Here is a 144,179-nt window from a genome sequence, read left to right on the forward strand (position 1 = left end):
GGATTTGGTCATTACAAAATCCTAAACACTTAGAAGAAGAATTGAAATATCTGGTTAACTCCTTTCCACTCAATTTCTGAGCAACACTTTTAAAAGAATATAGCTGGCCTAATATTGTCCCCAAAAGGAGGCAAGTTCTTGTATTACACACACCAAATAATTTGCTTTTGATTCAATAATTAGGACAATTAAATCATCAGAATCGACCTTGACAATAAGCAGAAAGGAAGCTTCAATTATTCTTACAATCTAAACAGTGAAAAACAAAAATGTAAGTAGAGTAAGATATCTGTTGATGATTTCATAATTGTGTTACCACGGGAGAAACAAATTTGTATATCGGGTTGTTTATCAATTAGTACTTGGTCCTATTCTTTCCATCAAGCAGCACCTGCTTTGGTTAGTACCTAAACCACAAGAGGAGACAATCAGATTGTTTCAATACAAAGCAGTATTGAACCACTGAAGCCCATGAAGGAACATAACTATGCACCAGATGAGGATTTAATCCATGCTATTCTGACCCTAACTCCGCAACAAATGCCATGCTCAATGCATAACTGAAATAACTGCTCAGCGATGTGCCCAAGAATAGCCATTTAGAACCACAAGCACTGGAGATTTTTCAGTGAGATTTTCATAATTTCTAAACAGAGGTGACTAAACCACTTGGAGGTTTTTGAAAATGTCCCCACCCTCATCACTCATGCATGATAGGTTCCATAGGAAAGTCAGGAACCAATAATAGAAAGCAAAACCCTTTCCCTCTTCCTCAATACCCTGGATCTAATTCAAGGGAAAGGTTCCTTCTCCTAATGTAAGAGCAAACTGAGCTTCCAGGAGAGGGTTCACGCAAAGCTTAGAGTAACACCTATGTACAAGCCCCTCATGCTCTAGAAGCACAGTGGGAAAGCAGTGGGAACATGGGGAAAGGGGAGATGCCCCGAGGGTTTGCGAGGGGGCTGCAGTGCGAGGGGGAGCGGCTCTGTCTCTGTCACTCGGCTGTGATGTGCAGGCACCACCGACCACAGAGCCACAGGAGCTGCTCTGCCAGGCCCTCGAGCGGCCTTCCCAGACCATGCAGGGTGAGCCACAGCCTTCCCCAGGGCCAGAGAGCAGAGCAGCCACCATATCCCTGCAGTGTCTCCAGCAGGAGGTCTGGGACTGCAGGGTGAGAGAGCAACACCGATATTTTTGAGTTGGAAGTCAAAAATGTGAGAGCAAACATTTCCACAAAGGGAAATAAGCTTTAATCAGGGTGTTGATCAATCATAAAATACATATTTTAGCTTACATTTATGATTTCAGTTTAATTCTTAGTGGGTGGGTGGATGTCTTCATCTAAACTAGGACACCTTTCAGCAGCATAAAATTTCTCTCAACTCAAAATATCTGTGTTGCTCTTTCACCCTTCAGTCCCAGGCCACTATCTGCTTTCTGGATAAACAAAAGCAGCCAATGTGTAACCAAATATGGTTAAAGAAAGAAGCTTACTTACAGAAGTGAATTTCATATCATGGCCCACAGAAATTGACATGGCTTTTAGAAAGTTTAATTTATGTGCCAGTGCCATCAGTTTAAAAAAAATTACTCAAACAAGCCAAAAAATTATATTTCAAATGACTGAAGTGGGAGCTTGGATGATGTGCTTTGGTAACTCATCAATGTTTCTACTATATTTAAAAAAAAATCAAATTATTAAGTGTATCCTGAATCAGTCAGTCACTTCAAGGTACATGACTATCACAATTATTGAAAAAGGCCTTGATCCTGAAAACATTTATGTCTGTGAATTTTTAGACAAGTGAATAGTCTTTGTAGGACTGACCTCTTACTTTACGTTGTTCACACATATGAACTCGTATGCACGATCAGAGACTAAAGCAGAAATACACATTTACAAGCTATCAACATTTTACCTAAAATGTCTCTTAAAACAGATTCAAAGTCATTACCAGCTGTTTCTTATTTAAAGCTTAATATCTGTGTACTAGTATAGACAGTTTTACACAGAAGTATCTGAAGTTTTTCATCCTTTTTGCCTTCGGTTTCAAAATTTTAAAAAAAAAAAATTGGCCTAAAAAGTCATCTTAAGACCAAGAAGATCATTCATACTCATATCAGCCCCTAAGAATTAGAAACACTCCAACTATGAAAAATCACAGTGATAGCATGAATAAAACATCGCTGGTTTTATTGTGTAATATATTTTATAAGAACAAAATACACCTAATCAGCAATGGCAGTCTTGGATTCTAATAGATTCATAATTATCCTACATCCAAGAAGTAAAATATTACATATGCTCAAAAATTTAGAGTTAAATATATATGTATTTCAAACAATATCTGGCTTTTTCAGGCATAAATATTTAAACAAATGGGCTTCAAGGGACCATGCTCTGAAATAAGCGATGCTTTTGTTTGCATTTCCAGATTAATACCCATTCTGAGAAAAGCATGAAACGTTACCAGTAAGCTGTGTGGCTCTCCAGACCTACCACAAATATATTATCTGGAAGGAGCTGGGTACTGAATGCTAACAGTCTGCTGCCTTCCCTCTACTTATAACTCTGCTGTTTCAATATTTTTTCTTTGACTTTGCCCCCATATCTTAGCAAGTGACACATTCCCTACTGAAAACCACATTTATGACAAGTTTTAATACTTGGAATGAAAACCTGTGTCCATTCTGCACAGAAAGTACCTGGAAAGTGTACTTCCATGCAAAATCCTTTCTTTCTGCTTTTCCCAATACACACACATTCTTTTTTTGTATCACGGAGATTTTAAAATTGTCTTATGCAATTTAAATAAGATTTCCAAAAACAATAACCTTTTTTATAGGGAAAAATCAGAGCATTTCCAGTTGACAAAGTAATTTGTGAGGGCCATGCAAAGCACCTGAAAAAACAGACTGCAATGAAAAACATTTTAACTATAGCAACAGCACTCACTGCATAATGTTAAAAGGAAAATTATGCAATTAGGTCTCTTATCAGACTTATGAAAATTCAGACTATGCCATTTGGGGGGGAAAAAAAAGAAAAATCATTGTTCACCACATCTCCCTTCAGCACTACCTAGAGGAGGAAAGTGATGACCAGACAGTGAAAATTAAGAAGAACGTGTCCCACCTTACGCCTATTCTGCCAATCTGTCTCAGTTGTTCTTCTAGCTCCATAGGTTTATATGATTTTTTCCCTAATTTTTTTCTTTTTTTTTTCTTTTTTTCTTTTTTTTATGCTGACAAGTAATACAAGACAGATTCTTGCCTTCTTAGGATCTTGCAATCTAGTTTAGACATAGCACGTCAAGTGGTGATGAAAGAAGGTTAGGGTGGGTTTGAAAAGATGAGGATTCCAACAGTAAACGATGCAGAGACATCAGTTTGGTAATGTACACATGTTTTGCATGATTCATTGGACCAAAATGGCCAAAGGAACTTAAAAAGCTGTCAAAGGCATCTTTACCTCTGACCTACCTAGTCATCCATCTGCTTCCTCATACTGTCAATCAAAACCCTCCCATCCTTATCACTATTCTATTACACACATTTTCCACAACCATTTCTCCTCCAGCTCTTAAAAAATATCTTAGCAAACATTTCAATCAGTCATTAAAAACCTTGTTAAAATATGCAATGTGTCATCAAATATGCATAGCGTACTCGTGCAAAATCTGTAGAGAGTAAATCACTGTATTACATTTGATATAGTATTAATGTGAAACATCATAGAAAGTATTACCAATAGGAACTTTGAATTACTTTCTACAGATTGAAGCTTGATTTTGTGTTATGTTAAATAAAGGAAGGGCAATTGAATAGATTATTTTGCACAATAATTAAATTAAAACCCATTCAACATGCCTAGAATAATAATACAAACTACACATAAAATTCGTGCAATTAATTGCACGAATTCTAACAAATTCATACACGGGGCTTTGCTTCAACTAAACTACACATGCTTCAATTTAAACATGCCGGGTCAAAACCTGCGCATTCACTCCTCAGTGAACGCAAACAATTTAACGGGTTGGTAAACATATGTGTAGCAGACATACAGGTGCCCCTCTAAAATTGTTATTCTAAAAAATTATAATAGTAATAAAGTGACCTACCGACAGGAAATAGCCTGTTTAACTTCTGCAGCCCTTATCTCTTCCAGTCTCTTGCACAAATAGTTATGGAATTATCCTGTCGAAATAGTTATGGAATAACATCAGCCACTCACGCACAGGAAAGAATTTTGTTCAGACCTGTCACACGTTACGTGTTTATTCCAGACCCGCTGGATAACCCCCGCTAAATAAAACCTGGCGGCGGCTCCCTGAAGAGCGAGCGGTGTGTCCGGGGTGACTGCCCGGCGGGAGCAGCCCCGGCCCGGCGGCAGCAGAGGGGACGCGGGCGGGAGCGCCGCGGTGCCTCGGGCCGCTCCCCCTGCCCTCTCGGGGGCAGCGCAGCGGGACTGGCGGCGGCCGGGGGAGCAGGGGCGGCTTTTGCTGGCCGAGAGCGGGGAAGGAGGGTCGGGAGCTCGCCGTGGGTTATTTAGGGTGCGGGAAGCCCCGGGCAGGGCGCCGGGACAGCCCTCACGGAGCGGCCGAGGGGCAGCTGGGCCCGCGGGAGGCGGAGAGGAGCGGGCGCTGCGCGGGGGGACGCGTGCGGCGCCCCGGCCCCCGCCGCCGGGGAAGAGGCGGCCGGGGAAAGGCGCGCACGGCCCGTGCTGCTCCGAGGGGCGGTCCGGGGGCACTGCCCTCACGGCGCCTCTCGGGTGGGGTCCCGGGGCAGGGCCCTGAGCCCGACGGCGCCGCGGCGGGCACCGCTCCCCGCAGCTGGCACAGGCCGGCGGCCGCCCGGGCCCTCGAGGGCGGCGGAGGCGCTGGGAGCTCAGGGCCCCGCTTGGGGCCCGCTCCTTGGCGGGGATGGAGGGGACGGAACGTAATTGGGGCGCTCAGGTGCCCCCCGTCAATACCGCGGCAGGACAGAATGCCTCTGGCGGCTCCACACCGCGCTCACCCCACCGCGGAACCGAGAGCGAGCCCGGCGTGTTAGCCCCAGCCCCTGCGGACTCGGCCACGCAGGTGGCTGCCCAGCGCCTGTCCTAAAGCCCGCAGGTGGCTGTCCCTACAGGGGCAGGGCCCCGGGAAGGTGGCAGAGGGAGCGGTAGCGCTGCAGGAGTGGGGGCTCCTCTCCCCCGTACAGGGCAAGCTGCTCCCCGAAAGGGGCCCCGCCTTGGGGGCACTGAGGGGCTCCGCCAGGGCAGCCCCCGCCCGGGAAGGCGAGGGGAGGCTGCAGGCGGGCAGCGCGGCGTCCCTCGCCTCTGCTCCGCCAGCGATGGCACCCCCGCCCCGCGCCAGGCACCTCTCCCGCCTGCAAAGTGCTGTCAGGGTTTTTAGGCGTCAAACACAGGGATAATTATAAACCTCTGAAAACCGACGGGGTTTCATCTCCCTCTTTCACCCACTGCAAACCTCCACGCTTGGCCACGCGGTATAAGCGCTGTCCCCTACGCTCTTCCACCTCCCCGAAAAAAGGACAAACGCGGGGCGAGCGGAGCGGCTCCGTCAGGGAGAGCAGGGCGGGACTGCCGCCCCAGAGCCCCGCGGCGGGCCCAGAGCGAGAGAGCCCCCCGGCCTCTTCCCCCTGCTCCCACCCGAGCCCTTACTTGCAAATCGGCGAAGCGCTTTTACCAACACGACGTTAACGTTTTGCCAGGTTTATTTTACTTGTTATACACAGACGATACAAACGGGCAAAAACCGAAACATTTCTCAATGGAGCATGTACTGGTATAAATTATTCAGTTCCACAGACGTAACAGAACAAATATAAAAATCACAACATTCGATTTACAGAAGAGTCAAAAATATACACACGTTTATGACCCTGAATTTCTATTAGGAAATTTCCCCGTCGAGTGTAATCTAGACTGAATATTTAGCCCGATGCATATTTCAGTTCGTAATTGGTTTTTTTTCCTTCCATATAAAAATGCGTTAATTGTATAGATTTGCTACTCAAAATTCGAAGACTTATTATTCTGCTTCGCCGGGGAGGGAGTCCTGGAGGGATATTACTTCTCCTTCAATAGTATAATAAGAGATTTACAAGAATGATCACTCTTTCGATGTGCATTTGATTCCCCAGGAAGTCAGATCTCGGTTAGCTACTTTATGAAAAATTCAATTCCAAAACTAAATGCAGTAAAATATACAACTCACAACTCATCTTCACTGGACTACACTATGGTTACCAACAATTCAGTCGTCTATATCGTTTTTTCTTTTTTTTTTTTCTTTTTTTTTTTTTTTTTTTTTAGATTATTCATTACAAAGATTTACAGCAATATAAAGAAAGACGGGGGAACTGCAAAGAAATTTGAAAATAGTTTGTTAGCATATTTGGCACCTGCAGGGACCAGTAATGGATTTGGCACTTGGGGGCAGGGGAAAGGGGATTCCACAAAAATAATAATATTGCTGATCTCGAGCTATTCCTTTCAAAGAAAAAATAAGAGGCAGTTAATTTTGGTTCCGGAAGGCGTTATGCCCCTTTAATCGACTTTCCTATGAGACGTATTTCTGTTCTTTTGAAGGGAAAGCTGAGCTATTCCTTAGCTGTGTTAGCCCAGGGCACCACGTAATTATTTCATGCGAGGAATTGGAGAGAAAGTGAGAAACCCATTACCCGCTGCTACAGCTATGGACCACTGACATTTCCAGAGGCATTTAGGAAGAGTGTTTACCTGGGGAGGGGCACGAGGAAGAGGGAGCCAAGAGCGGGGAATGGGGTAAAGAAATTTAAACAGGATCTAAGTTCTGTGACTTAACAATGAAAACAAAACAAAAAAATCCAAACAAATAAATAAACCGAACCAAAGGAAAGTAATCTGTTACAATAAAATAAATACTATGTACAGGCATTTCACAGGCTGTTTTCCCCACTATTACTGTTTCCCCTAGAATCCATCCGTGGTAAAAGGAAGGAAGCGCTGTACGGTTTGAGAGTCTAAGCATCCTACTGATCAGTGGGTTTCGGTGCGGCAGTGCCCCCCGCACCCCCGGGGCGCCGCCGGACCGGGCCGGGCCGGGCGGGGAGCGGGGCGGGGAGGCGGCGGCGGCGGCCGCGGCTCAGCCCGCCTGCCTGCCTCCCTGCCGGGCCGGGGCACGGATGGGGCAGCTAGGGGCGGGGGTCAGTGCGCTAACGCGGAGGAGTTATTGTGCAAAAGGACGGCGGGCCGGCGGCCGCGCCTAGCTGTGCGAGTAGAAGCCGTAATAGCCGATGTCCTTGGCGCAGGTCTTTTCGCAGTCCCGCTGGGTAAGCACCTCGCTCTTGAGGGGCGAGGAGCTCTCGGACACCGGGGTGTCCGAGGGGGAGATCCGCCTCCTTTTGGCCTGCTCGTAAATCCCAGAATCGGAGGAGTCGATGGACTTAATGGACGACGGCGTCTCGATCCAGCTGGAGTCGGACAAATCTTTGGGCTTGGAGTCCTCGGCGCCCGGCAAGGGGGACCGCTCGGGGGCCAGGCTCTCCGCCTCCTCCCCCAGGTAGGGGTTGCCGGCGGCCATGCGCGCCGCCGCCGCGCTGTTGGGCCAGCAGGAGAGCACCGAGCCCGACTTGCTGCAGTACTGCGGGGGGCTGCGGGCCCCCCAGCCCGACGGGTCGGCGTAGTAGCCCAGCGGCCGCCCCGCGCAGCCGGCCGCCTGCAGCGGCAGCGCCTTGACGCCCGCGGCCGCGTAGGACAGCAGCGTGGCCGCGTTGCCGGCGAAGTCGGTGGCCGTGTCGTAGGCGGAGGCGGCGAAGTCGAGGCGGTTGTTGGCGGGGGCGACGAACCAGCGCTGCGGCGAGGGGGCCCCCGGGTCCTCGGCTTGCTGTGGGGAGAGCAGCCCGTTGGTGTGGGGCACGCTGCGGTCGGCGCCGGGCCCCGGGCCGGCTCCTGCCCCGGGATGGAAGCGGGACTTGGCGTAGTTACTCACGAACTGGTCCTGGAGGAAGGAGCCGGCCATGGCGTAGCGGGCCCCTGGCACGATCTGCGAGCGGGGCGAGTCGTTGGGGGAAGGCGTCAGCCGGTCCATGTCGCAGCCCGTGTAGATCCTGCCCAAGAGAAGGGGAGAGAGCTGGGTGTCCGCCGCAGCCCGGCGCCCTCCTCGGCGCGGCACCCGGCCGAGCGCGGCCCTCGGGGGACGAACGGGACGGCGCCGTCCCAGCGCGCTCCGGCCCTGCCCGGGAGCCTGAGCTCCTCTCCGGGCTTGGCCTCTGGCATCAGCAGCGCCGAGGGCCTTTAACGGGGAAGAGGAAAGACGGGGGCAAGCATGGAGAGCAAATCTTTCGGAACCGGTTGGCCATTCCTTGACGGGGCTGAGATCCCTCTCTCCGGTCCGAACCCACAACCCAAAAGCGTGGGATCCCGCGCTGTGACACGCTGACCGGACCCACCACACCACGCGTGCAACAGGCAGCCAGCCCGGTCATTTGCCGCGAGCAGCATGAGTGGCAGACTACGGAATTCTATCGGCTGTTTAACACTTATTATTGGGAGTCACAGACGAACCATCAACATTTTACTGAGTTTAAATTAAGCTAATCTTTAAACACCTACTGTAGGAAATGTAAAGCCAGACACTTCCAGTGTTCCCTGCTTGGCCTATATATAATTCTCCCATGCTGGGCTGCAATTTGCGATTATAAAAACTTTAATGGATGAATAACTACTATCTGTATTTAATTCAGGCTAAAACTGTGCTTTAATTAACCCTCCACGCCTCCTGGAATTTCTTATCCAAAATAAACTTGGCCCTTAAACAAATCCAACGTGCTAGACAACATTGAAGCTTCCCCCTCCCCCCCGTCTCCTTTCAAGTGACGCCCTATAAAGTTTTTTTCCTATCAAAAAGGGAAAAGCACTTTTGGCTGGGGCCGAAGGCCTTTCCCAAGGCCGCACATACTCTCGCAGAGCTCCCGGAGAGCAGCCAGGCTCGGCTGCCGCCCTCTGCGGCACCGGGGACCGCCGCTGCCCTCCCGGTGGTGGACCTGCTCTCCGCCACAGCCTCGGCGACCCCTGCCCCCTGGGGAAAGCGGCCGCACCACAAGCGGCTCCCTGGCGAGCGCTGGAGCTCGGCCCCGGGCCCCTCTCGCCCTAGTTCAGCTCTGGGCGCCGTTTGCACCCTCGCCCTGCAAAACTGCTGCTGGCGGGGCCGGACCGCGGTCCGAGCAGAGGCTCAAGCGGGCGCTCAAGATACGCACGGGGTGAGGCGCTCGAGGCCAAGCGAGGCCGCTCCCCGCCACAGTTTAGAGAGGAAAAGGTTTTCCTCCTCAAAGCCGGGGGCCTGTCCCACAGACCAGAGCTTGCAGCGGGACAGGTGAATTCCTGCCGTCTGCTCCTGCCGGTGTACGGGCAGTGCCCCAGGCTGGGCAGGGGGATGCCGGGCGGGTCGCACCCCGGGCCAAGGGAAGGCTGCCTGCAGGGCCTGCAGGCCGGGATTGCCCCGTTTTTGTCCCGAGGGCCGCGAAAGGCGGCGGCGGGGCCGAGCGTTGATGCCGCCCCGCTGCCGCAGCCGGAGGGACACCGGGCGTCAGGGCCGGGGTCAGACCGCCTCGGAGCCCGACGGGCAGAGGCGGAACAGGGACACACCGCGATTAAAACTTCCGAGGCTTTAGCTCCACCCAGAAGGGAGAAGGAGAAAAAAATTTCAACCCAGGCGAAGAATAAAACGAAACGAAGACATTTCCCTCCGAATCCCGGCTCTGCGGACCTCAGAATGATGCAGACCCGGCGGGTTGCCGGGGACCGAGCCCCTGCTGCTCCGGTGCTTCTTTCGGAGCCCTTACGCACAAGTGAAACGGAAGCTTGGAAAGAGGCGCCAAGATACGTGCCACGAAAAACCAACAACAGAACCGCCGCAAGTGCCAAAGCGAGATGCGGACTCGGGCGCGGGCAGCGCGGCCCCGGCCTCAGGGCTGCGCAGGGCCTCGCCGCAGGGACAGCCCCCGTGCGGCAGCAGGCGTGTGCTTCCCTCCCGGAGGGCTCTAGGAAAGCCTGACATTACGCATCTCGGTGTGAAATGAGCCAGCCCTCATCCTAAATCTCCCCCCTTTGACATGTGTGTGCAGCCGGCAGAAGGGTAGTAAAAATCCGGTTTACTTACGTGTCATAATTGTCTCGGAATCCTTTTGCGAAAGGGTTGTGATCTATTTTCAGCTGTGTGATCTAGGGAAAGAGAGAAGCAGAGCACACGTTGTGAAAGCCTGAAAAATATACCCCAGTGCAGCCAACATGTTTTTAAAGGACCAAGCTTTACTCTAGTCAATCATACTGCCTTTAAACCGTGAAAAATCAGCTCTGGCATGCTTATAGACATCACAGTCTAATTTTAAGATTTACGTTGTTGGAAAAAGTACGGAAAAATCAATATTTAACCCCATATTTTGAAACGTGTTCAGCATTCCTAGTGCATGGGTATGAATATACTGAAATCCAGAAATTAGGCAAAACGTACCGCAGAACGGTAACTAGGAGTTTGCATTTGCATAGAGCAAAATAATTAAAGCGAGAATGTGGACTGAACATATGTCATTTGAAAAGGGGGCACCAGTCTGTAGCAAAGCCAGACCACTCCGAAACGCATCCAGGCATTAACGAGCTTTTAATTTGAGGAAGTTGCTCCGTCACCCCCGGCGCAATCAATGAGGATGTTAATTGATCTTTGCAGACTTAAAGCTTAAGCTAACAGCTTAACAGCTAACTAAGCTGTTTCCGACTGGGAGATAAACGCTGCGGGCCAGCGCCCAGCCCCGGGCGGAGGGGCAGGATCGCGCCCATCCTGGCGGGAGGGCGATGCCGCTGCGGGCACCCGGAGGGGGCTCCTGGGGCGAAGGCGGCCCGAGCGGCTGCGGCCGCCCTGGGGATGGCCCGGGAGGGCTGGCACAAAGTGGGGAACCGGGAGCCCCATCTCCCGGCGCCGGAGACCCGGGGTAGGGTGGGCAGCAGCCGGGCCATCCCCGGTGGGCTGCCTTGCGGGGAGCGGGGGGACCGCGAGGGGAATAAACCAGGGAGCTCTTTACATCGGTGTTTTGGTAGGCGGTGACGGCAATGAACTGCGTCTCGGGGAACGTGAATGTCTGCACTCTGCCCGGCTGGTTGGTATCCTCCGTCCCGTCTTCGTTCACCTCCACCACATGCAAGCGAGGTTGGTACTTGTGAAGGGACTGCAAAACCACCATCTGTCAGGCATGGCAAAAGGAGGGAGGGGGACGCGGGGAGAAAGAAGAAATTAGAGCGAGAAGGACGAGGAGAGCGATGCCCGCTGGCCGCCGCCTCCCCGGGACGCTTGCGGACTTCCCCGGCCGCACCGGACAGCGCTGTCAGCTTGGGCAACGCGCTCAGGGCCGGCGAGGCCCGTGGCAAAATGAAATGGCAGGACTTTCTCACCACCACCCCCCTTTTATTTTCACCTAACGACACGATCTAAAAAAAAAAAGAAAAAAAAAATACAGGTCTTTTCGGAAACGGTAGGATTTTAACTGAAGAAATACAAATAATTCTGGCAGCGTCTGCGTTTCCCCACTGACCTGCCCGTTGTTGTTTGATGCTCCTTTATTGTTTGTAAGTTTTAGTTTCCCAAAGGAGATTTCCTGACGCATCCAGTGGGCTCCCGTGTTGGGGGAGTCGGGATGCATATACACCCGGTTTCCTAAGCAAAACAACAAAAAACACAACCACATCACAGTTCTAGCCTGTACCCCCGTTCTGCTGCTGCATCCGCACACGAGGGTGAAGAACCCCGTTAAGTGTACAATATTTTACTGCCAAAACTCCCTTAATTTTAAACTAAAAGGATTAAAACAGCTTTTTACGAACACCTTTTACTTTCTCCTCCACCCTCCTTTTTTTCTATTTTTTTTTAAAAACATCGTTGGCCCATTTGCGTTTAGAAGTCGCCAGAGCCAGTCCGCAAAGGCATTAATTAATCATTCTCACCTACATATGTGTCGGGAAAAGTGTTAATTGGAGGAACTTGCCTTGTACATTGGTGTCCGCCTTGCCGCAAGGAACCCATTTGCCTCCCTGAAATCTCCAGTGATTGGGGTCCGCCAAAATTACATCCACAAAAATATTGTAGTGAGCCGTAGGGTCGAGACCAGAAATATTAAAGCTTAGGAAAGGGAACATGCGCCTATAAAAAAAAAAAGGGGGGGGGGGAAAGAAAAGGGAAAAAAAAGAAAAATAAAGGGAAGAAGGAAAGCAAGCCATCGGCAGCGACAGGCACACGCGGAGCACCCAGCCGTTGTGCTTTATCCTCACGGCTCCCGATAGCGACTGGGAAATAAAAATCCAAAGCAGCCCCCTCCCGGAGTGCCGAGCTTTCCGCGGGGAAGGGCTGAGCGCAGCGGGCGCGGGAACTCGCGGGCAGGCAGAGAGGGCTGCCCGGGCAGGGACCGGCTGCGGCGGGAACGGCTCCGGCGGGGATCCGCACCGAGCTCCCGGCGGCCAGGGCAGCGGCCCCGGTGGCGGGGAACGGCTCCGCCGGGGCGCGGAGGCTCCGGGCGGCTCCCCCGGCGATGTCCGCGGCTCAGCCCCGACACCCAGAAAGGTCCGCGCGGAGGCTTACCTTCCCTGCTTGGTGATGATCATCTCCGTCTGGTGCCGGTGAAATTTCAGCCAGAGTGGCCTGTTGCACAGGTAGACCTGAGCCTTGCCGGGAACCAGCCCCGGCTGGGTGGAGGAGAACTGGTAGAAAGGTGCCCCTTGGTAGGAATGGCCATACTGCTGGGGGTACGGGTAGCCCGCCGTGGGGTAGCCTTGCGGAGAAGAGTTGGACAGGAGGCTGTTATAAGCTCCGTTGGTGATCACAGGATGATGAGCCATGTAGCGGCTGGGGCTGGCGATGGAGAAGGCTGGGTGAGCAGGTCCATGCTGGCTGGGATAAGGGAACATGGTACTAGGAGCAGAGGCAGCAGACTGGGGCTGGCTGGACTGAGAGAGCAGATAGCGATCTGCAGCAGATCCATCGAAACTGTGACGAAGCTCAGAGACCCCGTCCAAGACGGGAGAGAGTTTATTTCTCTGGACGTCCCCTGGTGTGTCCTTGGAGTCAGGAAAATTGTCTGTATCTGACTGATTCGTCATCCCCCTGGTAATTTTTTTCAAAGGTGAACTTCTCTCCAGGTTGTCAGTGGTCGAGATAATGGGATGATCATGCAAGGCAAGCTCAGATCCGCCTGCATGTGGGTAACTGCTGCTCACATTGAGAAATTTCTTGGAGAGCATGATAGAGGGAGAAAGACAATGCTCCAGCTGCATAGCTCTAGCACCACAGTAATAACCCTTCAGTCCCTGGATCTGAAAGGGCTTCCTAGTATCAGAAGCTAGACATCCTGGGACCCACACTAGGCAGAAAGCACTTCATCTACCAAATGCTTCCCAAACGTTTGATTTACTTTTTTTTTTTTTTTTTTTTTTTTTTTTTTTTTTTTTTTTTTTTCTCCCTTCCCAGGGAGAAGAGATTGGCCAATTGACACTATGCAGCAATCAGGAAAGACTCACTTTTGATCTTGCTGCTTGTGGAGAGGATGAAACGGCTTCTGCCATTGGTTAACCGCTGACAGTAATTTAATTAGATAGACATTAATTAGGATAATCACCTGGCTCCTGGTCGCGACGATCATGGCAAATTGAAGGAGATGATTTTATTGTGAGATAGAAGGAAGGGAAAGGGGGAAGGGAATAGTGTGTTTGCTGTGAGAGCTCATTATTATGTGACCTTTCTAGCTTTTTTTTTTTTTGGCTTTTTTTTTTTGACTACGGCTGGAAAATAAATCCGAACCCTGCGATTCCCCAAATATTGCGCGCGTGTACCCCACCTTTGTGCGTCAGGGAGAGGAGCGGGTCCTGGGCGCTTTGGGGAGCGATGGCGAGGGGAGCGCGGGGCTCGGCGGCCGCTGCCCTCAGCTCACCCCCGCGGTTTGTCCCCAGCGGGGCGCAGTCCCTCTCCCCCGGCTCTTCTGAGCGATCCCCGGCGCATCGCCCCCACCCTTCCCACCCGTGCCTGTTTCGCGGGGGAAAATACACCCTCCGTCCCCGCTGACAGCGGCCGCGTATCATCTCTTTTAACTTCTGAAATAATCATAAGCCCCGCAGCCGAAGTGCCCTAATGTATTTGCCGCGATGTTTACGGGTTCTTTAGTAAATAAATATTTTATCTGGGAGCCGTAGTGCCTGAGATTATCAGCAAAACAGCGTGGAAAGCGTCCACCTCCCCATCCGTGTCCGGATTTCTTTCCTCTCGGTGCCTGCTTTCCCTCAGTGACTCAGTCCCGCGGGCAGCTCTCGGGAGGGGCACATTTCTGGCAGCGCCCTTGCCAGGGGCCGCGGCCCGCCCCGGCCGCAGGGTCGATCGGAGCTGAGAAACCCAAACCTCGGTGGTGCTGCGGCAGGAGCCGCCGGCACCCTCTGCCCAGGGGTGTCCGCGGCCCGGGCTGCGCTCCCAGGCGGGCGGGGGCTCCCGGTGACCGCAGGGACCGGCCCGGGTCCCGCGGGGTGCGCGGCCGAGCCCCCGCTATTGAGAGCGGGACCCTCCCAGGCGCAAAGATGCGTCCAAAGAGTTCAGGGGGCCCGCTCGCCACCCCGCCTTGGCCAAGCACCAGTACCAGTTTCTCTTCCTAGGAAAGCCTGCCCGAGAGTTTAAAAGCATGGGGTTTGTTTTTTGGGTTTTTTTGTGCGTTTGGGGTTTGGGTTTTTTTGACCGGGCAGGAGCTCTCCTGTTCCATTTTTCTTAGTGTTGTCCCCTTAGTGGTTTGGACTTCAGGTATTTTACAGACCACGTCTCTTCCCAGGTGACATCAGCAGCCAGCTTCAAATTTCACTGACAGATAATGCAGCCTGAACCACCACATAATAAACCGAACCACGGCATAACTGCCTGAAGCCAGACTGAAACTTTGCAAACTCAAATCCAGAGAAGACTAGAACCAGGATGACTTGACAGAATGTGTATTTCAATGCTTTCAAATCCTGTGGCCATTTATTTTTCTGTTTCTTAACCGTGAGCTACTTTGGTTATTTGGTGTTTCACAGATGCCGACATGCACGCACTCTCTCCAAGGAAATTATTCTAATAAGACAATTTATGAAGCAAAAAGCAAGCAGTTCACTGTTCTACTCGAGTGGTTCAGCGCATGCAACTTTCCACACACACCTTCTTTCAGTGTTAAGAAAACGGTTTCATTATTATCAGTTCTAACTAATGTTTCCAACACTTGCTTCACCAGTGCTCACCCTTCCCTTTCCCTGTTTGCAACAACAGAACATTAATGGACCTATACAGGCAGGAGATGGACCGAAATGCAGATAAACCCTCGGAAACGCTGCCCTGAATTGCAGAGCTACAGCCATATAGATGCAGAGCTGCAATGAATTCAGTGGTATACTGCCAATCACATGGAAGTGCTAATATATGCCAAAAATCTTCAGTGCACAACTCCTAAACTGGTATAATAGGGGGGATATGCAATGGCAGGTGGTGTTACAGAATCGTCATAGAATGGAGTGAGGTTTGCTAATACAATATGCCCGTCCTTCACGCTGACAGGTGACAAGGGGTCATGCTGCTAATGAAGGTCTGCTCCATTGCGGCTGGAGGCTCAGAAGGTGCCTGCTTGAAAATCTCTTTCTTCCTCCAACATCATATATGGGCTGCTGCTTTTCAGGCAACGGCATACACACAATTCTACCAAATCCGCTGTGTAGCTCCTGAAGCACTGGACAAAAATAAGGAAGGATGCCCCAAAAACCTGCCTTTTTATTATTCATGTAACATCTTGGTAAATGGAAAATTGTGTCTCCAAGTTAAACTGAGGAGTGAAAAGAAAGCAGGGTACCACAGCACAAGCTTATACTACGGGAGATCTGCGTCTCCAACAGACTCCCTTTAGCTACCCTCTGCAAGATGTACATTTGTCAAAATTAATTTAGAATATGTAAGACTCACTGGTTTGTCTCCCTGCTTACACCAGCCTCTCATGCATGTATACACTGCAGCACTGCGCTAGCTCCTCTCCTGTTCTGCAGTGCCATGTTACCCACGACCTGCCAAACTCTGTCTCCCTCGTGGTGTTACACGTGTGTGTGGGAGTAGAGAGCGGCAGGGATGCAGAGCCCCCCGGCAGACGAGCCCCGGGGCAGGCTCCTCGATCAGCTCCTGCCCCGTCTCACCCCGGGCGCGCAGCCGGCAGCGCGAGGCCTGACTGCAGCCCTCCCCAACCACCCGCGGGTTTGCAGTGGCAATCTCCAGAAAGAACTTCCCTTTAACTACACGCAGGCAAATGTGGTTTGGTATGTCTCCATTTTCCCAGTCTGATATTCCACTGCCTACTGTGGGGGCAGAGGGAAGGCCATAAGGAGGGCAGCTGCAAAAATCTGCATGTTTCCCTCTGAAGTAAGTGCACGCTAAATATACTTTGAGAGAGAGTTAGTCTAAAATAGTAAATTAAAAGGCCTCAATAAGAAATTTCAAACAAAAGAAAAATCTTTGAATGGTAAAGTGTAAGAAAATATGGGCATAAGCCAGAAAATAAGACAATTTAAGTGTTATTCCTTAGTATGCAAATAAGAAGTCAATTTTTAAAAAATTATCTTCCACCTGAGATAGTTTTGCAGATAGCCTGCCACTACTGTTGCTCTTTATTAAAAAAAGCCCCAAACCAACAGTAAAGAGAAAAAGAAAACTTCTGCCCAGACAAAAGAACCAAATCAACCTAAACAACATCCAACACTTGAAAAAAGAACTCTAATGAAAAATTCCAATCAGTCCTTGCCCAAAACCCAGAGTCACTCCCCAAACCCAGATATTTGGCTTTGCCTGCTTCAAACCAAGCAACCCACCTGCCTTCCTGCAAGTGGTTCCGTCTCCAGCCAGTAGAAATGGTTTCAAATGTCATATTCTAGTTGGGACTCTTTCCACATATTTATATATATGGACATCTCATGTATGTTCTCTCACAGGAGGGTGGGTTCATGTAACCTAGAACAGCCTCTGTCACTTTAATGTTTATTCTCAGAATACTGCTATTTATGACACCGCTTGTGAGAGTTCTGTGATTCAGTTATCAGCAACTGAATTAATTTCCTTAAGGTCAGTTGTCTTGTGTATATATTAGGGTTTGAATAATATTCAAAGAGAACTGACAGAGGAATTTTCAGCATTTTTGGTTTTTTACATCCTCAGAATCCAGCACTATGATTTTTTTTGTTTTAATCTCCATGAGAGAATTTTTGCTTTCCTAGCAATTAGTATCTCAGTAGTTTTACAGTGGGGGGAAACAAATGTTTACTAACACTTTTTCTAGTTTGTTAATTCCTGCTGTCCTTTCTCAAAAAACATTGTCGAGAACTTAAGACAGATTTGTAAATGTATTTTTATTATGTTGCAACAATCAAAATATATATGTTTTACTGATTTCCCCCCCCTCCCCCCAAATATTAAATGAAAAGGTACTCAATTTTTTCCCCACATCGTGTTCTTGAATGCTTTGGAATCTGTGAGGACCTTGACATAAAGAAACTGAAGCAAATGCACAATTAGAGACTGAGAGGTGTTATAGTGCTGCACTTACATTGCAAATGAAGTCAGATGTCTCTCTCCATTTAATCAAATAGAGCCTCACCAGTCTCTGTTTTGTATTAGAAACAATAAACAAATATACACAGAAAGTATCACCAACGGTAAATCAGTTATTTAAATACAACTGTATCCAACATAGCAGCTAAACACTGGACAATGTTTGAGGTCATCAGCACATCCACATGCTCTTCTAAATGACGTTTAGGGTCCTGAAATACAAAGGATACCATGAGAGGGATGACTGAAACATGTCTCTGAAAGATTTCATTTACTTCAAGTCTATTTAAGATGTCTGTGAGTTAATGAACACAGGCCAGTAATGCTTGTAAATTTTCCATTCTAGGAAGACCTAGCAAATGACTGAATTTCCACAAACAAAATTTTATTAATTTGTACTAACAATTAAGTTGAGGATAGGCTTAGGAAGTAAATTTCTATCCAGCATATCAAGAGTAACCATGGGCAGCTGTGAGTTAGTTTTAAGGACAACACACAACGTGTAAATTTTACTATACATCTCACTAAGGCCAATGTTTTAATCTTAGTTCTGGTATGTTGCAATTTGTTTTCAGATCTTTGCAAATGTGTGTTCTAATCCTGTGAAGATTCAGGCATCATTTAACACAGTCTTTGAATAGTTGCATTGACTGCAAGAAAATGAGTGTATCTATACCCACAGAAACATGAAACATGAACAATGCCCTGTCAAATGCTCTTAGGAATTGAATGTTAAGCCTGAGCAGTTTTCTGAAAATACATATTTTTACACACTATTACTCAACTGATGTAGGCATTTGTGGGCATCTGCATGCAACAATAAGATTATTTCTGGTTGAAAATCATACACATGCACTTCTTCAGTTTCACCACTGATATGAAATAATTAACCTCCAAATACTGCAAAAATATCAGGCATGCCTCAAAAGGATGTCTAAACTTTATTATAGTATTATTGTAGTAATTCTTGTGTGTAAAGAAATTAAAATATGGAAGACAATAATGCATGGGAATTGTAACTTCTTTAAAGATGGAATTATGTCAAAATGTAATGAACCCATCTAAATTTATATAGAAGAGTGCTACTGAATCTGTGTATGCTGCCCTCCTTAAATAACTCCTTTTCAATGATCAGACAGTTGTCCAACATTCTTTTGGTTCCTAACAAATTATACACCTAGTAACATAATATCCCTATAGTGTGAGTGGCTGCTTGTTTACAAAGCTTTTAATCTAAGTTGCATAAAAAATTCCACTTGACAATTACTTCACTGAACCATTTTTTTAATTTAAACGAAACTTAAACATTTTATCAGGAAAAAAATTCTTTTCTTTTTGAAGGACTGCTCCAAAATAGAGTTTTTTTCACGTATGCGTAACAACTAGTGAAGCTCAAGTTCTGTTTGAGATGACATCATAACCCTTAAAATACAACCCTTCTTACATATTTTATGTGTATATATTTATGTATGTGTAGGTGTGCATAAACTCCATTGTTCTGAATGCTACAGAAATACATGAGTGACTGAACAATAGTGCAGATGTGTTATGACATTGCTGCTAGAAGCTGACACATAAGAGCAATCCAGAATCTTTTAAATTCTTCTACTGCTACTAGCAATACAATAAGTACTGGTTCTTTAAGGACACACTAGGTATTTTAAAAGCTATTTCTTGTTTTTATTTCCCTTCTTGAACACAAGCTCTTACAAATTTCCTTTGCTCTCCCCTTGCTCAGAAGGGCACATTTCCTCAACCTTTATGTTGAAATCAAATGTAGAAAGAGTTTTTTGTTGAGTCTTCAAAAAGACATTATATCCTAACATTGCAAAGGGATGGAATGAATTGAGTGGATGTTTTCAGTTTCAGCTGTGGTCCTAAACAGTTTTCCTCAAACACCAATACAAAGGAACTCAGCCTACCTGCCAAGTGTGTCTGAGAGCTAAGCACTGACAGTGTGCTCATGAACTGAAGACAGGGGTCAGCTGGCTCTTTACATGGCAATGTAGATGATAATGTACAAACACACCACCCTCACCTCTGTTTCCATGATCACCATTTTTAAGTGTCTCCACAGTTTGGGTCTCTCTGACACAGACTTGGATATCTTTATGTCTCTTAGTAGAAGTTAAAACAAATGAAGATGGAAAACTACTAAATTTCAACACTGTTCCTCAGCTTGTAATAAAAACACATATAGAATACGGCTGCAGATATTCTGCCAATTACCTACAGTCAAAGACCTGTTCATTGCATGACCTCCAAGAAAAATAAATTTATTATTTGAAGCACTGAGAATATCATGCATGTAGAACTAAAATCACCTCCGCACATGTAAAGAATTAGTATTTAGAATGAACGAGGCATATCATTCCACCTCACTCTAATTCATCACACCTCACCTGCTTGCCAACATTTTTTATTGCCAGCTGTTCAGGTGTCATCTTATCTTCTTCTTCAACAGCCTGTGAAAGAAACACAGAAAAGGTCAGTGTTTCAGATTTCATTTACTTTTCCCCCAAGCCACAGATTCTCAAAATATAATTCTGTTCCTTAAAAAAAAAAAAAAAAAAAAAAGAAAAAGAAAAAAAAAATCAAACAGCAACACATTTCAGAAAGTCAAAAGGAAAGGTACTTCAGGTTTTCAGCAGACGTGGTTTTAATTACTGAGTGTTAGTGCAAAAGATCAAGGCAAATACTTATGAATGGTTTTATTGTCACACATTTACCAAAATGTTAGTAAGCAAAATTCTTAAATGAGCAGTATCAATAGTTAAAGATAGTTGAAAGCAGTTAAAATAATAAAACAGAACCGAACCCAGCATTTCTATATGGTTTCAACTACTGGAGATTTGATCTCAATTTTTGTACTGTTTAAAGTAATTTATTTTAATATATTTTGATACTGTTATGTTGCCTTCAAATACAGTGTCTTCATAAAGTTCATCCACTAACTTAACTAGTGAATGTGATACTGAATTTTGGTTGTAAGGACTTCTGAGGAGTTAAAAAAATAACACTTGTTAAGAAATACTGACATGATTACTACTCACAGAATGCTTGTTGATATCTAGTACTTGTAAGAAATATTTCTAAGTGTGTCAGTATTAAAACAGTACAAGCAGCTGTGATTCCTCTTACAACACCAATAACAAATTTCTTATCTAAACAGAACATTGAATTGGGCTCTGGGATGCATTCTAAATACTTATAGCCTATCTACTAGACTGACACAGATAAATAACCTTTGCCACAGTGATCAAACTATCCTTGACTGAAGGATTGAAAAAATTGACTGCTCATTTTGATCTACAGAAATCTTATATTCTTGTCACTAAGTAAAAACAGAAAATCAATATGATTACTCACATTTCAAAGCAAAGCATGTAACTAAACACTTTGACAAAAGTTTAGGGCAAAAGTCTGGTGGCAGTGCCCAAGGAGCTAGTCTGGCAACTTCCCACAGAAACCATACCTAGCTGATTAGTACAAACTACAGTCATTCTGAACAAAGCTTGTGATAACCAATTTGTTCTGAAATTAGGTAACTAATTTCTTCACTTCATAAACACAGCTACACTTATACTATCATTATGGGATATGAATACCTTGTTATAATTCTTAGCTAATTCTAACATCTCCTTCACTACTGTTTCATTGAGTTTGCAATGTTCACTGTAGTCCTGAAGTGTCAAACCTTCCATCCAACTCTTCTTATGCAAATTTAGCAGCATCTGCAAAACAAAACCTCTTTAGAGCATTCACCACAAAATACTTTCAGAATACTATGAAGATCTCTTTGACAGCCAACTGATTTATAGTAAGAAGAATATTAAAAAAAATAGATCTTAAAATATCAGTGTTTAAATAAAGGAAATACAATGATAAACTACTAGAGTGCTCTACCAGAGTAGAAGATAGATTTGCATACTTTTAAAAGATCGAACTTCTTGAATCCTAAATATGAAAATGAGACATGAAAACATGGGTCACATTTACTTTGACAGGAATACATAGATTTGTTTTCTGTGATTTGTTACTTTTGCTGCAGGTTAAGAGTGCACAATTGCCTTGTAGCAGAGCTAAGATAAAAGTGAATACTTTAGCCGCCATATAGTTGAATAGCCGAAGCTTTTGGCCTCTGATGAAGTTGAAAAATATTTTAATGCTTGGATTAAATTCATAAAGTAGTTACACAGGCTTCACTGATTATCTGATCTGTATGCAAGCAACTGACAGTAAAACAGACTTTGAAAGTGACCAAAGCATGACCTGTATGTCTTTGCCTCATAAAGAACAAGCAAGCATAAAAACCATAGGATAAAATGTGCAGAGATTTGATGGTGATAAAGGCAGGCACTAATACATATATTTGAAAGGTTTTACTTGACACTTTCATGTCATCTTGAAAGAGCAAAGGAACAGCTACAATAGCAATTTCTTTATTTTCATGAATAAAGGAAGTGTATTTTGTGGATCTCTTGCACACTTGATGACTATAGGGAGGACCCCTTCAGCAAACAGTTTCAGCTTGTCTTCAATTTGTGAACATTTACTAGACATTTCTGAGAAGTGGTAATCCCTGTAATTGCTATCACCTGAATAAAAGTACCTGTTTCATCCTCTGTAGAGCTTCCAAAGCAACCTGGCTTTGGAACATGTGAACTGAGAAGAAAGTTTGTGTCATAATTTGTGTTAGCAAGATCTTAGCTGCTGACAGAAGGAGTCGTAGGCAAACTGCATATGGACAGTTTAGCTAGGCTATCTTGATTTTAAAATTAAGGTTTGGTGTGATGAGCTCCTAATCTAATACATGAAGCATGTACTTTTGTTACTACAGATGGAGATAACAGATCACCACCATCATGAGGGGGGTTTGAGATATGTATGAAGCTGCCTCATGAAAGATGTGAGAGAGAGTTGTTACCTCACAGATTAAAGTCTTTCTAACTTGCTCAAGATTATTCTCCTACTTGCAAAGGTAATATAACTCACTTTTATGAAGCCATTGATGAAAATACACACTTGGAACTTCAGACAAGACTGGATTTGGCCAATTGTTGCATTTGACTGGAAACAATAACCCTCTGGAAGCCTCATGGACATTTCCTGAGAGAGCTGGTTATGTTCAATCAGTTACTCATTTCAGTAACAGTGAGGTCTTGGAAGTCTGATACTGCACCAAAAATGGTTGTGCATTTCACACATTCTTTCCAACTCCTTAATTTGCACACTTATTCCTCCACTATTTGAAACTGGTTTTTTTTCTTATTACTTGTAACTCAGAAAGTCTGAATTCTGTAAAAAACTATTCTGATCATTTCATCATAAGCTTTGAGATCAATTTATAACCCTAACAAGGCCATGAAAATGCACAGACATATCAGAGAACATATACAGAGGATAGAATCTGGCTTTTCAAGAATTAACTTCTGTAGATGATAGATAAGCTTTTTTTCTTCCTTTTTGTTTTCCTGGTTGAGACTCTCAAGCTAGATTTTGCATGTAACCTGAAGACATTTGACGCAAAAGTAGCAAAAAATGATTGTTGTCAGTAATTCCAAAATATTTCTTCTTGTAAATGCAGGACATCACTACTTTCTGATATTCAGTGACGTCTTGGGGAGTTGCAATCATACCAACTGGAAGTACCTTCTGTCAAAGTGATCACAGCAAGGAAAACCCCAACATCCCTTGGTTATGCATTCCATTTTGGAAAACACAGTTAAAAATTCTCCTAGCTTCAGGAATTCCAGCCTGTGAAAACTGAAGGCAGCTAGTATGCCTTTCAGCTTCATCACTGAAAACTTGAAACTTTGTACAAACTTAGGTACAGAGAACAGAATGACAGCTTTCAATGAGGTGGACAAAAATGTTGTCAAACTATAGAATGTGGTTTTGGAAAGTTTTATCTCAATGACTGTTCATTCAAGCGCTTTCTGGAAGAGAAGCCACCTATTCCAGGAGAGTTTGAACAATTACTGAAAGTAACAGCCATTGAAATCAAAATACCGCCACAACATTTTGTATAATGCTTGTGGTACTCTGAATTAAAGCTGAAACAATTACCTTCTGTTCTAGTTCATTCTTCCTGTAGTTGATGGTGATGGAATAGTAATGTCTGTTTAGTCCATGGATTAGTGCCTGCAAAATTTAGGGGAGAAACTGGATTAAAATCACCCACTGCTGAAATGAAGAAATATCAGAAGGAGAAAGCTCATTTCAATATAAACACCCTTAAAGATGACTCAAATAAAGGGAAAAACACCAAGAAAAAAAAGCAGAAATTACAAGGAGATATGAAGTAAATATACCTGGTTCTATTTCTCTTTTTGTGTTCATTAACTGACAGTTATGTTTTCTATTTCTAAACCACAGATTTTTTTTTTCACACAGTAGCAACTATAATAAGAAAAAATGGTAACTGCCTTCAAACATTTGACCGATACATATGCACAAACATATTTCTCTCAAATCCTTCCTCTCTCAATAAATTTGGTTATCATTCCTATTAAAATATTCTGTTACAAACAAAAGACTATTTGTTATCTATTTATTTATAACCACTGTCAACATCCCCAAGTTCATTCTCCAGGGTACAACATGAAGAGGAATTAACTGAAGCAAGCAAAAACCTCAGTTAGACAATGTGTATCAAATTAACCTTGGATATTGAGACTAATTTTATTTTTTAACTGTAAATGAAGGAAAAAACTCCCACCTTTTTCACTACAAGTATGCCCTCTGCAAATACAATCTGATCAACTGAGATTAGTTTTAATGGTAGCTGTATGCACGTATTTTCTGTTTTGCTCACTTGCATTAGATATTTCCTTTTACATTTATGACTTAAGGGTGAATTGTATTAATATTTGGGGAGGTAAAATTCTATGATCAATCTTCATCACAACTAATAGAGTCTACTTTCAAATAGAATTTCACATATAAAGTTTACATTTATGAACAAGATAGAATAAATCATACATAAATATGCTGAATTAGTGATAAATTTTCTGTTTCAAGCATTCCATCTATTTAAATTTAATATATATTTACAGCTACACAAAATGAATGTGTATTTGCATCCTGTGCAACTTAATATTTCAGCATTACAAAATTATCTCTATGAAAGCTGAAAATGTTTTCATACATACATTTTAAATAGATTTCTATTGCAAACACATATACAAGGATAAAAAACTACTTGAAAAGTTACGAGAATTAGCACTTACATAAAACCATTACTTGTGCAAGTTATTTTAATTAAGCTTGTAAAATACAGATTTTATTATCAATAACAGAATTTATAGTTTTAACTATTAACTGTAAGTAATTTCCACTGCCATTTTCTTATCCCACTCAAAACGACTGCATATGAGGTTTTGGTGTTTGTGCATAAACTCATGTGTTGATATTTAGGAAGTTTCCTCAAGTTCTTAAAGTTTGACAAACAGGTTTGCCTTCTCCCACTATCCTCTCCCTTTCCTCCCCCCTTCCAGAAACTACCCTTTAAAAGAGTGGGCAAATGTAAAAGGTAAACAACTGTAAAAAAGGCTGTTGATAAGGGAACTCAAGGAAAAAAACACAGAAAAAGGGAGTGAAGCCAAGGCATGTACTACTCTATTATTCTTCTTCCTGAGATTTTAAGTAAGGTCTTCTAAGTAATTCCTGCTTCTAGCCCAGCTGAAATCAGTATTTAGTTTGCTTCTGTCCTCAACTGAGTCAGAATTTTATTCAAGGCTTAAAATAAAAGTAAAACAACACTGCAAGAGCTCCTGCAGCTTTAGGAACAGAGTACCATTTAAAATTATGATTTTTATCATAACAGTGACATTTGCAACAGCTCATTGCCAGCTTGCAAAAAATCAACACAAACAAAAACTATCCATTTTAATAACAGAAACCCAAAATCCCATGGCCAAAATATGCCACGCTGTAGTGACAGTGATCTTAAAATAATGAAGCTGAACAATACTGCAGGGGTTTCTGAGGGAAAGCATTACACAGGGTCCAGAAAAGCCCAGTTAGAAAAGCCCTGAAACATGCGAGCATGGGCTTGCCTACATCCAATCAAGAGTATTAGCTGCTTATTTCATACTCATTATTGTCTGCAGTTTTGACCAATTCAAAAATCAAAAGTAAAACACAGCCTGAAGCACATAATCTTTAATTTTAAGATGCCTTTTTGCCAGCATTTTTATTAACAGCAAAGAGTTCCAATGTAGTAGTAAAAAAAAAAACAAACCAACTTATCTTTCACCAGATAAGCGTATGGTGGTCTAGGACCTCTCAAAGAATGGCTCTCTCAGAGCACAAATTCAGCCATTATTTCAGTTCTGCTCTGACTAGTGGATGGTCTTTTTCTTGGATGTTTACCTAGCAAGATATTACTTTTATTGTTCAAGTAATGGAAGCAAAAGCAGGAACTGGGCTTCATGGTTTCGAGGACACATGCCTTCAGAATCCATAGTAAGGGGGAAGAGTTTTTAAAGGAAAAAACAGTGAGGCAGAAGAAGGACAGAGATAAAAGCATTAATCACTCCAGAGGATACTTATTTCAGGATAGAAGGTATTTCTCAAAATAAAGGCTTACTTCAGTGATCACCAAAACTTTTGTCTTTTTAGTGAAAGTCAACTTCAGAAATCAAACTTTGAATATTTAGGTTTCACAAATGAGTATTCAAAAGAAACATTACAGCAGAAGCCAATCAGGCATCCATTTTATCCATTGAATATCCTCCTCCACCATTTTTTCAGCAAATTACTGCATTACATAAAAATCGGGGATTAATTATTCAAGACACAAGGTTTAATCTAGATTACATAATAAGTAATAACCTCTAGAAACTTACAGTAAAAAGAAAAGAGAGAACCTTTTCCATAATTTATTTGTGAGTAACTTAACTTGAAGAAAGATGAGATGTTGATAAGCAGCAGTTTTTCAGCAGGACTGAAAACAGCACTTGTCTTGCATCACATGTTATGTCATCTATTGTCACTTTAAAAAGTTTGCATTTCCATAAATTTATACTTCAATCTTTGCTGTACACATTAAATACATGCATTCACACTTGGGTAGGTAATTTAGGGCTCAATTTTAAACCCCTCACATACACATGTCCATTGATGAATCACATCCATTATAAATGCATGTGGAAAAATGCAACAGAGTGAACAATAAATAATTTGTAACCTACTGTTTTAAGTACCTTTCCCAAAAATTGATAAATAAATCTTGCAATTTACAGGACTAGCAGCACTAGGTTTACCTGGATAGATGGCTTGTTTAGGTGACCCAGATTTGAAGTTGTTTGTCGTGGTTCATGTCCTAAGACCATCATATTAGCATTGATCAATCTGAAGGCATCAATAACAACCTGTAAAAACAAGATGTCAAGTCAATTCTTTTTAGAAAATGCAACTAATAGAGCCAAGCAACAGTGGACAAGGCACAATCATCTCTCATCTGTTTTTGGCCTTTATCCAGAAAATCATTTAATTATAATATTAATAAAAAAGAACCTCCTGCTGGCTATGTGATCAGCACACTACACTGCCTTGCATTGTAAGGTGACACCAATTATTACCTTTTCCATGAAACTGTAAGTTTTATATACATCATATCACCATATAATATTGAATTTTATGTGCACTTACTCTAAGCCTCAAAACTATGCATATGTTTGTCACCTAAATCTTATCCAATCAAAATGAATGACAGAGAGAGACTAAAACTGAAAGTGAGCACAAGCTAAGGGACCAAGTCTAAAGCCCAGTCCTGTCACATCAATTATACTACCACAATACTTGAAATGACAACAAAATTATAGCCAGCAAGGAACTTGCCCCATGTATTCCCTTCTAGTCAGATGCTTTTTGCTTCTTGTGACTACGAAAGGGTCTATAAACTGTCTGATGGATTAAAAAGTCCTTGTCAGTGTCATGCTCAGGAGTAAAAAATAGAGTAAAAGAAAACCAAGGTCATTTATGATTTAAAGGTACACGGTAGGCAGTATTCAGTGCTATTTGATTGCAAATAATGTACACCCATCACTGATTCTTACTCTGCCCTGTGCTAAATTTGTCTATAAAAATTTTTGCAAAGAGAAATTCATGGTCCCATGCAATAAAACCCCCACTCCTGTCCAAAACCTATTGGAGCTGAGACAGACCTAAGAACCTACCAACAATACACTCACACCCACTCTTACTGTGTGCTGACCAGCACAGGTTTGTAACTGCAAGAATAATTCTTGTTTAGGTTCCAGTCTTTTAACTGGACCAGTGCAGGTACAGCCTTGCACATCCACTAAAACAGTGCCAGGCAGACATTGCAGGCATCTTGTCTGCATATCTTTAGAGAGTTATTAACTTAAATCTCCTTTTAACAGCTTTTCTATAATAATTTTTATTCTTTTCTTCTCTGTACTATGAGTTGGACAACAGAAGCATTTAAATGGCTGGTTTGATATTTTGAGGAATTAGACTTGGACCTTGTTTATGCTGAACAAACAAGAAATCAACCACTGTCACAGAAATCTGCAGAGAAAGTGACACAGTCTCCCACCTTGTTCCAGTATTTTCCTCTCCATTTACACAAATATTAATAACTAAATATTGTGTAGTTTTTAGGACTAGAAGAAAAAACATCGAAGTCCTTCATGTGGAAATGAAATTATTTGGCAAGTATTTATAACAAAAAAAAAATCAGGTGTAAACAGAAAAAACCCACAAACTTATCACCAGTTGTGATTTACTTTTGAGACCCAAGTGAGACAGTGGTGTTGACTGAGTGCCACTAAGGGCTATTGCTTGGTCTCTCAGCTGCTGGCCAGATCCACCTGCATATGCCATGTTTTCAAACTGATTGCAGAAATCCTTCCAAAAAGATCTTCTTTATTAACAATGTTCAGTTGTGACCCAATTAAAGTGAGTTACCAGTGATTTTTTTTCTTGACAACAAAAAAACCACAATTCAGATTTAGAATGCAGCAGAAGTATGCTATCTGATGCCAATGCTACAGAAAAAGGAATTACATTTAGAATAATTCTCAAAAATATTTAAAACAGTCATTATATATCTATACATTTCTTCTCATAACATAAGAAGTAATTGGGTTTTTTTCATTTTTTACAATTTTTCTCTATCTTAGAACACTTGTGACAAGCTTTTGTATGTATCTTTGTATTCCATTTTAACCAGATGCTCTAATATATCAACATCTGGAAATGCCCAACCATAACAAACAGTATAAATTAAAAGTCAAGCAAAGCAAGGTAAAAAAAAACCAAAAAAGCACACCAGCAGTTCTCCAGAGACTAGCTAGATAATGGAAAAAAACCTAGGCAAGCAAAAATTTACCCTGAGGAGCAAGAAACATGAACTTGGAAGTATACCAGAATGACAAGGAGTTGCTTTGTAGCTTACTAACAGCCCCGCTTCTAGACCTGAATTTAACTGAGAACTTTAATAGACAATGTTGAGCTTATCCAGAAAGAATGGCATTGTCCAGCATAGATTTGTTTTGCCACTTGAGCCATGTAAAATAAAAATATTATTAAACTTTTTTTACAAGAAAATTCAAGATTTAGGTTAGAGTTCTCAGATTAGTTAAATTTCACATTAAAATATAAGTACAAGTTCCTGAATTAGTTATGAGTGATACTGAATATTGCTTAAACATCTTGATTTTGACTAATTCTGAACTAACTCTCATTATGTTTTGGGTACAAGCAGCATGGGAATACACTGCACTCTTTATTTCTCTTCCTGAAGGAATGACATGCAAGTATTTCCTAAGTAGAACAAATATAAATCTAACAGAAAGCAGTATGAAAATCTGAAATCACAAATACCAAATATTATGCTTTTAAAAGGGACAAAATTACAATTCCTACAATCTCAGAGGGGTACAAAAAGTAGATGTGCAAATGCTATTTTTCATCTTAGTGGCACTCTGATGACCAATAGTAACTAAATACTTTAACTACACTAAGATTAAAGGAATTTGCTGCTATCACTATAGCAACCATCTTAAAGAAACTAACATGCTCAGCAACCTGGAGGCTAAATTTAGACCTAATACACAATAAAAACATAAATACCACAATAAATTCTACATATTCATTTCTATGAAATGTAGTTGCTTTTTTCATAGTGAGCATAAATCAGTCCTGCCTTTAGAGGATTACATAAAAATAAATAGACTCATTAATGTCCAGTGTACTAATGAGCAATGGGTGAAGTAGGTGTTAATTATGCCACAGTAAGATCCAAGAAAAAAGCCCCAGTGAGCACTTGGAGGTGTGTACAAGTTGAAGTCTCCCCTCTAGGTTTGTGTATTTCGAAGTACAGAATGATGCAGACTGATGACAGAAACATGGTCACCCCCTATTCTATGATGGAAACTTTAGACAGAGTATTTTGGACAAAGAACTTCTAAGGATTAATTAAACCCAGCACAAACCACCACTCTGTTGCTTACATTTTTGTTGCAAAATGTCAGTATTTCCCAACCAAAAAATTTAAGCTTTCATTGTACTTAAATTACCTATATAATATAATACAGCATGTATTCTTCTAGTAAAAATTTGTTTCCAAGCTTCATGCTAAATTCCTTTCTTAAAAAGACATTAAAAAGTTAACCAGAAGTCTATGTTATTGGGATGCTTTCCAGAAATTTGAAGGTAATTTTTTTTAAATGCACTTCCATAGTGCAACTCTTTCACCACTCTGACCATTTAATTTTTCCTTGTGTAAGTGTCTCCAGACTTTTCAGAGGTCATTTCAACAGCAGACAGCTTATAACAAAACCATTAGCAGTTTGGCTAGCTTAAGGAAACCTCTTACTTTCCTTTTTTGTTTATTATCACTGCATGAATCTGCAGCATATGAGAGTTTATAATTTCTCAGGCTTGTTAAATTCATGTTAAAGGTCTGTTTTCTTGTTGAATAAATTTTGTTCATATAATGCTGCCTATTTCATATACTGAGTCTTTAATAGCACCTTTGGTCTATGCGCAACTCACAGATCAAAACAGAGGACTAAAATAGGGGTTGATGATGCTATTTACATGTGTGATTCCTGCTGTCTTCTTGTTAGTAGCTTTAATATAATAGAAGACCTTGTCTGTTTTGTAATTAACACATCTTTACTGGAGAGATATTTGGAAGTGATTGCTGTGAATATACTGGTTAGTAAAATAAACACAATCACACACCACTTTCTGTTATCAGACAAATTTGTGAATTGTACACATTATACTCCAGATCAACAAACTGTGATATAACAGCCAAGTAGAAGACACATTTATATAACCCTTTATTTTTCTGAAAATATGTATTCAATCTGACCTTGCAAATATAATTAGCTTGTGGGATGTGTGGATTTCAGTACCATGGATGCTTTACTAATTGCAGTTCTTGGAAATAGATACTAAATATTTGGAAGCTGCCAATACAAAATAAAAACTGCATCTTTTTGTACATCTGTCTTAGTTTCAAAATGCATAACAATCTAAAAAACAATAACTAAACAGCATTTTTTTTAGCATTTGCCTGAGGTCAACAGCCCACACTAGAGTCCATAGAATCTATTTTTAGGAAGAAAATATACAGTTATGTCCTGTGTAAATTTCAGGACAGCTATAATTAATATGATTAAAATTTACTCACAACATAAGATGAGCACTGGACACCTCAATTGATAGCTAGACAAAAATTTGGCCTCTTATAGTTTCCACAGTTATTAAAAATAATGGCTTGATGAAAATTTAGAGTATTTAGTAGCCAGATTTTTTTCAGCTTCTCCTGAAAGTGTGAATGCTGTCACTCTTTAGTTTCTTACTATCAGATACTGATAATACTTGGATATTATCAGTTACTCTAAAACAGCTGTCATAACTTTGTGGGGCATTAAAAAAAAAGATTAATTGAGGAGTACTTTACACACTTGATTCTTAAATCCCTCCAATATTAAATATCCAAACAACACTGAATGAAATAGCTTTGTTTTTCAAGTCCTACTATATTTTAGTGGTAAACTTCAGTTAGGCATAAGTCAGCCTTTATTGTTTAAATTTTAAAAAAAAATCTAATATCAATATTTTTCCAGTGAAGAATCTATGGCATATGGTGACTATCTTTAAAAATGCATTGTATCCTTGGAATTCAAATAGTGATGTATTGTTTATGCCATATGTTTATGAACAAACATACCAGTGCTTAAAGACAACTGCAAAGGATATAGTGTGGTTCTGCCAGGTGTGGAAAAAGAAGTAATGTCCCATCTAAAATCTCTTTTATCACCTGCAACTGACCTGTTATCAACTGCTTAGTTTGTTTCTAGATTCTTTAAAAATGAAATGGAACACGTGACCAGAGAAGTGCAGCTCAGGTTTATGACCATTTCGTTATTTATGCTGCCATGCACTGTTAGACAACTACAAGTGAAGAACATCTTCTGTCCCCTGCAAGCCCACAACATAAAAAATTCAAAGAAATCGTACTTTTTATGCCATTTCCAATGAAAAGCACTAAGAACTGAAACTGACTCATGCCAAATGCATATCACTGAATTGCTGTGATTGTGAGTTTGAAGTTTGCAACATGGAAATTATTTATAAAATGTCAATTTTAGCTCTGGAAAACATATTCCTAGGAGTATGTGCATTTTCCTTCTCTATCCTTGGAGAATTATTTACTTGTGGTCAAATCTGCAGTACAACTTCAATATCCATACTGGAAGGGGAAGAGAACTACAGCATAATACATTTATCTTGACAAGTGAGGGCACGCATCCATAACTCCCATGTAGCTGAGCCACAAGTTTTAAAGCTATATGCTTTAATGAAGATAAATGGACTATTCTACATCTACCACAGCAAAAGGAAATTAAACATTTAATACTTTTCAATTAAGTCTTAGAACTTTCTGTTTTAGGGAAGGGCATGAACTCAAGTAACCTATGTAAATGGTTTAATAGGTAAACATACATGACTTAATTAAATCAGAAGTACACAGGACATTACAGAACAAATTTTGGAACACTAGGATTGATACTAACAATCTCAGCACTCCATTAGAAAAACAGGAGATAAAATATGCAAAATATGTGAATCTGGATATGCATCACTACTCTAGAAAATGTAAGAAAACGGTGGTGCACTGGCAGTAATAACACTATGTAGTTTATGCCTAGGTTTACACAGCCTGAACTGAAAACGCCAAGTGGCCCACACTGTGATGCAGACACAATTCATCTCCCACAAATATGATTCTCCAAGCAAAGGAACATCAATCTTTACTGAATCAACAGTGATCAAACCCAGCACAAACATACAACCTCCTTACTCTCCAAACCAGGCTCCTATGGAAACTCAGCTCTTGGCTAGAGCAAACCACAATGTTTCTGTCCAGTCAATGGGAAGAAATAGCACATTACTGTGAGAGTGCCTAAATATACTACACACTGTGCATAATGTCCAGAAAGGTACTCTTGATATATCAATCAAAATTACATACTGCAAAGTTAGGTCATCCATTTTAGCATTCTTCCATTTACAATAGGAAAGTATTAGCAAATCCAGTTCTAACAATGGAAGTTGTTCCAGGTATAAAAGATTCTGACAAAATTGTAGGTATCATGTTTTAAAACACATTTTCCTCTACATGCTATCTGCATAATGGTTCACAATTAATAGACATGTCCCCAAAGTAGTGACAATACAGTCAATTCACTGTTTTGTTTAGTTGCTTTTAATTACTAATTCAACCGTGTTACTTATTTTTAACTGTATCCTGAAGACTGTTGAATTCATTTGTGTCTAGGGAAGACTAAGTCAAACTAAAGATCAAGACAAGTGCATGAAGTGGGGAGGAGGAGTTAGGTATATTAAAATAAAGTCTTGTTAGGTGGCTCCAATATGCTTACACTTCTCACAAACTTTATTCTTAATGAGATATTTTAAATTTCAGGCATTACACTAGTGTCTCCACACATCTTGTTTCAAGGATTGCTCTTTTTCTGCCTTCTTAAAAAACAAAGCCTCTTTAAATCCTGTGGTTAATTCAAACAAAGAAAGGAAAAAGACAAGTTCAAAGGAAAAAGAACAGCACTTTGATAAAAAAGTGGAGTTTTAAAGCCATGCAATGTTTCAAAAAACTGGTGTAAAACATGTTCAGCTGAAGAAAATCTTGTAGCTAGATGGTAATTCCAATATTCAGGAAATTAATTGTTAAATTGCTGTCTGCTACTGGTTTCAGTATTTTAGACTAACAAGTAATTACCAAATTATGAAACCATTCACACACACATTTGTCTTGATAAACTGGGAAGATTTGCAGCACAAGAACAGAAGTCACCAATCTGAAACAGTGAATACACAGGCAATTTAATCTAAACTGGAACATAAAAGTAGCAAGAGATCAAAACTACTTGGAAATCACCATTTTTATGGTCAGCATGCAGCAGAATGACCATCTATTACTCCAACCTGAAACCAGGTATTAACAGACCTGTAATGCTCATACACATCACTAATTATGCACAGGTTGCCACTTAGATTTACAAGTACCAATGGACAAAAAAGGGGAGAGATTGCTGAAATAAGTCCTCCAGCTCTCCTCAGGGTTTTCATTTGTATAAGGAGGATAAAACAAGCATGTATCTTTCTCTCCCTCCAGCACGATAAGAGTAACTTTTTTCATACTTCAAAAATTAGTAAAATAACAAATTATAAAGTTCAGCACATTTTTTACTCCTTTTTGAATAAAATTCTAAAGATCTCATAAGCTGAACAAAAGAAAGCAATTTTCAACTACCAATAAAAAGAAACTGCCTGCACAAAATGGTTTCAGAGTACAGCCCACATTCTGTCTCTTTGAAGTAAAAAACCTTCCACTTCCTGAAGAGGTTGCTTGGACCACAGGACAAGCTTCTTCAATGATGAATATGGCAGGAGACAGTAGTAATAAACTGAAAAGAGCAGCTGCTGACCATATGCATACAAAGGGAAAAAACCAACTGCAAGAAAAATAAAATATTGGAACAGGAATTGGCATGAGGCTGTTGAATCTCAAGACCCAAGTGGACAAAACACTAAGAGAGCTGATCTGAACTCAACGTTGAAACTGTGCTCATCACAAATTTGGGCTAGATGATCTCTAGAGATCAACTAGAATTATTTTGATTTACCAGGCTACCCATATGTACATATTTATTTTCTTTTACCATCTGAATGAATTTAAGATAAGGATAAAGTACCACGGCAAAATCCTCTTATGAATGTGGCAGGATCTGGTTTTAAGCACAAGATTAAGATGCATAGCATTTTTGTTTCCATCTGTCTGAGGTGACCGAAACAGAATTTATAAAATAGTTATTGGAAAGACAACTATTTTCCTCAGCAAACAATTAAAAAAAGAATTTTGCCATAAAACAACAGATCTTCCTACAAATATTACATATAGTGCCTTGCTGAAAAAAAATATGGTTTAACAGAAATGAAAGTTTGCTGTATGAGTAGGAGATTTTGCTACCAACCCTGCTAAACACCACAAGTGCCAACAAGTTTCTCAGATATACAAAATGGACTTCTGACAATTTTGGATATTTTATGGATCCTTATGAAGCAATTATTAATCAAGGGAAAACAGTTAACTCTCTCAGAAGAACAACACATTTTAAATGGTGGCTTTGTTATAATAAAGATCCAAAGTTTTAAACAGGTCAAAGAAGAAAACACCACCCTTTTTTTTTTAAATATTAATTTAACAATACAGTGCGTGCAATGCAGTAAGTTAATGCTTTTGGAGTTAAAGCTACTATGTTACACTGGGTTTAGTATAGTTATATTTTCCTTAAGAGGTGATGAACAGCTGCTAAGTTAAGGTCTCAAAAATCACATTTATTTTTAACATTTGGCAAAGGTTTATGGTTCTCTGTACAGACATTTCAAAGTGTATGTTGGAAATAAATATGAAATGTCAATATTTAGCTTTATTCCAGATCTTTAATGAAATTACTGCTTCTGTGAAATATATATTACTTCTAAATATGTATTACAGCTTCCATTGCACAGATTGGAAAACTGTAGGGGATAAAAGAAAAGTTTATTAATAAGTATAAAATGAAACAACAGATAGCCAGGTTGCCCCACTGGCCATATTTCAACATGCTTACTGTGACTTCATTCAAAGAAATCAAGCTAAAATAAAAGTCAAAACAATGCTTTTCCTTTCTGGGTTCTGAGACCACTGACCTTCAGTTAAAACTCACTGCACTGTTGCGAGTTTATTTTACAGACAACTAGAGCACTATTAGCCTAAATATTGCAAAATAGGGTGCACAGACATGAAAAAAACCTAATTTGTATGCTAGAATATGTATGTAAGCAATTTGGAATTACTTGTCCTTCATGTGTCCTACTACATTTATGCAAAAATATCCCAGACCTAAAATGGTCATTAAAGCAGTTGGCATTTAATCCACAGATCTATATGAGGGGGTTTATTTTTATATAAGGACTTTATATGACTTTTTATTTTTGCTCATTGGCTTTAAGACATAAAATGACTGGTTTGTTATTTTTTTACCTGATGAGAATTACAGGTATATTTATTTTTAAACTGCAATCATACATCCCTGTGCTACGTAGAAAATGTGTATGGAGACAAGGCAGTTAACAAAGAAGTTAACAAGTTTTCATTTTCTACAGTAACAGGGCAAACTGCTTTTTAATGTTTTAGCTAGTCAGGATGAACCTGAGATTCCTCATCAGAATTCACTGCAACTTCCTGACACATGAAAATAACCTCTGCCCCAGTTATTCTTCACTAGCACAGCCATGACTGCTTCACTGACCATAAACTATGGCAATTTATATGGGCATGGACCTGCCCTGAGGCAGCTTTAAAATTAGCTAATGTGCTATTTTGGGCTTTGCTTTTAAATACATCTAATCTCAGACAAAACATGCCATATTAAAATCTTCTATGCCACATGTTCACTATATTTTTTTGCCAGACAGTGCTGCTAGTACAAGGTATAATGAGTAATGATCTCAGACTCACGTAGCTAAAGCTCACCAGTATAATGGTTACTACACCAGCAAAATTACCTCTGCAAGTGGCTCTTCATGCTGGCAAATGCAGATACTTTCCTGAAATAGGCTGAGCTCGGGCTCTGTAGCACACAAAGAGGCTCTGGGTGCCACGATAAGTTACCCAGGCACATGAAGCACTGGAACCTCACCTGAGAAACCCCCCTTGAACAATAACATATCTGCTCTTCTCTCAGTTCATTGACAATCCAAACACTTTTCAGTGTAAGTGATCTTGCCAACCAGGATCATAAAACTTGAACACATTCCACATCTTCCAAATCAAGAAGTTAATTACAAGTGGTATTCATAATTTAGGAGATTCTTTTTATTTCTAAGCTTTAAAGGATGCACTTGCCAGAAACATGACAGATGTAAATTTTTTTTAACATGAAACCTGAGAACGTAATTTAATCTGACTGTAGCAGCTAAAAATGTGTATGAAAAACAAACATTACAAGACTTCCAGTAATCTCAAGTACTGGCAGCAATGCCATAAGAGCAGCTGTAACTGAGAAATGCTTAGATGGACAAAAATTTATTCACATTCAAAATAAATATGCCAAAGATTACTTTATTGAAGATCTCAAAGATCTCAAATCTAGACAACTATGTCAAACAACAGTGGCAATAAAATTATTATAAAAAGAAGCACTTAGTGAGCAAGTATGCAGTGTAACTTATTAGGAGGCTCTTCTTCTCAATGGATTTAATAGCTAGTGAGGTCTAAATTAATTACTAGTAATAGTCTTGACATTATTTTTTGACAAAACAAAAAGAATCCTATTTCAACATTCTACTGGAGTGGAAAAATAAAAGTTCTAGGAAAAATAAGTTAGGAATAATTAAGTGTTCTACTGCATCTTACCCCCCCGCCCCCCAGACTACCTGCATTTTCTTCTACTCTTCAAGCAATTTAAAAAGGAACAAAATTTCTACACATGTCTAATATCTTCCAAACAACCAGAAGTTAACAATTTTTCAATTGCCTGTTACATAAACGTATTTGCTATAAAATTCAGAATTAAAAAAAAATAAACAAAACAACCAAAACAGCAACTGTAGCTTCAGAACATTCTGCTATGAAATTAAGTGAACTCACAGTGTTTGGTATCTTTAATAAGATCTGCCTCACAGGAAATATGATAGTACAGTTTTATAGAAGATGAACACTTTTGAAATATTTATAAATTTACATGAATATCATTCATATATACCATGACGCATTTCAATAATTATTCTACAGTACAATGGGAGTGCATGCTCAAACAAAACACCTCAGCAGTATTTTAAAGCAGTAAACCACCTAGCCAATTTCTGTACGTTCTGTAGTTTTTCTAATCCACTCTCCCTGTGGTTGAGCAAAATCGAATTGCCTCTCACATTTGCAGACAGCTCTGTGAAGGTGATAATAGAGCTGCTCCCTGCTGTCATGAGGCAGGAAATAGGAAAATGGCATATGGGGCTAGAAAGAAATAAAAAGAGAACTAAACAAGAACAAAAGAGATTTCAACAAAGGACAACTATAACCCAATATGCTTTGCAAGTTAAAATCTCTTTTCATAATAATTTAACGTACTTAATCATTCATCTGCACGCTTCTCAAAAATTCAAATGCTTGATATCAACTTCTCTATAAAGTTTTATTGTCCAAAACATTTGGAATAGAAGTTTTAATAAAAATCATCATATGCAATGCCTGCAAATCAATGCATTCTTAGTACCCGTGTTAAGGGGCTGAACCTATTCCAATCTGTTAGTAATTGATCTCAGAATTTGTAGCTAAAATTTAATATATAAAACAATGTATATTTGGATTATTAGTTGTAAACCTGTTGAGTGACACCTGAATAGTAAAATATTAAGAGAGCATTATGATTGTTTATGCGTACTGACAATATCAAAGACTTCCAGCCTGTTTAAGGAGTACTTATCTAAGCTGCAGAACAAACTGGAAGTGATCTTTTTATTTACAATGAAATTTTTGTTTTAATTTTTTTTTCGCTATGGGCCGCCAAAAATCAAGTACTTACATATATTTACAGTGCTTCTGTATTAAATCTTACTGAAGTACCTTAAAAATAAAAAGCAAGCCTACTATACCTTTCCTTTTACACTCTGAATGGGATCCACCACCACAGCAACAGCTCTTTCTGATAAGGCTTCAAAGCTCTGCTGAGTATTGATATCTACACCAGACAACCAACAGCCAAAGCCAGGATGACTATGATACCAACCAACTACCATCTCAGGTCTGAAACAAAAGAGGACATTGAGATTTTTAAAAACATAAACACTTATCACAAGAAGAAACAGGAACATATCAGGGCATAAATTATGATGAGCTGTGAAAAAAACACCATTAGTAATATTTAAATTACTCACCATAGTATGGTGAAAACATGGACATGAATAAATGAGACAAAAGAGGGCTATCATTAATGATACACATTAGCAGTGGTAGATCATGCTTTCAGTTTTTCACCCTGTTACCACACCTTCCCTGAACCAGTTTTTACCCTTTCAGCACTTGAGTAAATATCTACTCTTTAACTCCTTGGCATCGAAGGTTGAATTTTCACGGCAGAAAGTCCATTTCAGACATGGACAACGGGAACCAACGGTGGGAAAGGATTAAATATCAATTAAACCAGCAGTAGAACTAGGAACTCAGTCAAAAAGCAATTTGCACTGTTCTGTTCAGCTGCTGAGCCTTTTGCTAACATTAATTTTGAAGTTTTTCCCACAGTAAAAGAATTTGAGCAAGCAGACGACAACTGTTGAGAGGTAGGAGTGAAATAAAAATTTGCTTACATACTAGGATCTTTTGCAAAATTATTTTCCTTTTCTTTTAATTAAAATTGTTCATGAGTAAGCTATAACTTCAAAAATTTAAAAAATTTTATTTCAAGGGTTACATCAAAAAATCAATCTTTTAAGCAGGTGTTGTGTAGTAATCGCCAATGCTAAACTGAGCAGCATTCTAATCTCTCTGGGTGATAATCAAAGCTGTAGATTTAACAGGAGTGACAATCTCCTGACAATTGAAATGCATGAGTGGGACTGTATTACATGCTATGCTACTCACCTAATTTTTGGGGCAATTACTTATTTTTAAACATTATTAATAGCCCTTAGATCACAAGTTTTGCAGAAAGCCAGCCGTTTCTTCTAAAAACCGTGCAGAGAGTACTTGCGGCTGTCAGCCCTCTTTACAGTGCCTTACCTTCCCGTCTGTTTCAGCATATCCAACATTTTTGCTTGAAATACAGGATCAACTGCCTCCACACTGACACCCTGATTTAAAAATCAGACAAAAACCATAGTAGCTGTACGTGAAGCATTATTATTAAAAGACAGACAAAAATCATAGTAGCTGTACATGAAGCAGTATTATCTTTTAACTTGTAACTTCACACAAACAAAAATATTCATAAGCATCTGTTTAAAAAGACAACCTGAATACTTTAGTACTACATGACAGAACACCCTTAAACGCAAAATATAATTTTTAGAAATGTATTTCAATGTGATTTTTTAAATGCTGAAAGAATATTTTGAATTGCTATTTAGGTAATCTTCACTATAAGTAAACATGATTAAATAGGTGTAGGAAATCACTTTTTTCTCCTCTGTTTAGTCTGCAAACGGTGGCCTGTTGTTTGTCCCAAGTTCAGCTCTACACATTTTATTCAAGATAAATATCACATATTGACTTTTTTTAGATTTTTATATTATGCACATGAGTAAACTTAGGACAAAAGAATTTAAAAATTTCATGGAGTGCAGCTCTGAGTAACAAAGGAATTATCCCATGCCTGTTTCAAGCACATTTCATTCCAGTTACACGAAATAAAGCACCATAAATTCCAATTATGCCCCTTGATTCTTCACCTCTTTAATCTGTTCATAAAATGGATATTCTTACTCAAAATTTAAACACTTTTTTTTCATATCACAGAACTATCATTTAAGAGACATGCAACTAAGATCTGTCAAAGAGAGCAAGTTTGAAGTATATAGAACCATCACAATGTAACCTCTTACATTTTGAATATTTCTGCTGGCTCATACTACATGAGTTTTGAAAGTTATCAATTTATAAGTCTTATAAGTCATGTAATACACTATATTTATACATAAAAAAGGACACAATATCTGCATATATTGCTATACACACTTAAGTACTAGCCTTTGCTCAAAAAGAAGTTTTGACTACATTTCTTTTTACTGAAATCCTTTAACCATTGGACTTATTTGTATTATAACTCACAGCTTACACCTTCAGATTGCTTCAACGAGGTAAAGCACAAAAACCTTTTAAAATATATATTTACCTTAAGGAAAAAAACAAACAAGCAAATAAAATTATCAAGGTCTAGATGCGAAAAACTCACCGTTCCAGACTGTGGCATTGCAAAAACATCAATCACTCTCACAGTATAATCATCAACAAATTCCCCAAGCATCAGACCCATAACTTCCATAGGGACACCAGCACGACCATGCTTCAACATCTGGAATTAAGACCAAATGACACCACATGTTTAAACGAAGGTTCAAGTCTCATTTGAGGTAGTTTTTTCAGCCTTTGTTGATCTCTAGCTAATTTGCAACTTGTAGCACTTTTGGAAACTGTAACAAACTATAAAATAGTAAAAACAAACCCAACAAAAGAGAACTAATTAAAGTAAGTTTCTGAGGGTTCCAATCAGTATTAATTTATTTTTAAAGTAAGTCTGGCCAGCACTTAGGCAACACAAGTCCATTAACTCTGGACTGCTGCCAGGTGCTCAAACTCCAGCATTATATCCAGACATGTATGTACACAGAACACTTACTTTCAGCAGTGCAAGGGAAGAGATATAAACCTGTTCTGCTGTATCGACCGCAGGAGCATCTGTTGGTGGCCCCTATAAAAAGAACAAACAATTATTGTTATCATCATCGTTATTCTGCAGTTTCTAAATATTTCCTTTTGTTTTGCATATTGCAAAACTTGTAGAAAAATGCATATGCAATTGACTTATTGAGTTAGATGTAGTTGCTACAAACAAAACAAAAAATTGCACACCCAATCTCCAAACCCTTGTTTACAGCACTTTCTGTCACGAACATTATTTTGTAATAGGTCACCCAGCCATCATCCTGTCATCCCCACCCCAAACAACACAGTCTAAAGAGCACTCTTACCAGAGCCAGTCAAATATAAAGCAGGCAAGTGTTACACTGGATACAAACCTGTTACAAGGCATTCAGACTAAGAGTCAGATAAGTTTCCATTAGTCAGCCTTGCTGCAATGCTAACCTTCGTCAGCTGTAAAATATGGCCAGTTCTCCAATTAACTATGTGTTTCTTACAGTGGTGTGAATGTAAATGCTGCTGGGCTAGCATGATTAACTGGCACCAACACAAACAGCAATTTCCCTTTGCTTCATCAGCTTTCAGCTAAAGAGGACTTGCAGATAAAGGCTATGGGAGTACTTTGCAAATACACTGGTACAGTGAGAGAAAAAACGAACCTCTGATCCCTAGGTGGAAAAGCTGTGAACAAAATACTTTGCTCTTTGCCTTATGAGTAGTTATTCAAAAATTAGCACAACTGTCCCAGGTGTGAATGATTGGTTGAAACAGGTTCTGTGTACTGTTGAAATTGAAAAACACAGGAGGCAGCAGTTTAAACGTCCCTTTCTTGAGGAACAAGAGAAATATTGCTGTTATATACAGAATTTCACATGAGCGTCCCTCATTACAGCCAATTAACAGCACATTCATTACTTTATTACCAAATTTCCACTGAAAAGACATAGCTTACTTCTGCATGAGGTGATGCAAACTTAGAGGGGCAACAAAGCAACTATGGGAAAAAAAAAGATACTCCATTATCAAGTTAAAAGAGGGAAAACGGTGCCTTTACTGAACCCTTTAAAGATTTAGAAATTTGAGTCCACAGTTATAAGAAAAACTGGGGGAAAAAAACTTTTGAATAAATTCTTAATTGTTCACTTCAAGTGAAAAAATTCAACACAACATGCATCCTCATGACATCAAACAAGACACGGCGATCAACACAATCCATTACTTCCTGAAGATAAAACTGGATACTTAAGTAATCAACACATTACATTTGTACAGGAATTATCCTTTCTGCATACTCTGATTTTCACACACACAGAAAAACATCAGTCTTCAGAATAAAGCCTTAAAGACAGTAAGAAAATTCAGTTGTGGGGGTTTTCCCCCTTAAAGTCAATTAATCTATGAGTTCTATATCCACTCTTTGTATTGTGAATCCAATCTTTGTATTTTGAAACTCACATATATGCATGGATCTGTCAACCATACCCACTTCCTAAAAGCTTCAAACCTCTATTTCCAACTTTGATACTGCTGACCATCATCTCTCAGCATTTGCCTTTGCTCACTTCTTACTACTCACTCCTAATTCTTCTGTCACTCTAGTCTTTTCATCAGCAAGCTTCCAGCAGGTTTCCCTGCTTTTCATCTTCCATAGTATTCTCACCAAAGGTCCATTTTTCATCAAGCTCACCCCTTTATCAAGTATTTCCCTGGCCTAGCCCCAGCCCAAAAGTGAGATGCTCCAGTTGAGATGTGCTCCTCTAGCATCCACACTGAAACACACTAAAAGCAGCTCTTTAGAACATTGCCCAGAACCAGATGGACAGAGCACCTGCATCACTTATCCCGAATTTTCTGCAATTAAATTGACTGGCAAAGCTTCAAATGCCCAAACATTTTGCAATGCTGTTCCCATGTTTTTTTCTGCATAAACATGTCAGTTTACTTTCTAAACTCTATCTCTTCTACTTTAAGTCTATTCACTTAGAAGTGTTCGCTTAGAATTTGGAAAGCACAAAGACTCATGTTTCCACTTACTCAATGCAAAGAAAAAAGCCTAGGTAACCTGAGTTTTAATTTTAAAAGTAACTTACTAGCTTGTTAACCAAACCCTTTTTTCATACATAATGCTCTCCCAATTTTCCACCAGTTGTAGACCAGAGGTCTGAAGGGAAGATAAAAATAACTAGTAAGCTTGCTCTTTAGAAGAGCCCTAATATCCATGGTGTGTAGAAATGCATTCTACATTTGTTCCAGATTTTAACATTTCACTGTAAGCAACCATCCCATTACACCATTCAGTAATTTTTAAAATAGAGTAATAAAAATCTCCCCCAGATTAGCACAAACAGTTCCATGATTTCTGGAAGGCTAATCTTGTTGTTTGACTGAGACTAGCTTCTCAAAAATCAGGAGGCTTGAACTGAAGCTTACTCCACAGACTGTGGCTCTTGGATGAGCCCTCCTCTATGAAATTTCCAGTGTTTGTTAAAATCACACTGACATCTGTCCTGCAGCTGAGGCATTAATCAAAGCTCTGTCCTCTATATAGCTGCCTGTGTCCTCAACTTATAAGAACTTATTATTCAAAATTTTTCTCATTTTAGAGATCAGTCAGTAGATTCACCATTTACAGGGAAGAAACAAATATTAATACATTTTGTTTCTGTAACAAGGCAGATTAATCACCTTTAGTTTAAGTGAAGGTAGGAACTAAAGCAGGGCGTTCCTTACATTTCCTTATGATTTCTACATTCCTTGGAGCATCCAAATGCTCTTTTACTGTGATGATGGTGCAGAAGAGGGCATATCTAATATGATACTTCATCAAATCTTTAGGCATTCTATGAGATAAAATAGGGTTTTTTTTCAAAACTTACATTGAATTCCCATTGCCAGCACCCACAGTCAACAATTTATTTTCAGCATAGGAAACTCTGCTAATTCATAAAGGAATTCTTCATTGGTGCAAGCCAACTTGCTTAACTTTTGCTGTTTTTTTAAAAGTCATAGTATTCACTGTGAAGGATATTACATGCTGAATGTGTTTAAATAGATACAGAAGTTACTACATTAAGGATTAGGAGGATCCTAACAGCATACTTCACTGCTTCATATTAAGCACATGCAAGACATAGTAAAAATATCAAACACGAGTTTCCACTCTTACTGTGCAGTTCAACCAATTTACCTGAACTTGTAAAAATTAGCTAATGGTAGTACACAAGGCAGGTTTGTTAACTCTCAGTCATCTTATAAACACACAGCACATACCAAGTATTTCCTTGGTCATTGATGCTTCTTTGTGTGACCTCACTATCTCCTTTCCATCTGCTCTGTTCTTCTTATAGATTTTAATTACCAGCTAGATTATGGGAAAACTTAAGTCCTCATTGCACCGTACCAATTATGTGTATTCATTTTCATGTTAATATTCCTTCTTTTGTTTTTAGTATCAATTACAATGAATTACTCAAAAGAGTACTGAAATTCAGGAATCCTGAGGAGGACATGATCCATAGGTCAAGTCTCACATTATTTTTCTATCAAAGATAGAATGCATTAGTACATTAGTATTTCTACAGAAATGGAACCAAAGTTCATCAAATTCTTATCATAAAACCTTCAAAGATTTAACAGATAAAGCCAAATGGAACTTGAGTCTTCCAAGTAGTTTACTTGACTTTAGATGATTTGAAAACAGACGTTTGGAAACTGGAACCAATTTGTTCCATCTCTGATCACCTCCATTTCCACAAATGGCTGATAACGTAACACAGCCCTGGAGTGCCAGCCCCAGCTTCTGCATGTTAGTTACACAGTATGTGGGAGCCACCTATGAGTTACGTGTTTTGAGATCTCTTTGGCCTGTGTCTGGTAGTCTTTCACAAAAGTTTACGCATTTCTTTCATCAAGCAAAGAAGAAGAAAGATTTTATTAGCTAATCTCTACATGGAGGCAAATATTTTACACTGACCCTCCACAGCATGTGCTATTACCACTGTTCATAAACTTCACTGCCTGCCAACTTTAACAAAGAAGCACCAACCTTATGAAGCAGAGCACCAAATTAAATTAACTGGTATCAGGAACCCAGAAAAGAAAGCGTTTGTGTCTGCAATGCAAAAGAGCTGCTGGTGCTTTTGGTTACATTATCATATTCAAAGGACAGCTATGTCATTACATAGTTTTAGAAGACTGTCCATCTCACTGCAAAGCAGCAAATATTGCATACCTACAGCTTTATTGGATTCTTTCTTGGAGAACTAAAGAAAAATTAGATTTGGAAACTGCGAGGAATACTGAACATTCTTTTTCCCAACCATGCATGTATAAGCTGGATACAGTAATTATTAAAATTAAATAACTGCTGTAAAAAATACTGTTATGTGTTACTGAAAAATTGATGCTTCTTCTGAATCAACTCTATGCTTCCAGTCACTGAAATGAGCTGCCTGATGGCCACCTCATAAAACCAAACCAAGCTTTAGGATTGTTTTTGTTTAGAATGGCAGAATTCCAAGGTCAATAATAATTGATAAAATTAGGTTATCACTATTCAAAAAAAATTTTTTTAGTAAGATTAGTAAGGGAAAAAGAATTGCATGCAAGTTATGGACAGAAAATTACATTGTAATATTAAATTATGCATGTTACTATTTTTGTTTCAAATAGTTGAAGAGATGATCCAATATAAAAAGCAGACCTTTACTTGGGTAACCCTTGTTGACGAAGTGTTAAAGGCATTTGCCATTCTTACAGGATAAAAACTAACGCCTTGAAGTGTTACCTACTCAGGCCTTTTAGCAAATTTGTTAACACTTTTAGGTATATTACTTCACCTTTCTCTTAGTGTGAACAGATAGAAATTATTTAGCCAATTTTATTATTAAATGTGAACTAAAGTGTCATTTTAGAGCACTGCTCTTTATTTGTACTATTTTAGAATTATTCAAATAGTTAAGAGGAAGCAGACTTGATTAATTACACAAGGAACTGAGAAATATTCCACAAATGGATACACTTTCCATTGTTTAAATGGATCTTAAACACTGCTCTGGTTTCATGCTAATAGCACAAAAGATGATTTTGAAATACATCATATCTGTTTCAAAGAAAACCCAGTTTTGCATAATAAAAATCCAAAAGCAGTGAACTTAAGTGCTGTAAAGCACATCTCAGTTTTAATGCACCAAACAACATATTACAGTGTAAAATAAAAGAATCATTACTATTTCTATTTATTTTTGTAACTGGGACAATTTAAGCATAAACATAGGACACACAAGCAAACAATGATTGCTATCATGTTTTATTTCTTTCCCAGTAAGCTAAGAAAGAACCTTTTAATAGTTTAATTTTGTGAGTATTAAACAACTAGTGTGAAAAACAAGCTGCATGTAAACTATTTCTACTGCCTCTGCTTCAATGTCTAGCTGAGGCAACCTGTTATAGGAGGTGTTAATTGGCAATAGGAGTACAAGTCAGAAGCATGTTCCCCATCGTCCTAACCCAGCAAGGCTAGGTCATTAAAGTGGAAATGAATTCTTTCATGCCGACTTAACCCTTTCACTACATATTTTCAGCTGTTATATCCAAAGACAATTGAGAAAGATTAGCTAAAAAAAAAAAAATACAAAACCCCCCCTTGGATTACTTTTGAATTTATTAATCCCACCATTCTTCTTCATTACCCTTCTCTACCTCCGCCAGAACAAGTGTTCCAGGTAAAGATGACATTTTATTATATAGGTAAGGGGGAGAAAGGCAACTGAGGTATAAATGCAATGACAATCATTATAAAATAATAATTTATCATATTAAAAGATGCAAGGAAGGATGAGGCACCTAAAGTGAGCTTAAATGTTCTATTTTGTGGAGGTAAATGCAACTTTGTGTGTATAACTTGGTACAAGGGAAATAAACCTACAAAATACTAGCTGCAGAGAGGACAAACATGAGCAAGTGTGCAAAGGAGGTAGAGGTGTTAATGATAGCAAGGCCTTAAAAGTTCAGAGTACCGCTGCTCTTCTCTACTTTTTGCCAGTAAGTGGTACAACCTGCTGATATATGGATATAAAGAATAAGAAATTTCTTAGATCAGCACAGTATTTTTTACACATTGCTAAACCTAAAAATCTAAGCAGAGTTGGGATTGTGGAATCATTTTCTTCCTGTACTAAGACAATACACTTCTGGAAATTACCAACTCATGTTCCATCAGTGGAAGTGGCAAAGAGAGTGAGGCATATTCTGGGATCTCACTGGTTCCAACAACTTTGTCATGACAAGCACTAGAAACCATGTATTGCATTTTCTGCAGTACAGGAAGTTAACAGGATCAGTCATGACAGAGAAAATTATTGCAATCATACAAAAATATTAAAAAATCAGTGAGCTCAATAAAAAAGGGAAAAATATATTACTTGCATTGTGAATCACACACTAAAATTAGTAGCAATTTGAAATTTTATTGCTATTTTCAAGCTATTACACACACAATTTTGTGGTTAGTTCTACATCAACAGGATTAGATTTTGAAGCCACCATTATGTCTAAACAGTTTGTGTGTTTAGGACCATTTTTATACCAATTATAAACAAGCAAGCATAACAGACCACAAAATACCGTAAGCCTCAACAAACAGCCTAGATTTCTCGAAGGATCACATTGTCTTGTTACACCATATGTCAGATGAAATAAAAATTGCAGTAATATGTTTAGTCTCAGAGACTCCAAAATGGAGTAGGGATACTAAGGAAGTATTGTGGCATCAACTGCTACCTTAAATTGAAAAATCTCTGAAAAAAAACTCACCTTAACAGGCTAGATAAAAACTCTCTCAGTATGTTTTACAAAATTCTGTCTCCTAAAAAAAGCTTACCCAGGTTCACATTTACAACAGAACTCCATGAACAGCAATATAGATGGACTTGAAATATATAACATTTCCCATCTCCCTTCCTCTTCAAAACCAAAATTACAAAACACAGAACTTTGTATAGCTTTGAGCAGTTGGTTAAACGGGTTGGGATCATAAATTTGCCAACACCTCTTTGGTGCAGAGCCAGAATTTCACTGCTTAGCTTTCTGCTTATTTAGGATTTTAGTTTCTGTGGGGTGGTGTTCTGTGGTTTTCTTTTTTAGGGTGTGTGAGGTGTGGTTTGGTTTGGTTTTTTGCTATGGTTTTGGCGGGGGGCAGGGGGTTGTTTCTGGCTTTTTTGGTTGATTGGTTATCTTTTTGCCTTTTTTGGGTTTTTTTGGTTGGTTTGTTGCAGTTTGTTATTTGATTGTTTTTAACTAAGAAGAACTTCAAACAAAAATAGTCTCTAGTTTAATGAGACACTTACAAAACATTATTATTAGAAATAAACGTTTACTACTCAATAATAACATGTGTTCATGATGTAAAATTACTTACATATATATATAACCTTGATGCAATTTGCAATACTCAGACTTCCCACAATGTTCCCAACACAACTGTTATATGAAATGGCTGCTTAAGTGTAATCTTCCCCAGGTCAGTGTTTCATTTATCTTTACCCCATTTAATCTGCACATTCATTGAGACACAAACTCAAAGGGGTAGGTGTGCTTTATTACTGCACATTAATTCAAGTTAAAATTCCTTATCAAGCATGAGGACAATTTGGACTAAATGTTCTTTAAATGTTTGTCCAACACAAACCATTCTATGATTCTATGACAATGTCATAGAAAAAAGCCGTAAGATTAGGGACATAAAATAAGTTCTCACTAACACTGTACATCTTTTTGAAAAGAGCTATTGTTTTTCACAGCCTCAATCTACTGGAAATAAAAAGAAAATACAGAGGTCAATTTCATTCCAGAAAAAAGCCAGGATTAACCTGTTATCTACTCCCATCAGCATTACAGAAAGTATTGGGATTTAGAACTGAAAGCCTCAAGGCAGATGACGAGTCAGCATCTCTAATTTTGTCTGACTCTTGTAGTCTTGCTTCAATGTAGATTTTTAATTACCTTATTCTAAAGACAGTTCTGCCAAGAAGGCAGGATAGCCCTCAGTAGGTTCTGCCTAAGCTCACCCTAAAGTACACTTTGTAGGCAAAGCAGTTAAAGATATCTCCTCAGTATAAGGAAGAATGCACTGGGTTCTAGATCTCTGCAGGTTGACTGTTGAGAAGAGCTGGTCCTCAGGATACAAGCAGGTGAACTGGGAGACTCAATGGTAAGATGCAGCAAGGTCAATTGTTTGCAACACTTGAAAAAACAACCAATCAGCCAACAGCCACCAGCCCCCCAAACCACACCTCTATAACACAAAAACACTTCCAGCTTCATAGGAAAACAGAGGACTCTTCTACACAGCAGGAAGGAAAGAGAAACCCTCACTCAAAGGTGCTGCATAGTAGCATTGCAACTTAATATTCAATTGCATGGGATTTCAGAAAGAAGATACAATTTCCAAGAGAAATAAATAAAATTGATTGCTATAGGGTGGCTGTTTCCTGCTTGCAGAAAGGAACATTACAAGTGAATAGGTGAAATGACAAATGCACAAATATATTTCTTTTTCTTTACTCTTTCATCCCTATGTTCTTTCTCATTATGGTTACACTCATTTCCTTGTCCAAGCTCCTTTGTCTCTTTTGGAGAAAGTCAAAAGTCAGCTGGACTACACTGGCAATTAAATTGAGGAGAGAGAATCTAATTGCCTAATTATTAGAAATATGGAAGTTTAAGATCTGAGGCCAAGAAGAGGCAGCTAAAAATGTTCTCCAGAGGAAAATAGCAGATCAGAGGAAACTGTAATGCTCAGACACAACCCACTGGCTTTTTTAGTTTTAGTTTTATATTTGTTTGTGATTAATATGTAAGACATGTCTGCAGTGCACCCATCCTACTTCAAAACAGCCTTTATAACACAAATTACACAGAGGGTTTAAGTAAAATTATGGCTTCTCCTAAACCAATTCTAGCAGATTTCTCTTCTCCTCTTCCAATTAGCTCCTTAGGAGACAAATCACATTACAATGACTCAAATGTACTTCAAATGTATGAGAATTATACTCTGCTTTGCCATCCCCAGTAACTTTCAAACAAGCCTAACATGACCCATGGAGTTACCATCTCCAGCAAAACCAGACCCTGGCCACACCTGGATCCTAAATTTGATATGAAGCTTTCACTGAACAGCCCTGTAGTAAAACACTAATCAATGCAGTAAAACATTCATCCCAGACAGTGAAAGTAAGTGAAACAGCACAGTTTATTATCTCTAAGGTGGTTTTCTTCTCCTGAAAACAAAATCATATATTTTGTATAGAAAAACTGATGCTGAGACTTTCTATGGAAGATAATGTGGGCAATTAAGTCTTCTGAACTTCCTATGGGATTTCATGTTGGATATTTTTAATGGATGAAATGAAAAATGTTTGTCATTGAGAATTTTTTCTTATTCCTTAAATGGGTTGACAGCTTCCAGGGAAAAAAAGTAGAACTGGAATAACCCATCCAAATTGTATACCACCTCATCTATGGGAATTACATTTGAGTTCTAGAAATAGTAACACTCTTTGTACTTGAGAACTTTGCTGGGAAACGTCTCAGAAGCAATGGCACAGAAACGATGCACAGTTTTCTGAGCTATAATTCAGACTTATTCCCCTGGCAAAATATTCTCCAAAGGTGTATCTGAAGCTTCAAATACTTATGAGAAGCAGACAACAGTGTACCACCACAATTCAAACCACATAAAGCATACATACCCAGGAGACACAGAAAGGAGAAAGTCATAAGCTAAACAGATACTGAGATACCAGAACACTCTACAGCTTTACAATGAAAAAGGTACTTAATTAAAGACAACACATTTACACCCTTCAAATTAAAACACAAGCTGTTTCAAGAATCAATGAACCAAAATAATTTTCAGAAAGGTGGTAAGGTGCTGCAGTTTTTCCTGTTTGGGTTGTTGGCATGGTTTTGGGTTTTTTTGGAGAGGAGGGATGGGGGTGTCTGGGTTTGTTTTGGGTTTGAGGATTTTATTGTTGGTGGATGTTTTTGTTTACATATGGAAGATGCAAGAAAAAGTCATGTACTCAAATGACACATCAGCTTAATGAAGTAACTCCAGGAAATTTGCATCTAATTGTTAATTGGGGATGATCTACACAGAGCTTGACCCTCCTCTGTCTGCCAGACCATCAACTCCTCTTTGGAAGCCCCACAAAAGAATGCACTGTGCTCTCCTCCAACAAGCACCCTGACTAGATGAGCACACAAAGCAGAACTTTAGATCAGCAGCAGGTCTCCCAAGTTCCAATGGTGCCACAGATTTACTAAACAGGAAAAGCATGTTCTAAAAAACCCAAGATCCTATGAGGGGAAAAAGGTTCCACAGCACTAAGCAGTGCAGTATTTGAAACCTCCTAATCAAAGTGACAGTTTTCAAGTGCCATTTACAATGCCCTAATCTGGAAACATCCCAGCTAACCCATCTGATCAACTATTTCACAGATGGAAGCACTTGATGGCTAATTGGCAAGTCCATGATTCAAATAAAATAGCTATCTGCACTTCTTTTTCTATATTCCAAGTCAAGGTGTAAACACTCCTTACAAGACACAGGTCAGTTCTGTCTCCCCCTCCCTTCCCATTGGAATTTTTCCTCTTCCCCTCTGTCATCATATATGTTAATTCAAAATTACAGAATCAGTTTTATTTTTCATTTATTGTACTAGAACAGTTGTCTCCACTAACAGAGCAGTGTAAATGAATATTTTCAAAAATCTAACAAGCAATGAAAAATTACTTTTAAAGCCTCTTTTAAAAAGTGTCATTATTTCACTGCTTTCTATCACATCTGGATTCAGAAAAACAGACAGCATGTGCTAGTGTGGACAAGAACTTGCTCAACTTGAATTACTAGTCTGTAAGTGATGGAGAGAAAAGCTTGGCTACAAATGCACTTAATTTGCTCACACCCTTTGCAGTGGGATTGCCTAATAGAGGCATATGTGGAATTGATTCCACCAGCAAACAATAGTTCAGCATACAAAATGAAGGAGTGTTGCTCCAAATTCCTGCCTGCTACATAAGCAGAATGCTTTTACGTACCCCACAAACCTGTTCATTTGTCTGCAGCAAATGTACAATGCAAATCAAAGTACTAAACCACCAGTGAAATTCTGTGGTAGGCAGTATTCCAGAGGGACAAACTGAAAAGAATGATTCAGGAAAAAGAAGATAAGTAGAAAAACCCAACACGACAAGGGGCAGAAGGAGAGAGAAAGGAGACTATGTAAGTGAAGAAGAACAAGGGCATTGCCAAAATCTTAATTCCCATGAACTACATGAACTACAGGAGCAACACTGAAGTCATAAGTTTTTCTTTGAGACATCCCTTTCAATTTTTTACATCTTTTCTAAAAGGCCTCATTCATTCATTTATTCCCTCATCTTATGCATTTATCACAAGAACCTAAACTCAAGACAAAACAAACTTATGGACCAGGTACAACACCAGTCATGTAAGACACAATTTCTGCATGAAGCAGTTTCCAAAGGACATCATACTTCTGGCATCAAGTTCAAAACTAAACACAGGTACCTTGCCATAAAAAGAACACACAGTTAATGACCAAGCATTCTGTCAGAAAAAAATGGCTTATGTGATGCCAAAAGTTCTAAGAGTCTCTTCCCTTCTTGTCTCTTGTCCATCTCCTGTTCTACTAAGACAGTCCATTGTCCACCTATGGTTAAAAGAGAAGAAATGCCTCAAGATTTCTAAGCCACATGTCACTGGAAGGAAAGTTTATTGTTGAAGTATCAGTTTAAGATTACTTCCTTAAAGATTTGTTTATTAGCCATTTGAAGACAGGCTTAAGGTAGATGGGATTCAGCGCTGACCACCTCTGGACACCTGAAGGCCAATCAACCCCTCAATAGCATCCTGAAGGAGCAAGAAGTAAGGAAAGAGAACTGCAAATTCAGTGACAGCAGTTCTCAAGTGTAATACACTACACCAAAAGACTTGAAAAACATATTGCAAATACGTGAATTTAAAATGCATTTGGGACAACATATCTGAGTTTGGAAATTAAGAAGACCAAGAAAACCTAAATGAGACAATAACCAGAAGAGGTAATTTTGCTAAGGGGAAAGAGCCAAGTAACTGCTGCTGAAGAAGCTCAAGCAGGTCACTGAGAAAGAATGCCTTGGCAGAGATCAAACAGAAACTGTGCTCACCAAGCATCTGCCAGTACTTTAACATCAGTTACCAAGCAAATCAAACAGACCCTTAGCAGACTTTATGTGATGCATTCCTCTTGCTAAGCAGACCCCAAGCTACAAGAAAAAGCAATCTCCAAACTATGTGATAAAATTACTTTGAAAATGCCTCTTTTTCTACCAGACTATATATACAGATGATACTTAGGCTGGCAAGAATGGCTCAGTCAGATGTTTTTACTATGTTCAACCTTTACAACAACTGTGACACAGCAATAAGAACAAAAAGTTCTGTTGCTTAAAACACTCTAGTGCAAGCAAATGGTAATAATTTTGCTTTCTAGCATTACAAAATATATCCAAGACATACCTTCTTCCTCTCTTCTATCTCAAAGACATCTGATTCACTCTGGATTGTCTCTCAATCTCAATTATCATCAATAGATACTCAGAATATAAAGTGACTTTTCAAGGTCCTTTGAAACACATTATTTTAAGGACATAAAAACAGTCTATTTGAAAAGCCTTCCTGCTGATTCAATAAACCAAAAGACTACAAATGTAGTCAAGACATCCAGTGCAAGCAGCAACTTGAGTAAAGAGCAATTCAGTTTTATGCTTTTTTTTCAAACTAACATATACTCATCAACTAATTTAAGAGACAATTCCATATTTAAACAAACACAGAGCAGCTTTGCAGGCCAAAGCTACCAGAGGAGTTCAGCAAGCTTCCTCTGAATGTTATGTTCTATTGTCTGCCACAATTTTCTAGCAAGCTTCAAGTTAAAGACGAAAAATTCAGAAAACAGCAGAGAGTTAACAGTAAATTTGAAAAACAGCTTTGATAAGCGTCAAGTTCAGAGAGGACTAAGAAGTGAAAGCTTGAGAGATTAGACTGCACAGATGTTAAAAAAATGAAGAGTCATGAAGCAGGCTGGCAGCTCAGAGGAACAAGAGAAATAACTGTTTAAGAAAGTGAAACTAAAAATAACTGAGGGCGGCTTGAAGATTCACTAAGAGAACGTGAATAGAATTTTAGCTATAAAAAGGGGGAAAAAAATTATGCACCAAAAGTTACAGCTTATTTGGCAAAACATTTAGAGTCTGTAGATCAGCCTAGAATATTTCACCAAATGCTTCGGTATTAAACTCCTCCTGTAGTTATACTGGACACAAACACACTATACACAACCAAAAGAAGCTTTGGGTTTAGCAATTTCAACTATCCCACAAGAAACCCTGGACACACATCCTGAAGCCCAAGACATACAGAATTGATTCCTCCAGTACAAGAGTCTGGATTCTCGACTTAGAAAGAGACCAGGAAGCTACTCCAGCCAACCACAGGAAAGGACCACAAAGGAATTTACACTGGAGCCCATTCCTTAAGGATATAATTCTTCCTACAGACCTCAAACAAAGATTCCTAATTATTTTTTCCCCTGTATCCACAGCGATCAGCTCAATGTAACAAGATCAACTTGATTTTATTTTTGAAGACTGCTGGCCATGTCAGTTGATCAAGGAAAAAAGAACTAGGACTTGCTGTAGAGGTAGGAGAAGCCATACAATGTGAATAGTTGTCTCACTGGAACAGGACAGCTGCCAGGGAGGCCTTCTTGCTGTGAGTGGTAACAGAAGTGAGAACAATCGACAAGAGGAGACACAATAAAACACACATACAGGAAGCTACAACTACCCACAAGTGATAAACTCAATTCAAATTACCGCTTGAAATTTACATATACTTCAGTATCTTATAATGCCCCATTCCCAATGTGATCCAAGAACTGAAATATGTAATTTATGAAAGAGCGGTGGATGTGCTTGGCCATTTACAATAAATACCCTTCATGTACTGAAAATTCATATTATTGGAAACTGGTTTTTAAAAAAATGTATTATGTGTTTCCAATGCTTTTCAATATAAATTTTTAAATGCTCAGACAAAATAAGAAAGGTTTATAAACATTCTGTAAACTTAGACACATAGTCATTCACAAAAAAAAGGCCAGGTTGTAACAAAGATACACATACACATATAAAATCTCTTGAGTCAAAGATTATTACTATGAACAATGTTTTTTTGATGCTGCTTTAAAATATGATAGCATAATAGAAGAAATACTCCAGAAATTATTAATTTTAAAGAAAAGATTGACAAGCTATATACTAACCTGTCCCAGCCCAGGCATACCTCCTCCCAGTCGCAGAAGTCTATCCATATTTCTAGAAAAACAGAAACAAAGGAAAAATGTTCCCAAGCTCGAAATGTTTACTAAATTGTTATCTATATAATTCACCTTCAGTCACTCAGTATGTCAAAAATATTGGTGGTAATTACAACACAACATCAGACTTCCTGTTAATTAACACCACATATTAATTCAAGAAGCTGTCTTCCATGCTAATTAACAGACTTTGCTTTATTGCTTTGGTTTTGGGTTATCCCCATTTCTGAAGATGAACACTCTTGTCAAACTTCTCAAAACTTTCCCATCAGTCAATTAATTGGGGGATTTTTCTTACTTATGATCAGTACCTACAGCCAGAAAGTTCCTAAAACTTATTAGATATACAATTGAATTTACTTTCGTTTGCTCAGAAATCATCAATAAAAATCTTAAAGTAAGGATTTTAGCATCCTCATTAGTAAGTTCCGCGCTAATTAACTTACAGCTTGTCAGTTATCATCAAAACTACATGTGAAAGACACTAAGCAGATTATGGATCTCTGAATTAGCATCAAAAGCTTTTTTTTAATGAACTCATTATACTAAAAGAAATACTGTAAAGTAAACATTTAATGTGTATATAGTTAGAAGAGTAGTGACAGTACAGTCATTTCATACATTCCCAGTCTTGCATGTGCCAGTGCTTTAGTGCAAGATTATTCCAATCAATGAAACAGCTTCCTTAAAAAAAATAAAAAGCATCAGTTTTTGTGTCTTGTAACTTTCAAGGGGGTGGTCCCCAGGAATAAAGGCTGCTAAGATGCCCAACCAAAAAAATTACACTGCTGTTTCTTTGTCTACAGTTTCTTCACTTTCTGTTGTTGAAAAGACATCTACAATTTCATGGTGGGTACCTAGGTACAGGTTCTGCCCCAGCTTTAACAGAACTTTACCACTTGGCTTCCTCAACTTCTTAGCTCTGTACAACAAAACTTATCCATAGAATTTAAAAAGGCCTGCTGAATATTAATTTTTAAACAGCTGTTTTCATCAAATCAAGCAATTTCCAAGGTGCATTTGTAGGCAAAATCAGAAAATTTTACTGGCTTATTTTATTTGTGAAATAGAAGATACAAAGCACAGCATCAAAAATTTTGGTCTTAACTGGACAAGTTTTAATACAACACAACAAAGTTTGTTTAGGCTTGGAAAGCAATTGAGAACACCAAATATGATTTCGAAAATACATACATCCTCCAAGCAGATGTCACATTACACATAATTACACACATGATTTCAGATTACATTAACAATACTTATTAAATAGCCTTCTTTTGCAATAATTATGCAAAAGAACTTGAAAAATATATTTGCTTTGTACATGAAAAAATCTTCACACTGAAGGTGAATGTCATCATCATTCTCATAATTTCTTCTGATATTTGCTAGAATTCTTACTGGCTAAAGACTAACGAGTTTTATTTCAGTATAAGGTTAAAAAATAGTTTAAGCTTCTAAACACATAAAGAAGCAGCATTTTACTTCCTACTTCAATACTTAACAATAGCCAAGATACATTGACCAGAAATACCTGCCTGACTTGTTAAATTCACTTTCCCAGTTCAGTGAACTATCAGGCTATTCATTTGATTTGATTCACTCTCTTGATTTTGTAGAACCTGCAAATCCAACAAGTGCAGCCTCAGCTAGCAGTAAGCACTTTCTTAAAGCTCCACTGGCACCATATAAATTAAAAAGAAGTTTATTAAAGGGTCCGTGGTTATGCTTAACTTCTTCAGTAAGTCATTGACACCAAGCTTCTTTTTTAGAGGCAAAAGCTGCACACAGTGTTTATGCTCTTCTATCCTGAACTACAATAAATTCCAAATCAAGTTGGAGGATTTCCTTGGAAAGGTTAAGTTGCCGTTTAAAGATATTATGTAAGCATATGTTAAATGGCTTCAATAAAACAGTCACAATGTTACCACGAATTAACGCCAACTACAGTTCATGTTACCCCTGTGTGGTAGATACTCCTCCATTGAAACCCACAATGATTCACCGTCTGTGTCACTAAAGAGGGCTGAAGAGTAACTGAGAAGTATATTTAAGCTCCTAAAACTATTATTTTAATCCATCATGGCTGTTCATTTATTTTAAGAAACTTCTGGTCTCTACACTGGTAACCCTAAAACTGATAGTTCTGACAACTACAGCAACTTCCATCAACTGATGAGGTACATTACCTTTGTACATTTAAGAAATAATAAACAAATAAATCCTATAAAAGAGGGGAAAAGCAATAGCTCATACTAATTAATATTTCATTTACAGTTTATTCCAGTTTCTAACCCAACAGTATAGTACAGCATTTATAAAAGCCATATATTTTGCCGTATCAGAGTTGGATTAGATTAAAGTGTCAAACAAACTGACTACTTATCAGCATAACTTTACAACAAAATCTCACTGTATTACAGACACCTAGCATTTCCCACAGAACAGTCATTGAACTGAGATATTCAGATTTTCAAGACAGCAGCACAGACATAAAATCTCCAAAACACAGTTCTAGATGCACTGCAAATTATTTCACTAGCTCCATGACATGATTCTGGTTACAGTTTTGGCAGCTAATGCTTTACTTGCCTATTTGTAACTGAATATGCTTTAGTAGCCTATAGTCTATATGGACCTAAACATGTTTACTGAGATGTATAAACATCTGAAAAATTTAAGTTAATGAAATACATTCACCAAAACAGATTTTAATTTTTATTAAAATATCATCTAAATATTATTTCAGCCATTTCTCCAACAATGCTTTTGTAAGCCTTACAACAGCTTAAGGGAAATTTCTAGACAGTAATGAAGCTAACTTAAGTCTTTCCAAATAAAACAACTATACATTTCTAACCTGGTGCTCAGCAAGAGGCGCTCACAGAACAAACTTGGCAGCAGCTCCCACTTTTTGACTGTAAAGATGACACCAGTAGGTCTCTTTGCTGTAGAAGGAAATAGAAAGGAGAAAGGCAGAAACCTATTAAAATTTAGAAATCATGGCACATGTAAAAAAGAAATGTTACATTGATAAGCTGAAAAAGGACAAGGCACCATTGAAGAATAACCCAAAGGGTTTACTGGGCTTTTTTTTCCCCTTTACCATACAATTCCTACAAGTGGTACATGCCATGTCTCACTCAAGTATCCATAACACTGCAAGAAGCTTCCAATTTTCTCAACATTTTTGATATTAAATTCTCAAAATATTTTAATAATTCATTTAAGCAATTTAAAGTTAATTGATCATTTTAAATGCTGTTAGAAACTGAAACCATGGTAGTTTTTTACTATTTTAGAAGCTCTTGCTGTAGCTAAGATGCCCTAAGCACCAAGGGTAAGAGCAGTCTGCGGGTACAGAAAGCTTTCCTGTTTATTTCTGCAAGAATGGTTGGTATGACTGGAAAAGTGACAAAGATCTTTAGGTTTGCCTGAATTCAGGTAGAGAAAGGTTGCTTCACATTCAATTTAGGAGTTAAAATTCATGTTATCCTCCTCGCTGAGAACACTGCCCATTAATTGCCTCCACTCAATCATTCATAGAGCAGTGTTTTGAAACAGATCTGTGAAATGATCTGTGGCTGTGATTTGATAAGACTTTTTTTCAATGTCAGTGTTAACATAAGGAGCAATGAGGAAGCTGCTGCTGCTCACCAACTTGATGCTGCTTTCTCAGTACTGCCAGGACAGCCATTTGTGCAGCCCTGCAGCAAACTGAGAGGCTATCAAAAACGCTGGGTTTAACCCTGCTCACTTCTCTGAGAGGCTTCACGCTGCATCCCAGAAATAGTTGTCTTGGCATAACAGAAAAAGAGGTCTTGGAAAAGCTGATTGCTTTTAACACTAATACAGGCTCCAGAAGACATTTCTGTCAAATCATTCTTTAAGCTAAAGCTGCTCAAAGAATGTCTCTGGGTTTTGGGGGTTTGTTTCAGGTTTTTGTTTGGGTGGGGGGTTTTTGTTTTGTTTTTTAGTAACTGAGGCAATTTAACAGAGATCCTTCTGAAGCTTATCTCAAAGTAGCACAAGAGCAAAGGAGCATGTATTCACCTTCCCATAAAGTTGGAAGAGAAAGAGCAAGTCAGAGTTTCTCAGTGCTGACAGGCTGGGGTGGAAATCACTGACAAGTTGAATGGAAAGTTACTAATCCTCCTGCCAGCTTTGCAGAAGGAAATGATCCAGGAGAGACCACAAGAGCCAGTAGCACAGGCTACAACAGAACTGCAGCTTCTCCTTCAACTGGGCCTGAGTTATTCACCTTTAGCCACCTTACCACCCAGTGGCCTTGCATTCCCTTCCCCACTTACTACAAAGAAATGAAAGAAACAAATCTCTCTGAGCTTGGTCTGCTCCCCAGTGAGGCACAAAAGGTAACCTACAGCTGAGAATCTTACCTGTGCTACAAAGTGCAAAAAGCTGGGCTGATTAGCAACTTCTCTGTTGTTTTTACCCTATATTCTTGCACACACACACATACTTACATTATATATACATATAAATAAAAGCCAGAAAAGTAAACAAACAGTTCACAGTAAATCTCACCTATTTTCCTTCCAAAGTTGCCAAAAGGTATTTTGATTGTTTCTTTCTGTCTGCAAGGAAGAGTTAACAGTCTCTGTTTAAAGTGTAACTTTAAGGAAGTAACTGTATCAAATAGTTCTGTATCAGAAAAAATACAGAAGGACAATTATGATAATAAACTTGCATTTTGGTGCATTGTGGAATTTGGATGACATGCACTCATCACTGAAATTAATACAGTAACTAATGGTTAAAAAAAAGAATTAAATAGCTTCTCTGTGTATGTGTGTCCATGATTCGAAACACCATAACTAAAATAAGCTTGGTCATCAAATGTTCTTTAAAAATCTGAACTTCCATTACAGCAATTTTTATTTAATTGCCCTTACCTCAAAAGGGAAAAATAGTTAATAATGCAGTGAGAGTATACACAAAGCATCTCAAAACTGTTCTGAAAACAGAAATTTTAAAACCCATGTCTAACATTTGCTCCTAATACAACTGCTAGGTAACTGTAGTAATTGGAAAGAGTTGCCCATTTGGAGAGCTCTGGTTCACCACTCAGCTGTTCATTGGTATTTTCTAGTCACTTAAATTCTGGCTTTAAATAATGAAAACATTTTTTCTTAGGTAGCATAGGGATGAAGTTATATAAAAGGATCATGCACAAATGTGTATGCACATATAGGTATAAACCAACAGCCACTGTGTTTATACTTGGCATGTTGCAGCATGTATTTTGAAATCAACTTGAAACAGTCTTAAATTACTCTATCTCCTTGCATGAGACACATGAGTTTCACACTACAGTGCACTATTTTTATCTAGCATTAACACTCCACAATGTGATCCCTCAATGAAAGAGGGTTCTCCGGGTTTGGCAACTTTTGAGTTAGTAGAGAAATAAATATCAAAATCAGCTTTGACATACATAGAAAACAATGGCTACTAAACTGCCCTATTAGTGGAGGGAGTATCAGGCTACACACAGGTGATAGCAATTTACTTTGCAATTTGTACACTGAGAGACTTGATGCAAATCATTTCATCTTCAGTAACTCAGTTTCTCCACCTGAGACTACATAACAAGCTTTGTACAAGCACTTCCACATCTCCTGTTGAGGAGTTACACACAGCAGATGATCAACAATTTTATTAACAGTGCTCAGAAGTGGCTCAAGGTTTTTGGTGCAACTGCAACCATTTCAGCTTCACTTGGGACAATAAACAGCTGGAGAGGTAAATCAGCTGAGAAAGTGCACATTGCAGAAAAACACTATTTCACCAAGAAAAGAAACTCATTGCAGTTAAAGTCATCAAACCTGAACAGACACTTCACATGTGAAAAGGTGGGAGAGGGGGTAGGCTTTCATTAAAGCTTGAGTTTAATCATGTCATGCATGAATGCAGTCTCAGTAGTGCAAGTCCAGAGTTACATGACTCTTGCTTTGCTTCCACAACGTGCTCAGTTCTGTAAACCCAGGCCTTGTTTCACACAGACCTGAATCTCAATAGGCCCGAGCTGGACTAGGTAGTTGGCAGGTCAGCTTCCCAGGCTCTGCTTTCTGACTTCCAGAAGTACAGCAAACCTAACTCTACTCCATTCATTGCTGAGCTGGAGTTACTTCAGTAACACAGATTCAAACAGTCTGCTTTAAAGCTACTGAAGTACATTCACATAAAACTTACAGATAAGCAAAGATTCATTAACAAGCTGCACCACCATAGAAACCAACAGAATTAATTTTAATTTTTTGTAGTACATGAAGTAATGGCCTTCTCTGAATTTCTGCAGAAAGCCAAGAAGACACACAACTATTGTGGAACTATGCAGTAGTCCAGCAAGCACTCATCATACCAGCTCTCTATTATTCAGTGTCCTTAACACCTGCCCTTTCCCATCATCCTAAATGTTACAAGGTACTTACAGGTACCATTAGTTTATACGCCATAATTTTTGTCAGGAGTGAATCGCTTCCAAGAAAGTTGACAAACTAATTTATATCTTGGTATCATGTACAAACTAATTTATATACTGGTATTATTTAATACTATTTTTAAAGTATTCTCTTAAAATGTTCTAAATCATAGTTTTCAAATGAGTATCACTGAAATGGCGTGTTACAACAGATCATGGAACTCAAAATTTCCCACTAAGCTACAGGTTAAACCCTGCCATTGAAAGTCGCACTTAGTGATTCAGAAGCAATTTATATGCTAGCCAATTTCTGAATTTCTTCAAAAACAGATATTTTTCATTGTCTCAATATGGTCACAAACAGTGAATGCTCTGTTCCACAGAATCTTCTTCCCAGTTTACTCCCCACCTGAGGCATACAGGCCATCTTGGACTCCCAGGGCTGACAGCTTTTAGATGAACACAAATCAGATTTCCAGCTTGCCTAGTACCATTTCAGTTCTATATAGCTTTGAGATATATTTACAAAAACCTTTTTTTTAAAAAGTAAATCTCAATCCCTGTTGGTTTTCTGTTTTTCCACGGCATACCGAAAACAACTGCAACTTTAAGGCATGACGCCACCACCCTGTTTACAAGTATCCAACTACATGACACAAATTTGTTACAGAAACATTACTTAAGTCAGCTGCATACTAGAAATTGCGCTGTTAATTTTTGATTATTGCTTCTTCTCTACTTAATTCTGCTTCTTCCCCCTTCAGGTATCCCAGTCAGTGCTTTGCCTCCACTTCCCCCTGTGCCCCTCTAACTTCAGCTGCACTGCCGGGGACCGGGGCAGTGCTGCACCCCGGGAGCAGCAGCGCTGCCGCCCGTGAGGTGCCTCCGACAGGGCACAGGGCACAGAGCCCCGCTCTGCCCGCAGCTCGAACCCGCGCCAGGCGCTGCCGAACAAGGGCGGCCGCAGCGGGCCGGGCGGAGGCGGCCGGGCCCTGGGGCCCGTGCGGCGCCGAGGCCCGTCCGGCTCCAGCGGCTGGGTCCCCGCCCTGCGCCGCTCCCCGGCCCCTCTCGCCGCCTCTCCCCAGCCCGTTTGCAGCTGTCCCCGCTGCCCGAAGCGCTCGGACTTCCCAGCGGAAAGGCCAGGGGCCCAGCGCGATCCCGGCTCGCCAGACCCGCCCCGTCCCGTCCCGCTCCCGTCCGCACCCCCCGCGGCCCTGCCCGACGCTCGGGCCGACTCCCAGGCCGCGCTCCCGCCGCCGCCGCGCAGAGGCCGCCGCGGGGCCCCTCAGCGCCCTGGCGCGGAGGCGGCTGGGCCCTCACCTGGGCCGGAGCCGCCCGGGCCGCGGTGAATCAGCCGGATCTCATTCAAACCGAGCCCTTCCCGGTTCACAGGGCACCCGGCAGCGGCTTCCGGCCCCGCGGCCGGCAGGGAGGAGCTTCTGAGCGTGGAGAGCGGCGAGGGGCGCGGCCTCCGGGTAGAACGGGCCGAAGTGGAACACTGTGAAGTGCTCTGCTGTAAAGTGCTGTGGGTTAGCCGCGTCCCTTTGCAGCCCAGTGTCACCAGTGCTGGAACAACGACGCCATGGGATGGCAGAACCAACAACTGAGTCATCAAATCAAGAAAACAATGATTACTGTTATAGGAACAGTATCACATGCAGTCCTCTCAAAAACAGTGTTATAGAATATACGAGGATTTAGAGAAGAGAAATATGAGTGACCATATGTGTAAAATCCGCACAAGCAGAAGTGGAGAAGCATGGGAATTGTGGCCAAACAATAGGCACATAATCACATTAAAACGTACATGCTGATGAATGGTGCAAACGTTTCTGGTGCAAACAGAGAAGTAAATCGGAATTTCTATTACCCTTATGTTAACCCTGGAGCAAAAACTCTGTTGTAAATTACAAGAGGAAAACACAAAGCCAAAGGAGTACGTTACCTGACAGCACGTGAACAAGTCAGAGATCTCAGTATCCCTTGTGAACTTATTATGCCTAACACAGTAAAAATTCTTAGAAGTTGATTTATACGTAGTTACTGAAATACTGCAAGTATTTTAGGAAGTATTGGGACAGCTTAAGAACCTACACAAGCAATTTGTTAGGACTCTATACAGAGTTTCTGCCATGAATGACCAAGAAGAGCTTCATGGTTTATTTGAAAGCTCCTTTAAAGACCAAGAATGTAATATTAGAAGATGATCAGCATTTTCTGCTCATAGACCCACTACAAGAAGCAGGTAAAAAGGTACTAAGTTGTAAATTATATGGGAATAACCTCAGCTATAGTCACCACTTCCACAACACTGCAGCAGACACAGAAATCTTAGTATTTTACACTATGAAGTATAAAATTAATCCCAAGAAAGAGAAAGGGAATTAACATTATATGGTATTCTGCTTTGTAAGAGGGGCAATGCTTTGAAAAGCAAAATAATTTTCTCTTCCATTTTGTTTTTGGGCTAAGATGAGAGAATCTCAAGAGACAAAATTTCCAAAAGATTCTTTAAAAGCTAAAGATTTAAAACGTGGTTTAAATTGTGGGTCAGTAATTGCTTTCTCATGTTACTAAAACCTATTAGTGTAATTTATTGGTGCACTCACAGCCAAATTACTCAGAAACAAAGAGTAAAACCTATGTGTGTCTGTCTGTGTGTATATGTTTATCTGGGTATGCTTGTCTGGTTGTCTCAAACAGAAGAAATCTTGCACCCTGCTTCAAACAGGCTGTTACAGTTCTTCCTCTTTTACCCTGGCAAAGCTCAGCTCCTATAGTCTTGAGACTGTATTTTGAGACTTGTGCATGTCTTAATGTTCTCAGAAGTCATTATAATAATTATGTGGTCAAAGGTTTTTCTTTTGGATTAAATTAATGAGGCGAAGTATTAATTCAGTGGATTGAAATGCATTATGTGTTTTGCTGGTTTTTGCCATGATTTTGAGAGCAATCCATTTATTCCTCCATATTCACTAGAATTCTGACACCTTAAGGAGCAATACCCGTTATATTTGGGTTCTCATTCTGCAGTCATGTGTGTTTAAAGTACCCTGCATTTCTGAAAAAAGAAAGAAACACAAATATTTATTTGTGAAAAGTGAGTATTTCTCTGGGTTGATGTGTATAATATAGAAAACCAACATAGTTAGATCTTTATATTATGCCTATACCCACTGACTTAAATGAGCAATGGCATTTCAAACCATTTGAAGATTTGGCCCTTCTTTGAAATACAAAGTGAAACAGACTTTCATTGTTATTCCTAATTACATTTCAAGTCATAGTATTGACTTTTTAAATATATACATTTATTGAAATTTTATAAATAAATATAGTTACAGAAAAAGAAAAATGAGAAAATAGGAGAAATATTTACACTAGAAAGTATAGTGAATTAATTGGATATATAGAGGCAGTATCATGGTTGGAACTTATGACAGATGGTATTTTATATTTTTATATAAAAATGATATATTCTTAATCGTATATGTCAAAGAAAAGAGACCATATGTTGTTAAACACTTCCAAATTGTCATTTAATCTGAAGGGCACTCTCTCGCATGCTACCGAATCCCTCATTGTTTTGGTCTAACCCGTGCTAATCTATAGAAGATTTTATTTATTGACTTGCAGTAATGCAGTGCAAGAAAATGTTCAAGGTTTGTTCCCTTTTTTATTACTTGGATGGCTCTTATAAGTGGTAAAAACTAGCTTTGATTGGACCCTTACATTTTTCCTGGTTTCCACATGCTAACCTGTCCTTGTTTGTAGTGAAGTGATCAACAGAGATCACACTTGCTAAGAGATCACGTCATTTTTTTCCTATCTCCTGGTATATAATTTTCCCTTCAAATCTGTTTTTGATTGGATTAATGCAGCAATATTTCTGAGGCTCTGTAATTAAATAATGCAATTTCACATGGCTAAGTGGCAAAATTTAGGAATGGCGTGTAGAACATGAAGAATGCACTGAGAGATTGGACACAATTTTCTGGCACATCATTTATGTAGAGAGTTTTGTTTGTGCTAGGACAGGAGGAATTCTCCAGGACTTAGTTATAATATTAAAAAACCCAAAATCATCAACACCAAAAATCCCAAACAAACTCAACAGAAGATACAGTTTCAGAAAGCCTGGTGTTAGAATAGCTGATGCACTGTGGGTTGAACAAAACATTGGACTTGTGGATATTTTTGTTTTCTGTGTTTAAACATGAAGAACAGAACATGGGAAATGACTATACTTCAAGGAGTAGAAGAGCTGACATCATGTTTGTGAGAGGGTAGTAGAGCCAGAACCACACTATTTTATTGATTGATTTAGAATTATGTTTGATAGTTATACACTGCAAATGTAATGAAGGAATAATAGTGATTTAAACTGCAGCCTTTCACCCTGGAAACGGACTGGAACTCTGTCTCGGCAAACCTGTAAATGGGGAAATGGTTTCTTCTGTTATCCTTGGCAAGCACTCACTCGGTTAGAAGTGCTGATGGTGACCTCTGTGACATCCCCAACAGCTTGTACAATGCTTGATCAACTCCTTGCTGCATGCAGAGTAATAGCAAGTCTTGTCACAAACAATGAATAAAATTTTACAGGATTAGTTAAAGATAGTATATGAGTGAGATTACTTTTTTTAGACTTCTCAACAATTCTACAATCAGCTGCAGAAGGCTGTTAGAGGCTCAAAAGAGGCTTCATTAATCATGAAACATATGATTATTGAAAACCTGCAAACAAAACTATTTGCATCTCTTTCAGAGCACAGACCTGCCCATTAAAGTATGACAAGTATAAAGTCAGTTTGAGTGAGAAGAATGGTAACAATGTATTTGGATATAATCCATCCCAGTTAAGAAGGGAGAGGATATTAAGAAAGCAAACATTCCTTACAGTGAGCCATACACAGGCCCAGCCCCCCTCCAGTTGGTGCCAAAAGATCTTGTTTATATTGGAAATTTCACCAGCCACAAGTTGCACATGCAGTCCTAAAGGAAACTGGACTTTTGTCTTTTTAAGTCTATTTAAAGTGATGGCTGAGTTGTGAGAACTATCTACAAACCATCTGGAGAAGATAAGGCCAAGAAAAAAATCAGTCTTGCTGGAAATGCTTGTGTTGGGGGTGTCTATGGAAAATTTTTATGAGGAAACAGAGAAGTGGGTTTGTGTCCCTGGCAATTGCAAAGGTGCTACTCTGTGAGAGACAGTTTATTTAAATAACTGTGTAGAAGACTGTAAATTGAAAACTGTAAATTAAGAGAAAGGTGGTATGTAAAGTGGACATACTGTGGGTTTTTTCTGGATTCCTGTGGGATGGAACAATACTACACCTTTTTTTTCCCCATCCCCTTTATTCAGTGGGTGATCTCCCCCTTATTTGTGACACAATAAAAATTAATTTTGTTCTTCCTTTATTACTTAAGATATTTCTGATTGGGCTGAAACATTACTTTTATAGAAGTGCTGTGTAATTGGTATAATGCTTTTCACCAATTTCAGGCAGTGAGAGCAAACCAACAAAGACAATTTCAATTATTTCTGTGTTATGTCTGTGTTTGGGAGTAGTACAGACTAGGAGTAAATGTGTGGGGCTAAATTGACATGATACATTTCTGTTAGCATTTTCTACTTTGGGTAGCTCTACTTGTGTCCCAAGGATGAATGCCCATTTACAACCAAACTGTATGAAGCACGTTTCTGCTCTGCCATTTTTCAATAAGAGAATTTCCAGCACTCCCAAACTTTAGTTTGCTTCTTGGAAGGTTTTGCTTTAAAGGCGCACTCTGGATGCAAACCTAAACAATCGTGTAGATGCATGATACATATAATTTTTTTTACAAGAATTAACCAACAATGTGTAAAGATAACATGGCAGAAAGCTGGAGAAGAGTGAAATAAAATTGAAGAAGGTGAAGTCCTCCACATTGCTACACATGGCATGCCCAAAGCTCTGGGTATATACAATATGTTCTATGGAGAGCCTGAGGGACCTGTAAACTGCTAGATAAAAGCCCATTCAGTGAATATTTTGATCCTCACAAGAATGTCACTTGGGAAAGGCACATTTTTTACAAGAAACCAGCTGCCAGATGAGACCATTGACCATTGTTAAGATCTTTAAAATAAAGCCAAGTAATGTGAATTGGAGCAGTTAACAGATGGATGAATTACTTGTGATATAAGTGATAACCAAGTCAAAGCAAGGTGAGAAAAGGACTTGACATTGCAAAGAACAGCGGATATTTGCAGGGCTAGTAAAGACTGCTTCCCAAATAAAAGTGTTAGCTAGTGGTGAAAGAACTGGAGTGTATCTAATTAAAAATGCATACCAAAGCATAAAGAGAGAATACAAGGGTAAACAAATGGCAGAGACCAGACTTGTTTTCAATAGATGTAAAATCAATCACAACATGGTGAAAAGGTCCTACACAAGAGGTTCGGTGTCCTGTATACAATGAAAGCAGCCATTTTGCCAAAATTAAATTGCTTTCAACTCAACTTATAAAGATCTGCCTAAGCAAAGCTATCTGTGACTGCGCTGCTGGAGGACACAACGGGTGACAACGGTGATTACAATGGCTGATTTAAAGGATGGTGGGGATGATGCTGTTCTATAAGATCAGATTTTCTGCTGAGCAGAACATTTCCCTTTGAAATTACCTCAAAAATAGGATTGCAATTTGCAGATTTTGAAAATTCTCTGATGATACAAAAGTAATGAAGAATTCCTTAATAGCTTCATTCTACAGAATTCTACATAAATCAAATCAATCTGAGATTTAGAGATTACATTACTCTACTAATCACAGAGATATAGCAGAGAATAAAGTATTTGCAGTCTTGGTGCCTCTACAAAATAAGGTGTGTTCATCGTTTGTAATTTACCCTGTTACTTGGGATGTGAGGAACCTGTACTCTACTTAAACAGAAACTGGAGGTAAATACAAAATAATGTATTTAACTTAGATATTAAATTTGTGACTTCTATATAGTCTTCATAATTATGAAAGTTATCAATCAGATATATTGACTCTTCTCTTTAGGATGGTTTCAGTTCTTGCAGCCCCTCAAAATACACACAGTGCATTTTTTCCTCTTCATTATCCTGGCTCTTTTTTCTGTCATCCTTTATAGAATTCTCTACTGTCCTTATAAACATTAAGTCATTATGGAGCACAGTTATATTTGGAATTTTTCTGTGATAATACAAATTATTAATAGCTAGCTAAGATAAATTATATATTTCTCCTCCTTGATTGGTTTAGAAAAACAGCTATTTTATTGATTAAACATATATGTTATACTTCATCCAGTTCAGCTTTCTGGAACACAAGGCATTGGTAGAAGGAAAAGCAAAATAAAATATAACATAATTGTTTTTTGACTGTACACAGTCTGTGGAGTTGTGATCGTGCCTTTTTCTCTGTGTTGATCACAGAAAAAAATACTAGGAGTAGATAGAAAAGGTTACTTTCATTCTTGTAGTACCCAAATTATCACAAATGTAGTTCTTCCTGACTTTATTACACTGGATAGACAAGCTTCTTACAAACACTGAGAGAAATGTAATTTGGATAGGCACAGTACTTGCAATTGGCAATAAACTATTCAGGTAAGGCTACATCCTTATTTTAGTTATATTGGCTATGTGCCATAAATAAATACAGTAGTGATTTCTCATCTCACTAGCTTATTTGATTATGTTGATTAAAGGCTATAAACTGACTTTAATTATATGCGGTAACAGTTGGTATTTGGAGACCTAAATATTTGGGTCCATGTGGTGGCAGTTTTAGTCTCCATTGTAGAAGGGATCTGGAGAAGCTTTTAGTACTGCCCAGATTTCTAATTTCAACTTTTTTTTTTATTTAATTAATATGCCTCCAGGGTTTTTTATTCATTTAGGAGGTCATAGTTCTTTTAGTTTGACTACTAAATTCTTTTTTTTCCTGTCTTATTCCAGGTCCAGAGATCATTTCAAGCACCAGTTGAACCTAAGCCTTTTCTCTGCAAAGGTAGGATGTGAAAAATGCTATGCATTCCAGAATTTTTTTGCTAACATGGTGAAAGAGTGAGACACTTTATCCATGCAGAAAAGGTGGATGCAAATATTACACTTGCACATGCTATTGTTTTATAAAATGATTTGCAAATTTTTTTCTAATTCCTGAGAACTGATGAGGCAGCTGTCAGTATCAGGTGCTTAAGGCATCATTGATTTGTTCTCTGAATACTTTATTAAATTAAATTTAATTAATTTTTTTAAATTAAATTTCAACTTTATCTTATTTTTTATTTAATATTTAGTTACTCTGTTAAAAAGAGTAAGTGCATTTTCCTTGTTTATGCTTACTGTTTAACTATTAATCTGCACAACACTGTCTAAGTTATTGTACTTTATTTCATGGATAAAAATGAGTCTAAATTCAAGTAAGAACAATATTCAAGGCAAAAGTAAATACAAAAGCTTGTTGTAATTAAATAAAAATATTGAAACCAGATAATGAAAAAGGAGTATTCATTAGGCCTTTTAAACTATTGTATTACTGGTATTTAGGTTGCTGGGTTGTTAAAATGTAATACAATACACATTCTTTCATTTTGAAGAAAGTGGATTTGAATTATTATAGTAGAGAAATATCTTAAATTGTCTTGAGACTACTGACTTTTCTACCCACCTGATTAAGTCAATGTAACTGGTTTAATACCCAGATAACTTAATCCAATAACGTGAATGGCCAATTACTGAAATCCAAGAAACTATTTCAGGATCTGCTACCTAGTTTTGGTCATATTCAAACTTGATACTAGCTCAAATCTTAAAGTTTGCTTTGGCTCTTGTTTTAGTTCCCACTATGTATGTCAGTACATGACAGTAGTTTTCAATCTCTTTTGAGTTGGAAAGTCATAAAAAATTCAGTGGACAAGGAGTTGCATCAGAAACATATTTTGAGGACAAAGAATACTCCACAGACACTTTTTTACTATAGTCCACAGGTCACAAAGTTAATGTCAGCCCTTTAAAAATCCTTTGGAGTATTTGACTAGTTTCCACATATGTTTAATATATCTGAAATATAATATGATTATCCATATGGCATATTTGCAGTAGGGAATTTGAGGTGGAATAAATGCAATGGTAATAAATGCAAGAATCTTTTTGTTACAGCAATTATACTCCCTAGTAACTATCTCATGCCACAGAGCCTGATACTACTTTTGTGTATTTTTGGAGCTTGGAGTTTTTGAGTAGTGTTTGTATACTTAAAACTTACACTGTTGTCCTTTTGTGATACCCTTCTCAGCATTAGTCCAACAAGCCAATACAACTATCTGCTCCTTTCAGCTTAATTTTACACTCATTGTTGAGAACCTTTCCTTTCTCCACAAAACTTGGATATAGAAATTAATTAAATTACACATTTCCAGTTTACCTGAAAAATATGTTTAAGCAAGAGCCATAATCTCCTCTAGCTAACAATTACATATATATTTATTATTTATATTTATAACAATTTTATATTCAACATCGTTCACTTGTTATTTTCAGGCACTGTGGATAGCCTCTAAAAATCATCAATCCTTTGTTGCATATTTCTTTATGAGCACAGATGCTTACAACGTCTATCGAGTGACTGTAAATAACATCATTTTTAATTAGAAATGCGCTGATTTAAAACTGCCTGCTCATCTTAGCTCCATCTTTCAGGTAACTGGAGCTGCTAATTACTTTCAAAAACCCAGGTCAAATGGTCAGTGTCTGAATTCATTAACCACTCAGCAAAATATCTCTCCCTCTAGAAAAGAGGAAAACTTTACAAATATTTTTAAAGGTCAAATGTTGTGCTCCACTTTACCCATTGACTTTGTTCTCGGTAATAGATCTGGGATTTTGTAGTAGCAGTAATATACAAATAGTTAATATTGTTTAAATAAGTGGTAGGTAAACCAGCTCTGTTCCTTTGTAATGGAAGACAGCAAAATAAACTGTTAATGTTGTACATAAGCAGTAACCTTTTAAGATCTTCATCCCACTGAAAAACATTCAAATCCAATTCATGCAAATTTTCTTCATGCAATCTTTTATGGTTTTATTTCTCAAGTAAGTAAGAGAAAAATAATTACCAGTAATGATCATCACATATAGGCTATCAAATAATGCATTCATATAAGCATAAAAATTGAGTCTAAAGCCCAGGTGTTTTAAATAATTTCTTCTGAACACCTGCGTGGGACACAACTTTTAAGGGAACCTTTTCTACTTCTAATTTTTGAGAAAACAGCTTCCATAACTTTTATTTTGCTGACAATATGGAAATTGTCCGGTCTAGATCTCTACTTATATGACTGATATTGTTATGCACATAAATATTTAAGGAACAATTTTAAAAATGCAAGCCATTCTAACTGTCTTGAAACATAAGAATAGGGTCTCTCACTGTGTGAAAAGTAATTGTGGTTTGAATTTCTTGAAAATACTTTTGATATTGCAGTTAGTTTTCAAACAACCATTACACTTAAAGCTGGTGAGCTATTTACATTATTAATGTGGTGTAGGCCTTCGAATTTTTTGGTGCTTCTTTCAGGTCTTAATTTCCTGAACATTTGTTAAATTTTCTTCACTGCTTACCAGTGGAGTTCTAGCTAGTTCAGATACTTCTCTTGTAATGGAAACTTGGTTTTAGATATACTGGGCTGATGTGGATTATATTCGTGTCATCAATACAATGGTGTAAGGGTTTTTTTAACTCGTGTGTTGTTATAATTATGTGCTGTTATGGTGTGGTTAAGTTTTGTTTTTCATTGCTTGTAGCATTTTTACTACACAAATAGAGAAAAAAACTTAATATCAAGTTTTTCTTGTGACAGAAGAAGGAGCTATCTCTAATATATTGAATGAGGTGGTATTTTTATGGAGGAAGAATGCACTCTACCTAAATTTGGTCATTCAGATATTTTGCCTTTTGAAGTCTTTTTCATCTTAGTGTAGTTGATGAAAGACGGTGCTTTTTTTCTCCAGAAGCTAAGAGTGCTAAATATACTCTTTCCTGGAGCTTACTGAAGAACAATAGTTTTGGGGTTTTTTTTTGCATTGCCAGTAGGAGGGGAAGGCATGTATTATTACACAGTATTGCACACAAATTTATTTCATGTTTTCATGAATTATATATTTACATTTCTTTAGAAAAAATTGTTCAGGTACATCTTCAAACACAAGGAAACACTGTGAGTAATGAGTGCTTTCTTTCCCCTCTGAGTTACAAGCATGTTCTATGTGACTGAAGCCATCCTTGCACAAATCATTCTACAATGCCCAAGGAACAAGAATCACAGAATCATTTAGGTTGGAGAAGGCCCCTAATATTGAGCCCAACAGCTAACCTAACACCTTCAACCCTAAACCATGTCCTCAAGTGCTACATCAACATGATTTTCATCAGTGATTCCACAAATGCCCTGGGCATCCTCTTTCAGTGCTTGGCCATGCTTTCAGTGATGACCTGTCTAAACCTTCCCTGGCATAACATGAGACTATATTTGGTCACTATTGGTATTTAAAACTTAGGTCTTCCAGAGTGGCATGATCATGTCAGCTGGCAGTCCTCTTATTTCAGACCAGAAGTGCCACTGCCTTTCAGAAGAGCACACAGTAAAGTCTTGATTTCAAATGGTCATCAGAATTTTATGGCATTTGGTGTAGTAGCTGGACACAAAATTCTGCTTTAGTTAATTCTTCATCTTTAGTTAATTCTTCATCATTCTTCATATCAAGAAATAACTCATTTCAACTAACAGCAAGAACTTTTTGGATACATTTTCCTTTTTATTCATTAATCTATTGCAGATAATGGCTGTTGGACAGGTGTGCATCTATATAGACAAAACCATCCATCTATAGAGCAGCACATAAAAAACCCCAAAGGGATGGACTTTATCTTCAATTTGGATTAAAAAAAAAGAGATTGCAAATTCACCAGTATTTATTACCATTTACATTAAATATCTATGCTAGCTGCATGCGTTTGTTCTGCAAATGTTGGTGGAAAATAAGGCCATGCATATTCCTACAACAAAGCTGTTCATTGTATAATTTAGTTTTTAGCTGACTCTGAACTTACTGCAGGTGAAAATAAGATGATCCAGATCTGTCAGCACTGATATACATGTAGGTGGTTCCATTATTATAATTTGTGAAAAGCTCACAAGCTGTCTTTGTGAGGGTGCTTATATAGAGTAATGTATTAAAAAGAGGCAAGATGTTCTACCTTATGATGGCATTGCAGTTGTGCAGTTTGTGTAAAGTAATCAAGTCTTTCTAAAACACACATGAAAAGTATTTGAAGAGGAAAAGTGATTAATATTTTTATATGGTTTTGTGTGTAATTTAATACTTCAATACTTTAAAAAAGATTTTCCTGCTTTTTATGGGACAGATATGTTCCAATCAAATGAACTGATAAGTATTTATAAACTGGATGCTCTTTTCATGAGTTGTGAGTACTACAAGAATAACACCACTATTCTTATAGAGAACATAGATGTTAGAACTGCCCCTCTCTTGAATGAAGAGTTGTTGCATTAGTACTGGTGAAATTTCTGGACTTTTACCACTGTTTTGAGAAGACCACCCTGCTTTTTTCTATCTTTTCTTAAATTTTGCTTTCAGTTTTTGTTTGAATTTCCAGTGATGAGCTTGTATAGCATGTGTAATAGGTATTATAACCAGTCTTCAACTGATGAAAATAATTTATTGTGGGGGAAAATTACTTCAAACATCTACTTCTGATAAGCTTATTAAAACATTTTTAATGTATAAAAATAAAAAATATAATGTAGCTGGATGTAATCCAGTGCTTTGTAAGATGAATTTCAGTTCTCCCTCCTTCCTCGCCTCCATGTTCAGAACAGTAGCAAAATGATATTATGAGGTTTTATTGAGACTGGCTGATATACTTAGAAAGAAATAGAGGAGCTTTTGGACTCATGGTGATTTCATAAAGTAATTCTGCTTCACTTAATTTCAGTGAAGCAAAAAGTAAGAAAAATTCTGAAATTACACCAATTTAAGCTTGTGCTCTTGTAACTCAATAGGTATGTAATTTTGGGGCTCTCTGTGGGATTCAGGTGTGAATCCATGTTTGAGCTTAAATAATAGAAAATGACTAGCTCTCTGATGCAATATTTTTTTTTTGTGAAAAGAATGAGCTCACCTAAAGTGTGCTAATCCTGTGAATGCTTGACCATATTGTCTACTTCAGCCACATGATTACAGACAGCTTTGGAAGAATAGAGCATTCCTAATCTGAAGAAATCACTTGATGGGCACTTGAACAAGCAAGGTATTCCTTCTTATGTGAATTGAAGGACAAAAGTGTATTTTTCTATCCCTGAAAACAAAATTCCTGCCCTCGAGCATAGTCAACTATGTAAAAACCTAAGTACTGTGCAGCCCACTTTATCTATTGGAAATCTGAGCATTGGAACCATCAAATTTTTGTCTAAGTAGCAGCTCTGCTTTTCTCTTCTTAAGTTCTGGCCAGTGTGCCATTTTTGAAATATTCAAACAAAGAAACCACAAACCGCTAGTCACACCACAATACCAGCTTGTGTTTACATTTTCAGCTCTCCAGATCATGATCCTATTGAGTGCACTTAGAGCGAGTGCGTGTACACGCGCCCATCCACCATCAGGAGAAACGAAACTGTAAACACAAGCTGGTATTTTGGTAGGGGCACACTAATATGGCGGTTGGTGGGGTCGGAAGGTGGAGGGTGAATTATGGATCCAGAATTTCCTTGTATTTTTAAGTCAGGCTGCTTGCAGTATCTGCTTTTCAAAGTGAAATGTTTGGTTGTTTTATAAGACTAAGGCCTAGTTTCATTAATTCCGAGCTACGCGTTCAGACTTGAAAGATGATGGATGAAAGCGCTAATGCATGACAGATTTAAACTGGACAGCGGCTTCCAAACTGCGTTACAGGGAGTCCTGATTGCTTGAGTGGAGGGTGGGCAAGAGTGATCTCACAGTTATTACCATTTATGGAATTCTTTGCTGAGCTAACTAGTGAATCATCTTGCTTAATATTAAACGAAACACTAAAGACATTGTTAAAAATAATTTGGTGACTATCTTCACCAAAGTGACTATCTTTAAAATTGCAGAATCTAAGATACGTATTTGAATATAAACTCTTACAATATAGAGCACTTGATGGGTAAACTGAGGAGATGAAACATATTCAATTAGATACTTCTCAAAACTTCTACATTTTATTTTTTGTTTAATTTAAATATGCCTGCAAGTCCCTAAACTTTTTTTAAAATCAATTAAATGGTATTATTTAGTTAATACTAGAGTGCCTGAACAAGACTTTTATCTGGAGAAAACTTAGTTTTGCTGCTTACAGATCAGCTGTTGCCATTAATTTTTATGGAATTCTCCCATTTGTGGCTATCTGAAGTTGACAGGTCTTCCTTACTGGCCATTTGCAGGCACTTTCTCTTGTCTGCTCCTCCAAGAAGAGAATTGTTGAAAGAGTTAGATTGCTGTTTTGAGAAAACAGGATGCTGGAATGCATGATGGAGCCATGGCCTTAAGGAATAGAAGAGAAAGAAGAACAAAAGGGAGACTGTTGTCTTCATAAGGAAAATAATCTCCCTCTAAAATCTAAACAGTTCAATAGCTTCTCCCAGTGTGAAACAGCATGGCCTAATTTTCAGTCCTGCTCTTGTATTAGCACATTGTGTTAACAACAGACTTTCTGAGCTCACTCCTTTACGTGCTATGTGTTGTTCTTTCCTCCATAGTAGACATTCTAAAGCACTACTAATTAAATCACAATCACAGACACTAAAATAGTTCCTATATAAACTAATAGAAAATTTGAACCTTAAAAATAATAAAATGCAGACATAATATTTTTAGCTCAAAAGCCATAAATCTGTATTTTAGCTGCAAACTTGATTACTTAGCACACAATGCCCATATTTATTTGATCCTTAAAAAAAAAAGTATGTTAGAGGGAACAACATAGTACTGGAAAAAAACCATATCATAGGCTTTGTTGTGAACTGTCTGCACTTTATGGAAATTACATAACATCTTAGTTCTTAGTACAAGTCTGGTTAAATAGAGTAGAAGAAGACTGTGTACCTGAACTTAAAGAACTTCTGAAATTTGATATGTATGTATTTTGAGCATTTGAAATTACTAACTGAGGGAGACTAAATATAATAATTGCTTATCCTTATAACTAATGTGATCATTTTGGAACAATAATATTCAGAAGTCTGTAATTCAACCACAAGATCTGGAAAGGTACTACAAAGTTTTGAAAAATATATTAAACATCAGGCTGCTTAATGGAATTACGTCTGAAATGGAGATATTTTCATCTACCCCTTTAGATAGTTCACAGAATATCAGAGAGAGATTAGATAAAGTGCCAAAAAGGGATACATTTTTGTTCTTACTGCTGTCACATTTGTACTATTAAATCACTGATATTTTTAAAGGTAAGCTTTAAGTTATTTGTGTGAAAAATCATGTTTTGATTTGATTTAATGGAAGCTGAGATTCGCAATGAAATCCATCACATAATATTGAGAAATTTTCAGTAAAATCATGAGGGTTAGCAAACAGCTGAAAGCTTAGTGAACTAAAGCTGAAGTGGAATATCTTGGTGGGTGATGGGAGGTCTCATCTTACATTCTTACCAAAACAAATGGATGATAATCTATTGTTTTAGCAAGGTTTTTGTTGTGGTGTTGGTTTTTTTTTTTGTTTTTTTTTGTTTTGTTTTGGCTTGGTTCAGGTTTTTTTACATTTAGATCCCCTTTCTTTCATGCTGAAAGGCAACAAGATATGCCCACCTAGACTTGCTACTTATTTCTTTGGACCTTTCATCTCACTCTCTGTTCATGGCCAGGAAACTCATCCAACAGCAAGAAAAGAACTAACCTTTCATAAAAGCTACATAACCTCAAAGATGAAAAGTTTGTTCTTTGGTTGGGCAGAGCAATAGAGCTCCATCCGGCAACCCATCAGTACTGCAAGGACATGTAATTATGAGAGATCTGCTCAGTGTTTTTCCCAGACCTAATTATGAGAAAATTAGTTAGCAAGAAGTGATGAATACAAATACTGCTAATGTTTCTCCCATAAGCATTTTTCTAGTAGTAGGGTTTTTATTACATTTTCCTCTAAAATTTTCTTACTATTGAATCTTTTTGATTCAATCCATAATCTTCTGATTTATGAATTAATAATTTTTCTTTCAAAATTGCTATATTATTATGGTGTCATATGAATGAACATTAGACTAAAACATTAGTACAGCTGAAATAGTAACTATAACTGCATAGCCACTAGTATTTAATATTGCAGTCCTGTCTTGTAATAGTTCTGTTTCAATACAGAGGAGAAAAAAATTAAATTAGGAAGATTCCATTTCTGAATGCCACATCTGAGAAAACTGGCAGAGATCAGTCAGGCTTTAATTCCTGTTTAAAATGCACAGAGATGAAAAACCTAATAGTCAGCTAATAAGCAGAAAATTCCTAGAACTGATATGCAATTGAATGATTGGTGTAAATAGGAATAGTGTAGCCAAATCCCACCTGTACACACTTCTGACTTCTGTCAACATACTGCTATGACAATTTTGCTTTATTTATTAATATTAACAATTATTAGCATAATTTTAAAGTGTCAAACAGTGGATTGTTTTTCCTATTTACTATATATATGTGTATTGCATATACTTTGATGCAATGTAAAGAAAATAGCTTCAAAGTTTTATCTCTTTACATAATTTCAAATTCTATATTAAAATTAAACAGTAGTACTGAAGACATTAATGAAGTATATAAAGAGTATATAGTAAATAGTTTTATAATGTATAAACTGATTTTAACATCATACCCCCCAACAGAGGATTTCTTTCAGAATTGTTTAAATGGAAAATTTATTCCAGAGAGAGCTGTTCTTTTAAGAGGCTTTTACTGACATTTCAAAGTAATGTGATGCATATTTACACATAGTAAGGAGTAAAAAACTTTTAAAATGCATAGCTTTGCATTTACGGTTAATGTTTTTAAAATATTCTTTGAAGGGTCAGATTAAATCTTGCATAGGTAAAACTTAGTTCAGCATCAAGTATAATCAACTGGTAGACTCACATGTTGTATGCCAAGTGGCTGAAAATACATTATGGGAAGTAAGTTACTATTACTATTACTATCACTGTAAATGATGTGCTTGTTGGGTTTCTTTTTCTTGGAGGAGGAGTATGAAATGACTTGCCTTATGTTTGTTTTGAGGAAGTTCCTTCAGAATTAGATCTTATTTACAGTAAATCCAAGCCTGTGGTTCCACTGAAGCTGAAGCCAATCTAAATGTTGATTGCTGCAAACCCTACTTTTGGCCATATGTTACCACCGCTTTCCCTTGAGCTCTCTTTGCTGTGCTCTTCTCCAGCATTTTCACTGGCACCTTCATTCATCTGACTTTAAACCGAACGTCTTGCAGCTCAGGGCCTTTCTTCTAGTATAGTGAAGTATATTTTATAAGGTTTTTTTATGTCTCTTTGACTTCTCTGTGGGGTCAGATCATTACCTCTGCCAGGGAGGATGGAGCCAGGTTTGAGAATGAAACAGAAGCTGGATAATTTCTTTTTATAGTGGATTGATTTTAAACCAGCCTAGTTGTATTGTCAGGCTTCACTCTGAATAAAATTCTGTCATGAAACATCTCATCTCTGTGGGGGGACAGTGGCCTCCATGCTCTGTGACAAGAGAGAAGCCAGAAACACTTGGCACAAAGCACAGTGGCCGCTCAGATGCAGAGCAGTTCAAAGTGTCATGAAACTGCAGCTTTAACTAATGAAATTGTATAGTTGGCTACATCATGCAAAGGATATGTTAGCTTTTAATTTAAAACAATGTTATGTTTATAATTAAGCAGAAATAGTGTAGTAATGTTTAAATGTGTTAATTTAGGATGACGCATTAGAACAATTTGAAACCAGTTGTAACATCATTCAGATTTTAAATTATTATACAATAATCACTATTATTATAAATAATGTTTTGTAAATATTTAAGAATGGAACTCTGAACCTGTCTTCCTTCAAATCCATGGAAGTTCTGTTTCCCAGAGTAGCATTAGACAAACTCACAAATTCCCTAAAACTCATGAGTGACAACATCTCACTATAGACACCTAACTATATGTTATAGCAGTATACCCCCTCAGATTCTAAACATTTAGATCTGTCTTCCATCAAAGCTGTCTTCTTATTTAAGAATGTCCTGTTATTGCATCAATTGTTCCTAGACTAACAGTGCTTCTAAGTGATACACAGAGCCTTTTAAATTTTTAATTATTAAAGACTTATTTCCAAAGAAATAGAAAAGTCACTAGCTTAAATTGTATCGTATTAGATGTGCAGTATTTCATCATTTAAATTATCCTTTAGCATTGTATCTAAATAGTATTAATGAGGTTAATATCCATAAGAAGACAGATTTAGAATCTCATTGCTAAAACTGGTCAAATAATTCATAATGAATTATTCACCTTGTTTTTTTCATGAACTCTTGGTGAACAGATTGTGATTTTCTCAGAAGGATTAATTATTCAAAGTTATTCACCAAAAAACTTAATAGTTCTTGGGCTCAGTTTCTTGGTGAGCAATATATTGTGAACATCTGACCAGCTCCAGTATTTCAGATTATACAAAAGTGGATTTTTCCTGCTGTGACCTTTCCCAATCAGTTAAGGTCTCTCTGAGATGAAATGTTTATGATACTGTTTTTCTCATATGGAGCTGTCCCTTTAAATCTGACAGCCACGAACTGTAGCAGTGCTACAAGTAATACAATATTGTTCTTGCCTCTTAGTTACTAAGTACTGTATGCTGTATTATGCCTTTTCCTAATTTCCCATTACTTATTCTTGGAGGATTGATTCATAGTCAGTAATGTTTTGTACAGATGATGTGGGTTTATATATTGAATTGAACATTCAAAATTTTCTTAGGATTATTTCTGAAAATGTTCTGTATGAGTGAATAATATTGCAAATCACTTATACAAACCAAGTTAATTAATTTTAATGTTTTAATATTATATTATCTAATTTGCTTAGTATATGGAGGACTTCCCCCCCCCGTAGTTGTTTATATCCATGGGCACATTGATTTCTTCAACTCTCAAATATGGAAGTTTTCAATCTCCACTGTGATCTCTTCACTTTTTGCAAAAGCATCTTCAGTGAAATGACTACAGTTGCTGGAATAGCCACTGATTAGCCAGGGTTAGTAAAGTTTTGCAAATATTATTTAGAAATGTTGGTTCTGTCCCCCTGAATTGCTTTCCTGTAGAGTTTGTTTATTCTTTTTCTTCTTTTCTTTTTCTTCTTTTCTTTCTTCTTTTCTTTCTTTCTTTCTTTCTTTCTTTCTTTCTTTCTTTCTTTCTTTCTTTCTTTCTTTCTTTCTTTCTTTCTTTCTTTCTTTCTTTCTTTCTTTCTTTCTTTCTTTCTTTCTTTCTTTCTTCCTTTCTTCCTTTCTTTCTTTCTTTTTCTTTCTTTCTTTCTTTCTTTCTTTCTTTCTTTCTTTCTTTCTTTCTTTCTTTCTTTCTTTCTTTCTTTCTTTCTTTCTTTCTTTCTTTCTTTCTTTCTTTCTTTCTTTCTTTCTTTCTTTCTTTCTTTCTTTCTTTCTTTCTTTCTTTCTTTCTTTCTTCTTTCTCTTTTCTTTTCTTTTCTTTTCTTTTCTTTTCTTTTCTTTTCTTTTCTTTTCTTTTCTTTTCTTCTCTTTTCTTTTCTTTTCTTTTCTTTTCTTTTCTTTTCTTTTTTTCTTTTCTTTTCTTTTCTTTTCTTTTCTTTTCTTTTCTTTTCTTTTCTTTTCTTTTCTTTTCTTTTCTTTTCTTTTCTTTTCTTTTCTTTTCTTTTCTTTTCTTTTCTTTTCTTTTCTTTTCTTTTCTTTTCTTTTCTTTTCTTTTCTTTTCTTTTCTTTCTCTCCTTCTCAAGAAAAATCCAATTCTGAAGTTTACTCTGTCTCACTGAAGTGCAACTCAGCCTTTCAAGAAGGCAATATCCTAGAGAATGCCTTGTGGCTCTTCTTTTACAGAATTCTCCCATCTTTTTTTCTTTTGTTTTAACTTTAATAAGCAATTTAGTCTGCAGTGTTCAAATCATATCCTTCAAGTGCAACAATATAACATCACCTTTTAACATTAGAAGATTATATTACTAAAATGCTTAAATATTTTAAGAAAAGCAAGAGGAAGAAAACAGTCTTTTCCATTGATCTCTCATATTGAATGGAAATAGCCAGCATAAGAGCCTACTGGCCTTGTGACTCTTCTTTTACCATCACATTTTTAATGGACTTATTTTCTTCTTCAATATTTGCTCTTCACCACTTCTGTTTAGTAATGTCGGGAGAATGTATTTGTAAAAGTGCATCCAATTTTCTCCTGCCCCTATGAACAGCTGTAAAAGCTGAAGAATTGCTTTCTGCAGCACAAAAATTGATACAGCACAAAAATTTGATGGACAAATTGTGAAATTCACTGTGAATTTCTTTCTTTCCTGTTGTCTTAGGACCATGGAAAACAGTCCAATAATGAAATTTTACAATACTTAAAGTGAAAAGCTGTTCAATTAACATTAAAACTGGTTTGTTACAGTTCTGTTTCCTGTACTGCCCTACCTACTCCCCTCTCTTCAGTATCCCAAGTTATCCTTAGGTTAGCTCTGTATCTTAAGACCTCCAAGACATGTTCTGTTCCTTTAATGGAACATCACCAGAATGTTTCTGGCTTTTCCCTTAACCTCTAGTTTTGAATTCTGGCCTGCTAGCTAGGTAAGAGACATCACGTGGTGAGGCAGGTCCAGGAGCTTATGCAGGTTTTTTGATCAATCAACTGTTGCTTATAAAGGTTGGCTTCTTTATACCTTTTACATAGTAGCAACAAAGCTTGTTCTTATTTATAAAAATAATTTTTTAAAAATCAGTACCTTAATGTGTATTTTTCAATTGGTTGAACTTTGCTAACAAATTTTAAAATTATCAAGCAATAGGCCATAAACCCACTTTTTCCTTTTTTATCTGGAGACAAGAATTAAAAAAAAACCCCACAACATTGTCTCCTCCAATGAGATAAATGAACATATAAAAGTGTAAGACAAGAGTACTCAGAAATTTTATTTTAAAATTCCTGTTTGCACTGTTGTGTGTGTGTATATCTGATGCAAGTGTTCCCAGATACCAATTATGTGGAAACCATACCCAAAGTTGAGAGAGAGAGAGGTTGTATTCTGCAAGTCCAGATGTCACCAAACTCTCAAAGCAGTGCATGCAGTTGTGCAGTACCACATGTTTTCCAGTATGCAGTTTTAATTAAGTGAACACAGGATGAAGGTCCAAAACCTGTTCTCCTTAACAATGAAAATAACCACATTATTTTTCTTCTGAATTTCCTGGATGCAGTAGATTAACATGACACTGTAAACATCAGAATTATTTTTATTAGGTTATGCTTTAAATGGTTTGAAATTATGTGTTCAATATCATCTATGCCTTGTGTTTTAAATTTAGCTGATTAATGAGATTTATCTTATCATTAAAACAGAAGCAGCAAAGTATTTGTGAAGGCAAAAGGATTTGTGTGAAGGCAAAATTTTAAAATTATATATACACAACCATATATATTCATGAGTAAAGTTGAAGGCCATTCCTTATTCAATCTAAAACTTGAAAAGCAAATTATTTTATGGGAAAGTATTGGGTACTATTATATTTTTTATAAACTTTGGCATATTGGCATGGCTTAATGCCTAATAGTAGGAAACTTTAAAACACACTAAAGCACTTTTGAAGGATGACTATGTTCTATGTGTTTGTGAGACACTGGAGAAAATAAAGGAATGAATTGACATAGGTGTTGCAATCTGGAAAAAGGCATCACAAATGATAATCCAAACAAGAAGGGAGATGGTAACCCATCTGAATGAAAATACTGCTTGATGAATACCCTACACACGGATTTTCCTGTCTGTGTCCGATTGAATTGATGTTTTAGTCAAGCTAGTCTTCCTTTTGCTGTAGTCGACTTCAGGTGAGGATTTGTATCGTTCTGCTTTTGGAACCCTGGTATTTCAGGGCAAATCGTCCTTCTCAAAGATCTAACTTTTTAAGGATCTGTGAATATAAATGGTATATTTTCCAGTTCCTGCTGAAAACCAGAACGTATGGATCTTTTTATAGCCCAGCTTTCCTCTAAGTTGTGTGCGATGTTGATAATGGAAGAGAACGGTGAAGAATTAGCGTCTAAATCTAAGCGTGCACTCTTTGTCGGAGTGCCCGGGCGCTGCTGGAGATCCGCGGCGGAGCTGGCAGGGCAGGAGGCTGGCGGGAGGGCTGCAGGCAGGCAGGCAGGGAGGGAAGGAAGGAAGGAAGGAGGGAGGCGCAGCCGGGCCGGGGCCGGGGCCGGGGCTGTGGCGCCCCTCGCGCGGCTCGGGCGGCGCCGCTTGCGGCTCTCGGAGCGGCCGCCGAGCAGCGCCGGGGGCCGGCGGAGCGGAGCGGGGCCGAGCGGGGCCGAGCGGCGAGTCCCGGCTGCCGCGGGAATTACCGAGCCAGGCAGCGGAGAGGGGTCGGGCCGGGAGCGCTCGCGGCCGCGGGAAAACGCGGCAGAAGTGGCGCGGCTCGGAGGCTGGCTCCCGCCGCACGGCAGGCGCCGCGCAAACCGCGCCGCGCAAATCCCTTCCCGAGGCTCCTGCTCCAGAGAGGAGCAAACTTTCTGGCCTGCCTTCGTGGAGGATCCTAATCCTAAAGACGCTGAGATATTTAATTGTGAAAAAAAGACTATTAAGAATTCACAGATTATTGAAAACATCAGTTAATCACCCCACGCCTGTCCTAGAAGAGACAGACAGACGTTGGGGAAAGCGCTGGGGACGGGCTGGTGTGAAATGCAGCAGCCTTGCAAAGTCTTTCTAGCTCCAGCCTGCTATTACAAGAAAAGGATCATGTGAGGATCCTTTGAAAGGCAATGTTCTGACTTAAGCAAGCAACTGCATTAATTGGAAGTCTTGTATTCATACATGCTGGGCTAAATAAAGCAAGCTGGTTTGCTGCGGCAGCCTGGGGAAAATATATAAAACTAACCCTTCAATTACTTTGTCGCTGATTAGAGTATCCATAACAAATGTAAGAGTCCCATGTAGCACAGAACATCTTTCCAAGGCACAGGACAAGCGTCCTAAACAAAAACCAAAACGACCTAAGTTTTTGGGAGGGTTTTTTTTGACATTTGGTGGGTGGCGGAGGGAAGCACGAATCGCCACGATTCTCTGCTTTCGAGAGTTGCAGCTACAAGGTATCCCCCCCCCCCCTTTTTTTTTTTTAATCCCTGAAGTTAACTTTCATGATGGAGAAAAACTCGGCAGGACAACAAAGCTTTGATCTTTGTGTGAAGAAAGAAAGTAATAGAGTGAAAGTCTCTCCAGAGGGTAATTATTCTTTGGCCGCTCAAGCAAGAAGTTCCCTGTCACTCTTAAGGTTAATATTAAGGTAGCTCGGCTATACTTTCCCATATTAAAAAAAAAAAAAAAAAAAAAAAAAAAAAAAAAAAAAAAAAAAAAAAACAAACTCAAACCAACCCTCCCCAGAATGTTATACTATTAATTGCCAATTTGCATATGTGTGCAGCTGCTGTTTTGGCTCCGATCTTCCATCCGATAAGCTTGCTGGAGGTATCACAGAGCACTTGGCAGCTTTCCTATTTGAAAAGAAAGCCTTCCTAACTACAGAACAGCTGATAGTCTATCAGTGATAGACCCTGATGGCGTGAATTACAATTACACTACTTTTCACACTAAATCTGGGTGATAGCTACTTGGAAAGAAGTTTCATCATTTTTTACCACAAACTGGAAAAAGAATTACATGGTCATGCTGTGCTTTTAAAGGCAGTTTGGTTCACTTTTGTCTATTTAACACCTAATTCCGAGGAGTCCATAGGCATCTGGAGATCTGAACGTCGCGTAATGAATTCACTGTTTAGATGGGAGATTTTTTAAATCTACCTCAAATTACATTTATTAACAAGGAGAGCAGGAAGTGTTAGAGTTGTTAGACGCTTCATTTATTAAATAATTTGTGGATATTTTCAGTTGTCATATCCAGAGTCATGGGGGTTTACTTGTTTTTTAATTAGCAATTCCAAAACAATACTACCACAATTTAACAATTCATCACGTAATCTCGGGCTGTTCAGTTCAGCCACTAATGCTAGATAATTCAGATTGTTATTTTGATCTGTTGATAACTCATTTTGTTGTGATAAGAGAACTGCTGCCTTGAAATTAAATGGCATGTTTTCCTATGGACCTTGTTGCGACCTAGAAACCAACTATATAATCTTTGTCTACCTATTTCTTAACATTATGTCTGGTATAGCAAAGCAATAGTAATTTTAAAATGTCACTTATTTGTTTTCTCACTTCATGATTAGTCTTTATTTTGCATTAATGTGTTTTCATATACCACTGTGGAGGAGGAGGAGGTGGGGAGAAATGCAAGTGTCAAAGTAAATTTAATTCTACAAGTAAGTAACCCACATTGATGCCGAGGTCATGATGTCTAAACTTTTTCCTTTATATGTCAGAAAGTTAATTTAGTGAGGTGCTACCCTGATAGTAAAATGTAGCTGCTTAAATATCTTATAAAGGCATGGTGGAAAGCCTGACTCCTGACGTAGCTAACCTAACAGAAAATAGACTTTGTTTTCCTGTTTTAGTTTCTTGCTTTATTAGATTTCTCACTCTCACAGATTATCCAAAAACTACCCATTGATTGATCGCCCGTAGAGCTGCATTTGGTGTAAAGAAAAACTTCACAGCTTTATTGGCTCCCAGGAGACAAAACAAACATAACAAGATATTCGTATTAATACAAACAATGCAACAAATGAGAAAACCATCACATTTAAATAAGATGGTAAAATCAGTCCAGTGTACATCCCAGCCTCTGATATAGCAGACATGGAAGTTCAGCTATTCACCAGTGCTCTCAGGCACGGGTCCCTCTGGGAGCTGCGTTATTGCTCACAGCATCTCATCACCACGAACAGTTAACCTCAGGGAATGCCACCGAGTAAAACTTCAGAACCCAGTTGAATGGAATTTCACTACAGCTTTGCAACTGTAAATATAAAGGTTGAGATTAGTCTATTTTTTAAAAAATATTTTGAACAAGGGGTGGTTGGGTTTTTTTTGTTCTTTTTGTTTGTTTGTTTGTTTTGTGTGTGCTTGGACCTGGAAGTTGTTGCTTATTTATTTTAGGGCATCATATATCTGATCTTAATAAGGCATTTATTTTGGAAAGAGAAAGCGTGAAGGTTCAAACTTTCTGAAGACAAAGAAAGGGATGTGTCCTTTAGCCTAGGCTAAAAAACACAACCCAATGAACAGTTTTATTTTTAGAGAAAGAAACTTTCCCTCCCAGCACAAATACACCCACGCATGCCATGAGTATTTTTTTTAAAGGAAAGCTAATGCCCTCCTAGCTTCTGTACCAGCTTTGAGGAAAGGTACCAGTTTTGAGGAAAGCAAGCTGGCAAGTTCATTCTCGGGGTTCTTTCCTCCAGAGTCTTCATCACAAGATGCAACCAGCCTGTTACATAGTAACATTTTCTTCACATTTTCTTATAATAACTATTTTAATAGAAAAGTCACTTAGGCCCAATGGGAAATATGGACCTTCTGAAATGCAGTGGGAGTCTTATAATCCTTATCATCTTGCTACCCTCACGCAAAGGCTAGGAAATTTCTGTTCTGCCATTCTGGTGATAGTCTTTTCTGGTGATCTCTGTGATGGGCTACTAAATCAAAGTGAAGCTGAACTTGGTGGCCATGTGATTCTTTTGAGACCCATAAGAGATCTGACAGGTCTCCATTTTCCACTGGATGGTGAGGTTGAAAAAGGCTGAGGGGACTGCCTTTTCATTCTGTGTTTGTAGTGTTCAATGGGCATTTCTTGGCATTCTGCTGTTCTACAGGAAAGAAAAAACAAGACTAACTTATAAATGGTTGCTGCAGTTGCACTGGTCACGTTTCAGTGGGTTTGTGAGCTTGCATGCATGACTACAGGCTCTCTGCCAATGACATCTATGTTGGTCTTTTTGCACACTTGACCATCGATCACCCCACATGCTACGATAACAGAGCTTTGTGTGGAACATTGGGGATTGTCTGTGTGGGTGCTGTTTAGGTCACCTCTTTCATGGGTAGGTCAGTGAGACACATAGAGGGGTAACACACACATGCTTAAATAATAAAATTTAGAAAGTAGAACTGAACTAACTTTAAAAGAATTTGTGAAGCATACAGCATTTTCTTCTCCTAGAGGAGGCATTCACAGGTTACTACACATCTTCAAAGAGTTGCACTTGCAGTCAGGGCATATAATACCAAGTTATCACTACACAAAGTAAATTTTAAAATGATGACTCTTAATTTCTTGCTAGGGTGTAGGATGATATTTCATAACCAGCTGATAAAACATTTCATATTACTTTCCAGCTGTGTATTCTTCTTCAGTATTACTTGCTGAAATGCCTCTGTATGTGCATAGAATTATATGGAATAAAAACTTTGGAAAAATGCAAGGAGTAGTGTGCTGAAAGAGATTTCAGAAATGATACATAGGAATGACACAAAGTATGTTAGAAGTAATGGTAGAAGTATGGAAGAAGTAAATTAAAGGTAGGAGCAAACCTGCTGTTCCTCTTCCCTGGGCAGAAGGAGGTCTAAACCTAGCAGCTTTAATCTGGAAGATTTTTATCATTCTTTGAATACTTAGGGACACTAAACTCCCTGAATAAAGAAATCAGATTAATCTATTCTAATTAGGGATATTCCTGTTGCTGCTGTCTTGTATCACTTGAGGCAACTGGGAATCTATAAGTAACAAGCTTATTTGATTTGTATTAACTGCAGTTAAATGGACACATGGATAAGAACTCTATTAAAAAATCAGTGTATGCGATTTTGGCTGCTGAGTCTCTGTGGGCTTTCACATCTCGGATGGCATGGAGCCCGAGGTTTCTCTCCCGTGATCCTATTGAGCTTGGACGTGGCTTTTTCTACGCCCCCACCCTTATGTCCAGAGTTATGTACATGTTTCCACATATTAAAAATGCAGTCTATACTGCTCAGATTTACAACGCTAAGCCTCTCCAGACATATCCATCACCAGGTCTATGTACACTCTGAACGGTACCATTCCAGCCAGCTAGTTCCTCTGGGCTGGTTCTGTACTGGCAGAGAACTTGCATAAAACTATAGTGATATTTTTTTCTGTTCACTTCATGTTCTGTACCTCCTCCCACAATTGCTGTAATCCCTTTAACCCCACAGAAACCTCCAACACTCTACTGTTGATAAATTGGTAGGTCAGATGGCCTTTCACCTGGTTGTCACCGCTGGAAAAGTGCTAATGGACATTTGTAGATAGGATTGTGACCTGACCAGAGGCTCAGTTTCTGCTGTGCAGGCATGGGCTTGTTGCACAAAGCCTCTAATCCACACCCAGTCTGTCCGTATGTTCTTTTGCATGCACATTGACCTCGGGAGTGGTTTCTGTGGTTTTTTCAGGGCAACTGTTATAAGCAGATGTTCTTATAAGAACATCTTATAGTCCATGAACTCAAGGACTTGTTTTATTCTGTTGTCCTGTGTATGTGGAGTAACCCTTGTGATAGTGAGAAAGGAAGTTGATCAATTAAAAACAAACAAAAACCCACAACAAAAACCCTCCCCCCCCCCAAAAAAAAAAGCCCAAACCAAAAAACAAACCTCAAAGGTTATTTGTCAATTATAAAGAAGAAACTTTGAAAGACTGCATGTCAGCAAGGATAGGAGGGACAGCAGTGCAGATGTACTGCCTGGGTTCATCCATCATTACCTAGCAAATGAGCCGACTAGCTTGTGGGCAGGTACAGAAGCCCTGGCAGGCAAGCAAGAGAAGAGATTATTTTTGCACATCTTCTGTGAATCTCCAGGGAATTCAGTGGCGTTCCTTATCTCAAAAGCTTGTAATTAAGAGGATGGCATCTTTGGGCTGGAGAATTCCGGAGAAAATCATTTTCACAGCACCTAGAGGGCTCGATGTTGTGCTTGATGACAGATGGGAAACCTTTATGAAGGCTCCATAACCTCTTGCCCTCAGAGACTGTACTTTTGACACTGCAGAAATTGGGAGGATATAGATGTTTTTACTCGGGTGATCGTGTGGTGATTTTTTAAAACAACGAGTCATTTGTTAAAGTATTTTAATGAACTATACAAACAGTGAAAACCTGGCAAAGCTTGTGTCATTGCTGAGAGCGAAAACATAACTATTAACTATAGAGTGTTTTGCTTATGGAGACTTTTCTATTGCACGCAAATAAGATATAGGAAAAGACTAGCAGATAGAGTTTCATGTTTCATCTTTTCAGATCGTGACCTCAGGAGTGTCATGCCACTTCCATTAATCCTTTTCTTGACTTAAAGATCCCTGTGAATGTGAATAAAGTTGTATTTTAAAAACGAAAGAAAGAGAGAAAGAGAAAACAAAACTCATTCACATTCCGAGTCTGCTTTCTGTCTCACACGTATTACATTTCACAAAACAGATAGAAACAATAGAGCTTATTAAGAAAAACTTGTTTTGAATGGCAAATTAAGCATAATGAAAATACACACGTTTTTACAAGTAGTTATTTTTTACACCAATTGCATATTTTAAACCTTTTTAAACTATGTACTTGTCTCTGCAAAATGTTTTTCTTTTAGCTCATTTGCACCCTATCACCCTGCTATATATTTTTATTTAAAATTTTAATTTGGTCACTTCAGAAACCTGGATAAGCACAGCACCTTGTCTGCGGCCAGGCAGTAACCAATAGGGATGCCTTACCCTGGATATTTATGAGCAATATCAGTGCTGGTTTCTGGGCTGAACAGGCTGATGCATGGGTTGCTCCACATTATGTCTTCTTAGGCAGGGAAAAACTTATTATATTAGAGAAAATATCTTGGCATTCGTCTTTGATCCAAATACCTTTTTGGTGCAGTGTAAATCATCAAATAGATATAACAGTTTGTTTCCAGCTTGAAAAATTATATGAAATCAAGAAACAATCCAAGAATCTTTTAATGAAAAGTAAACTCGATCTAATGAAAACTTATTTCTGCCTTTTATCCTTACATACAAATGTATTTGTTTGGCACGGCCTGGTTTTTTGGTAGCAGGGGACCACAAACAAACCATGACAACAGTTTAAAAAAAATACAGATAATAGCAAAGGCAAGTTTTTATCTCCATCCCCCATATCTCTAAATTCAGAAGCACATAAAAAAGGGTGCAGAGTTTATCTCGAATTTTGCTTTATATTGTAAATGCCTTCCTGATATGCACAAACTTATGTATCTAGTATATAACATCTCTTAAAACATAAAGGACTCAAATGTAGAGCATTAAGGTGGACTGCAATTTTCTATTTCTTAGGTATTACAGCGATCTGGGAATTTATTTTTACAGTCTGAGATGTCAGTATGCCACAGAAGCATGAAAATCTCACCATCTGTATGCTCATGGACAATCTCATCAAGTACACTCAACGACAGACTTAGAATAACAAAATTTAAACGCTATTACTACCGCCTAGCTGTACATGCACTCAAATCTACTTTAAATAGCATTCAACCTGAGTTATCATGCTGCTTACCTCAGGCCTAAACCAGTTTATTCCCTTTCAGTGTTTTCTTATCCCCATGAATCCTGCTGTAAACCAGACACATACTATTTGAAATAACATTTGTTTAATTAAATGTGAGGTTACACACAGACTTACATGATTTAATTTGGCCAAGTGCTGATCCATAACCCAGTGAAGGTTCAGGAGTTGAGCAATTGCTTCACCTGGCAGTTTAGCTAATGTGCTGGGCAATGTCCTTCTGGATACGTGTTTCTTGTCAGTGCCAGAAAGCAAGGATATGTTTTAGTTGGAACTCTGTTATAACAGACACTACATAGTTTAGATTAACTCCTTTCAGTAGTACAGCATCAATGTGTTATTGCCTTAACATAAAACATACAGATTATGTAAATCTGTAATAAATACTATTTTGAAGTGTATAGTAATCAAAAATCTTTCAGGGCAGGATGGAATGGAAACTGAGAAATATTGGAGAGTAAACATTCCAACGCTCATTCCTCTGCTTCTCCCTGGCAGAGTGGAGCACTTACAGTAGCTGGGCTGCTAATGCTCCAGCCCCGGGGCTTGCCCTGCGAGTCCTGCCGAGCATGGGCTTCCCGGGAAAGCTAGGGCCAAGAGATCCCCCAGGAGGCATTTCTGCTGTCTCTGCAGACCCTGGTGCACTGTTTGTGAAAGGGAATGGTGGTTCCTGATCTGAGAGAAGGCCAGACCTTTTAGTACCTCCTCACAAGGCATACACTGTGTACGTGCAGAGTCATTCAGTCTTGCAAGGCCAAGCAATCCGAGAGGCAAAAGGCAGTGGTGAAGAGAGGCCACTTGCTTATTGCATGTTTTAGCATTCTGGTCTCTAGTTCCCGTGCAGAGCTGAGAGGCCAATGGAGCCCCTGGAGCCCATCAGTAATTGGCACAGCTCTGCATTTCCCCCATCTCGGCGGCCTGGGCTGGGGTGCGGCAATAGATGGTCTCCGACCGGGCAACCCGCGGCGCTGCCGGCTGTGGCCGGGCCTCTGGCGGGAGGGCGCCGGGAGCTCAGCCCGCAGAGCTCCTCGCCTCTGCCCCTTGCGGGAGCGCACTGACGGGCTACTGCCAGCGCGGGCGCCGAGGGCGAGCTCTGAAATGTACCACTGATAGCCAGCAGCCTGCCAGGTCCCCCGGGTGCCGCCAGCCCCGTCGCGCGGCCCCGCCGGAACTCTCTCTGGGTTACCACCTATGCCGGGTGCGGTGCCGCCTGCTGCGGAGGGGCCGGGTAGCGCTGGGCTTGCCATGCGGCCAGCGAGAAGGAGGGATCGCGGCAGGCAGGCAGGCGGAGGGAAGGAAGGAGGCCGGGCTGATTAGCATGCAGCAGCGCTCGCAAGCCCGGCTCCATTGTTTTAACACCTCCCCTCTCCTCCGCGCCAATCTGTCACCGTTCAGCAGGCGAACGCTGCTGCCTCGAATGCTGCTCTTCTCAAATGAGACGGATAATTAGCTGCCCCGCACGAATGGCGCACTCTTCTCACCCCTGATTGCTATCACCTTCTTGCTCCTGGCAGTTTTGACACCTCGTAATCAGCCTGCTGCTTTTTCTCTTTTCTTTCCCTATTTCTGATTTTTTTCTCCCCCTTCCTTCTTTTTTTTTTTTTTTCTTTTTTTTCCTTTTTTTTTCTTCTTTTTTTTTTTAATGCAATCCCAGTTGCCATTTGGATTGAGACTCCTCTGTTGAGTTAACCTTGTATGATTGCGGGGGAAAGGGGAATGTACGGTAGGGAGGGGAAGAAATCGCCTCCTCTGAGTCTCATCTGCTGAGAGAACCATGGGGTGGGGGTAGCAGCATCTCGACTTGATCCTCCACTGCTTTTGTTCGTAAGGGGTAACAGCCTCTCCTGAGCATCCTCTGAATTAATATTATCTCGGGTGGGGAAGGATGTGTTGAGCGTGTTGTGTGTTGAGCGACTCCTCCGCTCAGTTAATGAAGAAAAGACTGCATTTCTATTATCTGGTTAGATACAGCCATACGGGGAAGGGATTTTAAAAGCAAGTTCACAAGGCCAGGAAGCTCCCTCTTCCTCTTGGGTAGGCAGGGGAAGGAAGGTAACTTCCTCAGCCTCCTAGAGCGAATTCAGTTTCATGGGAGTCGGAAGAGAGATCTCATTGGAGTGGAGTGCGAGATCGGAGAGGGAACTTTCCTTGATTCTAGAGAAATAAGAAATCTCAGTTAATGCTCTGGTGATTTCTGCGAGATTTTTTTTAAAAAAACAGAGGACTCGTGGAATCTGTCATAGGAGCGTTTTCCTCTCCTCTAACAAGCAGTGACAGTCTAATTACTGGAGCTACGAGCAGCTGTCGAGTTAGCCGGAAAGACAGAGGAGCTACATGTGTTCTAGCCGGCCGCCGGCACCGAGCCCTCGCAGCAGGCTGAGGCGGCCGCAGTGTCCCTCAGAGAGCTCCCGACAGGAGCCGGGAGCGGGTTTGTTTCCCTGCGAGCGCTGCCTGTGAGCGCGGGGGTCTCACGCGTCGCGCACCGTCAGCGCGGGGCGGGGTGGCAATGAACTCGTACGGGAGCCCTGAAACTGCTCCAGCCCCGGGGCTGCAGTGGCGAGGGCTCCGCTGGCCCTGGCGGAGTTGGAATTCGGTAGAACACCTTGGCACGAGTTTGCTGCTCTTCCTGTCCTCTCAAGTTCCTTCCATCATATTTATGATTTTTAATGACATTCTACTTCCCATTTGGATTCAGCCTCCTCTGCCGGGTTGAGCTTGTGTGGAAGAGGGAGGGAAGGGGAGGAATACTGAGCCTCCTCTGGTGAGTGTAATAAAGCAGATGTCCCTGCTGGCAGCAGCAGCCGCCTCCAGGAAAGCTGTATAAGGGGGGCCCGTTCAGGGACCGCACTCGCCTCCCACTTCGAGTCGCTCACAACTGCTTAGCGTGAGATTTATTTATTTATTTATTGTTTATTTAAAAACTAAACTAGTGCTCCTCGCAGTGGTCTGATCGGTGAGCCTATCTGGATGCCCTCAGGCAGCAACAGTTTTATGCACGCTGGATTACACAGCTTCCTACAATGCAGCACTAGGCAGGAGCCCTCACAGTGGGAGATGGATGGGTTCCGCCGGTCGGCGAGACTTTGGGCAGCCGTGTTTCCCCCACCTCCTGCCGCCCTCCCCGCTGCCCCAGGCTGCCTCCAGCAACAAAGAGCCTTGTGCCTTGTCCCCGCGCGGGGACTCGGGCTCGGCGCAGGGCTCCCGGCGCTGCCAGCTCAAGGGCTCCTGGGGAACCGCATCCACGCGTGGGGGCGGGGGGCACAAACAGATGACTTTATTTTCTTCAAAGGTGATTCGCAGTTTGTGCATCCCTTAATAACGCGAGCTTCTGAGCTCGAATTTCACGGCTGAGAGCACGGGTCAGCGCTGCGTGTCGGGCCGGCTGGAGATGCGCGAATCCCCTCTCTCCTCCCGAGGCTGGAACCCGCGCCTCTCCCGGGCACCACCCCCAGCCGCGCTCTCCGGGGAGGCGCTTCACCCCCCGCACGGCGCGGCCCGGCCGAGCATCGCCTCCTCGGCGCGGCGCACCGGCCGCCCCAGAGCTCCGAGGGGTAACAAACTCTCCCTCCAGGTCACGGAGCAGACGTGCTCTGTACAGTGCTGTTTATTACACTACACTCTGCTGACAGCCCGTCACAAACACGACATGTTTAAAATAGAGGAAATAATTGCAGAAAAATCCATTTCTAAAAATTACGCAGGTGTTAATTCTTCCAGAAATTTGTCACCTGCAAACAAATCTTTAAAAAGAAAAGGTGTTGTGCTCTGCTGCTATGAAAATATTAATGCTAATTATCAATAACAGGGCTAAACTCTATATTCAGTTCAAATGCAAAAAGCAAGCACCCTTTATCATTAATTTAAAATACTTGGCAACACCCCTATTTATAAATTTGATATCAGTAAATCCAGAAAATGTGCAAACTTTATCAGACTTCAATGTTTCAACTAAACATAAATTTTAATTGCATTGAGAAAGCCACTATATTTAGGATAAAAATAAATTCACTGAGATTTGGATGATTAAGTTTTCCCCTTTCCTTTCTAGTCTGTACCAGACTTGGGCAATCCATCATAGCAGACCAGAAGGGAAGGCAAATAATCTTCGGTATTATTAGTTTTGGGGAAAATTTAACCTTTTCTGTCCTTCATACTTGTTCCCTGAAAGCATTTTTAGTAATTATTAATGCTATAAAGGTACATGAACAAGATAATAATTATTTTTTTATAACATCTAACAGATATTCATAAAATCATTACTGCTGCATTTTGGCAAAAGGGTCATTTATATGTTACTTTTGATTACTTGCTTTAGTAAAAAATTCATCTGGGAAAGTCAACCATTCATTTACGTTACTAGTGTACAAGCCTATCCTAATTCTGGCACACCTGGATTCAGCTATAACGATAATTTTACAGGAATCTGAATTAAGAGGTTCACTATTTGGAAATTATATAATATAAATGAAAAATGAGGGCCTATTTCTCTTCCTGTTTACTTCAGGGAGAACATAATCACATCACTGGATACTGTCAAAAAAATCCTTGCATTACTCCAATTTTTGCCAGCCAGATTAAGGCATTAATCCTGCAAGTCTATATTCATAAATATAGTCACAACTTCAGGCCTATTCAGGCAAAGATTAATTGGGAAAAAAAAGTGTTTGACATCACTCTCAAAGTTAATAGTGAAGCATAACAAGCAATAATGTGAATTACAGTACTGAGTGACTTAGTTTCATTTTCCCTTGTCAAAAAACAACTAAAAATGTGCTTATCTGACAAACAATTTCAGTCATGAGTTCTTTTTACAAGAAGTCTTAATTCTTAAACTCTTATCATATCTATTGAATAAAAAAAAGTATAAATGTATGCAAAAACAGTGAACCATTGAATTCTCATACATTAAGACTGTACTTTAAAGTGGGAATTGAGATGCCGAAGAAAATCTTCCTTAGATGTTAGAGATGGTGGGAAAACTTCTCGACAGAATTCACATATTCCACACTGATTCAGTTCAGAGTCTGCATATGCTTGTGCCAGCAAATCATTGTCTTGAGGCTGCCAAATGGGCTAAAAGAAACAGAAAATTATTATTGCTGAGGTATACAATATGCTGTAGTTTATATTTATATTAAAAAAATATCTGCCTCTTTAAATTAGGATTGCTTTACACCTGCCTGGCCAGAGATGTTAACTAGAGAGTTCTCTTTTAAGAAAAGCAAGATAAGACTTTGTTTTTTTTAAAAGTTCTATAAACACACTATCCTTGCAAATATTTAAAAATATCTTGGTATCTATTAAGGATAAATATTGCTATATTGCTATCAGCAGAAGTCTGTAATATCAGTCTGGTACATACTAAAGATTTTCTTTAACTTTGCATTTCAGTATTTTACTGAAGAAGTCATAGTACACAATAGCCAGTTAGCAGAAATGAGAAAATACATTTTTACCTTAGAATAAAATGTTTCTTCTACAGAGTTAATATGATTCATATTTTATTTCCATTCTTATTCACATATAACTTGTTTTCAGTTTACTTCCAAAATAACTACATTGTCATGGCTTAAGGTACTTATTTGCTCTGGCTGCCTTTTAGTATAAATGTGTCACAAATAATCTTGTTTGGGATTCCTCCTGCCATGACAGTGTCAAACTCACTGGAATCATTCTGAATATCTATCCATGCATTCTATCCATATAAACTACGTTGTATTTGGTTCAGCAGCTGCACTGCTCTTGGTCCCTGAGCTAGTTAGTTTCAAGCCAGCAAGTCTGTTTATTCAACATTGGAATTCAAGGCACTTGAGCCCAGAGTCTAAGTGTATACTATTTTGAATCGTACCAACTAGGAATCAAAAAGTCTTCTATCAGTTTTCAAAGTTAAAACTTTAGTTTCATAACTTTAGTATTAGCAAACCAAGATCAAATAGTTACATTATATGGCCAGGACAATCAGGTTTTGAGTCAAATAAAAACCAAATGCATCCTGTGGTGAGAACGAAGTAGAAAGAATGGCAGCAAGCTGCTGTGAGCTCTATGTGGGGATGGAACTTAGAAGAGAGTGTGCCCTACAGGGGTTTTTTTTGGCTCAGTCTTTTCCTCTTTTTTCACTCATACATGGGTTGGAAGGCAAGGAAGAATACAAAGTTATTTCTTTAGAAATTTTAAATTTCTTGCTACTGATACCCAAGATTTTTAATTTTCAGCACTTCTTTAAATTTCATCACGCCAAATAGTTAGAATCTATTGTTTATTTCTCCCACAGCAACCCACTGTACAACTAAGCCGACTTTCACAGCAGTTAAACCTTCTGTTTAAACCACCCTGAACTTCTTGGGAGTCAATTTCCTGGCCCATTCTGTATTTAAACAGTGTTTAGCTTATCACATAGCAATAGCAGACTTACTGTCTTTCATTATGGTCAGCAATCCATATAATTAAATTGACTAATTAGTAATTAAGTGCAATCACACCACTTTTTTCAGCTCAAAGAGTCTACTTATTGTATGTTGTTGGTGTAAATTGCATATTAAATCTATCTAGACACTGACACACTTAAACAAGTTAACACACTTAAACACACTCCATGAATGTGTTTAGAATTATTTGTTTCTGATATGATGTAAAGCCCCGTTTGAAAAAAAGATAAAATAGTATTGTAAAAACTATTTGGCTTCTTGGAAACATAACAAGGGGAGGTACCCATCCAGCAACCCACACACGCAGGCACTTAACTTCCATTTCTTGAGTGCTAAGCTTGTGCTTAATATCCTTGTCAGAACAGAGATCTATTTAAACACACATTCCATTTCAAAAACATTAATATTGAGATTAATAGACTACTGAATTGCTTTTAAAATCATGAACAGACTTAGAAGTATTTTTGGTGGAAACAACTCCCTCAAACTGCAAATACCAATAAACATGTGCATCTATATGAAAGTCTCAGCTAAATGTAGTCTGTAAAATCCTAGGTTCACTAATATCCATGTTTATTTTAATCTACTGCTCTTTTCAGTCACGTTTTTTTTTTTTAAATTACATTCTAAGAAAACAGTACTGAGTTTTTAGATTTAGTATCCACATAGAAGGAAAGAGCTAAATTTATTACACCAACTGAGAGCAGTTCCAAGAACTTGCTGTTGCCAAATCTATTGCATTTATGGGGTTTTCCATTTTATAAGTTAACATATGTAGTAAATACTTGAAAGTTTTATCTACACTAGGAAAAAAAAAAAAAAGAGGTATATAATTCTTTCCTTTTTGGCTTTTCCTTCATTTTTGGAAGGGATGATAGAAGCTGTAAGCAGCATAACCACCCCCTAGAAAGGTGGTAAAAATACTAAGAACAAGTTTATACATAAATTTTGCTAAGGTTAACACAGTGAAAAGGGCATGTATACAAGTAACTTTAAAAAAAAGTACTCTTTTAATCTACATATATATTATCTGTGACCAAATCTTTAGCAAAACTTACAGTCAGAGAAAACCTCTAGAGCTGAGTCCAATTAATTGGGAAAAATACTTAAAACCTAGTTTGAAAGCCGCTGAATAAAGGTGATGGATATTTAAATATACTGATATACACAGATGTACATTTAACAGATTCTCAAGCAATACTGGCTTGTTTTAAGCAAACTTCTGAATAAGAAATAACATTTTAATCAATGCAGTGCTATTGTAGATATGACTTTCAAATACTTAACAGTTCACCATTAGCTTTCTTTTTCTCTGCGTGCTAGCATTAGTACATTTTTCGCCACAAAACAGATCATTCACATTTTAAATGCTGGCTCCAAATTAATTTCCTTATTTTGCAGAAATACCAGTGGTCAAGGGCTTGCTGCTATTCAACCACTGTTCTGTACTTTTTTAAGCTGCAGACTCCCCTCTCAATTTATAACCACATACCAGCTGTTTCACTTGCTGTAATGTACAATGCAGGGTGCCATCTATTGAAAAATGAATACACAGACTAACTAGTAAAAGAACAGGCTGGAGAGGGAATACAAAAAAGGAGGATAGTAACAAGCAATGGAGTGAATTCTTTGCAGTTCCACAGGAATTCTACTAGCTGTAAAATAAATGTGGTAATTTGTTTAACTTAGTCACAACTTTAATGGGGGATCCAATGAAAAATACAATAAAAACTGTAATTAATAAGTTGGTAAAGAATTGAGATCTCCTACATTACAAATAGATATTTAAAATAGCTTTTGAAAAATCAAGCTTATAGCAGCAATCTTTCAACGCTTTAAAATTTTCACTCAAAAAGTGGTTTGCAATAGAAAATTAAACTAGATTGGGTAAATTTTTAGTAGAAGAAAACATTAAAGCTATAATGGCCTACAACACTTTCTAAATGCTGGTTTTGCAAGTCATGCAGTGACCAAATGGAGAGGTAAAGCTCTTCTGCTGCATGTACCTTGTCATTAGGAAAGAACATAAACTTCATCCATGTAAATGGTTAAAATAGGTGAATTCCACGCTCACAGAATTCCAGATTATCACTATTTGCTTATTCTTGAAAATCTGTCCTTTCACAAGGTACTAGAAAACCCACAGAAATAAAAAAACCAAACAAACACTAAATCAGTCTATAAAGCTCCATAATTTTGCGAGCTTTCATCTGAGACAGGATGTTTCACAAAAGAGGCAAAGTATTCAGAGACACGAGTGTCAGAACACACCAATATGTTTTACTGCATTACAGCTACTGGGCCTTGTTTTCAGAAGCTCCCATGGACTTCAGGCTGTAAGTGAAATTTAAGCCCAAATTACATACATAAATCTATAATAAAGTATTTTAGTGATCTTTCCTTCATTCAAAAAAATAATTATGTTTTCTTCCTACAATGACAAAAATTTAAGCTTCTTAGAGCAGAGGAATAGGATGTTGTTGATACCTCATATTGAGGAAAAAAGTAGCTTTTTTTCATAGTGGAAGTATTTATCTGTTTAGCTTTTTAATTGGTTCATTTTTCCAATTCTCTGCTGTACATGAAAAACAATTAAAACAAATGTGTGCCCTATACAACTGAGATCAAGGGTAGAAAGAAAGCAATCTAGGGGGCAATTTAGGATTAATAACAGCTTTGAAATAGATATAGAAGCAATTAATATCTAGATGAACTGAAATTTGTAAAAACATCCAGTGCTTATGTCTGCTTATATTCTTGATATTTCACTGGGAAAGCATCTTGAACACATTCTGCAGTATTAGGAAGAAGAAATGACGAGAGACATTGTCTTAAAAACAGACTGATCAGCTTTCTTAGAGAATATATTAATCCAGTCTCAAAGATCTTTGCAAAATATGTGTCTGAATCATTATAATTTTTTGAAATGTAGAATATTTATAGAAAGATACCTGATGAGGACCTCTGACAGTTGTTCCAGCAGCTTCTAAAGAAAAAAGGACTTCAGGTACACCCTGGTTTGTGTGCTTAGGGACAAATGTGAAACCACTGTCTGTTGTTTTTAAACATTGTTTGTCACAGATATTTTCTATGGGCATCTTTGCATGATCTGAGGGGTTTGTTTTGTCAACAGTGGTTAAACTTTGTAAGGCTGAGGCCATGAGATCAATGCCATGAGCTTCAAATGAGTTAGGTTCCAATTTACTGAGGTTAACAGCACGGTCTCTGTGCTCCAGGTTAAAATGATGATCTTGAAGCATGTTTTCAGATATACCAGCGCAAGGAACTGTTGGTTTTTCCTGAGTGCTCTGCAAGAAAGCAGAGTCATTGTCTGTAGGTGGAAACTTGACATTAAATTTAGAAAGTGATTCTACAGAGTTGTTGTCCTCATCTTGGCCCACTCCTCTTGGTGTGATAGATGTGATGCATGATGCACCTCTATTTATATCCTTTATAACCCGAGGCTTAAAAAGCTCTTCTGCTTGTTCATCAGTTTTATCTGTGCACTGTATCGGCATGGAAAACTGTATTTCTGTGAAGAAAGAATGGAGAAAATATTTAACAGTCCATTGAAATATAGTCATTAAAAATGTGGTGTTGGTGTATGTATTTTTTTTTCTTACTTCCCTGCTTTTTTAACTGTTTATTTTCTCTTTAAAATCATATTGAGTTGTAGTTCTCTTTCACAAACATCAGTTCTGACACAAAAACTATCAGAACAGAAATAGAAGGAAATACTCCCTTCCAGTAATTATATTTCTCTTTGATTCATGGCTATAAACATTTTCATTTTATTGAAAATTATGTTGTCCCATACTCTTAACACATACTTGCATATTCACTGAAGTGTTCTGGCAGAAATAGAAGCTGGAACCCAAACCACTTCACACAGTGCCAAGAACATGCAAGGCACCATGAGCACGATTTAAGAAGGTATTCAGGTACCCAACTCCCACTGGTTTCCAAATTAGTTAAATATTTAAACTGAATAGCTATTCAGAAATGGGACCATGTTTTCCCTTTGTTTCGAGAATTCACCCTTCATTTTTGGCACTATATTAATAAAAACGGTAATGGTTACTCCTAACCAGGTCAGAGAGTAACTTAGGTAAAAAACTGATTGTACAGCAGCCTTCTGGCAGTGGAACATGGAAGTAACAAATCAAACATTAAATCTATATAGCTTTTGTCATGTATACCTTTACACACAGGTGAGTTACGCACTTTTTTTATTATCTATAATGCTTACATAATGTATGGATTATCACACAGTTGAGTTAGGCACTTTGCTGGGAATCAAAACCATTCTTGTTAAGTAAGTTGCCAAACACACTTCCCCCAAAATTCCCACCCTCAAATAATAACGTTATTAGCATACAATCAGACTACCACAATACAGTTCAGAGCAATTTGAAGCAAGGAGATACCTGCTAACGCTTCATGTAACAAAACTTCAGTAATGGATGACCTAAATTAAAATCAAATGCTGAAATCAGCACCTTTTGCTTCAGCTGTGTGCATTTGGCAGGTGTTTATTGAAATCACTTAATATATTGAGTCTGATCCTACTATTAAGGAAAGTTAGTAGAGAATACCCATAGTATTACATTGTATTACCCATAGCTTACATTGTATTAAAGGTAAGCATTAGCAGAACTGGACATTCGGGATCTCTCACAGTTTCAAAAAAATCAAGCCTTCCCTATGTCTTCAGGAAGTATTGGATTAAGCTCTTGTCCCATATAAGAAAAAAGTATTTAAAAGTCTGCACAAGGAAGTCTAGAAACAAAGTCCTCTGACTCTCCTCAGTCCTGCAGTTTTCCTCTAACAGATATGGGGCTAGAGGCATTCATAGCAGACATCTTTTGAACTGACAGCTAAATTAAAAGCAAGCAAGTGCTGTCATTCACACAGTATGATGGGATATCACATGTAGTAAGTGCCTGCCTCTCACTCCAAGGGACAAAACAATTACAAGAGCCATTGATGTGATGACTGTCTTTTATAGCATGTGATTTGGAGCATTCGTCATAGAATGCCAAAACTGGCGGTGCGTTTTCTTGGTGAAATACTGAGCACCATGTGAACAGACTTGAAAAAGGCAGATGGTAAACAGTGGAAGTACTTCTATGTATGTGTAATTTGCAGTATTTTCAAATATAAAGCAAAGCTTTCAAACAGTTGAATCACAATAAGAGCTTAAGTATGATATTACCAGTTTCAGGTTCTGGCTTTATCTTAAATATACTCAGTTGGTCTGTTTGTTCTCTGGCTAGCATACATATTCGATGACACTCTTCTTTCATGTCCTGGAAAATAGTCTCCAGATTCTCTCTGGAAGATCAAAATTGTAAATTAAAGAGTCAACCAATTCAGCTTGTTGTGACCTTTAATCTAGTCACACCCACAAACGAGAGAAAAACAATAGTATAAGCTACTTTTCTTGGATATCTTGTTCCTCAACATATGTGTACATATTTTTTGTTCTCCTCAGTAAAAGCAAGCAGAAAAAAGAAAAGGAAATGTTGTCAAAGAGTTGTTTAGTCATATCATACACATATATATCTGAACATAGGAACTGACCCTGCAAGGACCACCCCCAAAAATCCAGCGTTTCAGTTCTTTTAGTCTTTCAGGTATTTTGTGGAAGAGTTTATCTTTCCCAAGGGTACTGTTTCCGCCTCAGTTCTAGGGATAATAAGATGCTGCCACTGTGAACATTGTTTGCTGTCATTGCCAGTGCACTCCAGACTGCAGAAGAAGGAACACACAAGCATTTGTTATGGCTCTTTCCTTCTCTGTGTACCTGGCATTTTGGGGAGGAGTTTGTCAACTCATGCCCTCTGGTTTCATACAATATGATATAACTTTTCTTTTTATTCTGAGACATTTATTGTGTTATATATTTTCAAGAGTATCATATGGGAATCTGATATTTAGTTATCTGCACTGAGAATGGTAAAAATAGTTCATGCTGGTGTGAGTTTCTGCAAAGGCACTGTTATTTAGTTACTGATGCTTCCATAGAATTCCACTGTGGAATTTTGATAAACTTGCTGAGTAATTTATATTTTTAAACACAATATAATGGATTTTATAAAATGAACTTCAAAGATGAAAAAGTCAAGTTGTGTTCTCTTTTGCATCTTTTCATCAAAAGATCTCAAAAGGGATTTTTCTTTAATCCAGTGAATTGCTTTTTTATTGCTTATTCATACAGCAATCTGACTGTTCCTACTTCTGTTGTGTTTCTCTTTCTGAAGACACAAATGTCTATTTGTATCTCATTTGAAAAAAATATGTACAGAAGTAGTTAAAATTATTACTGTTAACACATTCTGATGATTTTCCAGAAGTTTTGATAAATAAGAAATAGAAAAAAAATAAAGGTTCTATTCAGAACTTTAAAATATAGCTATGATTAGATGAAGCAGTCTTAATTTGCTAGACATTTGTGATACTATAATCTTAATCTATAAGATTACTAGCAATCTTACCAGTCACATACCTCCTTCCAAGAAAACAGTAAAGTAAGGAAGCTATTTGAGAGCAGAGGGACAGAAGACAGGTAAAAGTTTTTAATTTTTTTAGATATAAATCAAAAAGACAAGTCTTTCTCACATTACAGTCTTATTTCCTCTCTTTCTTATCATAAAAAGAGTAGTGAGCCAGACTAAAGATCCATGTGGTTCACCTAGCCTAAGTATGGGAGTGGTCAAAAGCAGATGCCTAGGCAAGAGAATAAAAAGAAAGCAAGAAATTGATACTTTCCCTTAATAACTCCCCTAATACCACCTTAGAGAATCTTCTATTTGACTGCAGCAAAGTTGTTAAAAGTGGTATTACTGGCCATCCTATGAAAAATACAAACCTAAGACTTTGAGACTTTGTTCAATATTTTTCTGAAATCACTGGCCGAAGAGGAAATCTACAGCTTTTGATGCCTTGGTCATAGCAGGGGCTTGCTGCCTTCGGCTTACAGATAAACTTCATTTCAAACTATCCCATTTGGGATGGATCAGGCCAAGAATTATTTCTTCATGCTGCCTATCAGAGAGCTTCCTGGCAGCACAGCAGGCTCTGTGCTGTGCTGCCATCAGTTAATCCATAATGGGTGTACATTCCTGCCCCGAAGAGTTAATACAAGGCAGTGAATGCTTATGCAAACCCCAGCATTAACACCCACTGCCGTTTCCTGGAGTTTAACCTCCTGCTGAACCGAGTGGATATCTTCCTCCCTCCCAGCTTAGCCCTCCATACTTGTAAAGCCCCAGCTATGCTTCCACACAGCTGTTGGCTCTATTATCTTCCTGCATTAACTCTTTGACCTTCGATGCTGCCCCCTCCCTACTCCTTGCCCAGCCAGTTCTTAATGCACTGTGCAGAAAAGAGGGCAATAGCTGGCCTTACTCAATTGCAGAAAAGCCAAAAGCAAATTTGAAAAATGCTGCAGAAGTATTTACCTTTCAGGTGAAATACCAGAGATCCCTAGAGATAATTCAGGCTTATCTGGAACAACTTTCTTACTTTTCACCTTGAAGTAAAAGATGAAAATATTGAGCACGTTAGCGTATTAATTTTGCGCTTCACCTTGATATGAATAAAAATAAAAATGTCATGGAGTCCTTCACCTAGTCCTGTTGAAAGCTCTCAAAGCATTGTCAAAATGACAAAAGCAGTTTGTGTGAAATTCCTAGTTCCTTTTAGGTTCACTTATTAACTCAGTGTGGCATTTCTCTGCTCATACTCTCTTGAAACGGAACTAGTTCTAAGAATATTGCTTGATTGTAATTAGTTTTCAGTCATGTATAAGGTAAGGTTCAGTCTTTTGTATAAGCTTGTTACCAAGCTATTTTACCTCTTAAAAATCAATTTATTCACTGAAAATTTCAATGAACACATCGGAAGCTAATATGTCAGGAGTTCTAGCAGTTTTTAAAATAAGTTATTAACTTTGACTACCACCGTGTGGTTCACTCCAGTATTACATAGTTTTACATCTGCCAGGCATTAAGGGAAGTTTTCATAATAACCAGTCACTAAGCTGCAGTTCCACTAGAGCTACATTACCAGATGGCCTGAGTAGTTCATATGTGCTCCAAGTCAGACACGAACTTGAGCACGCCTGCCAAATCAGCTGATTTCAAAGATGTGTAAGCTCAGAAATCTGTATAAGCTGATCCATTGCCTATAACCACAGGCATGTCTTACCTGTAAGGCTGAAGTGTAGCTGCAGCTCCTGCAGATTCATTTGAGCTGCCTTACACCCAGCAACACAGGATACAAGTCCTTGCTACAGTAAACTAAGCAATGCTTAGGAGGTCTAATAGCAACAAGTTCTGTGCTGCTGTGCTCTTATGCTCACCTGTGTTCACTTTAAATTAGGGAGCTAATATGTGTATATGTGGTTAGATTCACATCAATGACTGCACTCCAGCTATCCCACAAGGACAGAATAGCACCCTGGATGCTATTCTGCAATAAAAATAGGGAGCTAATCTGGAGTTTTGACAAATATGATAATTTTCAATACATACCATAAAATAATTAACATACCAACTAACCAATAAGTATTTAATGGTGTTCCCTATGTGCTTTTTATAATTTGACAATTTTCTAGTTATTATAGAATGATGACATTTAAAATAAATTTTTCAGAATAATTAGTATGAATTCCAAACATTTCATGTTTGAAAGCAGTAATAATTTACAAATGTTTGTCTTTATTTTATCTCTACTTGGTTTCTTATCTTACCTCCCTTTTATACGTTGGCTTCTGTATACCCTTTTGTGCTTCATTTAATTCTTGCAATTTGCTTTCCAGATTTCTTATTTTATCATCTTGATTGGAAATAATAGATAAAAGCTTCCTTTCCTTTTGATTGCTTTTGTCCTCAAGTTGCTTCAATTTCATGCACTCACTGTCTAACTGTTCCTAAAAAATAATTTTAGAAACACCAGTACAATTAATAAATTTGAGGCTTGTGGAATATCATTATTCAGCAGTCTATAATAAGCTAAATGTATGTTTTGCATCACAAGTAAGGATCAGTCTTGTTTATTACATTAATAATTTTCAATTGATAGTGAAGACCTTCTACCACTACACATAGCTGTAACTCATCATAGGTGATTACTCAAAACAACTGTATCTTTCTCAAAGTCATGTTTGTGTTTATACAAAATCAAGATACTTTCTTGATTCACTTACTATATCATTTACATTAACATTTTATGTATAATATTTTGCATATATGATACATAAAATAGTATTTAATTAATTTCAATCTTATACCATTTTGAACATGTTGATAATTCTGCAAATTGAGCAAACCCAAGAACACAATCACACAATCACAGAATCCTAGATTATCTCCAGTTGGAAGGGACCCATAAGGATCATTGAGTCCAGCTCCCTGCTCCTCGCAGGACTACCTAAACCTAAACCACAGAACTTAGAGCATTGTCCAGAGAGGCTCAGTGCCATGACATCTCCCCTGGAGAGCCTGTTCCAGTGACCAGCAATGGTCTCAGCGAAGGACCCTTTCCTAATGTCCAGCCTGATGTGACTTCATGTCCTGTCACTGCTCACCAGAGAGGAGAGGAGAGCAGCACCTCCCCATCCATCGCTGCCCTTGAGGGAGTCAACTGCGATGAGGTCACCCCTGAGCCTTCTCTTTTCCAGGCTCAACAAACAAGTGACCTCAGCTGCTCCTCCTAATTCTTGCCTTTGAAACTTTTCACCATCTTGGTCACCCTCCTCTGGACATGCTCCAATAGTCTGATGTCCTTTTTGTGGCACCCAGAACTGCACACAGTGCTCGAGGTGAGGCTACAGCACTGCAGAGCAGAGCGGGACAATCCCATCCCTTGCCCAGCTGGCGATGCTGTGCCTGATGCCTCCCAGGACAGAGCTGGCCCTTTTGGCTGCCAAGGGACACTGTGGACTCCTATCAAATTGCCAGCAACCCAAACTGCAGGTCTCTTTCTGTAGGGCTGCTCTCCAGCCTCTCATCCTCCAATCTTTATGTATAACCAGGATTGTATTGCAAATATTTCAGTCCTATAAAGATTTGTGGAATAAAAAGCGCTGGCTGCTCCCACTTCGATGATCCACCTAGGAATTCAGGGAACTTTTAACTATATGGGATTTTTGTGGAATAAAGAAGAAAATAACAAACAAAATTTTTTAATATGTTGAAAGATAGTAATTGCAAAAATTTTCAAGAAACAACCAACAGTTAAAAACTGCTACTATGAAAACCTTATGGTTATTAGTTTATGCAATCTAGGGAACTGTCACAGAAAGTGTCCCCAAGCCCCATGATTGTCTCTGCAAGAGAAGTAAGCCCAAAGGGTTAACTCTTAAAGAAGAATGTATGAGAATATAGTCTGTAGACAGGTAGGGTAAGTTGAACAGGAAAGGAGCAACCATGTGCTTTTTCAAGATCTTTTGTTTTATTTTCAAATGGAACTTACATAGGGTGAGGTTGTGCATTTGGAGATCAGATGGGTAGGGGCTACCCTGCTAGACAAAGACAGCCATGCAGTCTTTACAGTAAGAGCTTCAATGCAACTCCAGACTTGGGTTGCATTTTGAAGATCCAGATTAAGCCTCTTCTGCTCAGCGACTTCAAAACATTGTCTAAAAATGACATGTTTCAATCCCAGCAAAACTCCTTAATCCTAACTCTACTATGCTTTGCATTTCTGACAGGTCAAATTCAATTTCCCATTTAAACATAAAGTAAGGAGATATAGCTTCTCCTGTGTTTTCCTTCATAATTTGCTGGAAATCCAAACACCTAGGAAAAAGCTTTCATCAAAGATAGTACTTGCCCTTGAGACACAATTGTATCTTAAGGACAGTAAAATAACTCACTGAGCCTTTGATACAGCATAATTTATCTCTCTGAGACTATTACAGCTCTAATTCACATGTGGGTTTACAAAGGCCCTCAGATAACTGGAGACCCTGAAGAAATGGCCAGCAGTTCTCCCCCATTTCTCCTGCATCTGCAGGAAGCGAGGACAAGATTTAAACAAGCAGATGAGAAGAGCCATGTTGCAGTGAAGACATATCAGTACATGCTGATGGAAATCATCATTCCTGTGCACCATCAGGATACCAGGCAAAAGACTGGAGAAGCAATTACACCTTTTGGGATCTTTCAGTAACACAACCCTTCATAGCTTGATGATCTTAAGAGTTTCCAATACTGTGCCTGGCAGTTTGCAATGATATGGTAACCCTTCTAAACTGGCTGAAAATTACAAAGCTAATGCTTGATAAGCTTCATAAACTTTATACATTTTATAAATATGTCACACAGGTCTTTTAAGCATGCTGGTATTAGCTGTCAGCAAAGTGGTCATGTATATATTATGAACAGATCAGTATCTTTTCTTTTGCAGAGGCTTCATAGGATCAGAGGATAATTGAAATTGGAAGGGACTTCCAGGATTCTCTAGCTTCTAAACAAATCAGGGTCAGTTACAATGTCTGATCAGGTTACTCAATTTAAACTTGAATTTCTCAAGGATGAAGACTGCACTTTTCCCATGCCTGGCTGTCCTCATGGTGAAATGTTTTCCGCTATGTTCAGTCTGAACCTTTCCTGTTTCATCTGCCCATTGTCTCTTATCCTCCTGCCATGCACTGATGCCTTAAGTTTTAACTTTCATATTTTCCAGATTCTGCACTGTATTAGTATGTAACTCTGAACTTCATATAAAGTGTTTTCAAGTTCTCTTCACAGTTTTGTTAAACAAAACAATCCTTTTCCAGCCTGAGAACCAAGGACACTGTTGTAGCTTCAGGCCCAAAAAGTGTAAACAATGGCAAATTGAGGAGAGCAATCTGGGAGGATGGGACTTCATAACCTGAAGCTGTAATTGGACAATTAACCCAAATATGTAAATGGACCAAAACTTAAAAAAGTGTGAAAACTTGTGGTTGGGATCCATCTTGGGTGGAGCCACGGCCAGGCTCGTGGACTGCCCAAGGTGTATCCTTTAAAGGCCTTTTAATAAACACCTACTTTACTCTTTAACACTGTCTAGCCTCTGTCCTAGGCAGCCTCTCTAGGCGTCAACAACACCATTAAGAGCCTGGCTCCATCTGCCTGATAACCTGAATATAGGTATTGGAATGCTGTTCACTTTCCCCGAAGCCACCTTCGGGGAAAGGTTGGACAAGAGCAGATTTTGCACCTTCTCATGGGATACGTACTCCAGCCTCCAGTTAGCTCAATGGGGCTTCTGCTGAACTCACTGTAGTTTGTCAATGTTTTTCCCATACTGGAGGTCCCTAAGCCCAGTGTATTATTCCAGATGCAGTTCAGTGAACACTGAATAGAAGGAGATACTCACTTCCCTGGGTGTGCTAGCTGTGCTCCTGTTAATACAACACAGGGAGCTGTTACCCTTCTTTTCTGTCAGGACACGCTCCTGGCTCATGCTCAGCTTGCTGTCTAACAAGATCCCAGCCCTTTTCCAGCAGAGCTGCTCCGCAGCCAGTCAGCCCTCAGACTGTACTGCAGCAAAGGCAGGTCCCTTTATTTTTCCCTGATGTGTGCTATAATGGTCTATATTTCAGTGGCTTCCTAAAACAAACAAATGGTCAGGTAGTTTCAAGAAAAAACACAATTCAACTGATGAATTATTCAACTGATGACTACTATAAATGGTCTCAAGGAATATTAACTGCGATTTTTATCAGTTTCCCCACAAACTCTTCTTTATTATTGGGTAGAGATAGATTAAACAGATGAAGCAATAGGAGAAAAGGCTTTCAATACCAGAATTTCTTATATCTTATATTAGGGCCTAATCCTGCTGCATACACCGTACCAGCAGCAAATAACAGCTACATGCACAATATTATCAGCCACCAAAAAAATCAAGTCCAGCTTTCTTTGCATTAAAGACAGGAAACAAAGTGACACTAATGAAGCTGGTATGGACTGGAACATGGAACTCCACAAGACTGCTGCAGTAGCTGCTCTTGGTTACATAAGTAATTTTAGCCCTATAATTTAGAACACAAAGATGGCTACTATATGTCTGCCATTCCTCTGCCTATGTTCTGCACAAAAGAGCTAAATATTTATTGTAGGATGAGAGTTTTGAAATGTATAATATTTGTATCATTCTCCTTGACACACAGTTTCTTCCTCCATTTTATGGCACAAGAAACTCTTGACAAACCAATTCCAGACAGTGTTTAATACTGAGGTTCTTGAACCAGCAACATGGGATCATAAGCATGTTTTCTTGTCACAGGAGCTGACTTTAGCTTCATGTCTTATTAAGTTCACAAGGATTCTGATATCTGTTCTAAAAAGTAGAAGCTTGACATCATCTCATCTCTAAGGTTTTTGGTTTGCTGCACAGCTTTGGCTCTGAGACAGTGTCTGGATCCCAGTTCTTCCCACTTAATAAAGTTTAGCCAGGGTCTCAAAACTAGACAGCAATACAGGCACCTTTGGTCTTCTTGGGCAGAGGGCTGAAAAATTCTGGTAATGATGTATATAGTTGGGTACTGACCACCGAGCCAATCTGGCCACTCACTTCTTTCAGTGAAGACAAATGTGAACAAAAAAAAAATCTCAAAGCGTTTTATGACACACAGGCAAGAGACCTTGACAGCAGCATATAAAATACACATGTATGACCACCTACTAGAAAACAACGAAAAGATAGCTCCTCCTCCCTCATTTTAAACCTCTCAAATTCAAGCTCTAATCATGCACCTATTACAATCAATTCAGGATTTCTATTGACTTTACTGCAGGACAGAATACAGTCCACTGAAAAATCCCACTGGATTTAGCAAATGACAGTTTCAAAAGGTTTCAATAAACCCAAGCATCTTCTGCCATGGGAGAGACTCTGAATTTCAAGGACAGTGTAGAGGACAATGGCTGTAGGAATAATTTATTTGGTTTAGAGCAGACTGTGAATAGAATATTATTAGAAAAATACACGCTTTCAAAATAGAATATTCAAACTTCCAAATTTCAGTACCTGAAAAAGCCAATACTTCATGAATTACGCACAAGAAAACTATACTGGGTCAGTGACAGGATGGTGGATTTTCAGTTTAAAAGATGTCAAAATATGACATCTGAGGAAAAAAAAGTACAAGAAAACAGGAGACATTCATGATATATCTGTTAATAAATTCCCAGATCTTCTTAGTAATAGTTTCCATCTATTTATTAACTCTCAACAGATGTCTCTTCCACAGAGTTGTCCAATTTTCCCTTGAAGCATGAATTCCACTGGCTTACTGTGGTTTTTTTTTTTTTTTTTTGTTAAATCAAAAGATAGCTTGTGTAGAGACACTGCTATATATCTTCCCTCGTAGCCATGAATTGCATGGCCAAGACACAGCCAGAGCTAGTACAAGTGTGTGTGCCTCTGCTGTGCTGTCTGGACATTTTTGTATCATTCTTGCCAGATCAGTGCAAGTTTACTAGACCCAATGCCAAACATTATGGTCCTCCTTGCATTGGAAGGATGGTGCATATATATCCATGTGCCTCTGCAGAAGGCAGCCTTTGTCCAGTCAAACATACTTTCCCAAGCTCCATGCTTTTTCCTAGTAACAGGAACAGAGAATAGGCTGGGTCAACCTAGCTTTGCATGGGTTTAAATCTCTACACATCCCCTCTAAAAATACCTTATTTGAATAGCAATGTGCCTGGGTTTAAATGCATCACCATGCAGACAGACTTATATAGTTCATTCTGCATGGAAGTATTTCAGAAATATTTCTGTTCATGGAATAGAAGAAGCAAAATCCAGATGAAATGCCTGTTGCTGAGAAGTAACTGCAGCAATGGGCTACACAAAACAAATATGCAGATAAAGAAAATAACCTACATTCCATTAGGAAAATAGCTCCAGAAATGATGATTCCAGATTCTCATGCATTGCCTATAATCTCCTGTAGAGATCACATTATTTCAGTGTTTCCCCATAGGATGATCAGGTAACACAGCTTCCTTTCATTCCTAACTCATTATATGACTAGGTTGCTTAAAACTATTGTTCTTTAGTAAGCATTCAGAAAGAAGACTATGAAATACTAGACTTGGTCAGTCTTCATGTGCAACCATAAGATCTAATTTTTATCCAGCTCAAGACAGCAAACTGCAAAAATAGACAAAGATGTTCCATCAAAGAATTAACCCTTCAGCTGTGTTTTAATGCAAGTAAGTGCAAAGATAAGGAAAGAAATGACATCTTATAATTACAGATTCTGATGTAGAAAAAATATAAAAAGACTTTATTTTAAATAGGAGTGTATAGAAATATTTGCTGGCAGTATGTTTAAAATGTTTGCAAAGGCTTGGTCTCATATAAGATTCCTTCAGGATAGCTAAGTAAGCACCAGTAATTCAATGAAATTACTTTTGGATCTAATGGAATTGCATTTCTGATAAAAAATGTGTTTCTGTGAATTTATCACAATTAATTTGTTTGTAGCTTAGGAAATAAATCCTGAAATTGACTCTTTAATTCTAATGCCTGATTTCTCACAAGGGTCTTTTAAAGACCCTTAGGAAGTCTCTGCTATGGAGATTCACATTCAAAAATAAGAGACTATGTTACAAGCTCTCAAAAAAACCAGTGAGATGACTTACAATAAGAACAATGTCACTTTGTACATTTCTGTCACTGTCTTTTCTCAATATATAAAATGCATTCAAGGCTTTTCCCAGCTATTCTGGGCTATTACTTTATGACACATAGGCAAGAGACCTTGACAGCAGCATATAAAATACACTCAATAGGCTGTAGTGAAAATCTTTATGTTACTTCAATGAGGAGAGGCAGAAAAGACATCATCTTAACACTGGCTATTTAAAAAACCCAAACAAAGCAGCATCTCCCGAGCAATGGATTGTTCACTTCCCACTCCATAACTTTTGGAGTGCAGATTCTCCATTTCTTGCAAAAACACAGAGACCGTTTGCAATGTGAAATGCTCTTGTAAGAAGGAAAAAGCCCTTTTATGGGTTTTGGCAAGGTAAGAAATAAATAATCAACTAAGCTCCTGCTTTGTGGTCAAAACTGTTCCACAGAGCTTGATGGCCAAACAGAGATTTCGCTGGGAAGGACCAAAGATAATGCTTAGTTCACCTAAACAGGCTGCAGTGGCACAAAACTCATGTACTTCATGTGTGGTGTCTTATCTTCTTTTTGCCAGGGATTAATGCACGTGATGGCATTTCTTGTTCTGTTCAAAGGCACCTGTAAATATCTCACTTATCTTTTAGGTTCTCACAGCACAAAAGTGAACTTACTGCAGGTGACATACCTTTAGGAGTTTTTCTCTTTGCTTTGCTATATTCAGTTTTTCAGAGAGCTGCCTGAAAGGTAAGTTGGATGTTTCAATGTCTTCATGCATCAGAATGTAAGGATGTGCATTGCCTTAAAGAAAAAAAAAAAGCCACTGACTATTGCTGCATTTTTCACGGTCAGCTTCTAAGTAAAAGCAAAATTAAAAGAAGCTAGACTCATAGCTTCTTTATAGACTTCTTTATGTTCTTTGAGCAAGCCTTCATATTAAACAAGCAAGAGATGCTAAATTCTGTGGTTAGAGACAATGCAAGACTAAATCGGCAATAAAGAAATGTACATGTACTCTTAGAAATAAAAGTCAGCCACTTTGCTAGTATTTATGAAAACCAGGAGTGTTAGGCTAGTGTGAATAAATATTTAATGAGCATGGCAGATTAACACATGGTTACTTTGACTCTTTTCTCTTATTTGTGTAATACAGTCAAACAGTGAAAAATTATCCATCAATGACTATTTGATCTGAAAGAGAATTACCTGCTTATAAAGTTCTGCTTATGCAGTAAGATTAGCATCACAAGATTCATCTAACATAAAAGACATACAATCATACCACTCACATCTAGAACAACCCGAGATATACTTTTTAACAGGTAAGTGTAAAAATAATTATGTAACAATTAAAAAAAATGTAGCAAATTATTTGGACCCATATTTTCATAACTTTTATTGGCTTCAGTGTAAGCAGATTCTACCTCTATAGAAAATCTCACCATTTCTTGAAGAGGATAAAGAGAGACCCCAGAAGTGTTGAATTTTATAAATAGATCTTGAAACAGCACATTTGTGTTAACTCTCACATTCACAGGAAAGTATGATACTCATTTGAAATATGTATATTGTAAAAACTGAAGCAACAAAGTCAGAACTATTCATCAGTGCAACACAGCATAAAAAGCAATCATGTGCAAACTGGAGTACATACCTCTATTAGCATTCAGAGCAGCCAACTGTGATTTCAGTTTTGCAATAATGCTGTTTTGAAGCTCTATCTTTTCCTGCTGTTCACGTATTTGCTGCATGTAGTTTTCTGTCTGCAAATATAATTTAATTAGCATTAATCTTATTCTGTTTTGACTAGGGGTCTCCTATTTGGCATATAAAAAGCAGCTCTGATTTTTAAAGATAACAGTAGTTGTGGTCGTCGGAGTAAAAACCTTTGGCAAGTCCATCTTTTTGTAGAAAAGGTATTATAGGAAACAACCTCTGAGTTTTAATAACTATTTCAGCTGTGGCAGTTGTAAAGGGTAACTTTTAAGTTAGGATTCTTCATTTACAGATGTAGAATACATTGTGCTCAAATTAAAATTTGAGTATTCTTCAGAATGCTTGTCAGTTTATCTATAGAAAAAAGTAATTTTCCCCTGCATATTTTCTAACAAATAATATAAAAATAGGCTTTTAAAAATGTAGATTTTAGATGGAAAACAACAACATTGTTTATTTCATACAACAAATACTCTGTAAACCATTTTGACTGCCTATGAACAGTTTTGTACATTTCTTTGAATGTAGTGGACTAGTTTTTCTAACCTACATAATGGGGCTGGGGAGGAAGGTAGGCAAAAAGCTCCATCCTTTGTCTCCAATACTACAACTCATGCTATAAAAGGCCACACAGGCTCCTTTAATAATACTGCTTGTATTTTATCAAACTGTAAATTTTGCTAGACAGTCCATTAATCGAATGAATGGCCAGGTGGCAGGAAGTTGCTAATATTCGAAACTATTGTTTCATTAGCACATGCTTAATGCTGCAGTTACAGCAGTGCTAAAAACAAGCAAGAAAACTTGTGAAATCCCAACAAGAAAACTTTCAGGAATGCACTGAATTTTTCTGCAATTAGGAATATGTCTATTACTGAAGAGGTCACCACCTGCCACCATCTGGGACAAGACTCAGCATTGTTTTCATGTCTATTAATAGTTTAGCCATAGTGCTATCTAATTCTCAAATCTCAGCCACATTTAAATTCTATACCCTCCTACTGTCCGCTGTGTTTGTCTGTAAAGCAGACAGGAAAAAATATCCACAAGCAAAATTGATTTTAAAAGGCCAGGTAGTAGTTGTGCTATGAGATTTTTTTTTTTTTTTGTTGTGCTTAAAAAAAAAAAAAAAAAAGTGATCAAAGAGCAGTACACTCCAGCAGCTATAAGAGACCTCATGAAGCAGAAAAATCACTGAGAACCAAATTGAAAATGTACAACAGCAATGTCTTGTCAACACTTCTGTACAGAGCACAGACATGACAGCTAAAACAGACAGAAGAGAAGATGCTTTTGACAGCCAGTGTGCACAAATTATTCCTTGAGTCAGATGGCAGCAACAAGTTACCAACTAGAAGATCTGCATGACAACCAACCATCCATCTGTATCAAACACCATCTGGCCGAGATGACTCTGGCTTCTGTGTGCTTGACATGGCTCCCAGCTCTAGAGACTGGCAAAACAAGTGGCCTATCGGTAACTTAAGTAGTAAACTGTTAACAACAGCATGGTGGACAATCCAACAGTGTGTGGAGGCCACACAATGAACAGAGGAAGTTACTAGAGTAAAGCAATGTACAAAGGTCATACAAAAAACAGAGGAGTTTGGTTCAAAAAAAGCAACAAAAATAATAAAACCCAAGTAATTTTAGTATCAACTCTTCTTGAAAAAAATATTTTTGTTCTCTTTTGAAATCATAAAATTCAACTGAAAGTTTGATTAGGACAAAGATTTAAACTGGTAGTAATCCTTTACCAAAGGCTTTAGATTTTTAATTTCTGAAAATTGTGAAAATGCAGAGAGCAATCTTGCAAGCATTTAGTTCACTTAGCAGTGATGATCTCACACTTCTCTGGCTTTCTTGTCTGGATCTTGGAAGGACTATCTCATTTTGCACTCAATGCTTTGTTTCTTGGTCAGAAGATTCTTTCATGTAGTTTTAGATTATTCAGGAGTATTAACTGGCTTTTCTTCAAATAGTTAATAGCTCACCCTAAGAGACAGAATTTAAAAGATCCCTAAACATTCTAAAATGTCTTGCCTTTTGTTAATTAGTTGAAATTTCAGCATAAAAATCACACTACTTATGCTTGTTATGTAAAGAGACCTCTACAGATTTACACCAGCACTGCTGCAAGCCTATGAATAGAGACAGACTGTACAGTGGATGATTGCACACATGACTGACTTGAAATGTGTTTGTTCTGTGATGCCTTGGCTAGTTAATTTTGCCATGCAAGAAGATAGCAAGATTGGACCCAGATATCAGAATATTCTCTATTAGATCCTTCCCTGCTTCCAATTCTACTACTGCTCCATAACTTGACTTGGAATATGGTTCATTTGCCCCTGAGCTAAGTCCCAGCCTACCAGATCTACTGAGTATCAGAAAGTTCTGTAGCAATGAAAACATTCAAGCTTTCCTGTAACAGAGGTTCCATTGCTGGGCAGAATATGTATGATAAAAAAACCTATGACAAAGCCCAAACCTTTCAGCTTTGAAATATGCTGTCCTACTTGAGAAGTTCCAGAGAAGTTTTGACTGAACTAATGTTTTCTGCAACAGACTAACTAAAACTTCAAATGTGCTTCTTGGTGGTCAGAATGCCTCCAGAAACTTTCTGTTACTCCATTAACGAATAAATGTACTGGTTATCTTTAAAAGAGGCATACTTATTCTAGCAACTTTCAGGTACATTTGTCACAAAGATTTTTAATTTAAGCTATTTACATTAATAATATAAAAAATTATCTTTTAAGAATGCAAATTAAATTCCACAATGTACTTTGTTAAAGTAAGGAAAAATTTATATACATTTTTGCTGTGTTTACATTATAAGACTTCATTAACCCTCCAAAACAGACAACACTTTTCCAACCTTTAAAACTATTAAAAATACAAAAAGAAATTCTAAGGTCAAAAACCAGAAACCCACCTACTAAATTCATAGCCTAGTGACTTGCTTTGCTGTGTATTGACATGGTTTCATAATGGCAATTTCCAACTTTAACAGATGCACTGAAGTGTGCATAGTTAAAGTGAAACTGGTATCTACATCTACTACCATCCCCCATGGGAAGGATGGCTTTAAAGATGGAATTCAGCTTCCAACACCTACTTTTTGCTGTAGTTCTTTCACAGCATGGTCTCTCTCCATGCATGCTTGTCGATAGGCTTCATAAGCTTTGTTAAGCTGCTCTCCAATGTTTTTATCCATAGTTCCCAATGTTGTTTCATCACATGGTCAAGTTAACAGACCTGGAAAGTAATCAGAAGGAAAAAGAACACCAAGAAACAGCAGTACATATCTAAAAACATATATAGCACGACTTGCACCACTGTTGTATTCAACTGATACGTGCAGTATATCTGACCATTAGCAGCATAACTTGAACTATAGCTCTGTTCACCTCAATGTTTAATTTTATGTCCAGGGATGGGTTTAAACAACAGACAAATAAAAGCAGCTTAACTCTTAATCCAATTCTGGATGTATAGAATGTATAAATGTATCTTTAATTACAGTGTTTAAGACTAAGACTTAAAATTGGTGCAGATTACCAGTTACCAGATTTTATATGATCTCCAAAAGTTTAACATTTGCATAATTATGAAATAAAGACAGTATTAATGAGCAAAGCTAAACTCAGCTTTTGGCATTGTGTGGAAAAATCATGCTATGGAAAGCCAGTATCCAGAGACAGAGTCCTGGAACTTGATTAGAATAAAGGGAGGGAGAGTCCCCTGGGGCACATTGCTGGGCATTGCTGCCCGTGGGGTTTTCTCTCAGTTTCGGAGGTGCAGCCTCCTTTTATCCTGAACACCCGGCTGCACGATGCCCCCTTCCTTACCCCACTGGCTGAGGTACTAGGAAGGTACAGCCTTCCCAAACTCCCTACCACATATATCCCCTTGAACCTGTCATTTTATCCCAAAGTTCAGACACTCAGGCTTGTAAGGATCCATTTGTTTTAGGAGTCAAACTGTCTGGGCTGTGCAACAAACTTGCTGCTTGAAGTTGGTAAAGACATTGAGACCCATTTCAAAGATCTTAACATCCATACCCTCAACCAAGGAATTGTTTGTAAAAACAGTAGCATACATCTTTCCCATCAGCATTAAGAAATAAAAAGATAAAAACTCAATTAGGTCACAAAAACCTATCCCATTCTGTGCCAAATTTGAAAATGTCAACACAAGCTACCCTAAGGTAGGCTTAAAACATCTTTTATCTAAAAATCAATTATATCAACCAGTACGAATTATCAAGACCTGGACCTTTTTATCCAATATTATGAACTTTTTACACTTTGTGTACAATTTCAGTAACAACTGCCAAAACTACAGCTATCAACTTTGACACATAAGGCTAGAACACTACTAAATGTCAGAATCCAATTTCAAGAACTTTGCAAACACAGGTAATTTACTTCTATAGTAATATATGATACTAATTTTAAGAGTTCAAAATTTAGCATAATACAAGCTCAGTAGAGAACAAGTTAGTCAAGTCTCAACCCCCACCCTAGAGCAAAAAAAAATAGCAATTTCATTTCTTGTTTATTTCTTATTTAAAAAAGTGTGGACTGCCACTATCATCTCTCACTATCTCCTGAGATTATGCATAAATCACAAATACTACTAAAGAAAGTGACATGAGGATAAACCCGGCAAGAAGAGTATAAGGATAACTTGCCTTGGACACTGCTCAAAATTCTGAAGATTGCACCTTGATGATTTTTTTCATATTTACTTGCTTTTGAATATATTCCCTATCACAGGGCTTGAATACACAAAGATGGTCTAACTTTTCTAAAAGGTTCAAAAGACTACTGTATGAACATCACACTTTTTTGTCCTGCAAATTTTATTTTACTGGTATGTTCTGACAGGAAAAGCAATTGTGTCTCACCTCTGGCTTGGCTGTACTTCAATAGCAGCAAAGCAAATTCTTTAATGACTTGGAATCTTTTAGGGATCCTTTGATGTCATAAATGTTACTGAAATCCAAGTTTACAAGTTTTGCATAAAAGGCCTACATTGTTTCACATGAAAGGCTTTGTTTGTTTGACTTGTTTTGTTTTCCTAAATACCAGTTCAGTAGTTTATAATCCCTGATGGTGCATAGTGTCTCAAAGCATTGTTAGTAACACAGGCTACTTCATCCACCTTCTTCCTCCCTGAAATGGTACCCTTCAATAAATGGAATATTCATGCTCATATCTGGGGCACACCTTTAACTAAATGGGTAGGCTTTCTTTCCTTTTCAGATGGAGGACTGTTCTGTATAGTTCAATGAATAAAATCAGATATTATATTTGCCTTCAGGGACAGGTGCTAAACTCCAGAAAGCATTGTTATAGCTGAAAGTGACTGAAAGCATGTTCTCACAATCTTTAAAACTTGTGAAGTTTGCATCAGTATTGATTTTGTACTCATCTGAAATCCTCCAATGTTAACAACTTGCCTAGTAAATGACATGTCCTGTACATATGAGGTAACTTCAAAAAATGAGTACAATGGGATCTAAAAAAATATGTTCAGCTTCTAATGGAGAGAATAGGGCCCAGCTCCACGTGACTCACAGTTCACAGAAAATGAAGGTTTTAATTTCATTCATGCAAACTCAAACCTCCATTTGAACAGCAGTATTTAAAACTTATACCTGATTTCCCGCCTTTTAGTCATTCATTGCAAATGGAAACATTAACAAACAGTGCTTCTGTCATTTGGACTGATGGTATCAAAAGTAATTGATCCAGCAGGCAGAACTGTAGCACAGTGCCTGATTTTCTACTTTGGATGGAAAAATAATTTACTGGTAGCTCCCTAAACTTCAGACTCCATGCAAAGAAAGGTCAGTGAAAGTCATTACTAGTGACACTTTAGGATGGCACTGTAACTAGAAGAATTGGTCCTATATTTGCCCCATACCCCAGACATTCTTCTTTGATCTTACCCTTCCCTTTCTTCCAGCACGAGCAACCTTTCTGTAAATTGTATCAGCAAACCAATCCAGTTTAAAACTAAACACTAAATGTATTTTTGCTGCATTAGTTTTAATGCAGGTCAGATCCACAGACCACTTCAAATGGCACGGTAACACAAGGGAGCCTGCACAGGGACAGAAATCAGCAATAGGCGGACAGAACTATGTTCAACAGCAGCACTGTTTTATGTGTTTGAATTGTAACACGAAGTCACAGTTGTGTAACAGTGTCACAAGTCTGCGCTAAGGATAGGCCAGCCTTCCCACACCTCTGGCCGCACATTTTTGCTGCTTTACTGGTCCCACTATCAGTACTTCTATGCTACACAGCTGAGTATGCCAAAGTAGCTCCTTACTTCCTCAAAAAAGCAACAACAAACCCCCTAAAAAAACCAACCTCGGAATTAAAACTGGAGCTAGCTCACTGCAAGGCTGCTGGAGCACTACTACCAGCACAAGGAGGCAGTGGGAACATGCGACTAGCCGTGGGCAGGACTGCCGCAGTCTACATTTAGATTGGATTAAACTACTCTGTAGTCACACCCCGGGTTGCCTGCTGCTGGAATAAATAACTGCTTCTTATGTTATCTGTCTCATATCCAGAACTCCTTGCAGTTAGAAAAACTGGCTCATTTTCCTGCTTCTCCTCCATAGGCATCAATATTTATCAGGGAATTTGCCAACTGTTCCTTGTCATTTACCCTTCTCCCTGCATCCAATGAAGAGGAAAAACTCCCTCCCAACAGCCCTAAAAAACCCCCCAAAAACCAACAAACAAAAAAACCCCAACCCAAATATCTCCACTATTTTAATTAGTTATGATTAGTTATGCTGTATCCAAATGGCAGCTGGAACATAATTCAGCTCAAAGCTGACAATCCTGATCTTCAGCACCTTACATTGTGGATATTCATTAGATCCTAAAGGCTTTCACAATCATTAACAGCAATATATAGCAGAAATGCAGCACTACAAAATGCTGCATTTATTCTAAGAGGGTCAGAATTAAGAGATTAGTTACAGAAGTTGTCCTGCAAGTGTGAATACCTGTGAGTGCTATGCTGCTGGAGCTATGGCAATGATAACTGGAATTTCATATTTGAGTAAAGACTTGTACACTGGATAACCACTGGGTACACCTAATGTTTAAGACAAACTTCTAAGTAAACAACAAATGAAATCTGCAGATTATATTAAAATACTTGCTTAAAATCAGAAATATTTTGCTGATATAGGTGGTGGGAAGAAAAGTAGTAATATGCATTTTCTTAATCAAATGCCAAAAAAGCTCCAACACAAAGATAAGCAACATATTTCTGCTGCAATCCCAGCTCACAGCTCACCAGTTTTCATACTAGTTTTCATATTGCCTCTATTGCCATACTATTTTCATATTGCCATTAAATTGTGAAACAAAGGTTTTAGCTAATCATGTGTATATGCACATTAATTCATAATACACTTTCCTACCTCTCATAGTTTCATGAGAGATGAGAACACAGGGGCCATCCAACCGAAAGTACTTCTCTACATATTTCTGCTCTCAAAACAGATGTTTCAATTGCTATATTTTCTAAGTTACACTGTCATCATCTTGGGAACAGGAAGCCTGTTGAGATAATCATTTGTGAGAGACTGAGAGCTCATTGAACTTTTATGTGGTTTTTTTTTTTCCCTTATTTTTTTCTGAGTAGACACAATTCCTGCTTTGCCCGACGGCGGGGCGCGTCGTTAACACAGCAGGAGCCCCTGACGGCACAGCAGGGTTAGCGCTGGGCAGCCCCGGCGCGCTCAGGGCTGGGGACGGCGATTCCCGCAGCGCTGGGGCTCGCTCCCCGCGCCGCGCTGCCGCCTCTTCCTGCTCCTGCGCTCGCCGCCCGGGCCAGCGCCTCCCGGCAGCGAGCCCGCTGCTCCCGTCCCCCGATTCCCCGCTCCCGGAGCGCCTCCGCACGCAAACGACGCGCCCCCGGCCCCGCTCCCGAGCCGGGCCGAACGGCGCCGAGGGGGAAGCGGCGCCGCAGGGAGCGGGGGGCGGAAGCGCGGCCCGGGAGCCCCGGCTCGGGATCCCCTGGCGCGCGCTGCGGCCCGGGCCGAGCCCCGCGCTCCCGCGGCAGCGCCCGAGCTTTCCAAAGCCACTCAGACTTACGAGCGCCGCACGGAGCCCGCGGCCGCTCCCGGCACAGGGCGCTCGCTCCTGCCCGGGCGCCTTAACCCAGGAACCAGAACCGACTTCCTGCCGTGCCTCTCCCCGCCCTGTGACGGGTGCTGCCCGCGCTGAGTCGGGGCAGGGCAGGGCAGCGGCCGCCGGAGCCGCCGGGTTCGCGCAGGGACGGCGCCTTCCTCGTCCGCCCCGCGCAAGGCTGGGAGCCCGTCCGCTCGCCCCCGGGTGTCGGGCAGTGCCTCTTCAGGCTGCAGAAGACTTCTCAAGCAGCCTCTGCGCTGCTCCCGACGTCCCCAGGCCTCTCCTGTTTCTGTCTGTGATTTGTAAATAACACTAGTTACATTTGTGATATACTTCTCATGCTCACGGTATTTTCTCTCTGAAGGGTCTGTTGTAGGTTACTAGAGAGGCATTTCCCTGCCTGCGTTTATTTCATGCAGGCAATGAATACTATAACTAGGAATATAATGGAAACAAACAGTTTTAATTTTGCTACTGCCTGAAGCCCTTCTCTCTTCAGGTCACATGTATAAGTACAACTTTCTATCCTGACGGTGTGTAGGAGGATGGGAGCTGATGGGAGAACATGAGGCATTTGCTGCATACTTGCGCAGGATACCATCGCAGAGCCAGCGGCAGAGAAGCACTACAGATTTTGAGTTAAACTCTGCTGTCTCTGAACCCCGGTGAACATACCCATGCACCCGAGCTGCGGTGTTTGTTCTAGGGCAGAGCTTTTTGCTTTGCCCACTCACAGATCAGAACTTGCATTCCAGCAATTTCAACCTATCTACCCTGGGCGCCTGCCCTTGGAAGCTTGGGGACTGAGCTCAAACATAGCCACAGAAAAAGTAGCCAGGTGTTGCTCTCTGTGCTGTTTTGAAGATTATTTCTCTTATAATTTATCTTTCCTGCAAAGACTTCAGCAACTCTTTTGGTCTGTTTTGGCCTGTACTAAGGCTAAAGAGACTTACAGGCAGATAGCTTAATGAGTCTATACATATACTTCCTGTTTGGCCATTTTTAAGAATTTCAGGTGAGGTCCTAATGAACTATTGAGATTCAGAGAGAGTTTGCTCTTTTAGCACATTTTCAAGAAAGGGAAATTCAGTTTCCTTTTTCAGAGACAGTGCTTGAGACGTCCAAGTTAAGGTTTCATTCAATGGGATCTAAAAAAAATAAAATAGGGTGTAGGGAAAAATGTCTATTGTTTCTCTTTTAATTCAACATGTTAAATTTTTAGACAGTTTTGGCAAGCAATTATGCTCTTAAAATTATAATGGATATTCAGCTGAAATATAACCTGCATTTCTTAAATTCAGATCAATAAATGCAATATAATTTAACTGCTGCTGTATTTAAAATGGATAATGTGCAGAAAAGTACAAGTAGGTGTTTTCTGATGATAAACATGCCTCAATTAAAATTATGGCTACCTGAATTCAAATAGCCATAACATGTGTACCACCTCTGAAATACTATCATTGCATGTTAGTTGTTTTAGGAGGAAAAATTGTTTATTTAATTCTAGGAACGTACTTAATGTAAATTTGCTGGGAAGGTCTTAAACTCAGCAACTCAAAACTGGCGACTGTCTACAAACATGACTTTTCAAATCACATGCATTAATCTCTTAGTGCTTTTTCAGTAATATTCTTTCACAGTAAAACATGGGAGACGCTGTTTTTTCCTCTCTCTTCATTATTTAGTGCCTTCTTTCTTCACATTTCCTCCCCCAAAACAATAAGGTATATTTTACAAGCTTTACAGTAACCCATCTTGATAATCTTAGAGACTTCAAACCTTTGAATAAATTAAATAGAAGAAAAGAAAAATACCCATGAAAATATTACAAACCCTCTATTTCATAGCTAACTTGATCTCTGATCTTTTTGAGCATTTTCTGCTCTACAGTCAATGACTAAATTACTTTTTGTTCTTTTCTGCCTCATCTTGCTTTCTTTTTTTTTTGTTTTTCTGCTCCTTCATCTTCTGTTTCTGTACTCCTTTCCCTACAGCTATTTCAGGAACAGTTTTCTGTATTTCTGCCCCACATCAATATTTCAAACTTTTATGTCATTGTCAAAGCAGGATTGCTTTCCTATATGTAATCCTCACAAGATAGCTGGAAAGAGGCAGCACATATCAGTGTATTAAAAATGATTTAGGATTTTAGGAAACTACTGATCTTAAAAACAGTTGCAAATCACTTATCTGGGGTTTGGGAGTGGTGGTGCAGGCCTTCTTGTATTTTAATACTTTATTTCCCTTTGTGTTCACAGTCAGAGAAAGTCTTACTTTGACTACTTATGCTTAGAAATTTAGAGTGAGAATTTTTGTTGTTGTTGTTGTTGTTGTTGTTGTTGTTAGGGGGTTTTGTTTGGGTTTTTTGTTTGTTTTTTTTTTTTCTTGGTGATTGGGAATAAGCAAGTTGATACTTTTTTCATCATGAAAATTCGAGTTTGTGCTCAGTGGGTCAAACAGCCTATTTAAATACTTACACCATGCATGTGCAGTTTACTGTTTTACATTACTTCTGAAATGGTGTTTTAACAGGAGTTTTCCTTAGTGTGCTGATGTGTTAACACTGATGTGTTAACCTCCTGCGCTGAGGTCTGGGGAGGAACTCACTGCTTTTGTGAGATGCTGCTGCTGGAGCAGCTGGCAAAGGGCTGTAGTTCATCAAAGGTTTCATCTGATTCCTTTTTATGACTCTCTAAGCTTATAAATGCCAATTGGCTTCTGCTAGAAAGAGGTTAAAATATTTGTTGCAAGTTTAATGTAGCCATTCGTTCAGACGCTAGGTGGCTCACGTCAGATGTTAAACCTTTTCCAGAACTTAGAGACTGTGGTCCCAAAGGAGTGTGCTGGGTGCTGAAAGAGTCTCTGTTGCTCTGGGGTGTTTCACCGTTCTTTTAATCTATTGCTGCTTTAGCAAAATGTGCTTTAACAAGCGTGTTTTGATCTTGAAATGCCTTTCCTGGTCAGAAAATGAGAACTGTGGATTAATTTAGACCAAATGCTGTCATTCCGTAGTCTGAAGGAAGTTGAGGCTGATCATTTTTTTCCCCAACATCAAGAATAGTGGTTGATGAGCCTGTGTAAACCTTAGTGTGTCATTTGCCTATAGGTTGTAACAGACATAATTAGTTTCTGTATTACAGAAACTAAAGGATATTTAACCAAAATGCAGACACACAGATTTGGAGCACTATAATCAACATAAAGGTAATGTCGTATACTTTTTCTGTGTATCTGAATGCTGAAGCTGATAAGTCTAATTTACTCATTGTCTTTGCAAAGTGTAAGAACAAGAAGTTTGGATTCTCTTTTCTCATTTCTTTAGTAACAGTATAGGCAATCTTTATGTTGCCTGGAGGAGTATCAACAGGATTATGAAATGTGGTTTTGTGCTTCTTATGACTAATATTAGCTGGGAACTTCCACTGAGAAGTACCCAACTGAAGAACTTCCTTAAATGCAAGAGTGTGCAGAGAGTCATTCTCTGAAACAGAGACCTTAGCAGAAACAGTCTGCAAACCGGTTTTGAACCCAGTGCAACATTCTTTATTTCTGTAAGTGATGTCAATGATTTCTGGAGGCTCCCTACCCTGGAGGAAGGTTACCCTGCATGAAAAAGGAGCAGTGCATGAACAGGCAACCCTACCTGCATGGGAACACCTAACATACAGAGCAGCTGTTGGACCAAATATAAAGCATACTTTTTAATATGTTGTGAAGAAAAAGCCCATGATGATAATGACACCAAAAGAAGGTAGCAACAGCTTTGGAAAACAAATATATTCCTCTATATAGAATATAACCTGTGTTACACGTGGAGGGAGTAAAAAAGGGGGAGTGTATTACTTCTTTGAGAAGAATTGCCAATCCACTGATTCTTAGTTAAGCTCCAAATAAACTGTGTTAGGCAGACCCTTAAGCTCTGTTTTATTGTAATTGTGTCTCTCCCCACTTCCCCTCAAACCACTGAAACTGAGTTCTGTAGAGCAATGCAGGGAAACCGCCTTGAAAAATTAATGTTCTAGCATAAGTGCCTTATTGCCGTAGAGGCAAGTATTCAGGAAATTTAACATATAATCATTAATTCCCTAGATCTGTCAATGTGAAAAAGTGAGATATTATGGTATTAACTACATTATATAGGCCTTTTTCCTTTGTTCCATGCTAAAATTCATTAAATTTTGATAACTCATTTATAGAGAACTACATTATATAGAGTATCTAATATAAGAAAACATGATTGATAAACAGAGCCTTTGCACTGTTTATTGAATGTTTCTTGATCCCAAGCTTGTACTTAGGTTTTCAGTGTGGAGTAAGAGTGGAAGAAGTCAAGGAAGATGTTTTGAATTGAAACATACAATTTCTGGAATCTTATGACCTCTTTTGCTCTTCTACAAAAAGGGGAGCTGTGTCATGCAGCAAGACCACAGATTATAGTATTATTTTTGTTTCTGTAGTGTCATAGAATTCCAAAGTTTGGGGAGAAGGAGGAGACAGGTGTTGATGAAAAGTCATTACATTAATGGACCTGTGTAGTACATCTCTGGAATTTCTTGTCAGAACTGTTCAGGATGTGAAAAATTTGGTGTTCAGGGGGAGATTGGACAAGTAAATACTTGAGAGATTCGATGAGGGAAACTAAAGAGACAGGCAGCATCAATCTCAGGAAGTTCTCTGACCTGAAAATAGCTGGCAGCTGGGAGAAGACTCTGAGGAAGTATTACATATGCTTGCCCTGTTCTCATTCTTCCCAGGGCATTGATTTCTAGCCACTGCTGAAGAGAAGATGGGTCTGAACCAATGTGGCATATGTTCTTACGTTAATGACTTCATGCTGATAAAAATGTGTAGGAATTTCTCTACATTAAACAACCTCCTGTAAAAGACCGGATTCTGTAGAAGTATAGGGAACATTACTATTGCAGAAGCTCCAAAAGATCTTAGAAAATTCATTCATAATTATTTCTGAATATTTTGAGAATATCCATTTGAAAGATAGAACCTTTGGGCAAGTTTTTAAAGATATTTAATCTGGTTTCTCTCAAATATGCTGTGTATAATTTGACTGCATTTCTAATTGAAATGTGATGACCAGCAGATCAGCTGCATAATATTGTAACTGCTCACGAGGCTTAACAGAAGGTTTGTTGTGTAAATACACAGGTGACCTTCTTCTTCTGTGTAACCTTTTAACAAAACCACTATAGTGAAAAAAAGGTTTTTGGAATTATTCATCTCTGTAATCTTTTTTTTTTGTGATATAGTTTAACTCCTCATTTTAATTTTTAAATCTTTGTATAAATGAAAAGGTGGTTTTGTGACTTCAACAAAGCACTTTTCTTGATTCTCACTCATAATCTTCCTGTGAGAGTTTGGTGGTTCTGAGCTTGACTACTTAGAGTGGCAAGACAAAATAAGAATCTCAGATTAATGTTTTTGTAAGTCTCAAAATGTACCATTGCAATGAAGTTCTAAACTGAATAAACAAAAAAAAAAACCCCAAACCCCAAAACCAAACCAAAATAAAAATATATAAATTTGAGCAGTCATTGAGCAGTCAGGCTGCTCAAGTTTTAACTAAAATTTCTTGATATCTGCATGCACCAAGGAGAAATCAGCAGCTGTGCCTGCTGAATTTTGTGGTAAATCTTTCCCAACTCTAAGCAAAGAAAGCTTGAAGCCATGTGCTGTGTAGCTCATCGTGTTTTGACACTGTGCTGGGTTGAATAAAGTCTCATCATCGGTGAAGCTAAGAGGAGTTAATGATAATAAAAGTTCAGACCAGCTTCTTGCAAATGATATTTGTTCTTACCATGCAGTAAACAGGAATATATGTACAAAACATAAAGAAAAGAAAATATTATTCATTGTGTGTTGTCAGTTCTAATACTAAATAGAAATTTCTAAATAGAAATTGCATCAATGGTAATAACTCTGACTTTCTAGATGAGCTATCACACTTCAAGATTTATTCCTGGTGAAGTAGAGAGAGAAACACATGATCAATGGGTTTGGGCCTTTTTGCATAATTAGTGGCAAAACGCCTGTGCACACACACATGCACACACTCACTTCGTCTGGCACAGCTTCAGTCTTCTGATACATCAGCTGCTAAGACATTTTCCTATCCGTAGCTGCTTCCTCTGAGTGAAAACACACCTGCTCTTCTAGCATTGTATCCACTTATTGTTGGCTTTCTGGAAGCAAAAATGTACGAGAATTTTGGCTTGTAGCAGAGATCTGAATTAGAATGGGATAATTCCAGTCTTATAAAAGCAATTATACATTAATTTGTATTTATTAATTACCAATTTACTTCTTTAGATACATACCAAGGGTCTAGAATGGCATGTTCAAAATGGCATTTTGCTCATATTATTTTCTTCCTTCAAATACTCTTACTTGAACAGGTTTTGGCCATTTTGGCAGCTCTTAATATGAGGGATAAAACCAGGAAAGATAAATTCATACCTGTCAGGTTGGTTGGGAGTAAGAAAATGAAGTACCAGAGGACTTCCTTCCCTGGTGCTTGGCCTTACCTTTCTGTCCATACTGACAGCTGTCCCTAAACCAATCTTTTAAAAGATGTGACCTACACTATGGCCTGGAACTTAAAGAAGTGTTCTCAAGTTTTTTCTCCAAATTCTTCAGAGGCAATGGACAGATAAAGTATTGTTCTATCATTCCCACCCCTCATACACTTGTATCTTCCAACCTATCCCTTCCTACTTTGTTGGCAGATGGTAGAGTAGCTGAAGACAAGAATCAGAAAAGGAGTTTATGGTTATGGTACCAGTGGCTTCGCGGGGGCTGCTACAGCCTCTGGTACAAAACTTTGCTACACAGAATGTAGAGCTTGCTGAAAAGCAGTGTTTTAAGTATAGCTGCTGTCTCTGGGTAATACTCTGTAGCTCTGAATCCTTTCTAGTCACATCTCCTGGAGAAGAGAATTAGATTTTGCATGGACTAATTGGGAGAGATCACAGAAACTATATTTCTCTCTTGGCTACAACAATCTTTGGGTTCCAGTCTCCTTTTAACAATGTTTACATGTTTTTTGGCACAGCAGGCAGTAGGTCATTCCCACTTTTCTGCTTTTGACAATCAGTTTTACTGACTGATTTTCTACTTTACTGGTGCCTAGAACAGCCCTCTGAAGATACCATCCTTGCCAAAGGCAGCATCAGCTTTACCTAAACCATTTCTAACATATGTTTGCCTGTTTTGAAGATCTATATTGGTGATAAAGATTTCACAGCCTCCCAAGGGACCTTCTGTTCTTTCTTACAGATTTTTTTTTCTAAATCTCTAATTATTCTTCAGTTGAACCACATTTTCCACAAGGTACAATGAACAAACTGGACTACATGATCCAGCTGATGTTCCACCATAGTTTTCAACAAATACATGCTGACTGTTTTATATCTGTAAAACGGGACAAAAACTTAAGTTTTTAAGGAAACTTGTTCAATTATTTGCTCCAGTATTTTTCTCAGGAAGAAAGACAGAACAGTATGTAATTTCCTGATCTCTTCTCTTCTCTGCTCTTAAAGATAAACATGATATCTGTCCTTTTTCATTCTTTTAGAAGCTCATCTGTTCTCCACAAGTTCTCAAAGATTTATTGCTAATGACTCCAAAATGTTTTTATTCTGTACTCTAAGTATCCTGAAAGGAATTTGTTCAAACTCAGCTGGTTTGAAAATATTTTATCTAAGTTATTGCCCTGTCCTGTGTTCTCTTTCTTTGTCTCTGAGACTACTTAGCCAGCTGATTGAGGCTGACCCTTCTAGTGAGAAAAAGTAAAAAAGGTATGAGCTTTTTTGACATCATCTCTAATAACATTTTTCTCCACTGAGTAGCTGATCTCCCTTTCCTTTGTCTTTGTCTTGCTATGAAGGTATTACAGGAATACATCCTTCTTCCGCATTGCTACTTATCCCATTTTGACTTTTCTGATTTTGCCATTTTTTACATTCTTTTACACTCATTAGTAACTTTATTGAGCTTAATTTATCTAGAAAAACCTTCTTATTGTTATTTTGCACGTTGGTATTTTTTGAAGTGTATTTCTTGCTTTGTCCCTTGCATTAGGGGGGTTTGTTTTGTCTCCTCTTTCTCTAAAGGAGATGGAAAATCTCTTAAACTCCTTCATTTATTTTTTTCAAGGATCATGATGATATCTAAATACTAGGTTTAGGAGCTAAAATGTCTGTGTAGATGTAGTCCTGACTAACTTGCCAGAAATCACACTGTGCATTTATGTTAGAGATGGGTCTGAAGCATAGAAACGTCTTGCTCACATCAGTGGCTTCTGTTCCTACTTAATGTTCGATCTTATTAAAGCAGTATTTGGTTATTATCTGATTTCTGTAGGTTTATTTTATGCTAGCAAATTTCCTTACTTACCAGTTCTTCTTTGCGTGCCCTTCATTGTCCTTGATTATTTCTACATTGTATTGTGGGAAAGAAAAAAAGTTTCAGTACGTATTTTTCCCATCTGGTTAGTCCAGCACTCTTCTTAATTAGTAAAATGCCATCCTGTCAGATTCTCTCCTGCCAGGAAGTCATTCAGCTCCGAAATCACTTCTTCACCTCCATCGTATATTTTAACATTTGAAAAAAGCAAAAGTCTAAGGTACTGTATTCTTCCTTACAACAGAAAAAGCAAAATCAACTATAGCAATGCTAATTAAGAGTAGTTTAGGATTAATTTGTATTTAAACAAGGCCTCATGGGATTTCAGAACGTGTACTCAGAATGCCATAAAATATGTAACAACGCTTCTTAATTAATATTCCTTCATTTGGGAACAATGAAAAGCAGCAAAACAGGTACAACCTCTTCCTTACTCTTTCCCCAGAGTTTATGCAATGCCCATTCTGCTTTCCCAACTCCAAAGGTCAGCTCCTTCTTAGTTTTGGGCAATACTAGACTGGATCAAGCATAATTTTATTCTCTTTCTTGAGTATTAAACCTCTTTTTTCCACTATAAAGCCACTTACAAACAATGTGTTGTGTATTAACTCATAACCCAAATATCTGGCTACAGCAGTTGTGTTGCAAAGACAATTATTTTGTTTCTTTTCCATTGTGTCAAGAGAAAAGTCAGCCATTTAAAAACTGATGTATGGTTTAATTATTTTATTTTAAAAATGATTGTCATTTCAATAAAAATGCTTAAATTAGTCAGTACAATTACACTGATTTAGATGAAAAAGTAAATAATTGTTAAAACAGCATTCTTTCAAAAAAAAAAAAAAAAGACAGTCTCAAGGAGAAACCTAAACCACATCTGTATTCAAAATTGCTAAAAATATAACTAAACGTATTTGAGTAGTTTGTAAGTAATTAGGAAGCAGGAAAAAGCCCAAAGTTACAAACCTTCATAAAATTTCAATTTTAGGTGGAATTTGCTGTAGAGGAATTAAATAGGAGATAATTATTCATATAATTTTAAAGTAGATTATAGCATTTTTCTATATTTTTAATTTTCTTTGTAACTGCTATAGAATATATCATTTTTCTTTTAATTTCTGTAGAAATTTTTCCTTTTACACGGAAATAATCTGAAAATAACTATCAACAATAATTACACCCACTAGGTATTTCTCCCAGAATATGTCTCCTGTATTTTGACTCCTCTGTGATGAGGGCTGTGCTATGTTTTCTGGACAGCTGGCAGGAGTGTTTAGGCCAGCTTTAAACAAAATGGAGCAGAAGTAGGAAAGGTAAAGTTAGCTACTCAGAGAATATTCTATGCATAAAACTCGCTTCCATAGGCAACATCAATTTCGAGTTGATGTTGGGATCTCCAGACCAATTAGGGATTTCTGCCATGCAGGAACTTCTACTTTTGTGGAAGAAAGCAAGGGGAAAAGAGATGACAAAACCAATACTCAGTTCGGTAGATGTGACTGTTCCAAGGTGTGAAAAAGCTGGGTAAGATCATTCTATATAACAGGTTTTAGGTTTTACCACTAATATCTTAGCAGAGGGGGAAAGCAGTTATGGTTTTTGTTCCATAGGGTGGCTTGTGAAAATTGGTGTTAATTGAATGATACAAATTCTTGTTGAGTAAAGGCCATATCCATAGTATGGAGCTAGGCTAAAATGTTATGCAAATGAAATGCAAAATGTAATTCTAGTTCAACATAATTCTTATTTATGCTTCTACCCCAGCTAAAGAAACAGAAGACACCCAGGCATCACTTTGGTAGTTAAGCAAAGCTTTCCTCTTATTTCCAGCAACATACCATGTAAGATGTCAGCATTTCAGCCAGTAGGCAGAGACTCAGTGAATGTTCCTTGGTTCCCTGAAGCTCTCCCTAGCATGCTTACACTCTTTTCTCATACTGGAGTCACTCCAAAAAATAAGTATATCAAAGCCAGTATTTAAGAACATGGAAACAACACACCCCCCAACTGGTCTTTATTAATCACTGTCTCTTTGGACAGCATTTTGCTTCCCTAAGCGTTTGTCAGATTTGTGCCCCAGGCATGCATACTTGAGAAATAGAGTTTTATTTGGGTATTAAATAACATAATACATCTCATTAGTAATAAGCTGCTTCTTCTGACAGAACATAAGACTTATTAAACATGACTGTTGAGTTCATTCAGTGTCTAAACAGGACCTTGCTGCAAATCCCAGTCTACTTGAGCAGACATGCAATAAAATGCCATGGGTAATACCTCATTATATCATTAGGAATAATGATAATAAACAGTGATAATGAACCTCTTGGCCACTTTTCTATTAAAAGAAATGAGAGGATATATCTCACTACTGGAAAAAACAGCAGTTGATGAGAGGTTAATATGGATATATAATATAATGAAAAAAATGAATTGTGGAGAGATGTCAGCAGTTATTTCATCTATAATAGTAATATTTTGTTACATTACAAATACAGTTTTCACTTATATTCCTACCTTTGGTGACCAATTAATATGCAAAGGGTATTTTAGGAAGAGTACTCTATATTGGGATTTTTTTGCCAACAAAGCTGGGCAATGCTAGGTAAAGCTTTCTTTCTTTCAGCATGCATTGATATTTCTTTGTTTGTTCTTTTCCCCTTAGAATCCCTTCCATCCCTTTTAGATCCTCCTGTTTTCATCTCTGCTGCCTCTGCATGTCTTATAAGAGTTTCTCAGTTTTTGCTGTGCCTTTACCCAGACCCCACCAACTCTCTCTAACTCAGCCATTCCTTCATATTCTGCTTCTTGTACCTCAGAAACCCCCTAGCCTTTGAATGATGTAGCTACTGCAACTTCTCTGATTTTTCAAGCAGCAACCTGAAGGAGCTGTGATTGTTGTTAGCTTTAAGTTCTTTCTAAAGAGTGGCTGCAGTTGTAACAAGACAAATTCTATTTGCCAAGATGCTCTCTTGCTCTTGATTATTAAAGTAACAAAGGATGCTGGATTGTGGAAAATAAAAGAGAATGTGTTGAAGCAGATTCTAGAAGTGATAGCAAGTAAAGAGAGGATTTCTTGGGTTCTAGCCTGCATAGCGCTCGTTACTTCTCTGCCATCTTTGCCTTTTCTCCATAGTGCAAATTTTTCACTGTCTGATCTCACTGCCTTCACAATCTCCAGTGTAAAGCTCAAACTGAACATTTAAATCCACTCAGCATTCAGAATATACTAGATGGGGGTTTGAACCAAATTGTTCTTGTTGTTGTTTAAAATGGTAAGTTTTCAAAATGAATTGATTTGAAAGCAAATATCTATTTACATTTTTTCAGTGTTTGAGAGCCCTACAAATGTTGGCCTGGCAGCAAGGGTAATGAATATACAATTATTATACTATCAAATTTATTTATTTTACCAAATTTACTTATTTTAGCAGATTTCTTTATCTTTTTTATCTCTCCCCCATTTCATTTTGACATCTGGCTGTATTTAGTGGTAGGGGAGTGTAAAAATAACCCAAAAACCTGCTTGGCTAAGGTTGAGTAAAGGGCTTCTAGAAAACAAAAACTGACTTGCTGTTTGCGGGGGGGACTAATTTAGAAAAATGACATTTACCTTAAGACTATCCAGTTCTTCTTGGATTTTTCCTCTGTGCTTCAGGTCCCATTTCCCTATTATTTTTAACTTTTTTCTTGCTAATCCTTGAGGATGAGCATGCATACATTGCTAGTAAGTAAGTATTCATGTCTACATGAATAATGCAAAGGATATAAATAGGCTCCCGGAAAATACAAAAGCACTAAAAGATTTGAAATGCTGTTAAATAGAAAAGGTGTTTTTGGAAATTATTAAAAGTGCTGTCTTCTTATGATCCTAATTTTCATATTTTTTGTGTGCATATCATAAAACAGCATGATTCATTAAATGCCTAGTTTGGCATTTGGGTTCATCATATGTTTCTGAATATCAAAACAATAGACACATTACCTCAATGGGTTTTTTTCTTATAATAGGCTTTTAACAGAATATTACAGATGGTGCTTCTTGATTGCTCACAAAATTTCAGGTTTGTAGTTTTCCCAATAATTTTCTTATATAATGGATTTCAAGACTTCGTGTTAGGCAATTGAGACAGGGGTGAACTTCTAGATGAAACCCAGAGTTGTTAAAGTGAAAGGAATAATAGAGAGTACTTAAATTTTATCTCTGGACGATGCTCTCAGATTCATCAGATTTTGCGTCAATACAGTCTTGAAACTTGGATTGTCTCTTGGTCATTCGTAATGTCACATAATTACCATTCACATTCTGATAATTTCCTCTTGGCAACTCAACTACAAAAAGACAGTGTACAGTAGGTATGAACATGGACAGGCAATTTTGAAAGAAAATGGAAGCATTGCTTGGGCATGCAAGGATGGAAATAGGAAGACCAGAGCTAGAGCTGGAACTGAAACTGAAAGAAATGTGGGCAGCAAAAAAAAGCTGAACAAACTCGTGGGGGTACACTGGCAACAGATGGAAGATCTCAGAAAATGGGTCCCCTTGATGAGTGGAGCAGGCAATCTAATACTGACGATGACACCAAGGATGTCTTGTTTCTTTCTGTCTTCATTGGCAAGGTCTGCTGTCAGGCCCCACAGATCTCTGTTCCCGGCAGCAGAGTTCATGGCAGAGAGTTACTGTCCACAACAGACAACCTAATCAGAATCAGCTTGAGAAACAGGGCGTGTGTTAACACCACAGGATTTATCTGGTATTGCTGAGGGAGCTGATTGGTTTTCTTCAATGTAAGGTGTCTCTAAAAGACAGTTTGAAAAGTCATGATTATTAAGGAAAATTCCTGCTGACTAGCAAAAACCCAAATATTATGCCCATCTTCTGAAAAGGCAAGGAGGAGAATCTGATAAACTGCAGATCTGTATTCCTACCTGAAGTATAGGAATGAGGTATTTACAAACACATAATTTATAAAGAGATAGGATGGTGTGATCTAGACAAACATTTTCATAAGGCTTTTTTATTGCATTTTCATAAATAGGTTTGGACTCTTGATTTTCTTCCTGTCATAATTCTTCCTGAAAAAATTATTTTGAAAATATTTCCATATGACAGCTGGCTTCCACACTGAGTCTTTTCCACAGAATATTGATGGCAAGGACTACAAACTAAATACTATTAGGTGTCCATCAGCTTGGATATAACTTGCCCTTTGAATTATGGATTCAACTCATGACATTGTTCAGTCAATCACTTGCCTGGTCTAGAAGAAAGTTGATTTAATTTTGGAATTTGGTGTAATATTAACAAAGCAGAACTAGCAAGGAGAAAGAGTAGGTTTTATTTTGGTTTTAAGTGAGTTCCATTTTACCTTCTGCTTAAGAGATGACCTACCCTGGTCTACATTGTCTCCTTTTCTTCTTTTTCACCAGCCACAGATGGATAGAGTACTACCTGCAACCTCTTTTTATCTTTCTTTCCTTTTGGCAACAATCTGTGAGATTTTTCATCAGAGCTAAGATAGCCTTGGACTTGCTAAGGTCCTTTATAGTGAGTATCACATTACCGAGCTTGATAATGTCTAAAATTAATTTTAAAAAAAAAAAATCTTTGAACTGATATTCTAAATTTCTCAAAACCAGGTAGTTCTTAGCAAAAGGCTTTATTATTGCTTCCTGACCCAAGCAAACTGCTGGTGTTTTGAGACCTTTTATGATAACATGAAGAAGTTAATTAATGGTTGAGAATGTTTTGGGGTTCTTTGTTTTGTTTTCTGGTCAGGTAATACAAAGTCTTTTTCAGTACATACTTTATGAATAAACAACATCACACAGTTTGCTAACAGTTTCTCTGTCTGACTTTCCAGTTACTCCTGCTCCCCGAGGGAGCTGCTTTGACTCCCTTCTAAGGTCTAGCACATGACTGTCTCATGCTTTGCCCTTTTAAAATTTGCAGCCACTCCAAAGAGGAACCTTGGCTTAGAGCATTACTGTTTATCCGATCTGTGTACAATCTAGTGCCATTTGTTTCCATGATAGTTTCTAGCTGTCTCATTAAAATGTTTCTTCCAATTAGGATAACCAAGAATTACCTGACTCTAATTAGGTTTCTGTTTGCTTGCAGATCAAACACAGACTTGATGGCTTAATGGTTTCCAGTATAAATATATCCTAAACCTTTCTAGTGCACAGAAATGTACATAGATTCCACTTCTTCACAGCAAAAACAGAAGCTCTTTATTCCTCTTCACTTCTTCTGGTTTCTTTTTTTTTTTTCAACTCTTTAATTTAGTATGCAACAGCAGATGGGTATAACCCCTGTTTTGTACTACACTCTGTCTTGATGCTTGCTACATTTCTGCTCTCTTTGCCTATACCCAGTGTACCAGTGTTAATGATGACAACTTCTTTACCTGGGCACACTTTGAGAGGAAGCTCTGTGGTTTATTCACAAGGGAATGAAAACATTCTGAAAATTCTCTTCATTATTTGCCATTGACTTTCTAACCTGCTCAAAAGTAGGCATTTTTTCACCAAGTTCTTCCATCATCTGACCTGTACTTTTGGTACTAGCAGGGGAACCTCCAGGCAGATCAGCAAATCAGGCTTTGTGATTTGCTCAGGTCTTTTTGCCCTGCACCAGTGAAGATTACTCAAAAGACTCCATCAACACAGTGCTGTAAATCAATGTTCAAGCGAGAATGATTGACTTCACAAGATATCTGATGAAGGTGTAAATTTATTGTGTGATAAGTTTGCCTGCTATGTGTAATCTCTTGGTGACTGACTAAACTGCTTTTGAAAACATTTCCTTTACATTCATCAAGCCTCAGTTTCATCTATTAAATAGTAATTGTTCTATAGAGAGAAATTTAGAGAAATCTAAATCAGTTTATAATTTCTCTTCAGTACAGCAATTTGTGTTATCATTTTGTATGTTGACATTTAGAGAACTTTTTTGTTATTTGCAGATTATAATACAGGCTGGAGACTTCAGTGGGAAGTCAGGTTTGTGGGTATATGCTGAAAGGAACTTCTGCAGGAAAAGGAGCAATAGCAAGAAAACATTTAATCCAAACATATTTGCACAAAGATAATCATTAGTACATAAAAGTTTTACTATCAACTATGGATTTTATAAGAAGCTAACTTATTTATTCACAAATTCCATGGCTTTAAGTACCTTTTTTTCTATAGTTCCTATGGGATAAAGAAGCTAACATCTTGATTACAAAAACCACAAACAAACAGCAACGAACTCCCCAAACCCAGGAAGAGCAAAAAGAACTGAAGTCCTGTAACATATGATAAAGAAAAGAATCTGTGTCTGACAAAAGGAGTGAAGATAAAAAATCATACATGGTTTGGTGAAAATCAAGTTTCATATGGTCAGGGTCCCTTTTTTTTCCCAGTGATGCGTTCAGGTCAGGCCAAAATAGCTACATTTCTTGGCATTTCACTTGGTATAATAAAATGCTACAGGATCTCCCCCCTTTTCTCCCATAGCACACTTACTAGATTAGTCCAAATTCCTTTACTCAAATCTGGTAGTTCTGGCATATGGGCTACCAGCTGCCCATAAAACCGTGGTTATCTTCATTTTACAACAGGAAGAAAGCCTTTTTAGTGAAACACTACACATATATTTTATCGCATGCCTATTTTTATTTGAGTTTCTTTCCTCTCTTATCTCTCAACACATTTAGATTTCAGATCATGAGTTTTGAATTGTTTTGAACTAAACAAAACAGAAATGTCTTTGCAGCAATATGCTGCAGCTTTAAGTGTCATATTCTGACCTATGAGAGAGAAAGGAGGAGAGCACCATATCTATCCCATAGCTTTCATCTCAGGCAACCAGGGGTGCTTCTCAAACACTGAGTGAGGAGAGGTATATTCAGGAAAAGCTGTCTTCTTCAGTGATGACCATCCACAGAGTCACTTAGAAGCTTATTACCATTTCTGGAGTACACCAGACACAATGAGTAATTTTAATACATTTTCAGTCTTCCAGTACTGCAGAAATCAGTCACTACAGATATAAAACTGCAAAGCTCTGTGTTCTTTGGTAGTGTGATGCTCTCATTTGTGCTACAGATGTAAAACTTTTAGTTACATTTCCTGTTCAGAGACTGTTTAAAGTTTCAGAATGTCAGACAGGTGGATTTTTTGCCATACAATGAGAAGTAAAAAGCAGCAGTGCAACACTCACTAACAGGTTTTTGTATTTTTTTGCTGAGATAGCAACTATTGAAATGTCAATATCTATTCATCTGATTTGTTCATCTGCATCTCCACAGGCTGTGGATGTCCCTGGCCTCTTTTTTTTCTAATCAGATGGCAGTCACAACTGCTTTTTCACATGTTCTGTATTTGTAAATTATACACAGATTTTAAATGGATCTCATGCACAGTGCGATCATTTAAAACATTTATATCAAACCCCCCTATTTTTTTAGGGGAAATATATTAGGAAATATATTCTCCCCAACCCAACCATTTTAGGCAAGTAGAAATAAAACATTTTTCCTTAGTTAATACATTCTTATACCTTTTTTTTCTCTGTATTTCTGTGAGAGAGATTTTTCAGGAAATTATTGTTGAGATATCAGATCTTTAGAGATACATGGGCTGGAGATTAAGAACAGAACTGATAGAGTAAACGCTCAGGTTCCTATTTTCTCCTCTAGGGGCAGGAATATTGATGAAGCGGACCTAGACAGAAAGGTACAATGATACAATGATGAGAAAAGATGCACCTCTGTAGCATTATATTTACAATCAGAGGATTGTTTAGGTTAGAAGAGGCCTCTGAAGATTATTTAGCCCAACATCATGCTCAAATATGAGTCAACTTCAAAGTTGAATGCAGTTCATGAGGAACTCACCCATCTAAGTTCCAAAAATTTTGAAAAAGTGGCAATTCCCTAACTTCTCTGAGCAGCAACACTACATTGCTTTTCCAAATGTCCTTGCTAATACAGCCTTTGTCCCCACAAATGCCCAGCTGCTGATTCACGTTCCATGTTCAGCAGGATCCCAGATCCTTTCCTGCAGAGATGCTCTTGGTCTCATGTTCTTTCTCCCCTCTACTCCCAGCTTCTCCCTTCCTTTCCCAATAACATTTCAGGCATTTGCTTGGTTCTTGTTGTTTTGTTTTGGTAAGGTCTATGGGTTCTGTAAATAAACTTATCCTGTATGCCCTTTCTTTGCTATAAAACTTCCTGTTCAGCCTGTGGGGTTGGGAAAGAGTACAAGGCCTGTGCATTAATTTTCCCTTGGTGAAGCTGCTGATCTGAAGGAGCTCAGCCACATCCCTGAAGATTGAATGAAAGCCCTCATGTCCTCATGAAGAATTCCAGAAAAGTTCTCCAGACGTAAAACTCATTTTTTATTTGAGAGGTTAGCAATATTTGAATAGATTCCAAAAATAGTCCTTGGCTTCATCTCTCACAATTCACCATGTATGTATTTTTCATATGTAGTTTCTAGAGTTTAACAGGTTAAGGTTTAGGAGATTAATCTGAGAAACTACACAGGAAGTACATGCAGCATACCAATAAAACCTTGAAAACAGATTTTCTTATGGATTGTATAATGTGGACAGTGAAAATATTATAGGAATAAGAGAGTTTCATGTTGCAGTGGTAGCAAAGGAGCAGGAAGGTTATTGAACTAATTGTATAATAAGTTATTAAAAGAACTGCTATGGTGACAGATGGAAATAAACACTGCTGCATGAATAATAATCATGTTTCCCCCTACCAGAGATCAACTCTAGACGTTCTATCTGAATTAATTTTCCTTTAAGTTAAGAGAAAAAAAGAAACAGAAAACAAAAGAATTAAATCCCTACATATGTCTCCTCTGTAATGTACTTTCTGTGCACTGTAATACAATTTTCCCTCAAAAACGAAAGCTATCTTTGAGTACAGGACATTTAAAAATGTATGTGTATAAGACATGAAAAGCAGTGGCAATAACATACCTCATTGCATCAGTAAGGATTCAAACAATAATTACAGCTAAAAACCCTACAGAAACAACTCAAACAAAACACAACCACAAAAGTTGCCCAAAAAATTATTGTCCATCACAATAAATTAATTACAAAAACCAGGCTTACATTCTGCATAGAAATTATGAGCATATGAAAATAGAAACCACATTCTGATACCTTTATGTATACTAATATTCCACTTCTCCCTGCATAAATAAATTATTCTTCATTTTTCTCTTCCCGTCTTCACATTTTCTTCAAATCAAAGTAAAATTTTCAGGACAGTCAGCAATGTTTTCAGTGTATTTTTACAGTGTGTGAACTCTCAAAGTCTGAGACCTCTGGTGCACTGTCACAACAAAGATAAGAGCTGAAGTAGAAATTGTGTAACAAAGCAGGGGAGTAATTTTGTAATTTTTATGTAAGTGTAATTCACATTGGTTTTGAGATAAGTTTTTCCAAATGTTATGAATACAGGATTAGAGAGGTGCTAGTTCAAATCTCTGTATTAACACTGTTTTCCAGTAGCCAAGGTTTGTCTGTTGCCTATTTAAATGTAGGGCCTCTTTTATTTTCCATTTTGTAAAGCACTAAGCATAATCTTTGGCTTAAATAAATGATGAGTTTTAAAAAAAGAAATACCCCTCAGACCTTGGCTTTCAGACCTGTGCACTGATCTTGTTTGTATTGCTAGATTCAACTCTGATTTCTTATGTTTTTAAGCATGTTGAGTTAAATGCTTGAGTTGTGTACTCATCTCACACATCTTGCTCTTTAATGTAAGTTTTCTTCAGAAGGCAGCAGAGAGGTCTGGCAGTTCTTTGGTTCTTTACAAGGTTCAAATGCTGTATTTTTTACTTGGTATCTCTTATTTAAGTGAGATTTTCAGAAGAAAAAAGCAGTCTGTCTTTAAGAAGATTCAGTTAGGTAGCCCAACAGAATTTTGTGGGTACTTTTTATAGATATTTAGACATGCTAGCGATGTAATGCTGAGAAACCAAGAGCTTAGATAGTCACACTGTCACCACAGGCTATAAATAATCTCTCCCTTTTTTTTTTTTTTTTTTTTTTTTTTTTTTTTTTTAATATGAAGAGTTTTCATTGCCACCTAGCATCAGGATAAAATTTTCATGTGACCCTGTATAAACCATTTTTTCTTCCTGATCTTTCTTTTCTTCTGCTTTTCCTTTGGCTAATGCTTCATGCTTGAGCTCTTGATTTAATTTAGATGGATAAATCTTCAGTAGCAAATAATTCACTCTGAACTACAATGTTCTATTTACAGCACATACAAATGATGAATAATAGCGTCATCTCTCAATGAACAACAGACTTCTAGTTTGTACACATAGTGCAAACCAGTTTTTATCTAGATTTTATATTCATATCAAAGGGAAGAAATAGACTTTTTGATCTACTTTACAAAGTAAAGAGAGAAATCTCCTGCACCTGCAATAGCTCTAGAAAAGAAAATATTCTGGTTTGGCTTCAACTACTGTGAGCAAACTCTTGACTAAAGCTTTGAGTGGTGGGACATCAGTA

General features: G+C 38.5%; 3 protein-coding genes across 5 annotated transcripts; all 3 read right to left on the reverse strand.

Moving 5' to 3' along the window:
- Positions 1–7,160: 7,160 nt before the first annotated feature.
- Positions 7,161–13,427, reverse strand: TBR1 (T-box brain transcription factor 1). 2 transcript variants are annotated; one of them, XM_058028305.1, is made up of 7 exons: positions 12,612–13,427; positions 12,022–12,176; positions 11,572–11,693; positions 11,065–11,223; positions 10,149–10,210; positions 7,980–8,097; positions 7,161–7,874 (listed from the first exon to the last, which is right to left on the reverse strand). In XM_058028305.1, the coding sequence occupies exons 1-7, from the start codon at positions 13,301–13,303 to the stop codon at positions 7,254–7,256; spliced, it is 1,929 nt and encodes a 642-aa protein (XP_057884288.1). In that variant the 5' UTR covers positions 13,304–13,427; the 3' UTR covers positions 7,161–7,253. The 2 variants fall into 2 exon arrangements, with proteins under 2 accessions (XP_057884288.1, XP_057884287.1); XM_058028304.1 differs by having other exon boundaries at positions 7,161–8,097.
- Positions 13,428–17,396: 3,969 nt separating this feature from the next.
- On the reverse strand, positions 17,397–63,878 carry PSMD14 (proteasome 26S subunit, non-ATPase 14). Its single transcript, XM_058027859.1, has 13 exons — positions 63,790–63,878; positions 60,573–60,622; positions 58,888–58,975; positions 55,974–56,025; positions 41,561–41,632; positions 41,117–41,236; positions 39,946–40,016; positions 38,823–38,973; positions 26,888–26,995; positions 23,688–23,762; positions 21,227–21,352; positions 20,021–20,083; positions 17,397–17,830 (listed from the first exon to the last, which is right to left on the reverse strand). The coding sequence occupies exons 4-13, from the start codon at positions 56,019–56,021 to the stop codon at positions 17,732–17,734; spliced, it is 933 nt and encodes a 310-aa protein (XP_057883842.1). The 5' UTR covers positions 56,022–56,025; positions 58,888–58,975; positions 60,573–60,622; positions 63,790–63,878; the 3' UTR covers positions 17,397–17,731.
- A 31,956-nt stretch (positions 63,879–95,834) lies between these two features.
- Positions 95,835–124,321, reverse strand: TANK (TRAF family member associated NFKB activator). Of its 2 annotated transcripts, XM_058028382.1 has the most exons (10): positions 124,184–124,321; positions 123,508–123,646; positions 119,167–119,306; positions 115,984–116,092; positions 115,018–115,130; positions 107,443–107,622; positions 106,151–106,221; positions 103,903–104,021; positions 101,639–102,219; positions 95,835–97,335 (listed from the first exon to the last, which is right to left on the reverse strand). In XM_058028382.1, the coding sequence occupies exons 3-10, from the start codon at positions 119,263–119,265 to the stop codon at positions 97,168–97,170; spliced, it is 1,440 nt and encodes a 479-aa protein (XP_057884365.1). In that variant the 5' UTR covers positions 119,266–119,306; positions 123,508–123,646; positions 124,184–124,321; the 3' UTR covers positions 95,835–97,167. The 2 variants fall into 2 exon arrangements, with proteins under 2 accessions (XP_057884365.1, XP_057884366.1); XM_058028383.1 differs by lacking the exon at positions 123,508–123,646.
- Between the last annotated feature and the right edge of the window lie 19,858 nt (positions 124,322–144,179).

This window comes from Melospiza georgiana, chromosome 7 (assembly GCF_028018845.1).
Source record: "Melospiza georgiana isolate bMelGeo1 chromosome 7, bMelGeo1.pri, whole genome shotgun sequence".
Taxonomy (NCBI): domain Eukaryota; kingdom Metazoa; phylum Chordata; class Aves; order Passeriformes; family Passerellidae; genus Melospiza; species Melospiza georgiana.

What these genes read in the sequence shown, in the direction of transcription:
- TBR1 (XM_058028304.1), bottom strand. Translation starts at nt 13,303, where the DNA reads ATGCAGCTGGAGCATTGTCTTTCTCCCTCTATCATGCTCTCCAAGAAA. An exon ending in ATCATCACCAAGCAGGGAAG is followed by an intron (nt 12,177 to 12,611) that starts GTAAGCCTCCGC and finishes TTTTTTTTATAG; the next exon opens with GCGCATGTTCCCTTTCCTAA. An exon ending in CCGCCTACCAAAACACCGAT is followed by an intron (nt 10,211 to 11,064) that starts GTAAAGAGCTCC and finishes CTCTTTCCCTAG; the next exon opens with ATCACACAGCTGAAAATAGA.
- PSMD14 (XM_058027859.1), bottom strand. Translation starts at nt 56,021, where the DNA reads ATGGATAGACTTCTGCGACTGGGAGGAGGTATGCCTGGGCTGGGACAG. An exon ending in CTTCCCTTGCACTGCTGAAA is followed by an intron (nt 41,237 to 41,560) that starts GTAAGTGTTCTG and finishes TCTTAATTCCAG; the next exon opens with ATGTTGAAGCATGGTCGTGC. An exon ending in TAAACAAGCCATCTATCCAG is followed by an intron (nt 23,763 to 26,887) that starts GTAAACCTAGTG and finishes TAAATTTTGCAG; the next exon opens with GCACTAATCCATGGACTAAA.
- TANK (XM_058028383.1), bottom strand. Translation starts at nt 119,265, where the DNA reads ATGGATAAAAACATTGGAGAGCAGCTTAACAAAGCTTATGAAGCCTAT. An exon ending in TGAAAGAACTACAGCAAAAA is followed by an intron (nt 116,093 to 119,166) that starts GTAGGTGTTGGA and finishes TTATATTTGCAG; the next exon opens with ACAGAAAACTACATGCAGCA. An exon ending in AAAGAGAAAAACTCCTAAAG is followed by an intron (nt 107,623 to 115,017) that starts GTATGTCACCTG and finishes ATTATTTTTTAG; the next exon opens with GAACAGTTAGACAGTGAGTG.